General features: G+C 44.5%; 7 protein-coding genes across 15 annotated transcripts; 3 read left to right on the forward strand and 4 right to left on the reverse strand.

Annotated features, from left to right (window-relative positions):
- Positions 1–14,001: 14,001 nt before the first annotated feature.
- TMEM59 (transmembrane protein 59) lies at positions 14,002–30,476 on the reverse strand. The gene is made up of 8 exons (XM_069737852.1): positions 30,283–30,476; positions 22,387–22,492; positions 21,375–21,469; positions 20,922–21,074; positions 20,484–20,565; positions 20,296–20,398; positions 19,506–19,614; positions 14,002–15,745 (listed from the first exon to the last, which is right to left on the reverse strand). Exons 1-8 carry the CDS (start codon positions 30,451–30,453, stop codon positions 15,590–15,592), a joined length of 975 nt encoding a protein of 324 aa, XP_069593953.1. The 5' UTR covers positions 30,454–30,476; the 3' UTR covers positions 14,002–15,589.
- Positions 30,477–30,524: 48 nt separating this feature from the next.
- On the forward strand, positions 30,525–37,239 carry TCEANC2 (transcription elongation factor A N-terminal and central domain containing 2). The gene is made up of 4 exons (XM_069737853.1): positions 30,525–30,672; positions 31,334–31,475; positions 32,577–32,770; positions 34,094–37,239. The coding sequence occupies exons 1-4, from the start codon at positions 30,574–30,576 to the stop codon at positions 34,280–34,282; spliced, it is 624 nt and encodes a 207-aa protein (XP_069593954.1). The 5' UTR covers positions 30,525–30,573; the 3' UTR covers positions 34,283–37,239.
- Positions 37,240–38,350: 1,111 nt separating this feature from the next.
- On the reverse strand, positions 38,351–52,678 carry CDCP2 (CUB domain containing protein 2). Its single transcript, XM_069737635.1, has 6 exons — positions 52,603–52,678; positions 49,248–49,595; positions 48,810–49,148; positions 46,743–47,096; positions 40,485–40,663; positions 38,351–39,193 (listed from the first exon to the last, which is right to left on the reverse strand). The coding sequence occupies exons 1-6, from the start codon at positions 52,676–52,678 to the stop codon at positions 38,879–38,881; spliced, it is 1,611 nt and encodes a 536-aa protein (XP_069593736.1). The 3' UTR covers positions 38,351–38,878.
- Positions 52,679–63,210: 10,532 nt separating this feature from the next.
- LOC138648269 (dynein light chain Tctex-type protein 2B-like) lies at positions 63,211–78,418 on the forward strand. 2 transcript variants are annotated; one of them, XM_069737854.1, is made up of 5 exons: positions 63,211–63,302; positions 65,232–65,354; positions 67,381–67,530; positions 72,396–72,470; positions 75,888–78,418. In XM_069737854.1, exons 2-5 carry the CDS (start codon positions 65,250–65,252, stop codon positions 76,233–76,235), a joined length of 678 nt encoding a protein of 225 aa, XP_069593955.1. In that variant the 5' UTR covers positions 63,211–63,302; positions 65,232–65,249; the 3' UTR covers positions 76,236–78,418. The 2 variants fall into 2 exon arrangements, with proteins under 2 accessions (XP_069593955.1, XP_069593957.1); XM_069737856.1 differs by having other exon boundaries at positions 63,279–63,330; positions 75,888–76,361.
- A 7,582-nt stretch (positions 78,419–86,000) lies between these two features.
- On the reverse strand, positions 86,001–89,209 carry LOC138648272 (uncharacterized). Its single transcript, XM_069737867.1, has 2 exons — positions 87,024–89,209; positions 86,001–86,886 (listed from the first exon to the last, which is right to left on the reverse strand). The coding sequence occupies exons 1-2, from the start codon at positions 87,368–87,370 to the stop codon at positions 86,001–86,003; spliced, it is 1,233 nt and encodes a 410-aa protein (XP_069593968.1). The 5' UTR covers positions 87,371–89,209.
- Positions 89,210–89,364: 155 nt separating this feature from the next.
- Positions 89,365–100,602, reverse strand: CYB5RL (cytochrome b5 reductase like). Of its 8 annotated transcripts, none has more exons than XM_069737864.1 (7): positions 100,465–100,494; positions 98,953–99,135; positions 98,408–98,556; positions 97,713–97,800; positions 96,673–96,777; positions 95,882–96,085; positions 89,365–92,046 (listed from the first exon to the last, which is right to left on the reverse strand). In XM_069737864.1, exons 1-7 carry the CDS (start codon positions 100,492–100,494, stop codon positions 91,843–91,845), a joined length of 963 nt encoding a protein of 320 aa, XP_069593965.1. In that variant the 3' UTR covers positions 89,365–91,842. The 8 variants fall into 8 exon arrangements, with proteins under 8 accessions (XP_069593965.1, XP_069593959.1, XP_069593958.1 ...); XM_069737858.1 differs by having other exon boundaries at positions 99,626–100,466; XM_069737857.1 differs by lacking the exon at positions 100,465–100,494 and adding an exon at positions 99,829–100,460.
- Positions 100,510–108,851, forward strand: MRPL37 (mitochondrial ribosomal protein L37). Its single transcript, XM_069737866.1, has 7 exons — positions 100,510–100,837; positions 101,995–102,178; positions 103,846–103,961; positions 104,621–104,806; positions 105,079–105,233; positions 105,431–105,634; positions 108,709–108,851. Exons 1-7 carry the CDS (start codon positions 100,510–100,512, stop codon positions 108,784–108,786), a joined length of 1,251 nt encoding a protein of 416 aa, XP_069593967.1. The 3' UTR covers positions 108,787–108,851.
- The last annotated feature ends 25,775 nt before the right edge of the window (positions 108,852–134,626 follow it).

Consider the following 134,626-nt stretch of genomic DNA (forward strand, 5'->3'; position numbering starts at 1 on the left):
ACCTCCATATGCCGTCGTGGAAGGTGACTAGAGAAAAAAGAAAAAAGGATGTCGATACATGAGAAAAAAAAATCAACAATTTTCTCTGGATGAATTTTTTTTTTTAGTATGCTCTAGTGAAGTGTAATCCCACCATGTCGGCTGGGTGAGGTTCCAGTGTGGATAGCAATCAGCTGCTCCTTACCTCCCCGCTCCCAGTTCTTCCAATGTGTACGCCTATTAGCACCAGTATATACAGCCTCCATTCCCTCACCTGGGGATACGTCCGGTTCATTCTTCCCGTCGGATTCTTTTAGGGTTAGTAATTCAGGTTGTAGTTAAACACTTTCTTATGTCGGTTCCTCCACTGAACGAGTGCGGACATAAAGGGCTGAGGCTTAGGGCTGGCCGAGATCCATGTCTCCTGGAAACCAGAGAAACACTGACAGGACACCACACTGCTGTACACCATTAGTCACCTGCGGGTTAGTGACTGAGGTAAAGACAATGAACATGATTACTGCAGGAGAAACATCAACCCTTTAGTCGTCAGACAGAGGCAAAAGCCCCTCATTCATTAGACTAGTGTCGGCCAAACCCACCGATATCCACAGGTTCGGCTGGCTGAATGATCGGCGATCAACATGTCCGATTTCAGACCGTCGATCAGTTTGTTTTCCCAGAGATAAGCCGTTGTCAGACATGTCTTTCCCATAGACAACACAGGAGTACAGATGAGCAAACTCGAACTTAAAAGTTCAGGGTTCGGCCCGGACAATTAGTGTCCTGTGGTAAACGCCGAGCACGGACCGATCCAGGATGTCCATTGCAATGTTCAGAGTTTCGGTACAAAGACCGTTTTCAAGCTTAAACGTTCGCATCTTCATTGTTTCAAATAAATTAAATCTCCGAGGGTTCACTCATCCCTACACAGTGGTGCTGGGCCAAAGGTGTGCTCCTGTGTATCGGAGAGGCGGCTAAGATGGCTGCCGGCCAAATCATCGGTCAGCCAGCAGTCATGTGTATGGCCGACTTAAGAAATATGTCTTTTTAGCTTCCGTCTGACCGGTATAAATCAGAGCCATAGAACATGTCAGGAGCTTTTCTTGGCCTACATGTTAGAGAGGACTTAATACAGCCTGATTCTCATGATCTATAATCTGTCATTTTGATCTGATCTTTGCATAATGGGGCATTGAATGGGATTAGTTTTTTTATTCCCCGTTTGGGAGCCCTTTACAGAACTTTTACTAACATCATTTTTCATGTGGATTTTACAGCTGATCCACCTAAAAAACAACAACCTGTGTGTTCGAAGGCAAACAGAATTATGGGGTGCATTAAAAGAGGTCTGGATACACACGATGAGAGCATTATACTGCCTCTGTACAAATCCCTGGTTAGACCACACATGGAGTACTGTGTCCAGTTTTGGGCACCGGTGCTCAGGAAGGATATAATGGAACTAGAGAGAGTACAAAGGAGGGCAACAAAATTAATAAAGGGGATGGGAGAACTACAATACCCAGATAGATTAGCAAAATTAGGATTATTTAGTCTAGAAAAAAGACGACTGAGGGGCGATCTAATAACCATGTATAAGTATATAAGGGGACAATACAAATATCTCGCTGAGGATCTGTTTATACCAAGGAAGGTGACGGGCACAAGGGGGCATTCTTTGCGTCTGGAGGAGAGAAGGTTTTTCCACCAACATAGAAGAGGATTCTTTACTGTTAGGGCAGTGAGAATCTGGAATTGCTTGCCTGAGGAGGTGGTGATGGCGAACTCAGTCGAGGGGTTCAAGAGAGGCCTGGATGTCTTCCTGGAGCAGAACAATATTGTATCATACAATTAGGTTCTGTAGAAGGACGTAGATCTGGGGATTTATTATGATGGAATATAGGCTGAACTGGATGGACAAATGTCTTTTTTCGGCCTTACTAACTATGTTACTATGTTACTATGAGATTGTTCTTTTGAGGTAATATTACCGGTCCATCCACTTGTAGTTGGATGACCAAGTTGAACCAACTTCTCTTGGGCCAAAAAGGAGCTATCAAGATAGTCGGAGTCCCTTCTGATCGTATCTTCCTTAGAACCTTTGCCAGGATTGGGATTGGCGGAAATGCGTAGGCAAGCTGGAAGTGCCAATCTTGGACTAGGGCATCCAGACCTCTGGGATTGCCTCTTGGGTTCAAGGAAAAGAAGGTTTTGACTTTTGCGTTCTGGTAAGAGGCAAAGAGGTCGACCTCTGGAAGACCCCACTTTTGAACTAGCATATTGAACGTCTGAAGATCCAGGCTCCATTCGCCAGGATGAATGTCCTGGCGACTCAGGTAATCTGCTTGAATATTTGCAGTCCCTTTTAGGTGAATTGCCGTCAGGGACAGCAAGTGTTTTTCGGCCCAATAAAAAATTCGAGCGGAGATCTTTTTCAGACTGAGGATTTTTGTACTGCCCTGGTGCTTGATATGAGCCACTGTGGTCATATTGTCTGAGTAGATCTGGACATGTTGACCAGAAATCTGACGGCTTGCTGCCAACAGGGCCTCTTCCACAGCTTTGAGTTCTCTGAAATTTGACGATTTGTTGCTGATTGACTGGTTCCAAAGACCTTGGTAAGGAACATGATTTATTATGGCTCCCCAGCCCCTCCTGCTGGCATCTGTCTTGATTGTGACTAGCGGAAGCTGAATCCAACTTACACCTTTCAGGAGGTTTGTGGAATTCATCCACCATGTTAAGGATGCTTTCACTCGACCGGGTGTGTGAATCCTTTTTATTAGAGTGCCAGGACGACCATCCCATCTGTCTAGAATGTGGGTTTGAAGAATTCTCGAGTGAGCTTGAGCCCAAGCCACTGATTGTATGCAGGCTGTCATGGAGCCTAAGAGAGACATTCCCTCCCGAAGAGTAGGAAATCTCGTCTCCTTGAATCTTCTGACTTTTGCTACTAATGGTAGCCTGTGATCGTCTGGGAGAAAGGACATCTGTTTTGCTGAGTCCAGAACCACACCCAAGAACTTTCTGGTTTTTGAGGGTTGAAGCTGTGATTTCTTCATATTTGGAATCCAACCCAGAGACTTCAATATCTCCAAAGTGGTTGACACATGGGACATCAGGGTCATCTCGGTGGGGGCTACTATCAGGAGATCGTCCAGGTAGGGCACTATGCAGACACCTTGACTCCGGATAAATGACACTGCTTCTGCCATGATTTTGGAGAATACTCTTGGTGCTGAGGAAATGCCGAAGGGAAGGACTCCAAACTGATAGTGCTCCACACGATGACTCCCCTGTATCGCAAACCTGAGGTATTTTCTGTGTCTCGGGTGGATAGGGATGTGAAAATATGCATCCTTTAGGTCGATGGTTGCCATAAAGGAGTGATGTCCTATCAGAGGAATTGCAGATCTTACAGACTCCATCTTGAACTTGCGATATTTCACATGTTGGTTTAGACCCTTTAGGTTTATAATAATTCTTACATCCCCTGAGGGTTTGGGTACTAAGAACAGCCGGGAATAATGTCCTTTTCCCTGTTCCAAAAGTGGAACTGGGGAGATCACATTTGATTTCATAAGATCCCTGAGACCTAGAGTCAATAAACTGTGATCTCTTGAAGTCGGCAGGGTAGTAATTTTTAGACCCTGAGGGGGGGAAGAAATTAACTCTATTAATAGGCCCTCCTTGATGACATTGAGGACCCAGTGGGAACTGGTGATATTTTCCCACTGACCCACATATTTCGAGAGTCTCCCCCCTACCGGGTCGGAGTCATTGCTTGTCCTGTTGGGACTGTTGCTGCTGCTGCTGGGGGACAAAAATATTTTTCCCTCTACCTTTTGCGTAACTCCACCTGCCGGTTTTGCCTTTCCCTCTTTGAGGGGGCTGAGACTGTGGGGCACGAAAAAACCGTTTTCTCGGTTGTTTTTGCTCCGGGAGTGCCTTTTTCTTGTCAGTAGCCTTGTCAAGAATATCGTCTAAGGCCGGACCGAAAACATAATCTCCCTTAAAGGGTATAGCACACAACTTGGCCTTTGAGGTGATATCACCGCTCCATATTTTAAGCCAGAGGGCTCTTCTAGCAGAGTTGGAGAGTACGAGAGATCTGGCAGCCACTCTAACAGATTCTAGAGAAGCGTCAGCCAGAAACCCAGAGGCTCTATGCAGGATGGGAAGTGAATCTAATAACTCACCTCTCGGGGTACCCTGAGATATATGAGACTCTAATTTCTCCAACCAGCAGGAGAGGGCCCTGGCAACACAAGTGGAAGCGACATTGGCCTTAAGGATAGACGTAGAAGTTTCCCAAGATTTCTTTAGGAGACTTTCAATCTTTCTGTCCATAGGATCCTTTAATTGTGAAGAATCCTCAAAAGGGAGTGCTGTTCTTTTGGCGACTCTAGCCACCTGCACATCAACCTTTGGAATGTCCAATTTGATTACTTCACCCTCTAGAGGAAATCTATGCTTCATTTCTGCAGGGGTAGTGAGGCGTTTCTCAGGCTGTTCCCATTCCTGATTAATCATACTAACGATGTTAGCGTGCATCGGGAACCCCACTCTCTTCTCCGATCTGAGTCCACCAAACATCTGATCCTGTACGGACTGTGGTTCATATTCCTCTTCTAGGCCCATAGTATTACGGACAGCAGATACTAAATCCTCAATATAATCTGAGGAAAAGAGGTATTTCCTGACCTCAGCTTTAGGTGATACAGGATCTTCCCAGCCCACAGATGAAGTATGGGAGAGGTCTGAATCAGAGTCCGATTCGACCACCTGAATTTTTCTCTTTTTAGCTGGGGAATGTGGTGGCGGAGGTGGAGGAGTAGTAAAAGCTGCTAACGAAGATTGCACCTCCTGTTTTACTAAGGAGCGAATTTCATCCAGCAGAGATGGTTGCTCAGCTTTTACAATTTTGTCAGTACATGGCTGGCAGAGTCTTTTGTCCCAGTTAAGAGGGAATTTAGTAGAACAGACTGGGCACTTCTTTTTAATAGCGGCTTTAGGGGCAGACTTCTCTCCCTGAAATGACAAGGGAGAGGGGAGTGAGGACATTAAACCCCCTATAGGTACTACCTCCCGGATCCTATCCCTGCAAAACACTTATTGTAGCAGGGGTAGCGCTGGGCTCCGCAGATGCAGGGCACAAGGAACCATCCATACTGGGAAAAATAGTCTTACCTCAGTGGTGGTTCAGCAGGGTTTAAGAACGCTGTCCGCACCTGCCTCCAGCAATCAACAGTTCCCCCTCCCCCTCCGGGATCCATGTGAGGGGATGCCATCAGTCCGACACGCCGGCCGGCGAACCCGGAAGAAGCGGCCTCCAGGAGAACGAAGGACCGGAAGTGACGCGCGAGACCGCCGACGTCACATCCGGAACGCCGAGCCGGCAATGGAGGGGGAGAACGCCGAGCAGCTCATGGAGGAGCCCGGCGAGGGATCCCAGGCCTGCTTTGCCCTCGTGGGGGCGCGGGAAGGCCGGGAGGGGGTCCCTGAGGCACCTGCATAGCAGGACGACGGGAGCAGCAGGGGAGGAGGCGGAGCGCGACCATCAGCTGCCCGGCTATAACAGGCAGAGCCTGCACAAAGGTACCGCAGTCGCCGGCCACAACAGCACCTGGAGACCTCTCCCTGTCCCATGGGGAACAGGAAAGACACTGGCAGGTGGGAGGTCCTTTTAAACCTCTCTGTGTTTCCTGTTCCCCATTAGGGCAAAGAGACAACCTCCATATGCCGTCGTGGAAGGTGACTAGAGAAAAAAGAAAAAAGGATGTCGATACATGAGAAAAAAAAATCAACAATTTTCTCTGGATGAATTTTTTTTTTTAGTATGCTCTAGTGAAGTGTAATCCCACCATGTCGGCTGGGTGAGGTTCCAGTGTGGATAGCAATCAGCTGCTCCTTACCTCCCCGCTCCCAGTTCTTCCAATGTGTACGCCTATTAGCACCAGTATATACAGCCTCCATTCCCTCACCTGGGGATACGTCCGGTTCATTCTTCCCGTCGGATTCTTTTAGGGTTAGTAATTCAGGTTGTAGTTAAACACTTTCTTATGTCGGTTCCTCCACTGAACGAGTGCGGACATAAAGGGCTGAGGCTTAGGGCTGGCCGAGATCCATGTCTCCTGGAAACCAGAGAAACACTGACAGGACACCACACTGCTGTACACCATTAGTCACCTGCGGGTTAGTGACTGAGGTAAAGACAATGAACATGATTACTGCAGGAGAAACATCAACCCTTTAGTCGTCAGACAGAGGCAAAAGCCCCTCATTCATTAGACTAGTGTCGGCCAAACCCACCGATATCCACAGGTTCGGCTGGCTGAATGATCGGCGATCAACATGTCCGATTTCAGACCGTCGATCAGTTTGTTTTCCCAGAGATAAGCCGTTGTCAGACATGTCTTTCCCATAGACAACACAGGAGTACAGATGAGCAAACTCGAACTTAAAAGTTCAGGGTTCGGCCCGGACAATTAGTGTCCTGTGGTAAACGCCGAGCACGGACCGATCCAGGATGTCCATTGCAATGTTCAGAGTTTCGGTACAAAGACCGTTTTCAAGCTTAAACGTTCGCATCTTCATTGTTTCAAATAAATTAAATCTCCGAGGGTTCACTCATCCCTACACAGTGGTGCTGGGCCAAAGGTGTGCTCCTGTGTATCGGAGAGGCGGCTAAGATGGCTGCCGGCCAAATCATCGGTCAGCCAGCAGTCATGTGTATGGCCGACTTAAGAAATATGTCTTTTTAGCTTCCGTCTGACCGGTATAAATCAGAGCCATAGAACATGTCAGGAGCTTTTCTTGGCCTACATGTTAGAGAGGACTTAATACAGCCTGATTCTCATGATCTATAATCTGTCATTTTGATCTGATCTTTGCATAATGGGGCATTGAATGGGATTAGTTTTTTTATTCCCCGTTTGGGAGCCCTTTACAGAACTTTTACTAACATCATTTTTCATGTGGATTTTACAGCTGATCCACCTAAAAAACAACAACCTGTGTGTTCGAAGGCAAACAGAATTATGGGGTGCATTAAAAGAGGTCTGGATACACACGATGAGAGCATTATACTGCCTCTGTACAAATCCCTGGTTAGACCACACATGGAGTACTGTGTCCAGTTTTGGGCACCGGTGCTCAGGAAGGATATAATGGAACTAGAGAGAGTACAAAGGAGGGCAACAAAATTAATAAAGGGGATGGGAGAACTACAATACCCAGATAGATTAGCAAAATTAGGATTATTTAGTCTAGAAAAAAGACGACTGAGGGGCGATCTAATAACCATGTATAAGTATATAAGGGGACAATACAAATATCTCGCTGAGGATCTGTTTATACCAAGGAAGGTGACGGGCACAAGGGGGCATTCTTTGCGTCTGGAGGAGAGAAGGTTTTTCCACCAACATAGAAGAGGATTCTTTACTGTTAGGGCAGTGAGAATCTGGAATTGCTTGCCTGAGGAGGTGGTGATGGCGAACTCAGTCGAGGGGTTCAAGAGAGGCCTGGATGTCTTCCTGGAGCAGAACAATATTGTATCATACAATTAGGTTCTGTAGAAGGACGTAGATCTGGGGATTTATTATGATGGAATATAGGCTGAACTGGATGGACAAATGTCTTTTTTCGGCCTTACTAACTATGTTACTATGTTACTATGAGATTGTTCTTTTGAGGTAATATTACCGGTCCATCCACTTGTAGTTGGATGACCAAGTTGAACCAACTTCTCTTGGGCCAAAAAGGAGCTATCAAGATAGTCGGAGTCCCTTCTGATCGTATCTTCCTTAGAACCTTTGCCAGGATTGGGATTGGCGGAAATGCGTAGGCAAGCTGGAAGTGCCAATCTTGGACTAGGGCATCCAGACCTCTGGGATTGCCTCTTGGGTTCAAGGAAAAGAAGGTTTTGACTTTTGCGTTCTGGTAAGAGGCAAAGAGGTCGACCTCTGGAAGACCCCACTTTTGAACTAGCATATTGAACGTCTGAAGATCCAGGCTCCATTCGCCAGGATGAATGTCCTGGCGACTCAGGTAATCTGCTTGAATATTTGCAGTCCCTTTTAGGTGAATTGCCGTCAGGGACAGCAAGTGTTTTTCGGCCCAATAAAAAATTCGAGCGGAGATCTTTTTCAGACTGAGGATTTTTGTACTGCCCTGGTGCTTGATATGAGCCACTGTGGTCATATTGTCTGAGTAGATCTGGACATGTTGACCAGAAATCTGACGGCTTGCTGCCAACAGGGCCTCTTCCACAGCTTTGAGTTCTCTGAAATTTGACGATTTGTTGCTGATTGACTGGTTCCAAAGACCTTGGTAAGGAACATGATTTATTATGGCTCCCCAGCCCCTCCTGCTGGCATCTGTCTTGATTGTGACTAGCGGAAGCTGAATCCAACTTACACCTTTCAGGAGGTTTGTGGAATTCATCCACCATGTTAAGGATGCTTTCACTCGACCGGGTGTGTGAATCCTTTTTATTAGAGTGCCAGGACGACCATCCCATCTGTCTAGAATGTGGGTTTGAAGAATTCTCGAGTGAGCTTGAGCCCAAGCCACTGATTGTATGCAGGCTGTCATGGAGCCTAAGAGAGACATTCCCTCCCGAAGAGTAGGAAATCTCGTCTCCTTGAATCTTCTGACTTTTGCTACTAATGGTAGCCTGTGATCGTCTGGGAGAAAGGACATCTGTTTTGCTGAGTCCAGAACCACACCCAAGAACTTTCTGGTTTTTGAGGGTTGAAGCTGTGATTTCTTCATATTTGGAATCCAACCCAGAGACTTCAATATCTCCAAAGTGGTTGACACATGGGACATCAGGGTCATCTCGGTGGGGGCTACTATCAGGAGATCGTCCAGGTAGGGCACTATGCAGACACCTTGACTCCGGATAAATGACACTGCTTCTGCCATGATTTTGGAGAATACTCTTGGTGCTGAGGAAATGCCGAAGGGAAGGACTCCAAACTGATAGTGCTCCACACGATGACTCCCCTGTATCGCAAACCTGAGGTATTTTCTGTGTCTCGGGTGGATAGGGATGTGAAAATATGCATCCTTTAGGTCGATGGTTGCCATAAAGGAGTGATGTCCTATCAGAGGAATTGCAGATCTTACAGACTCCATCTTGAACTTGCGATATTTCACATGTTGGTTTAGACCCTTTAGGTTTATAATAATTCTTACATCCCCTGAGGGTTTGGGTACTAAGAACAGCCGGGAATAATGTCCTTTTCCCTGTTCCAAAAGTGGAACTGGGGAGATCACATTTGATTTCATAAGATCCCTGAGACCTAGAGTCAATAAACTGTGATCTCTTGAAGTCGGCAGGGTAGTAATTTTTAGACCCTGAGGGGGGGAAGAAATTAACTCTATTAATAGGCCCTCCTTGATGACATTGAGGACCCAGTGGGAACTGGTGATATTTTCCCACTGACCCACATATTTCGAGAGTCTCCCCCCTACCGGGTCGGAGTCATTGCTTGTCCTGTTGGGACTGTTGCTGCTGCTGCTGGGGGACAAAAATATTTTTCCCTCTACCTTTTGCGTAACTCCACCTGCCGGTTTTGCCTTTCCCTCTTTGAGGGGGCTGAGACTGTGGGGCACGAAAAAACCGTTTTCTCGGTTGTTTTTGCTCCGGGAGTGCCTTTTTCTTGTCAGTAGCCTTGTCAAGAATATCGTCTAAGGCCGGACCGAAAACATAATCTCCCTTAAAGGGTATAGCACACAACTTGGCCTTTGAGGTGATATCACCGCTCCATATTTTAAGCCAGAGGGCTCTTCTAGCAGAGTTGGAGAGTACGAGAGATCTGGCAGCCACTCTAACAGATTCTAGAGAAGCGTCAGCCAGAAACCCAGAGGCTCTATGCAGGATGGGAAGTGAATCTAATAACTCACCTCTCGGGGTACCCTGAGATATATGAGACTCTAATTTCTCCAACCAGCAGGAGAGGGCCCTGGCAACACAAGTGGAAGCGACATTGGCCTTAAGGATAGACGTAGAAGTTTCCCAAGATTTCTTTAGGAGACTTTCAATCTTTCTGTCCATAGGATCCTTTAATTGTGAAGAATCCTCAAAAGGGAGTGCTGTTCTTTTGGCGACTCTAGCCACCTGCACATCAACCTTTGGAATGTCCAATTTGATTACTTCACCCTCTAGAGGAAATCTATGCTTCATTTCTGCAGGGGTAGTGAGGCGTTTCTCAGGCTGTTCCCATTCCTGATTAATCATACTAACGATGTTAGCGTGCACCGGGAACCCCACTCTCTTCTCCGATCTGAGTCCACCAAACATCTGATCCTGTACGGACTGTGGTTCATATTCCTCTTCTAGGCCCATAGTATTACGGACAGCAGATACTAAATCCTCAATATAATCTGAGGAAAAGAGGTATTTCCTGACCTCAGCTTTAGGTGATACAGGATCTTCCCAGCCCACAGATGAAGTATGGGAGAGGTCTGAATCAGAGTCCGATTCGACCACCTGAATTTTTCTCTTTTTAGCTGGGGAATGTGGTGGCGGAGGTGGAGGAGTAGTAAAAGCTGCTAACGAAGATTGCACCTCCTGTTTTACTAAGGAGCGAATTTCATCCAGCAGAGATGGTTGCTCAGCTTTTACAATTTTGTCAGTACATGGCTGGCAGAGTCTTTTGTCCCAGTTAAGAGGGAATTTAGTAGAACAGACTGGGCACTTCTTTTTAATAGCGGCTTTAGGGGCAGACTTCTCTCCCTGAAATGACAAGGGAGAGGGGAGTGAGGACATTAAACCCCCTATAGGTACTACCTCCCGGATCCTATCCCTGCAAAACACTTATTGTAGCAGGGGTAGCGCTGGGCTCCGCAGATGCAGGGCACAAGGAACCATCCATACTGGGAAAAATAGTCTTACCTCAGTGGTGGTTCAGCAGGGTTTAAGAACGCTGTCCGCACCTGCCTCCAGCAATCAACAGTTCCCCCTCCCCTTCCGGGATCCATGTGAGGGGACGCCATCAGTCCGACACGCCGGCCGGCGAACCCGGAAGAAGCGGCCTCCAGGAGAACGAAGGACCGGAAGTGACGCGCGAGACCGCCGACGTCACATCCGGAACGCCGAGCCGGCAATGGAGGGGGAGAACGCCGAGCAGCTCATGGAGGAGCCCGGCGAGGGATCCCAGGCCTGCTTTGCCCTCGTGGGGGCGCGGGAAGGCCGGGAGGGGGTCCCTGAGGCACCTGCATAGCAGGACGACGGGAGCAGCAGGGGAGGAGGCGGAGCGCGACCATCAGCTGCCCGGCTATAACAGGCAGAGCCTGCACAAAGGTACCGCAGTCGCCGGCCACAACAGCACCTGGAGACCTCTCCCTGTCCCATGGGGAACAGGAAAGACACTGGCAGGTGGGAGGTCCTTTTAAACCTCTCTGTGTTTCCTGTTCCCCATTAGGGCAAAGAGACAACCTCCATATGCCGTCGTGGAAGGTGACTAGAGAAAAAAGAAAAAAGGATGTCGATACATGAGAAAAAAAAAATCAACAATTTTCTCTGGATGAATTTTTTTTTTTAGTATGCTCTAGTGAAGTGTAATCCCACCATGTCGGCTGGGTGAGGTTCCAGTGTGGATAGCAATCAGCTGCTCCTTACCTCCCCGCTCCCAGTTCTTCCAATGTGTACGCCTATTAGCACCAGTATATACAGCCTCCATTCCCTCACCTGGGGATACGTCCGGTTCATTCTTCCCGTCGGATTCTTTTAGGGTTAGTAATTCAGGTTGTAGTTAAACACTTTCTTATGTCGGTTCCTCCACTGAACGAGTGCGGACATAAAGGGCTGAGGCTTAGGGCTGGCCGAGATCCATGTCTCCTGGAAACCAGAGAAACACTGACAGGACACCACACTGCTGTACACCATTAGTCACCTGCGGGTTAGTGACTGAGGTAAAGACAATGAACATGATTACTGCAGGAGAAACATCAACCCTTTAGTCGTCAGACAGAGGCAAAAGCCCCTCATTCATTAGACTAGTGTCGGCCAAACCCACCGATATCCACAGGTTCGGCTGGCTGAATGATCGGCGATCAACATGTCCGATTTCAGACCGTCGATCAGTTTGTTTTCCCAGAGATAAGCCGTTGTCAGACATGTCTTTCCCATAGACAACACAGGAGTACAGATGAGCAAACTCGAACTTAAAAGTTCAGGGTTCGGCCCGGACAATTAGTGTCCTGTGGTAAACGCCGAGCACGGACCGATCCAGGATGTCCATTGCAATGTTCAGAGTTTCGGTACAAAGACCGTTTTCAAGCTTAAACGTTCGCATCTTCATTGTTTCAAATAAATTAAATCTCCGAGGGTTCACTCATCCCTACACAGTGGTGCTGGGCCAAAGGTGTGCTCCTGTGTATCGGAGAGGCGGCTAAGATGGCTGCCGGCCAAATCATCGGTCAGCCAGCAGTCATGTGTATGGCCGACTTAAGAAATATGTCTTTTTAGCTTCCGTCTGACCGGTATAAATCAGAGCCATAGAACATGTCAGGAGCTTTTCTTGGCCTACATGTTAGAGAGGACTTAATACAGCCTGATTCTCATGATCTATAATCTGTCATTTTGATCTGATCTTTGCATAATGGGGCATTGAATGGGATTAGTTTTTTTATTCCCCGTTTGGGAGCCCTTTACAGAACTTTTACTAACATCATTTTTCATGTGGATTTTACAGCTGATCCACCTAAAAAACAACAACCTGTGTGTTCGAAGGCAAACAGAATTATGGGGTGCATTAAAAGAGGTCTGGATACACACGATGAGAGCATTATACTGCCTCTGTACAAATCCCTGGTTAGACCACACATGGAGTACTGTGTCCAGTTTTGGGCACCGGTGCTCAGGAAGGATATAATGGAACTAGAGAGAGTACAAAGGAGGGCAACAAAATTAATAAAGGGGATGGGAGAACTACAATACCCAGATAGATTAGCGAAATTAGGATTATTTAGTCTAGAAAAAAGACGACTGAGGGGCGATCTAATAACCATGTATAAGTATATAAGGGGACAATACAAATATCTCGTTGAGGATCTGTTTATACCAAGGAAGGTGACGGGCACAAGGGGGCATTCTTTGCGTCTGGAGGAGAGAAGGTTTTTCCACCAACATAGAAGAGGATTCTTTACTGTTAGGGCAGTGAGAATCTTTAATTGCTTGTCTGAGGAGGTGGTGATGGCAAACTCAGTCGAGGGGTTCAGGAGAGGCCTGGATGTCTTCCTGGAGCAGAACAATATTGTATCATACAATTATTAGGTTCTGTAGAAGGACGTAGATCTGGGGATTTATTATGATGGAATATAGGCTGAACTGGATGGACAAATGTCTTTTTTCGGCCTTACTAACTATGTTACTATGAAAAATAATTTTCCTGTTGACTTCAATAGGAAATCCACATTGCTGTTCATATAGCAAGTTTTTGTTGTCCAACGACATTTAGGAAAAAAAAAAAAAAAAAGAAGAGACATGTCAATCTGCGACCAATCATTTACCTGACAGCCATCTAGGCAGACTCGCCAGAACACAAGAGTGCTCGTTCGGTTGAGCGCTCCTTTGGTCTCTATGAGAAAGCTACCGACTGACACGTCGGCCGGTGACTTATCTCCGGGAGAACAATGCGATCAGCAGTCCGTAAACGGACATGTGCAAAGGACATCTCTCCCAACCATCAGTCGGCTGCTCCTCCCAAACATTAGACCGTTGGGTTGCATCTATGGTATCACATTGCGACCTGCGATCTATGATTAGTCGCAAATATTTACAAATTGTGTTTGTTTTTATGGTCGCATGTTGCCTCACTTGTGGCACAAATGTTGGACGCGACAAGTCTGAGAATCGCAGTTGTGTATCCTCGTACAAATACCGTAGAGTAAATTATTATTTTTTTTACATAGGTCAATCTTTTTTTAATCATACTTACCAGTAGAATATTATGTGTATTTGTAATGCTTTGTTGTCAGGAAACCAGAAAAATAAGAAGTCCAGGCGACTTTTTAACCAAATTTCACATTTTGTGATTTATTTTTATTAAAGGAAAACTGCAGATTTACACAATATACTCATTGGGAAGAAACAATCCACAGTCCGCGTCCCGAGCAGTTCACAGATCGGTTGTAGTTAATGAAGATTTTTAAATTTGTAAAGTATTTTTTTTGAAAAGTGAATTTACCAACATCTGAAACTTCAACTGCCCACATATATAGATTAGTAACTTTTACCTGGTTACTGTTTCTGGATTATCAGTGTTTGGCTGGTTAGGAAACAGTCAGGTCTCTTTATCACATATCTTATCTACAGTTTAACCCTTTCTGTGCGAGGCTAAACGCACATTATGTCCCTACTGACAGCTTAGGTGGTATCATCTTTGGAGATATGTACGGGGGATTGACCAGAGAACTAGTAGCAGGGGATTTTGGAATAGGAACACATAGGAAGCGGTGTTGTATGATTAGAGAATTTTTTTTTCTACTCGATCTGCATCTGAATCATCAGCAGAATGCAAGTGAACCAACCTGGAATCACAAATGCATGAAATCATGGGGTTATCCATCTTATTAAGTGAATGCACTTGGCCACTGTGGTCCATATTCATCCTGAGAATTAAGGGTCACTGTATCCCCTCTGCTGTTACCCCCCTGCACAGACATCTAGCTGTGCAGGGCACTGTAGCACAGAGGGTGCAGGAGACCCGCAGTGCTGAGAAAACCTAAAAAGGGTTACAGCACTACATCCCCTTCATTCTCAGGGATTGCTGGGGGTCCCAGAGGTCACTCCCCACCCCCACTAATCATAAAGGGATGGCATATCCTAGTGATGTGTTCTCACGTTATGAGACAGGAACACCCCTTTAAGTAATTACACATACCACAAACCGTAATGCCCCCTTCCCAGTGCCTAGACCCTTTCTGCTTGTGGTACAAACCTGTCACTCATCTCTGCTATTCATCCTTTCTTCAAAGTGTATGTGCGATTAATAGGCTATTAGTCCTTCAGATTAAAAACAAAAACCCAAAACCTAAGTATGTTACTTATTCCCCCGACACCCTGTGTAAGCTTTAGATTTAATGTGCTGCCATGGAGGACTCCTTTTCAGGTTTGCATGTGATGCTCTGTTGCACAGCACAAGCTCAGGCTTTATGGATCACTGCTTCCATATTAACTGTTCATGTAAGCGGCCAGAAAAGGATTAAGTAAATGCAACAGAGAAACGCTGCAAAGCAAGTCCTCACCATGGAGCATAGGAGACCGAGGCAAAGCAGAGTCACACCAAGATCAGAATATCACCTACGTGTAAATAAGAAAGGTTTACAGTAGTGATATAATTAGAAGGAAAAAGTAGGTAATTACCCGCCCCGAAAACTAAACGATCACTTCACATCCGTAATAGGATGCCTCCCCGGATGTAGTTCTAACCTATAATATAAAGGCCACATCAGATAGATACCTATTCCTGAAGCCCCCAAAGCATGAAGTCTGACAAGCAAACAGTTCGATTGCATGGTTATGCTAAAAATCCACATTGCAACAGATGCCCCTTTAAGTTAAGTGGTGGCGCAGAGAGAGAAGAGCGGGTTGGGCCTATATGGCGGACTTGGCCAAGTCCACTTTGGTTGGTAAAGGTCCAGCATCTTCGTTTTCTTGGGGAAGACCATGGACCACTACGAGTGACGCAGGAGGGTATTTGTGAAGCTTCTGCTCGTTCAGGTATTCCAGATCTCCATAGATGCTCAGTTTCTAAAAGACAAAAGAGTTCATGAAAAGCCGTCACCAACACAAAGATTATCTCACATTCATATACACTATTATTGCACTATTATATTAAGTGCCGCTCCTGTCCTGACACTGCAGCTCAGCTCCACGGAAGTGAACAACTTGCAATACCAAACACAGCCTATGCAAAAAAGCGGCGCTGTTTCCTGCAAAAAACAAAAAACATTTCTTCTACTCCATTTTAAAAGGGAACTTGGCTGGAGAAGGCAGATAGCATCAATCAGATGGACACTCGTGAGAGAGACCCGTCAATCAAATAAGAGTGGTGCGGGGAAAAGCCTGAATAGTCTTTTTTTTTCTCAAATAAATTTTTATTAAGAATAACAAGGCAATTAACATGTTTCATTTACATTTTCAATACAAAGTATTTCCCCCCCCCCCCCCTCTCCCTTCAAACAACCCCCTTCGATCCCAAAGCCCCCCTCCCCACAAAGCAGCTCATCTTGTTAATTACTACCATCATTAAAACAATAGAGTATCTAATCCCTCAACCAATCGTATAGGCCACACTTCACATTACTATCCCATAGCAATCCATGGAGACCACATTTTATTGAACGTTTCAGTTTTCCCTTTCTTCTTATAAATCCCTTTTTCTAGTGTCAGGCCCTGTTTCACATACCGGAGGAACTCTCCTCTTGACGGCGGCTCTTCCCTAATCCAGTTTCTAGCTATCACCTTCCTAGCCATGTATAACAATCTGGCTATAGCTATCTTTAGGTGTTTATCCACTCCAATCTCATCCACGCATCCCAACAAACAGACAACTGGATCCCTTGGCACCGTGCATCCATACGCACCTTCCATACGACTCAAAACTACCACCCAGAAGGCAGCCAGTCTCGGACATGTCCACATCATATGGAAAATGTCTGCATCCGTAGACCTACACCTCGGACATTCAGAGTCATTACGCAATCCTGCCTTATATAGCACCATCGGAGACCTATAAACTCTGTGTATCACATAGAGCTGTGACAGTCTATACGGTTCACTCAGCAACAGTCTTGGGATCCATTCCAACACCGACTCCCAAGTCTCGTTATCCATTGGGCCCAGATCTCTTTCCCATTTAGCTCTCGCCATTATTGGAAACCCCAATAGGAAAGTGTGCAACAGATCCCTGTACAGAGTGGATATGACTCCTCCAGTCGTCCCGTCATTACACACATACTCCAGTACTATATCCCTTTAAATCCTAATACCTCCGTTCCTACTCTGAGCTCCAAAGGCATGCCTCATCCGCAAATATTGATACTCCCCTGCAGACCCAAGACCAAATTCCGCCTGCAATTGGGAAAATGATTTCAATTCACCTTGTTCAATTATTTGATACACATACTAAATCCCTTTGCCCCACCACTCTATCAGTACCCCCAATGCCTCAAATTCTTTCAGATTGTTATTATGCCATAACAGCGAGTATCTAGTCAAGTCCGTGATCCCACGTACATGCCTCAATCTGCTCCACAGCCTGCGTATCAACAGCAAAGTCGGGTATAGCTTCCCCAAATTCTCCAAGGATCCATCCTCCAAACATTGCACCACTGGCCTTCTTTTTGTCACCACTTCCATCAACCGCTGTACCGCTCCAGATGACCCCTCATGCGCCCAGCCCTTTAGATGCGGACTCTGGGCTCCAAGAAAATACAATTCAGGGTTAGGCAATGCCAGTCCCCCATCATCCTTGGGTCGCTGAAGTGTCTCCAGTTTGATACGCGGTTGTTGCCTCCCCCAAATCAAATTCCTAAACAGAGAGTTGATCTGTCTAAATTTCCCACGTGGTATCCAGACCGGCGCATTGTGAAGTATATACAGTATTTTCAGCATCAGAATCATTTTGATAAGATTCACCCTGCCTACCACAGACAAATGCAGCTTAAGCCATGCATCCGCTTTTGCCTTGAGGGCACCCAAGATTGGAGTCAGATTCTCATGTATATAGTCAGTGACCGGCATAGATACCCATATTCCCAGGTACTTAAATTTACTCGTCACCTCCAGTCGCCCGTCCTCCAATGGTTCCCCCTCCACATCGTCCACCTTAAACAAGATAGACTTACTCCAGTTTATCCTAAGCCCCGACACTGATCCAAATCGTTCAATAATCCCAATGGCTCCCTCCAAGGATGCAACCGGGTCAGCCAGAAACAACAAAATATCATCCGCATACAACGCCACCCTTTCTTCAATCACCCCATATTTAAATCCTGTCATCTCATCAGACCGTCGAAGTGCAGCAGCCAGCGGCTCCACTGCTAGAGCAAACAAAAGGGGGGAAAGCGGACACCCCTGCCTCGTCCCTCTAGCCAATTGTATGGTCCGTGACAACTCCCCATTTACCCTAACCCTGGCCATCGGCATCGAGTACATTAATTGAATCCAGGATATGAACTGCGGTCCAAACCCCATTCTTCGCAACACCTGCCAGAGATAGCCTGAATAGTCTTGTCTCTTCCTATTCTCCCCCCAGAATGTTACGGTCGGTGTTTGGGGAAGCATGAATCAAGTGGAGGTCCCCTTTAAATATTTGTATATTACTTGCTTTATGCCTTTTTTCTTTAAAAATAAAATAAAGAGTAATTGGTAGATAAAGTTTTTTTTTTCCTTGGTGTTCCCTAGTGCTTAAAAGGTTGTTATCCATCCATACATCCAGTGCAAATGGATGACCCATTACAATGTGGTAGACCCTCAGGGTCAGAGGCTCTTGTAAATATTGGTTGGTAAATCTGTACGCCGGTTTTTATGATCTGATCATTTCATTATCACAATCCTACAAACTGTAGTCAAATAACAGCTTTGTGAGTGTCGCTGTTCATGTACCAATAGGTACCAGGATTTACTGATAAGAGGCAAGGAAAGAAATCAGAGCTCACACAAACTAACTTGCCAATCTTAAGAGAGTCGTGGCCCACCCAGCACTGAACATATGTGGCTCTCATGCCTGCCCGCAAGCCTTTAGGGTAGCACTCTACTTTTTTTTTTACTTATTCATCCTGTCATTATTCCCCCAGGCTATATAATTAAGGAGGTGTTATCTAATGTATCTGTTCCTATCTAAAAGTTAATCGTTGGGTCACTTGTGCAAAAAGCTGCAAATTTTTGCTGACTGTGAACATTTTAGAAAACGTTTGTGGGGCTTGGCATGGCCTCCCACAGCACGACATATTTCCAAAAATGCATAATGCAGCCCAAAGCTAGAATAGACTTGATTTTATGGTGCACGTACAACCAGGACTGCATGCAATTTATTAAAAGGCTGCCCATTTTCCTCTCCAGAGTCAACTACTTCCTTATGGCACACGAGTAGGAAAACCCCTTTAAATGATAGTTTTCCCAACCACTAGGAATAGATTAGCGTCTCACTGCATCCATAAAACACAAGTCCCTAGTGGCTGCAAAATGTTATAATTTAAAGGGGGTTGAACGCTGCTATATTGATGACCTATCCCCAAAGAAAAATTATCAATATCAGATTGGTGGGGGTCCTGGGTGCTGCACGTCAACTCCCAGGAATTTCAACCTATGGAACAGAAAAACTTATATATAAAGTTCAACACAGATCTATAAACCACGCGGCATTAAAAATATGCAGACTAGTAAGAAGAATTTCTTTTTTCTTCCAGACTCGAGGCAATTATGTTGCTACTGGCTATAAAACAGGTTAATCCAGGCCAGCGTCATTGTGTACAGCCATGCAACCTCATTAGTGGAGCAGCCTCACCTCTGAAGGGATGTACTGGTCCGACGCAGTTGCCACTGTTGCACAGCAAATCCAGAGGAGAACCAGGACAGACAGCAACAATGTCGCCGTCAGAAGCCAATTGGAATTCCTAAATAAGAAAACAACAATTATATCAAAATGATGAATGTTGGACCGGCATTACTGGACTTGTGCCTTCTTGTTTAGTTGGGACTATTCTGGGACCATTTTATTTTTTTCCTATTAGGCCAAGAATTGCTAACTACCTCAACGTCAACAGAGCAGCTCTACCTCTTCCATGCTGCTCTGTCAACCGGCCATGACTGCTGACATCATGCTCATTGACAGCTGGCTCCCTGCAGTTAGACAGCGGGGAGCCAGCTGTCGATCAGCGTGACATTGGCATTGACGCCCCATAAACGGAGTGGAGCAGAAGAGAAGCAGCTGCTCTATCGATGTGATGTCTCTAGAAGCCGTGGAATCACTCAGAGCCGGTAGAGATCAGTGCCAGGTACAAGCAATTACCTGCTTGTAAGCAGTTAGGTCCATAAGAAGAAAATGAAATAGTCCCGGTTAACCCTCTTGAGGCTGGGACTAGTGACTGGCTGCGACTAGTGACTGGCTGCAGTGGTCATGTGCTGCTAATCCCTGCAATCATCATGTGCGAGTCAAAGAAGTAAAGTACCTGCTCTAAATCGACCCAAATCTGATCCGAACTCCCACAAATGCAATATTGTCTTCGGCTTCGAGAACGTGTTGGATATATTTGACCATGTCATTATCCCTGCAGGCATTTATTTCATTAACTTACATGGAGAAACACTTCATTATCCCTTCTCCTCCATCTAACTCCAGAACGTCAGCTCTTCTGCTCCATCGGCCCTCGCCCACCGAATTTCTACCTCTAAAATTTGCTGCAGATTACAAAGAAAGTCAACTCTCGCGGTCTCAAACGCTAAAACGATTCTCATGACTGAATGATCTTTATAGTGGACATACAAGACATGGCGTCCAGCATGTTGCCCCTCGCTGACGGCTCTTCTGCCTGCAGTGGTGGCATCTGCTGAATTTCTGGCGGAGACTAAAACAAGAGAAGAAGTAAAACATGAAATAATCAAGTGACCAAAAAAGGATCTAGATTTTTGTTTTACAAAATGGAGGAATGAAAAGTAAAGGACGCCTGCTGAGCTCCTGCAGAAAATTCATGGTAGAAATCCGAGGGTCCAGTCGGTTAAAGAAATGCACCTTTGACCAGACCTTTAGGGCATCATCGGGTCAGGGATGTCTGGACTGGGTACCTGCGGATTGTGCATCTGTCCTTACAGGTATGAGAAAACCCAAAGTCATCCTGATGCAGAACTAAGTGACAGCCCCTTTAAATTACAATGAATTATGTAAGAAGAGATGAATATTGTTGCCAAGCTATGTTGTACATACCTGCACTACGAGGATGCGTCCATTATCGGCCTGTATGAAGAAAGTCCAGGAGGAGCTCATGAAGTTCTGTGTAGAGTCCATCATATCGCTCCAGAAAGCTCTTACCATGGTCAGAGGAAATAGGATATGTATCCGCGGCATCATGTCAGAGAGCTGAGACCACAACCCAAAACATAAAAAGATTTATTCTTGCATGCGTCTCACTGAAACCACAATTACTTTAAAGGGAGAGAAGGCCATTGAAAAATCCACAGATTTTTCCTGGAAGAAAGACATTTCCCTGCAGCACTGGTAATGTGGAATTACGATGGAAGCCATACAAATGAATGAAGGGCTCGAGTCAATAGAGCGGATGGCAAGCAAGGCGCCCCCTTTATGATATATCCACAAGCCCCAACAGGGACAGGGGCCGGATGTGATCACTCACATCCGCCATGGTAATTCTGTACTCACTTCTTCTTGACGCTTCTCTGCAAAAGGCATCTGACTGTGACAGCCGAGGATACACGCATACTGCTCACTGGACTGTGGGTAAGCTTCTGTGCAAGCTGCAGAGGAATAGGAAAAAACAGGAATAAGGCCGTTATACAGAAAACAGAGTGAAATCTGTAATAAGAACTCCATGCTCACAGTCACATTGTTAGACAATTCCTACATGTCTTACGGCTGTCAAACAGCCAAGAGACATGCAGCTGCGGGGACTCAAACTCGGCTAGCACCAGAGCATGCTCAGATAACACCTTACCCGATCACATTCACTCTTCACTTATCTCTACAAATGTCCATAGCTGGTAAATGAGTCGCTAAACCTATAACCCTTGTTCTGTGCTTTCTTTGCCACTCTATGTAGAAGAATATATGAAAGGTAACGGGGAGCAAGAGGAGATTTTTCTCAGTCCCATCCATTTTGGAAATATCTGGCAGGGGACTGTGAACTCTTCATCTTTAAAGGAACTTAGAAGGTTGTCCCAGTTAGTAGAAGTTATCATCAAGTGCAGGATAACTGTTCATTCAATGGGGAAGTTATCACTTATTGCTAGAACAGGAGCCCGAATATAGCTGTGGTCACACAAGTGCATATCCCCTCTCCAAAGCCTATGGGTCTAAAAAAAAAAAGATAGGCGACTATGGCGCTAAGCTACCCTAGTCTTTGAAAAAAGTTTGCATGTGTGGCCACGGCTCCAATTAAACGGGGGGCCACAATTAACCAAAGTCCTTTTGGCCAATCAGAAACAGCCAGGGAGCTTGTGTCAACGTCTCCTGGCTCCAGCCATGTAAATGGATGAGGTGCAGGCAAGTGGGTGCATGCACCCAACGTCAATATTCGTTATTGAGGGAAATACATGTGAACATACCCTTAGGGTATCATTAAGATGCCGTGACATTACGAGGGTCGCCTAATGACACAAACCGCCCCAAAAACATAAACGTACGCCCTTATAACTGAATGCACCCCGTATTTCACCTGATTCACATTCTGTCTTAGTTTTGTTCAAGTCGTCTCCTTCATTAGCAAATTGACAGATGGAAAAAAGCCGACAGCCCCGATGGCAGGCAAACAGCTCCTCCTCCTACAGAGAGAAAAGAAGATAGACTGGAATATATCCATCTACCATAAAGGAACAGGATTCACACAGCAGATATATCATCATGTGTTTTGCATGCAACGGCGTTCTACAGGGTCAAAGTGTCTCTTTAATTTCCAGAGGTGTGGAAATGGTTGCGTGGACAGGTGCCTGCCAAGTCTCATGTGCATCCGGCAGGTATTGTCCTATTATAATACAAAGACACGTAACAGAATACACAGTGCACAGACCTGCTGGGTTCTGAGAGTCAGCAGTAATATTCTGCCGTCAGCTCCGATACCATCCCCATGCTGGACATTTGCAATGTATGACATATGTCCACAAGGTGTAATAAGATTACAAGGTTTTTAACAACATTTGAGCGCTCTGGACGGAGGCTGAGCAGATCAATTATTTCAGCCTTGAAGGCAAATGTAGGCGCAGTATAAGCTGCACTGGTACAACTTGATTCCTTGTTTCATGCTGTGAATAAGTCACTTCATCTATAAAAAAAAAAAAAGACTGCAAATACCTCGAAAACAGCACAAAATGCAGGTGCAACCAGCCAGAAACCAGGTGCCCATACAATTCAGAAAGCTTTGTTCCAGTAACAGCGGCCCCCCACCAAGCCCCCGAATACTGCACACTCACAATTGTGTGCATTACTATGAAGGAAGGAGAAAATCTCTTACTAGAATTCTCAGGCGCCAGCTTATCTCCCATGAGATTAGTTGGGCATGTTGAAATCCAACATGCCTGATCTCCCCCTCACCATCCTCCTGAAAGCGAGCCAGATCACCCATCACCCCATACATATTAGACAGCGCCCATTGCGGCCCCATAATGGAGTTGTAGTAAGGGTAAAGCCCACTGCTGTAATGTCGCTCGTCATAAATCCCCCCAGGACACCTGCAGCAATCTGCACGATAATACAGGAACAGCCTCCACTTTACACTGGGGTCACATTTTGTGGATTTTTTCTGCATTATCTCCTTGAGTAAGTCCTGTACAAGCTCATGACCAGACAGTATCTGTCTGCAGAAGGAGTGTGCGGGATTCTGCTCGATGAAGGGTCAAAGTTTGGAGAAGAAATAAAATCCACTTATGAAATGTGATAGATTTTTTTTATGGTGGGCTTAAAGGGGTATTCCACTACAATTATCTATGTGATTGGTCACCAATATCAGATCAGCGGGAGATGCACACCAGATCAGCTTTTCTCACCTCCGCCGGTGGCCCAAAGTAGAGTTATTGAGCAGAGGAGCACAGTCATGGAGTGTTTAGTGGTCGCCGTTGGAGCCGATGTGTGGACCCTTAAAAATATTATGTGGATGACCTAGCCTATGATTAGACTATCAATAAAACTGTACTGGAAAGCCCCTATAGATCTGTGGATGCTGGGAATGTATCTAATTCTCGGTGATATCACAATCCAAATAACTGGTGAAGCACAAGAGAAGTCTTGGAGACACAAGTGGGGAGGTCTCATTTTATGAAGAATGACGGCTGTAGACTGGAGACCTAATTATCACTGACCGGCTGATACAGAACTCATTGTACTTTACTCAAAGGTGCGCTACATAGAGGGGAAAAAAGACAATATATTACTTGATCAAAAGGGCATTGGCTGGACCCAAAGACTATTCAAAGAGATTAGATGTCCGAGCAGTCAGCATGTTCTAAAACACCGCTGCAAAGTAAGCAACTGCAGGAGCAAAAGCCGGATGTCAGAGATGGCCCAACTCCAAACGGAGAAGGCAGAGATGGTTACTACCATCTCTGCCTTCCTGACTGCTGAGCTCTGCATGCGTTGTGTATGCGGTGTAGGAGGCGCTGGCAGCACTCCCTGCTCTGTACCCAGCGATCATGTGATGCCAGGGGGTGCAGGAGCTGCAGGGGACTCAAATACATTATTCGAGCACGCCAGAGACACTCGGTTAGCACATGAGCATGCTCAGATAACACTTTATATGAGCACGTTGTAATGAAAAAAAGAAAAAAATGGAAAAAAAAGAAAAATATAACAAGGATATAAAAAAAAAGAGGCCTCACGTATCTCAGAGAAAGGAAAAAAAAAATATTTATATCTGAATGAGAAATGTTTTTCAGAACTCTTGAAAGATCATGTAGAAAAAAAAAATATATACATGGTCACGAAGAGGGGGAAAAATGTTGATGAACTGGATCCTGGAAAAACGACTGAATTCCTGCAGGAGACCAACAGGAGGATATATGGGCGGTCACTCATCTTTCCCAGAATTAGATCTAAAAAGAAGCTGAATGGAGTACAGTGGACAGGACGTTAAAAGGGTTTCTTGTAAAAAAAAAAAAAAAAAAAAAACCTGGGTGTGGCCAAGGGGCTCAGTACACTGTTCCGCTCACTGGTGATTGACAGCGCCGGCTTATCTGTGATTCTGCGCTTTTGCTGCAGACTGTGCTCGCTAGAGGCAAGACCGAGCTGTCAATCACTAGTGAGGGAGTTAGGGGCATGCAAAACTATTAAGAATAGCCTAGCAATAGGATTCTCCAGGTCAGTACAGTGACGGGAATACCCAACTTGGTTTTTTTGTATGGTTTTATTTTTATTTCAGCAGCTTAAAAAATTCTGAGTCCGATCATGAGGTGCATTAAAAGAGGTCTGGATACACATGATGAGAGCATGAGGCTATGTGCACACTTTGCAGATTCCACTGCGGATTTTTCCGCAGCGGAATTGCAAAATCCGCAGTGAAAACCCATCGCGGTTTTTACTGCGGATTTATCGCGGTTTTTACTGCGTTTTCTTCTGCGGATTTTCAACTGCAGTTTTCTATTGGAGCAGCTGAAAATCCGCAGAAAAGAAGTGACATGCTGCGGAATGTAATCCGCAGCGTTTCCGCGCGGATTTTTCTGCAGCATGTGCACAGCGTTTTTTGTTTCCCATAGGTTTACATTGAAATGTAAACTCATGGGAAACTGCTGCGGATCCGCAGCGGTCAAATCCGCTGCGGATCCGCAGCAAAATCCGCAAAGTGTGAATATAGCCTTATACTGCCTCTGTACAAATCCCTAGTTAGACCGCACATGGAGTACTGTGTCCAGTTTTGGGCACCGGTGCTCAGGAAGGATATAATGGAACTAGAGAGAGTACAAAGGAGGGCAACAAAATTAATAAAGGGGATGGGAGAACTACAATACCCAGATAGATTAGCGAAATTAGGATTATTTAGTCTAGAAAAAAGACGACTGAGGGGCGATCTAATAACCATGTATAAGTATATAAGGGGACAATACAAATATCTCGCTGAGGATCTGTTTATACCAAGGAAGGTGACGGGCACAAGGGGGCATTCTTTGCGTCTGGAGGATAGAAGGTTTTTCCACCAACATAGAAGAGGATTCTTTACTGTTAGGGCAGTGAGAATCTGGAATTGCTTGCCTGAGGAGGTGGTGATGGCGAACTCAGTCGAGGGGTTCAAGAGAGGCCTGGATGTCTTCCTGGAGCAGAACAATATTGTATCATACAATTATTAGGTTCTGTAGAAGGACGTAGATCTGGGGATTTATTATGATGGAATATAGGCTGAACTGGATGGACAAATGTCTTTTTTCGGCCTTACTATGTTACTATGAGTTTGTAAAATCAAAAAATAAATGTTGATCTGTGGCGCCATTTTGAGAGACCTGTAACATCTTCATTTTCCTGTTGATGAAGTCGGGAGAAAACTCTTTCTTACGTGATGAGATGTAGTTTTAATTGATACTATTTTAGAGTATATGCAACATGTTTATTGCTCTTTAATTTTTAGTGGAAGGTGGATTTAATAAAATAAATAAAAATATATACCGTATATATATATATTTTTTTTTTGTTAAAGGGAACTTGTCATCAGCTTTTTATACCCCTAACCAATGCCATCTGTGTACAGGTGCTGCAATGCTGATTACATTCATAGCTTTAGTTTAGAAATCTGGGTTTATATTTTAGAGAAATTATTTAATTTTTATGCAAATGAGCAGCAAATTGCAGCAAAGCACTCGCAACTTTGCTGCCTCTTTTCCCGATTCCTGGTAATGACGGACAGGTCACTCTGCTTTCAGTGACTTATCACTTCCACCTGAGATAGAATGCAATCGCCATCATTCCCCGGGACTGTGCATGCGCAAGAGGGTCCTGATGAAGAAGACTGTCAGCGTCTAGCACAATGTGCATCGTTTGCAGATTGTGCCATACAGTGACTGAGTTCTTCACTACTGATGCGCATGTTGACCGAGTGAAGAGGACGGCGAGTGCCAGCCAGCTATGTGCACGCACCGCCCCAGGGAATGACGGCGCCTGCACTAAACCTCAGCGGGGAGAGAGAGTTTATGTTTCCTGATCTCGAACCTGTCCATGCTACTTGTGACTACTCTTCCATGCACTTTCTTCCCATTCTGCATGCTAGGACTTGTATTTTCACAGTGGTTACAAGATTGGAGTTCACATGCTGGGATTTGTAGTTCACCAGCACCTACATAGCTAATGTTAATACGTTTGGACTTTTGTAGTCCCCCTGCAGTTGGGTCTCTACAGACGGCATGATAGGACTTGCAGTTCCCAAGCAGCTTTGTAGCAAAAATTTGCATACTGGGACTAGTAGTTCCCAGGAGTTGGAGAGTTACAGGTTGCATGCTAGCATCCTATCCCGTCATGTAATGCTGATTATCCAACACGCGTCTTTCTGGCTCCTGCTTACTGGAACCGTTTTGACAATATTATTTTGTTCCATGCCGTCAGAAATTGCAGAAGAGGATTATAATTTCGGTGACCGGTAACAAAACAATATGGGTGAAATGGTTGCAGTAACCAGGAGCCGGAAAGACGTGTGTCTGTGGAGTCAGAGTCGTGGTCCATTTTGGTAGTGTCAGAGACAGCATAAAATGGAGCAACTCCGTCCCCTAAAAGTTATAATAAATTGGGTAGAGTAGTACAGTGCAGGATGTGCTGTAAATGTTTTCATAAGAATTTGAGAAAGTTATGAAATGTCTGCGGTGTTCCTGATCTAAGGATCTCGGCTTTTGGTTGAGATAAATCTGTGCTGCACTTCATGTACTCAGTAGTGACCAGTGCTGTGGAGTCTGAGTCATGGAAATTGAGGATTCGGTGGTTTGGCTTACCGACTCCACAGCACTGGTGCCGGCACATGCGCAGTTCCATAGCTTTTAGGCTCTGCTCACAACAAGGCAAAGCAAGTGTGCCTGTGCGAGCCGGCGGGGTCACAAAATTTCATCAGGCTATGTGGATGACCCAGGAGGCGTCATCCACATCAATCACAGCGGGAGGACGGCGTTCAGCAGAGGAGGGACAGGCGTCGGCGCAATGACGCTCAGCAGACCAAACTGAATTTGCATTCCTCGCTGGAGCACTTCAACATTGGGGGGGGGGGGGGGATATACAGGAGGAGGCAGGACATAATATACAACTTTCTGCAAAGCAGCAGAGGCACTGAGGAAGGTGGTGATATTGGTTCATACATGGAAAAACTAGTGACAGGTTCCCTTTAAACAAACAAAAACAATCCAAATCGAGCAATTCTTCCAGTATAGTACATTCACAGCCTTATAAAATGCAATGTATACACTATAAAATGCAATATATTACCTATGCACTATCTACTATATAATTGTCTAAGGGTCACTTCTGTCTGTCCTTCTGTCTGTCACGATTATTCATTCGCTGATTGGTCTCGCCAGCTGCCTGTCATGGCTGCCGGGACTAATCAGCGACGGGCACAGTCCGGAAAAAAATGGCAGCTCCTTACTCCCCGCAGTCAGTGCCTGACACCCGCATACTCCACTCCGGTCACCGCTAACACAGGGTTAATGCCGGCGGTAAAGGGCCGCGGGTAACGAACTCCGTTACCGCCGCTATTAACCCTGTGTGTCCCCAACTTTTTACTATTGACGCTGCCTATGCGGCATCAATAGTAAAATATGTAATGTTAAAAATAGTAAAAAAAAAACAGCGATACTCACCCTCTGTAGTCCGCTGAGCCGCTCCCGCCGGCCGCCATCTTCCGCTGCAGTTTCCGGTGGCAAAGATGGTATGGGAGAAGGACCTGCCATGACGTCACAGTCATATGACCGCGACGTCATCACAGGCCCTGCACGCCTGCGCGACAAGGACCTGCCATGACGCAACGGTCATGTGACCGCGACGTCATAACAGGTCCTGCGCCCATACCAACGCTGGGACCGGAAGCTGCCGTGGACTACAAGGGGCCTTCGGAAAGGTGAGTATATGTTTATTTTTTATTTTTTCGTCTGTGACAAACCTGGCTGGGCAATATACTACGTAGCTGGGCAATATACTACGTAGCTGGGCAATATACTATGTGGCTGGGCATTATACTACGTGGCTGGGCAATATACTACGTAGCTGGGCAATATACTATGTGGCTGGGCATTATACTACGTAGCTGGGCAATATACTACGTGGCTCTGTGCTGTATACTACGTCACTCGGCAATATACTACGTGGCTGGGCAACATGCTACGTGGCTGGGCAACATGCTACGTGGACATGCATATTCTAGAATACCCGATGCGTTAGAATCGGGCCACCATCTAGTCTACTATATAATTGTCTATGGGTCACTTCCGTCTGTCTGTCCTTCTGTCACGGTTATTCATTTGCTGATTGGTCTTGCCAGCTGCCTGTCATGGCTGCCGCGACCAATCAGCGACGGGCACAGTCTGGAAGAAAATGGCCGCTCCTTACTCCCCGCAGTCAGTGCCTGTCGCCCGCATACTCCCCTCCGGTCACCGCTAACACAGGGTTAATGCCGGCGGTAACGGACCGCGTTATGCCGCGGGTAACGCACTCCGTTACCGCCGCTATTAACCCTGTGTGTCCCCAACTTTTTACTATTGACGCTGCCTATGCAGCATCTATAGTAAAAAATTTTATGTTAAAAATAATTTAAAAAAAAAAAAAAACTGCTATACTCACCCTCCGTAGCAGCTCGCGCCGCCCGCCATCTTCCGTTGCAGGTTACGGTAGCAGAAGGACCTGCCATGACATCACGGTCATGTGACCGTGACATCATCACAGGGCCTGCGCTCATACCAACCCTGGGACCGGAAGCTGCCGTTGACTACAAGGGCTCCCTCGGAAAGGTGAGTATATGGTTTTTTTTCAACCTGTGACAAACCTGGCTGGGCAATATACTACATGGCTGGGCAATATACTACATGGCTGGGCAATATACTACGTGACTGGCCAATATACTACGTGGGCTGTGCAATATACTACGTGGCCGGGCAATATACTACGTGGGCTGTGCAATATACTACGTGGCTGGGCAATATACTACGTGGCCAATATACTACGTGGCTGGGCAATATACTACGTGGACATGCATATTCTAGAATACCCGATGCGTTAGAATCGGGCCACCATCTAGTATATAATATATACCCAGCGATATGGAATGTATATACACACTATAATACAATATGTACACTGCTATATAATATATACACAGCCTTATAAAATACAATATATCATCTAGGCACTATAAATAATATATGCACAGCAAAATGAAATGTATATACACTATATAATACTGCTATATACAATATATTATATTTACACCAGTGATGCAGGGAGTTTTCTAGACTTTTAATAAAACCTTCCATTAAAAACTACTTCTGTCACAGTAAGGCTGATAACAGAGAGCAGCAGCCTGCAGTGCAGGGATAGGAGTCAGTGCTGACCCCGCTGCGGCCCCCGCTGTTGTACAGGTCGGGGCTGGGGGAGGAGGCGCTGCTCTTACCTCAGGGTATGTATGGAGGGGGTAGGTGCCCTCGCAGACTTGATGGCAGGACGAGCTGTCCCCCAGAGCGGTGTCCAGGGACCCCCGAGCCCCCAAAGTGCAACATAGCAGCAGCGCAGCCCCGCAGAACAGCTTTGTGGCGGCCATCTTTCTCCTCCCAGTAGTCAACATCCGTAATAGGTGGTTCCTCAGCCACGCCCACTGACTTGTTTACAAACGTCATCACAGCGCGACGATGTTTTTGTACGGAATGGGAAGGAAGTGTACGGAAAAGTAGGGACTGGTCGCAGCATGGACAGGTTCGTGATCAGAAACCCTAAACCGCGGGCAGCGGGAGCCGCCGGGAAACACAAGGCGTCCAAGGGCCAGGCGACTCTGCACTCACTGAAGGTAACGGTCTGATGTGGAGCTGGGACCACAACAATGGGGGAGGCTGAAGACGGTGTAGTTCCCAAGTGGTTGGATAGTTGCAGGTTGCATGCTGAGACTTGTAGTTCCCCAGTAGTTGGATAGTTGCATGCTGAGACTTGTAGTTCCCCAGTAGTTGGATAGTTGCATGTTGAGACTTGTAGTTCCCCAGGAGTTGGATAGTTGCATGTTGCATACTGAGACTTGTAGTTCCCCAGCAGTTGGATAGTTGCATGTTGCATACTGAGACTTGTAGTTCCCCAACAGTTGGATTGTTGCATGTTGCATGCTGAGACCTGTAGTTCCACAGTAGTTGATAGGTTGCATACTGAGACTTGTAGTAGTTTCCCAGTATTTGGATAGTTGCAGGTTGCACGCTGAGACTTGTAGTTCCCCAGAAGTTGGGTAGGTTTTGGGTTGAATGCCGAGACTTTTAGTTCCCCAGAAGTTGGATAGCTGTGGGTTTCATGCTGAGACTTGTAGTTTCCCAGTAGTTAGCTAAGTTGCAGGTTGCATGCTGAGACTTGTTGTTCCCAGCAGCTGCTTAGCCAGAAGTTGCACTATGGAAGCTTCACAACAGATGGAGTTAGCCGTCCGTGTGTCCCTCCGATATGTCAGTCTGTGTGTCTTTCTTCTCGTGCAGAGGGTTGTAGTGCTGGAAGATATAAAGAGATGGAAGTGTATCCTGGATCTGCCCAACCAAAGCACACACAATCTGATAGACACGTTGTCGCAACTAAAGAAGAAAATTCCCTCTGAAGAGGTGATACGTTCCACTAAAATAGGTAAAAGGTCCCATTTCATGGCTGAAGTTCAGATCTGTGACTTCTCTTTGTCATTAAATATAGCTTACCGTTTTATATCTACAGTTCCAATGCAGACCTATGTGTCTGATCTTGTAGTCACACCTCCATCTGTTAGCTGACGTTAAGTCTCGCCTGGTGAGGTGGATCTTTGAAGCCTTTGGTCTGGATGAGCAGTTGTGATCCAGCACGGACAGATGATGGTGGTGCAGCAAGGGGACCTGGATGAACAGGAGCAATTGGCAAACACAGGATCCAATGAAGCAGAGCCGAGTAGCACGACTCTATGGTAGAGTTGACTTGGCGATGTAGCAGCGCTGGTTCTGTCTCAGTTCAATGCAGATTGGCTCAGCGATACAGCAGATCTGAGTTAGTCACAGGCTCTCATGCAGAACTGATCTGAGACGTAGCCTGTGAAACAGAGCCGGATTTGTCACCAGGTTCTAGGTAGTGACATGGGTGCCAACTACCTGAATATTTAGGTGGCGTCCTGCCTCATGACCAAGCCTGTAAGGGCAGGGAATGTGATGTCACCGGAGAGCGTCCGGGCAGAAGAGCAGAGGGCGTTGGCCGTGGTAGAAGGAAACTGGAGAGCCTGACTCTGGATGAGTAAGAAGGAGAAACATGGAAGGAGAAGCAGACTACACAGGGGTGTTAGTAGTCTGTTGCCATGGAGACAGACTGATGAGCTATGAGATTAAAACCACCTTCCCAATCTTATTTAAGACCCTCCTTGTGCGGCACATTGGCCTCTGACTCCACAAGCTCTCATACAGAATGTCATACCTTGCCCATATAATGAGTACATCCAGTGATGCCGTCCCCATGTCTATAAAAGAAGATTTCCATATCCTGAAGATCCTCAGGACATGCAGGATGGCGTCTGAGGTGTCGGACGCTTGGGAGGTCTGTATTAGTTGGACTCAATATTACCCATATTTATTGCAGCGGAGCTGAACACCAAGCTGCAATACCAGACACAGCCTTAGGGCAGGGGCGGTGCTGTTTTTGATGCAAGTCGGCCATGTTGTTCTTGTACTGCTTGTAGTCAGGTCTAATCAATCATCTTTTCTCTTCTGACAGGGGATGCGGTGGAGCGCTTGCAGATACACGGTAACAAGGAAGTATCCGATCTTGCTAAAGAAGTGCACGTGCAATGGGAAACGTTCATACAGGAGAAGCGATGCAAGCCGACCATAGAGGTGAGGAGCGACGCTGCAACCGAGAAGCTGCGCAGCAACGGCAGGAGGATGATCAGTGAAGCCTTGGGCGGAGAGGTAGGAGCATTCTTGTACATTGTGGTTCTGTTTTTGCAGCCTGTAGGTGGAGGGACTGTCAGTCTTTGTTTAGTTGATCTGTAGCAATGACATTACGTGCGTCCATGTGACTGCTGCAGCCAATCACTGGTGTTAGCGATCTCACGCTGTACATGCAATCATCACTGCTGTAATTGGCTGCAGAGGTGACAAGAAAGCTTGTGATGTCCTTGCTACAGGATAAATAAGTTCTGTGGGAACTACTGGAGAGGCTGACGATTTATCAGGTGAGACTGGAATATATTAAATACATATAAGTTATGTTTTTGGCCTGGTTTCCAGCAAAATTAATTTAAAAACTGCACATAATAGTTTAAAAAAATATGTAATACCATCTATCTATCTATCTTCATAATAATCTTTATTTTTATATAGCGCTAACATATTCCGCAGCGTTTTACAGTTTGCACACATTATCATCGCTGTCCCCGATAGGGAATTTAGATTGTGAGACCCATCAGAATGTCTTTGGAATGTGGAAGGAAACCGGAGTACCCGGAGGAAACCCACGCAAACACGGAGAGAACATACAAACTCCTTGCAGATGTTGTCCTTGGTGGGATTTGAACCCAGGACTCCAGCGCTGCAAGGCTGCTGTGCTAACCACTGAGCCACCATACAGTGCTACCCATATACTGTATATCTATATGTTTTTAATTATTCTTGCACCTGGACAGTTTTGTAGAAAAAAAATTAATGTTTTTTTTGTGTATATACTGTATAAAAAATATTTTTCTTATACAGTATTTATATACCGTGTGTAGATTATAAATTATATACGGTATATAAATGTTGTATAAATATTTATATATATATTTTTCCTTTATGCTAGACAATCCCTAGCATAAGGTTATGCTTCCACAGGATATATTTGTTGCCCTACACAATTTATGGATGCCAGATCCCGAGCATTGTGGATTTAAAGAAGCACTTTGGTTGTTTTTTTATTTCTCCCTTTAGTTACAATGATGTGTGTATGTGTAATGACTGCAGTAAGAAGCTCATTAGTTGCCGTCTTCAGCGGCACTCTAGTTTGCTCCGGTGTTAGTAACAGTCTTTGTAATTTGTTGGATCTGTGTTTGTGGGACTCATTCACGGCTCTCTAGCTCTGTATTGAGAAAATGAAAACAAAAAAAACAAAGACTTCCGGTCCACAAAGCAGATCCATCAAGTTACAAATGCAGCTACGCTGGAGCCTTGCTGAAAACGGCAGTAGATGGCGACTGATGAAACAAGTAATGGAACATGCACAAGGCAATGTCTTATGTTCTGCTCGCCCATCAGGCCGGTGACTCTTTGGCTGAGTGCATAGAGCGAGAAGTTTTCCACCAAAGCTCCAGACTCATCAATGTGCACTACAGAAGGACGGTCCGTGCTTTGGTCTTCGCTCTGAAGAATAAACCTGAGATTCGGACACAAGTAAAAGATGGACATTTACCGGTCAACCAATTGGTGCAGAGACATAAGAAGTAACCTCCTGCAGGCGTACATGGAGGAGCGGGCAAACCTTCTGGACCTTGTTAGTTCTTGTATGTAAAGGATCAGCTGAAGATTGCACCGCACCTTCTTGCTGGGGAACATTTTTTGACATGAGAAGTTGTGAAACTGCTGATTATTTATTTTTTTTACAAAAAGTTTTACTATAAAATGTTTTAAGAATTCTTTGGTAATCGAGAATGTAAAGCCGATGCTCTACTGACACCATTATCATGGATCCAACCCAAACACAGCCCTGTACAAATTCTTATAAGGGGAGGGGTATTGCATATGTAATTAATAGTTATAATATACTAGATGGAGGCCTGATGCTATCGCATCGGGAGGGCGGTAATGTCGCGATGGGGGCAGCGACATTACCGCATTTGCAGCTTTGAGTATCTCCCCCCATGTGCTCACCCACCTATCCACTCTCTCTTTCCCCATGTGCTGACTTCTCCCGTCTGTGCTCTCTTCTTTGACCTGTCTACCCCCCCGTCTGCTGTCTCTCTCCTTCCTGTGTTCTCTCCTTCCTGTGCTGTCGCGTTTGTCTCCCCCTGTGCTGTCTCTCTCACCCCTGTGCACTTTCTCTCTCCCCCATCTGCTGTCTTCTCTCATGTCATCTCTTCTTTGACCCGTGTACCTCAATCAGACCACCGCCATCTTTGTGCAGACAGATAGCGGCGGTCACATTAAAACTGCATGTGTTGTCTGAATCATTCGGCTGATACCAGCGATGGTGTTCCGCTGGTGGTACCGTGCAAGAGGCTGCGTACGGCGTATACAGTGTGTGTGTGTCTGTCTGTGGTGCGTACGGCATATACAGAGTGTGCGTGTGTCTGTCTGTGGTGCGTACGGCATATACAGAGTGTGTGTGGTGCATATGCAGTGTGTGTGTGGTGCATATGCAGTGTGTGTGTGTGTGTGTGTGTGTGAGATGCAACGGTGTTCCGCTGGTGGTGCCGCGCAAAAGGCTTGTACCACCAGCAGTTTCCATATTGAGACACCCATCACTTGGGTGTACCATTATGGCGGTCGGTGAACTTCCGCCGCTTGGGATTCTGGGATCCGGACACATCTGGATGGAACAGGATGTGAAGACATTATAAGGTAAGTATATATTAGATTTTAGGATCTGTTTTATTTTATATTCTGAATGTAATTTTTTTTTAAACCCCTTACTGACATCGGACGGGATAGTACGTCCGATGTCAGCTCCCCTGCTTTGATGCAGGGCTCCGCGGTGAGCCCGCATCAAAGCCGGGACATGTCAGCTGTTTTGAACACCTGACATGGGCCCGCAATAGCGGCGGGTGAAATCGCGATTCACCCGCCGCTATTAAGTAGTTAAATGCCGCTGTCAAACGCAGACAGCGGCATTTAACTACCGCATCCGGCCGGGAGGCCGGAAATGATGTCATCGCCGACCCCCGTCACATGATCGGGGGTCGGCGATGCGTCAGGATGGTAACCATAGAGGTCCTAGAGACCTCTATGGTTACTGATCACCGGTGGCTGTGAGCGCCACCCTGTGGTCAGCGCTCACAGCACACCTCCATTTCTGCTACATAGCAGCGATCAGCAGATCGCTGCTATGTAGCAGGGCGATCGTGCTGTGCCTCCTTCTAGCCTCCCATGGAGGCTATTGAAGCATGGCAAAAGTAAAAAAAAATAAAAAAAAATGTGAAAAATATAAAAGTTTAAATCACCCCCCTTTCGCCCCAATCAAAATAAATCAATAAAAAAAAAATCAAATCTACGCATATTTGGTATCGCCACGTTCAGAATCGCCCGATCTATAAAAAAAAAAAAAAAGCATTAACCTGATCGCTAAACGGCGTAATGAGAAAAAAAATCGAAACGCCAGAATTGTTTTTTTGGTCGCCGCGACATTGCATTAAAATGCAATAACGGGCGATCAAAAGCACGTATCTGCACCGAATTGGAATCATTAAAAACGCCAGCTCGGCATGCAAAAAATAAGCCCTCAACCGACCCCAGATCATGAAAAATGGAGACGCTACGAGTATCGGAAAATGGCGCAATTTTTTTTTTTTAGCAAAGTTTGTGTTTTTTTTTCACCACTTAGGTAAAAAATAACCTAGTCATATTAGGTGTCTATGAACTCGTAATGACCTGGAGAATCATAATGGCAGGTCATTTTTAGCATTTAGTGAACCTAGCAAAAAAGCCAAGCAAAAAACCAGTGTGGGATTGCACTTTTTTTGCAATTTCACCGCACTTGGAATTTTTTTCCCGTTTTCTAGTACACGACATGGTAAAACCAATGATGTTGTTCAAAAGTACAACTCGTCCCGCAAAAAATAAGCCCTCACATGGCCAAATTGACGGAAAAATAAAGAAGTTATGGCTCTGGGAAGGAGGGGAGTGAAAAACGAACACGGAAAAACGAAAAATCCCACGGTCATGAAGGGGTTAAACACTTTTTTGATATCTGCCCCAATGAGTTTAATTCAGAGAAGTCCTCTTTACAGAATGTGAAGCATTAGTTCATTATGTCAGTGAAAAATGGGAGATTGAGCGTTTTTTTTTAATAGATAGCGATATGGAAAATGAAGGGGGAACAAAATGAAATATGTATTTTGATTTTAAACTGTAAAATTCTTTTTTTTCCATTATCCATAAAAATAAAATTGCATTTGTGTTTTTTTTTTTTAACCTATAGAAACTAGCACAGAATATTATAACTATAATTATCATCATTTTATAATTCCTATTGAATGCAGCCAATGTCTTTGTATCAGAATTATGGGCTGTAGGCATAGATCACTGGATCTTAGTGATTTATTATGGCTTTTCAATGTGTCCCAAAAAAATTGTTGTCTGTCAGTGATTTTCTGATAAGCCGTCCAGAAAATGTACAAAACAAAGTTGGCATTCCTGTTTGTAAATCAAGTGCAATCAAGGAATAAAAAGTTTTTGACTTTCTAATATACTTTATTGCATTTCTTTACTTTTTTCAAGACTCTCCTTGCATTCAGTCAATGGGAAAATGATCGTTTAGCATTAAAAGTATTGCTCCACTCAAGCTTTTTACAGAATAATCCAGTTTAGGTGTTTTTTTTGTGTGAAGATAAAATGGTTGTCCATGACCTATTCTAAAACTGGCCATATACAGCCTATTCAGTCGGCCATCTCGGCCGTCTTTCCCATACAGAGGAGTGCTCGTTCGGCCAATTGCTACTGTGTTCTCCGTGAGAAAGCCACCGGCAGTCCACAATCGGATATGCCCGATCAACATCTCCCTTGACCATCAGTTGGCCAGCACACCCATACACACGTCAGCCATACCCGTAGATATTGGCGGGTTCTGCCAACATAAGTGCAATGTGTATGGCCAGCTTTAGGATAAGATCCGTGGGTAATCCACCAATCAGTGATCAGATCTGGCAATATCTGTTCTAGACCGTGTACTGAGCAGAATAGCCCAGCTCTAAACACTGAGCTGACCAGCTTTGTAGCAGAGTTGATTCAGCAATATAATAGACTTCACTCTGCTGCAGAGCTAACTAGTTGTAAAGCTGGGTTTGTCACAGAGTCCACGGTAGAGCTGGCTTTGTCACAGAGTCCAATGCAGAGCTGGCCAGCAGAATTGCTATTTCCCAGCTGAATTGCCTTGTAAGTGCTATATAGACAGCGTGAATCCAGCAGACCTGGGGACTATTCTTACAGAGCTCCTCTCTGTTCTTGCTTAGGGTGGGTCCCAAGGAGGAGACCCCTTCTTCTAAAACCTTCAAATTTTATAATAAGGGCACAGTCAGACAATTGTATAAATCAGAACACCGTGCACAGTCTGGCCGGCAGCTCTCCTGACTTGATGGAGTTGTCACGTTCGGTTTTGGAGAGCCACCAGCCAGTTCGAGCACTGCATTCTGATTTATACAACCGTCTGACTGCGCCCTATAGAATATGGACAGGACTTGTATTCATGAGACAACCCCTTTAAGGCATATGCCATGACATTTTATCATCGGAATGCATCTTTAAATTATACTCAACCTATGTAAACCTTTTGAAGCATTTTTTTTAAATATTATTATTAGCTTCCGAAATGCAAATTTATGCAATGTAAAGGGATGACAATTGCAAACAAACTTTTATTAACTAAAGGTAACCACTTACATGTAGAAATATCTTTTTTTTTCAATGTCAGAAGTGTCCATAACCATTAAATTAGTAATACCGTATACCATGTGTATGTCGGACATTCCTGACCACTTATACACACAGAGAATAATCTTTTATTACTTTACCTTCAGGACATTTGGGTTACGCTTATTATCACATCTTATGTGCCCCTTTGGCAGGCAGACTGATACATTATCTGTATGTGACCTATTGTTACTTTTATGCGCACCTTTTGATGTTTGGTGTTACTGGATATAAAACAGGCACATGTGGATATAGATTGTCACGTGCTGTATATAACCAGCACGATCGTGGAGTTCTCGACTTCCTTGCGTCCATTCTTGTATTAGAAGTGTATAGAGTGACCTTTCTTCTTGATATCCATTACCTTTCTTCTAAGGTTGTAGCACTGGTCATGGTGGTCATTTGGGGTACAGCCCAGTGTCACAGTAACACCAGTCCCACCACGGCGATCAGCATGAGGACCCCAGCCAATATACAGATGCTGATGAAGACCACGTCGCTGCTGTCCTGCCCGCGGTCACTGCTCTCTGAAGCTTCTGCCTCGGGGAGCTCGGATTGTCCTATGTCCTCTGCTCTTCTGCTAAGCTGGGCCGGGTCTGACCCCGATAAGATGTGCACAGAAGCCTCCTTCCTCTTGGGTTCACACTGCACCTCATATTCATGGACGTCTTCTTGACCACCCATGGAAAAGTCCACGTAGAGGATGCTCACGATCATGGAGGTGTTGTTCCTTTTCTGCATATGACACAGAGATGTTGATGGTTATAGTCCTTGGCGCTACTTCTCTGAGCTTTACTGATTTTCAGCATGCTTTGTTAGGACACCATTTAAAAGGCAAGGTGGTGGCTTTCCTTTCAATAACAGCGCCACTCATCCATAGATTGTGTCTGGTATTGCAATTTGGCCCATATAACTGGGGATACACAGGTTGCATGGTCAGATATTGCTACGTGCTGCTGCTACTACATCGCAGAGTAATGCAGGTGAATGGGGTCACATTATATCCCCCAGGGTACTGCAAGTATAACAAGCAAAAAGACAAACCCAGTTGGATGTTTCACACTACACTTGTAGTGGTACCATAATGGGTGCTATTTAAGACCCCACTGACCTGCATTACACTGCAATGAAGCAGCGGCATAGTGATCTTTGGCCGCGCAACTTGTGTTGTACCCAAAGTCTCTGTAGTTCAAGTCTTAGGGCTCATACTCACATGTGAGAAACTCGGATGAGTCTCACACGTCAATACCCGGCACTGTACCCGGCACTCAGATCGGAGCATGTGGCCGCATAGCAATACATGCAGTTGCACGCTCCGCTCCTGAGTGCCGGGTATTGACGTGTGAGACTCATCCGAGTTTCTCGCATGTGAGTATGAGCCCTTAAAGTGAGTTGCAATACCAGACACACATCAGACCAGACAGCCATATAATAGTGACGACAATCACATCACAGTGCACGGACTGGCCAGCGGCTCTCCTGACCTGAGCATGACCGCATCGTAGAAATACATGCTATCATGCTCTGGTCAGGAACGCTGCCAGCCAGTCCATGCACTGTGATGCGATCATCCTCCGTATTATATGGCCATGTGACTGCGCCCTAAGCATAGGAGTACAACTACTTTCAATTTAGTTTGTAAGAAGCCACACCTGCACCTCTCCCATAACGAATGAGACGGGTACATGATACCTGCCGGTCAGGCGCAGGTCCTGGCCAATATCCGTAGATGTGACTTCACTGGTCCTGTTCACCTCTTGGTATGGGGGTGAGTGGAGCAGGACAGCTTATAAAAGACACCAGAGGGCAGATACCCAAAGAATCCACCTTCTGTTCCGATGGTCTCCGCCAGACTGGAATTGATGACGTCATGACCATCAGGACGGCGGTGACCTGACCGATGGGGCCTGGTAACTGGTGGTCGTGATGTCATCGCTTCCGTTCCAGTGGAAAGTGATTATGCATTTGTTCCTTTTGTGTTTCGCCTGTAAACACTTTTTTTCTCTCGGCTTTATATGTTAATTACCTGCGGTCCTATCCCACATGTATCAAAACGAGCATAAATCTTGTAATTGCTGCCAGATATCTGCGAGGCACAGGCCTGACTCCCCAGGTAGATGTGGCTCCTGTCCAACTGGGAGACAGACTGCATCGGGATCTGGATGTGGAAGTCTGTGCGGGTGCAGCTGACGTTAATTGGAACCACTATGGAAAAAAAAAAGTAATTGCTCATTTTAATAATTAAATGTATCTAATAATTCCTTCAGACTAGTGACCTTTTCCATCACATGATCGCAGTGATTATTTGTAGGCAGGAACTATACGTGATATCACGAGGAGCATGAAAACCTTGCTGCAATTCACCAAGTACATTAGTATAGACTATAATTGCTTTGTGACATCACTGTGTGCATTTTCCCTCTACTGTGACATCACTGTATCCATGATCTGTGACATCACTGTGTGCATCCAACCTCTGATGTGCCATCACTGAATTATTAACCCTACTTTGTTACATTACTGTGTGCTTTTTCCCTGAACAGTGACATTACTGTATGTATTCTGCTTGTTCTGGGACAGGACTGTGCATTCTGCCTGTATTGTGACCTCATTATCACTGTGTTTATTACCACTATAATGTGACATCGCTGTGTGCATTCTTCCTGTACTGACATCAATGTCTTATTATACCTACAGTGGCATGTAAAAGTTTTGGCACCCTGTATGTTTAGTACCTAGTAGCACCCCTTTTTGCAAGTATCACAGCTTGTAAATGCTTTTTGTAGCCAGACGAGAGTCTTTCAGTTCTTGTTTGAGGGATTTTCATCCATTGTTACTTGGAAAATTCTTCCAGTTCTGTGAGATTCCAGGATCATCTTGCATGCCACAGAATTTCAATGATGTTCAGATCAGGGGACTGTGAGGGCCATTGTAAAACCTTCAGATAACGCATTGATTTTGTCTATTGTTGATTTTGACGTATGTTTAGGATCATTATCCATTTGTAAAAGCCAACCTCTTTTCAATTTCAGCTTTTTTACAGATGATGTTATATGTTTGCATCATGAATTTGTTGAAATTTCATTGAATCCATTCTTCCCTCTACCTGTGAAATGTACCATGGACTGCAACACAACCCCAAAGCATGATTTTTCAACCCTCATGCTTAACGGTTGGCAAGATTTTCTTTTTCTGAAATTATGCGTCTTTTTTCTCCACACATACCTTTGATCATTGTGCCCAAAGAGTTCTATTTTTACCTCATCGGTCCACAGGACTTGTTTCTAAAATGCATCATCCTTATTTAAATGTTCTTTTGCATATTTCTGAAGCTGAATTTTATGGTGAGGATGCAGGAGAGGTTTTCTTCAGATGACTCTTCCATGAAGCCATATTTGTGCAAGTGTCCCTGAACAGTAGAACAATGAACCACAACTCCAGTGTCTGCTAAATCTTTCTGAAGGTCTTCTGCAGTAAAGCAGGGTTTCTGATGTGCCTCTCTAGCAATCCTACGAGTAGCTCTCACTGAAATTTTGCTTGGTCTTCCAGACCTCATCTTGACCTCCACTGTTCCTGCTAACTGCCATTTGCTAATTAAATTTCGAAAGCAGCAGAAAAAAGAGAGTGGCACAGCTCTTATAATCCAGGAAATCAGGTGGCACACAAATACTGTGTATTGCAGTCTATAACATGGAAATGGTGGTGCTGTCCGCAGGAAAACAGTCCAAAAAGTCTTAATAAAAAAAGAAAGAAAAAAACGTGGACGCACTCACCAAATGCAGTAAACAAGTATCCTTTATTTCAGTGCCAGCCGGCACATTCTTCACGGCACGGGGGAGAGGGTAACATACAGGGAGAGTGCAACAGGTGAGACGACGGCCGTTTCGCGCTACGCAAGAGCGCTTCTACGGGTCCATAGCTAGACGGGAAATGACGCCAGGCTAAGTAAGCAAAAACCATGCGAACTACACCTGTCATTAACCCGCCAGGCAAAAGAAAAAGTGCACAAATACGTTAAAATGATTAAAAGCAATTACATAATACTGACATAGGGAAGAGACATGTAATGTAATTCTCCAAACAATATGAATTATTCATATGCAACACGACAACTCAAGTACTTAGCAATCAATGGTGTCCGCAATAAGCAGAGCGGGAATGGCATCAGAGCCACGTCTATTACTGCTGATCGCGTAAACCCCGTGAGAGAACTGTATACTATAGTGGTAGGGTTACGCTAAAAAATATATATATATTCGCCGGAGAATACATCAAACGAGGCAGAAGGAAACAAAGCGAAAAAAAAAAAAAAAATGCATCTCACCACACTGAAGCTACAAGAACACCGACATGTCCACTCTGTCATTCAGGCCAGCTGGGCCAGTGGCTTTCGTTCGCAAAATCCATTTCGCCTCTTGTCTCAAGAGTATCTTATGAAGGTCACCACCCTGAGCTGGTAGGACTATTTTTTTCAATGCCTGCAAAAGTTAATACCTCCGGATTGCCATCATGGTTCTCTTTTATATGGTCAATTAACCTAGGAACCCCTTTTCCGGATGTAATGGATTTAAAATGTTCTCTAAACCGCACATATAATCTGCGGATCGTCTTACCAATATAAAAGCGCCCACATGGGCAGAAGATCACATACACTACGAACTCAGTTTTGCAGGAAATGAATTGTCGGATCTGGTGCGTTATAGGTCCGATATGTAGGGTCTGACCCAATAAATGGAATCTGCAATACTGACACAGTAATAGACGTGGCTCTGATGCCATTCCCGCTCTGCTTATTGCGGACACCATTGATTGCTAAGTACTTGAGTTGTCGTGTTGCATATGAATAATTCATATTGTTTGGAGAATTATATTACATGTCTCTTCCCTATGTCAGTATTATGTAATTGCTTTTAATCATTTTAACGTATTTGTGCACTTTTTCTTTTGCCTGGCGGGTTAATGACACAGGTGTAGTTCGCATGGTTTTTGCTTACTTAGCCTGGCGTCATTTCCCGTCTAGCTATGGACCCGTAGAAGCGCTCTTGCGTAGCGCGAAACGGCCGTCGTCTCACCTGTTGCACTCTCCCTGTATGTTACCCTCTCCCCCGTGCCGTGAAGAATGTGCCGGCTGGCACTGAAATAAAGGATACTTGTTTACTGCATTTGGTGAGTGCGTCCACGTTTTTTTCTTTTTTTTTTTTTTCTTTTTTTATTAAGACTAATTAAATTTCGAACTGAGGAAAGGGCAGCTTGAAAACACTTTCCTGTCCTCTTTTAGCCTTCTCCTGCTTTGTGTGTGTCTACCATTTTCAGAGTGCTAGACGGCTACTTAGAAAAACCCAGAGTCTGCTGTTTTATGGCACAAAGTTAGAGGAGGCTGGGTTTTTATAAAGCTGGGACATTTTCATCACCTGGCCTTTCCTAATGATTATAGTGAACAACAGGCTGATTTAAGGTCTGAAACCTTGGTCAAAGTTATCTGAGCACGCAAATTCCTAAGGGTGCCCAAACTTTTCCATTGGCCCATTTTCCTTTTTGTAATTTTTAAAATGTAAAAAATAACTTTTTTTTTGCCAAAGATACAAACGAACTGCGTCATCTTTAACTTTAGGCCTTTTAGAGAGAAGTTTATGTTCAACTTGCTTAACTGTTCACAATAACAGTCATTTTGACTATGGGAGCCCAAACTTTTACATGCCCCTGTATTATGTTACATAATGTTGCTTTTCCCTGTACTAGGACATCACTGTATTTATTCAGCCTATTCCTTGACATCACTATGTATATTATCCCTATTATGTTACATTACTTTGTGCATTCTCTCTGTACTGTGATATCATGGTTTGCATTCTCCGTGAGCTGTGACATCACTGTGTGCATTCTCCCTGTACTATGACATCATGGTTTGCTTTCTCCATGAGCTGTCACATCACTGTGTGCATTCTCCCTGTACTATCACATCATGGTTTACTTTCTCCGTGAACTGTGACATCACTGTGTGCATTCTTCCTGTACTATGGCCTCATGGTTTGCTTTCTCCGTGAGCTGTGACCTCATGGTTTGCTTTCTCCGTGAGCTGTGATATCACTGTGTGCATTCTCCCTGTACTATCACATCATGGTTTGCTTTCTCCGTGAGTTGTGACATCATGGTTTGCTTTCTCCGTGAGCTGTGATATCACTGTGTGCATTCTCCCTGTACTATCACATCATGGTTTACTTTCTCCGTGAGCTGTCACATCACTGTGTGCATTCTTCCTGTACTATGACCTCATGGTTTGCTTTCTCCGTGACCTGTGACATCATGGTTTGCTTTCTCCGTGAGCTGTGACATTACTGTGTGCATTCTCCCTGTACGCTGTGACATCCCTGTGTGCATTCTCCCTGTACTATGACATCATTGTTTGCATTCTCCTAGAGCTGTGACATTACTGTGTGCATTCCTCCCCCAAACTACAACATCACTGTGCACAATACCCCACAGATGTGACACCTCTATGCACTCATCTGTATAATTCCTTCGCTGTAACTTCTATGACATCACTCTGAGTGTTTTGTGACATCACTTTGAACATTTTTTGGGGGGGCAGTATTAACAACCAATAGCCTGCAGTTCTCTGCAGGGTTAAATTAGAATCCCAGAATCATTTCTGCAGGTAACAACAATGGAGCTGAGTCTGTAATTCTCCGCCTGAATCAATAAGAGATGAGGAGGGCTTCTTATAGCCAGTACATTAGAAAACCATTAAAAGCTTTTCCTATATACAAAAAAATGCATTACAGCAAGAGACGGAGAAACCGAATCCTCGGGTCAAGGGAGACCGATTGTAAATCACTGTAAATTGCATTTCCTTTGCTTTTATGCTTCCTTATTTAGGGGCTAGGATGTCTCAGAATGATTTAATTTCCCAAAGTCTCAGGTTTTGTGTCTGAACTTGGCTCTGGAGGCTTTGAGCGGCCACATTCCTCCACTATACTGCGTGCGGGCCACAAATACAATGTTGTCAGCTCTTTATGTAGATCCCCCCAAGTATTGGTGACGGATGATAGGTTATGATCAACGCAGATCCATTAGTTAAATTATTCTTTTTTTTTTCCTCTATAAATCAATAGTACACATAGAAATAGGCAACTTTGTAACATATGTTAAAGAAATTTCTCCTCCTGGGATGATATTTCATTCTCAATTCATGGGTAAAATCTGTATTCATTGAAAAGAGATTTTCCCATTACTGAGAAAGGAGATGACGGTTGGTGCTTATAAGATTCTATGGAGGAGGAAGGAGCTAAAGTCAGACTCAGACATTCTGCTGCAACAACATTTACGCTTTATATTGGATATTTATGGAAAGTCTGACGGCGAAAGGTCAGGAAAGCTCCAATCTTATAGAGCAAACATATATATTGGGCTCCATTCCGCCTGACAGAGCCAAAAAAAAGTGATCTGAAAGCTGCAGGAAGGGATCTGAAGGGTGATGTCAACATGTAGTCCAAAGGAAGTCAGAGACTGACTACCTGTGTGCACAACTGTCTATAATGAAGAGGGAAAAATTGTAAAAGTACTAGTATAACTGCAGAAAAACCACCACATTTTAATTGTTACAAAAAATGCTGCTGTTAACACTTGAAAAACTGCCATTATAAAATGCTAAAAAGATGCATGTAATTTTTTTACTTAAAAAAAACAACTTTGGGGTGGGGGAAAAATTAACCATCCCATCAATTTTGGTCAAAGACTTACAAGATGAAAAAAAAATGTAGATGCACACAATTTCTTGACAGTGTCCTTTTGCTAATATTCCCCCTTCTGATGTTTTTGTAATAGTGGGTCATAGCAAAAAAAAAGTGTTGTCACCCATCGCGTGACAGCTTTACCATAATGTACTCCAGAAAACTAAACTCTACATAAATTTACGGCTGTCATGATTTAATTTCTCTGCTGCAGAGACGAAATAAAAGATGCAAATGTGTTAAACGGTCAATACCACTGAATAAATTACATCTTACTCCAGTGGGCTATAGGTTCAGACTAGCAGTCTAAATTCCAGTCTGGAAAATCCTTCTAGCCCCTATGGGTATGGTGGCCTAAAGTGTTTTTTTTTTCCATTTGGAGAATTAGAGCATGTAGAGTGGAACCGCGATGGGGGTCAACGATTAGCCACAGAAGAGTCTCTTGAAAAAACAGTTCCTATTATGGAGGGCAATAGAGAAATTGCTCTAAAACGTACCCTGTTCAATATAAAATATGTTGCTGCTATCATCCAATGCACAAATATATGACTTACTTCCAATATAGGACACGGAAAAGCCTCTGTTGGCGGTGTCTCTGTCTGTGACCAGCACTAGTAGTAGATTATTCTTGGTGGATATCAGGGGTGCCGGTATGTTGGTCCCACACCATCTGCCCAGGGGTTTGTCCCTTGTGCTCTGCCCATCATACACCGCCAGGTAGTCATAATCGCACTCCTCCGTTAGAGTGTTCACCTCCTCCAGCTCAAGGTCTCGGAAAAACAGCTTAATGCGAAAACCTTGGGTTAACTGGATGTTCCACTGACAGATAATGTTATTGGGGTACATATCCGGGTAGCGAGGGCTGGTGATATTGCCTTTCACCGCTGTGAATACGTCCTGGCACTCGCCTAATTAACAAGTAAAAGAAGAGAGGAAATATTTTGCTTCATAAAATGTATAGATTCTAGTAGACTAACATAGTTGTATTCTTGCATTCCCTATACCAAAGAAAATCTACAACTAGCATGTAACCAGTGGGCTATGGGTCCCATGGTGAGAAAAGAGGCAATGAAACTATAGGGGTTTTACGGTTATTGTCCAGGAGGTTTCCTATTTTTCCAGGAACCGCTTGAAAATTCTCTAAAACCTTGTTAAACTTTGGACAGATATTTGTATGCAATTAGCTTTAGGGGAAGGTGGTTTAACGTAGCCTTTATGGGATAAAAAATAAAAATTGGCATATGTATTCACCCATTTTGCTATGAAGCCCCTAAAAATGTCTGGTGCAAGTAGTCGCTTTCATAAGTCACATGCTTAGTGACAGAACGTTCGCCTGAATACAATCTGACACATATCTGTCAGTATATACACTTTACCTATTCTGAAAGGCCACAGAGGATTCAGCATCATTAACAAGAGCCACCACTAACCAAATAACACCATGAAGACCAAGGAGAAGTCAGGGACAAAGTTGTGGAGAAGTACAAGACAGGGTTTTGGTATAACAAAAAATATCCCAATCTCTGATGATTCCCCAGAGCACCATCAAATCCATTATCAAATGGAAAGATAGTACCACAACAAACCTGCCAAGAGAGGGATGCCCACCAAAACTCTCAGCCCGGACAAGGAGGGCATTAACCAGAGGGGCAGCACAGAGACCAAAGGTAGCCCTGAAGGAGCTGCAGAGTTCCCAAGCAGAGACTGGAATATCTGTCCATAAGAACACAATACACATACATTCTATAGAAGTGGTCTTTATGGAAGAGTGGGCAGAAAAAAATCCTTTTCTTACACATAAAAATTGCTTGTTTTGAATTTTCCACAAGACATGTGGGAGACTCCCCAAATGTATGGAGGAAGGTGTTGTGTTCAGATGAGAATTTAACTTTTTGGCCACCAAGGTAAACGCTATGTCTGGCACCAAACCAACACAGCTCAACACCCCAAGAACACCACCCCCACAGGGAAACGTGGTGGCAGCATCATGCAGTGGGGATCTTTTTCATCAGCAGGGACAGCAAATGGCGCGAAATACAGGAATATTCTTGAACAAAACCTGTTTCAGTTCGTCAGTGATTTGTGACTGGGAAGGAGATTCAACTTCCAACATGGTAATGACCCAAAGCATTGTGCTCAAGTAAAACTATTAAGTAGAATGGGTTTTCAGCAGGAATAAATGTCTGGGTGGTCTACTATCAGTACCCTTGCTGATCAGCTATTTGAAGGTGGTGCTTGTGTGACTGTTTTGTCTTCCACCTTTTTTGCAATGCTCAAAAATGCACAACCAGCACTACAGGACAAAGAGCCAGTACACAGCGCAGGCACTACATAAAGTGCAGTGTTGTGTAGTGTGAAATTATGTAAACTAGACATGGGCCATAAAACTCTATTTAGTGCCACAGCCCTTCAAAAATCAAATTACCCCGGGTGTTATACTTGCCAGCTCTCCCCAAAACATCCAGGAGGCTTCTCATTAAAATTAAGAGTTTTCACCGTCTCTGGAAGGTTTCCATCAGACAGGGTCTTGGGGTATAAATGCACCTTCAGTCGTTGGAAATGGGATATGCATTGTGCACGACCTGTAAAGTTGGGACATAGGGTAATACATTTGCCCGTACCTGAGGAGTAGTATGCTTTGAAACCTCGTCCTCCAATGTTAAAGTCAGATTTAAAGACCACCAACAGCTCATTAGAAGATGATGTGGTGTCAGGAGGCTTGGTGGTGCCACAATAATGGCGGACTTGGTCTTCTTCTTGACTGGAGCCATCAAAGACTGCCACATAATCAAAGTTACATTCCTGGCTCTCCAACTGGAAGTCTGTGAAAACTAGCCGGATGGTGGAGTGAGGGGCTGCACTGATCAGCCAGTGGCACTCTGCATTGTTGGGGTAGTTGTCAGGGTAATCCGGACTGGTAATTACCCCAGAGAGGCTGGTGAGGACTCCGCCACAGATATCTGTAAGACAATCGAATAGACTATATAGTTGGCATCGATATCTGACAATCTATTGGTGCCATCCAGCATGCAGGGTATAGATCTGCTGAGTACACTTACCCTTCCTATATGTAGCCAAAAATCCACTGCTACCCACATGTTTGTCTGAATGAAAGATGACCGATAGTACATGCCATGATGACGTAATGTTGGGAGGCAATTGGGAACCACAAAATGTGCCCAAAAGATTCCCCTCGTCCCTGGACGCCCCATTGTGGATCCTGATGTAGTCGTATTCACACGTATCATGGTATTCTAGATTAAATTCCTGGAAGGTGAGCTGAACTGTGGATCCTTCTGACACCACTACTAGCCAGCTGCACTCGGTGTACGGAGGGTACACTCTCGGGAAGTTCGGGCTGGACAGATGGCCTACAGGGGCAGAGAGTACACCCCCACACTTTACACCTGGAAATAGAAAAAAGTAATTAAACATTGAAAATGTACCGAGCAAAGATGGGTATAAAAAAAAGAGTCCGCGTTTAAGGAGTGGAAATGAGTGGCACAAATGTTTTTAGAGAGGAGACTAGTTTGCTGGAAATGAGTGGCACAAATGTTTTTAGAGAGGAGACTAGTTTGCTGGAAATGAGTGGCACAAATGTTTTTAGAGAGGAGACTACTTTGCTGGAAATGAGTGGCACAAGTGTTTTTGGACTGGAGACTATTTTGCAAATTGCTGTCATTCGACCTGTGCAGTCATAGCCTCATTGTAAGTGTTCTTGCTGGTGTTTGTCTCTGATAAATTACATAGTGTTGTTAACCTTATTTTCAAGATGATATGAACTCATGCGCCATATCTAGGTGGACGACAAATAGTTACCGAAGACCTAAGCTTCAAAAGAACAGAGACGTAAGGATGGCGCATTGCCCCCATGGGGTAGCGCTAATGTTAAATGACAAGTGTATTCTTTCTCGTTAGGTCGGGTGACAAGCTGCGACATAGCTGAGATATTTTTCATGGGCTCAGACCGCTTACAAAATCTTAAAAAGTATCACCTACCCCCTCACCAAACCCCAAAGCTTTTATACCAACACATCTGCAAGGCCGTAACTTGAAGAGCCATGATCCCATAGAAACGTGTCAGTGGGGCCCCACTCATTACTGCTGAGTCCTTCTGCAGTGTTGTCCGCTGAGCTCTTAGCCCACTATCGCCCACCACTCTGATAGCACTTATCGCGTGGGACACTGCATGAGGGCCTGGGAGTGAAGAGCTGTGGAGTGTCAACTGGTGGTGGTACTACAGGAGGGTTCAGAAGTGACATGTGGCCATTTGCCTGCGATCACGGATCCTGTAGCGGACTCTACGGCATTTATGGCTGTAGTTCCGCCCCTGGTTATCTACATCCTGCAAGTCTCTATTTCTGGGTCCTGTATTGGAACACTTGATGTTACCAAAAATGCCCGCTTAGCTGATCAATCGCTGGGGCCAAAATAGATATTTCCAGCCACTATCATAATTTTTATTCCTTGGAAAATTCTCCTGAGATGAGCTGCTAATCCCTTTCCGATCGTGCATTTGGCGTAAAGACTGCCTCTGCATTTGAACCGTGATGAGCATTGCAATTTGATCACCTTGTCTTTTCTCCTTCTGTAGAAAGCATTATAGCGTTGAGCGAGCATGCTTAAGTGGTAATCAAGCATTTGTTTGTGGTCGAATACTATGCTCGAGTCGCCGCGGCTGCATGTCTCACGGCTGTTCGACAGCCACAACACCTGCAGGAATTGTCTAACAACAGGTAATGCATGCATGTGTTACGAGCGTCGAACAGCCTCGGTGACTCGAGCATATTTATTAGGTTTACTAAAATAAATAAAATGAGGGGGACTGTCAAGGCGGTATCTTTTTTTTCCATAGTAGAAAGATACATCCTCTTGCCGTCGCGATTAAGTGTCTTAATATTGAATGTCTGTTGGTTTTCATAGGAATGTCACAGTGATGGAGAAGGACAAGAGCCGGGTCCAGGTCTGAAATAAGTTCAGTGATTTTTACTAGTGATGAGCGAGTATACTTGTTGCTTGGTTTTTCCCGAGCACGCTCGGGTAGTCTCCGAGTATTTGTGACTGCTCGGAGATTTAGTTTTCCTTGCTGCAGCTGGATGATTTACAGCTACTAGCCAGCCTGAGTACATGTGGGGGTTACCTGGTTGCTAGGGAATCCCCACATGTAATCAAGCTGTCTAGTAGCCGCAAATCATCTAGCTGCAGCAAGGAAAACTAAATCTCCGAGCAGTCACAAATACTCTGAGACCACCCAAGCGTGCTCGGGAAAACCCAATCAACGAGTATACTCGCTCATCACTAATTTTTACGTATCACTTGCTGCACCTTTTCCCCAAAAAGGAGAGAGAGGAGTCTGCAGGACTAAAAAATGTGTAACAGATCGCCCTCCTCGCCCCCACATCTCCAACTCATGGGACTAGCTTCCGGAAAGATGGAGTGTAGTTGAGTTGGGACCCTACACCACCGAGAGCAATTTGTAACTGGCCTCATGAAAATGGGAGCAGAGAAATGATTTATGCATTGAGGTGGTGATTTGCCTCTGCTCCTTCGATAGGGAAAGGCCCAAATCACCTTCCCATTGGGTTTGTAAATTGGTGTTAGATTGGTCTGGGGGTCGGGTTCAAGCAGCAAAGAGTATGAGAAGGATAAAGTGTGTTTTAACGCTCCCGAGTCAGCATACGCGAAATAGAAAAGCATCTTGTTAATATTACAAAAAGTTCTAGGAGGAAGTTAATGGAAAAAGCGTGAAAGCTGACCAACTCTCAAGGATCCCAGGGGAAAGGGAGTACAAAGACCGAGAAGACGTTCCTTTGAGGGCCAGGTATGTCCAGCTCCAAAATGAGACACTCTAAAACAACCCCTACTTTGCCAGTTACCACAGACTTTATCATCTAACCCCAGGGAGTAAAAGCGGATTGCCCAAGATGTTAAACATGGAGGAGGATAGCCTTAAGATATGAGATCGGACAGTGGGATGGGCAAGGGTAGCCCCAATCGTGGGATGAGATTTAAGCTATCTACCCAAGAACAAGTCTAGCCACGGACTAGCCGCTAAAGCGATATTTGTAAAGCTTTGCTCTGTCCCGACCCAAGCTTTCCCCTCACCATTCCAATTATGATTAGTGTTAATTGCAATCTCACAACACCGCTCCCTACACCCCAGTCCTAGAGGTCTGGGAGGCTGAGATAGAGGGTGCTGCCTGGCAGGATACAATGTCATCTCATACATTTTTATCATACGGCAAAACCAGACATAAAAGTCTATACGAATGTTTGTCCAGGAACAGTTCAAGCTCTATTTCTTCCATTTTGAATCTCAAAGTGGATTTAAAAGGGAAAAGTAACTTGAGAGGTCTTGTTCCAATTAATGCCCAGCAGACAACGAGCAGCGTAGCACAAGAAATCTCTACTTACCTTTCCGCGTGTGAACCACGGGAGCGTCCCATAACACGCTTATCATGAAGATAAACTTGCAATGAATATTCTGCATATTGCAACGCTAGGACTGTAATATATCCACCGCTCTCAGCCTCCAGTACAGATAAGAGTCACAGACACGGAGCTGCTATAGGATTAATAATTCATCCGATATCTGAATGGGAACTTGATCTCACTTTTCTCTCCACCCTCGATGTTCTGATGTGTATCGGGTGTCCCAGGATTTACGCTATCGTACTACCCGCAGGAAATCACTGGGAGATATTCGGGGCTTACTCTGATGATGCAGAAGGCCTAACATCCATAATGGTCTGCAAAGTGCACAGCCGTAGAAAGAAGCATCAATGATGTGCATTATCATCCTATAGTACACGTCCGTCCCTAATACCCATAGATATGCACAGACAGAAGAGGGCCCCTGTGCAAGAACAATATATGGGACCTTTGCAGCACAAGAGCTCATCATAATGCACAATTTCCCCTGCTTTAGAGTTAGAAATGGGCCCCCTTACCTCTAGGGCCCCTGTGCAGTTGTACTGGTTGTACCAATGATATGTCTGCCCCTGATATGCACGATAAGGCCAAATGTATTGGGACACCTCCATATTACACCTACATGTAGCGTTAGACTACTGAGACCACACCATAACTGATATGTACAATTACGGTGGTTTAAATTAAAAGGTTCATCGGTGAAAGCAAGTTATTACCTATCCCCCAGAAAGCTGATAACTTATTGATCGGTGAGGGTTTGACCGCTGGGATGCACAATGATCGGAAGTACGGGAAACTTTTACCCCCATTAGAATGGAGCGGAAGATCGAATGTCTGACCACTGCTCCATTCATTTTCTAAAGGGCTGCCACAAAAAAGTGCAGCGCTCAGCAGCGACATTGGGAATTAATGGAGCTGTGGTCGAGTCGACCATGACACTCCATCCATTGTAGGGATAAAAGTTCACTATTCTATCGATCAAAGAGGGTCCCAATAGTTGGACCCCCACCAATAACTTATCCAGTGGATAGGTAATAACTTGTTTTTACTGTACAATCCCTTTAAGTGCATCTTTGCCACTGTGTAATAGTATGTCACAGGATAGGGAGGGGTAAGCTTCCAAGTATTTCAAGGAAACCTGACAGCTCCTTCATATCTCACCAACTGACCCCGTGTCTTTATCCCACTCTTTCTATTGCTTTCAACAATCTCCTTTCTTTTGTTTTCGGTTTCAATAATTTCCATAAAATCATTTAATTTAGCCAGGGATATGCAAATCAGTGGGTGACTAGTCCAGGGGGAGTTGTCTACACCCGCGGACTAATCGTTCTGCTAATCTTGCTATCACACCCCCGTGCAGTGCTTCATTTAGAGAGGATTCCTTCGGGTTTAGCCTGAGAAGTCATAGGCAGTTTCTTTTTTTCCATCACATAATTTTTTTCAAAATGTCTTGTGGGGTGGGGGGTTCGGCCGTATGCCCTGATGAAACGGGACCATCACACACATACAACTGGGACCTTTGCCAAACATTTCATCTCAGGTTTCTCTGCAGCCGATGTCATAACCACAGAATAGCTGATTTCTAATAAGTGCATGCGGCGGAGCTGGACTTTGCTTTTCCACAGAATAGCAGATCTGACTTTTCTTTCTTATCTATCTATCTATCTATCTATCTATCTATCTATCTATCTATCTATCTATAATCGTCTAAGGGTCACTTCCATCTTTCTGTCTGTCACTGAAATCCCAAGTCGCTGATTGGTCGCGGCCGGCTGGCCGCGACCAATCAGCGACTTGGGATTTCCGTGACAGACAGACAAACAGACCAATCAGCGACGGGCACAGTCCGGGCTGCGAAATGGCCGCTCCCTACTCCCCTGCAATCAGTGCCCCCTCCATACACCCCTCCAGTCAGCGCCCGCCGCCCACATAGCGTTTTAGCAGTCCATTAAACCGACTGCGTTACACCGCAGCATAACGCAGTCTGTTAACACTGCTATTAACCCTGTGTGACAAACTTTTTACTATTAAAAAATAGTACGCGGACGCGAGCCTGGATAGATGTGTTCTGCAGGCGGCGGTGCCCCAAGTTTAGGGGCCTGTCTGCACAATATTCGTCCATTGCTTCCCACCCAGGGACTGCTTTGGGACGTCCCATGGTCCTGTGTCCCCCAATGAGGCAACAGAGTAAAGGAGATTTTTGTGTACTCACCGTAAAATCTTTCTCTTAGCCTCTAATTGGGGGACACAGCTCCCACCCTGTTGCCCTTCCGGGCCGTTGTTACTGTCGAGTTCTCATATTGTTTGCTTGAGCTCGCACATAGTTGCCTTCTTATAGGCATGGTTATGTTATTAATGTCACGTTCCTCCTACTGCTTTTGCACAAAACTGGAGAAGGCTGACGCCGTCCAGGGGTGTATACTGCAGAGGAGGAGCCACGGTTAATCTTTTTCAGATTATGCATAGTGTCGCCTCCTAGTGGACAGCATCATAACACCCATGGTCCTGTGTCCCCCAATTAGAAGCTAAGAGAAAGATTTTACGGTGAGTACACAAAAATCTCCTTTTATGGCGGCTCAACTCCAGCATATCCGTGGTTGAGACGACCCTAGAGATGGGGATGCACAGGGTATTTTTCTCCAATGCCACATTACGTCACCTAGGCTATATTAGACATTGGAAGCACATGGGTTTAAAGTCTCTTCTGCTAAAACTCAAACTTTACTACTAATTCACCAAATATGATGGAAGACGAGAGAATTGCAAGGCTTACGTGGGATCATTGTCTGGTCTTTTCTGTAGTAACATACAGGTGCTTCTCACAAAGTTCTTTAATACAAAAAGTGAAACTCATCTATTAAATAGAGTCATTACACACAGAGTGATCTATTCCAAGTGTTTATTTCTGTTAATATTGAGGATTATGGCTTGCAGCCAATGAAAACCCAAAAGTCATTATCTCAGTAAGGCTACGTTCACATTAGCGTTCTACGGGCCTGCGTCGGGCGCAGCAGCGGCGACGCATGCATCATGCGCCCCTATATTTAACATGGGGGCGCATGGACATGCGTTGTATTGCGTTTTGTGACGCATGCGTCTTTTTTGGCGCAAGCGTTAGGGCGCAGAGGACGCAGCAAGTTGCATTTTTTTGCGTCCAAAATCATGCCAAAAAAGGACGCATGCGTCACAAAACAATGCGTTTTTGCGTGCGTTTCACATCCGTCGTGCATTGCGGCGACGACGCTGCGTCCAAAGACGCGAATGTGAACGTAGCCTAAATTAGAATACTTTATAACACCAGCTTGAAAAATGTTTTTAAAATCTGAAATGTTGTCCTACTGATATGTATGTTCAGTAAAAGCACTCAATACTTGGTCGGGGCTCCTTTTGCATCAGTTACTGCATCAATGCGGCGTGGCATGGAGGTGATCAGCCTGTGGCACTGCTGAGGTGTTATGGAAGCCCAGGTTGCTTTGATAGCAGCCTTCAGCTCATCTGCATTGTTGGATTGGTGTCTCTCATCTTCCTCTTGACAATATCCCAAAGATTCTCTATGGGGATAAGGTCAGGTGAGTTTGCTGCCAATCAAGCACAGTGATACTGTTGTTTGTAATCCAGGTATTGGTACTTTTGGCAGTGTGGACAGGTGGCAAGTCCTGCTGGAGAATGACATTTCCATCTCCAAAAAGCTTGTCGGCAGAGGGAAGCATGAAGTGCTTTAAAATTTCCTGGTAGACGGCTGCGCTGACTTTGGTCTTGATAAAACACAGTGGACCTACACCAGCAGATGACATGGCTCCCCAAACCATCACTGATGGTGGAAACTTCACACTAGACCTCCAGCAGCTTGGATTGTGGCCTCTCCACTCTTCCTCCGGACTCTGGGACCTTGATTTCCAAATGAAATGCAAAATTTACTGTAATCTAAAAACAACACCTTGGACCACTGACAACAGTCCAGTTCTTTTTCTCCTTGGCCCAGGTAAGACGCTTCTGGCGTTGTCTATTGATCACGAGTGGCTTGACACAAGGAAGGCGACACTTGAAGCCCATGTCCTGGACACGTCTGTGTGTGGTGGCTCTTGAAGCAATGACTCCTTGTGAATCTCCCTCAAATTTTTGCATGGCCCTTTCTTAACAATCCTTTCAAGGCTGCGATTATCCCGGTTGCTTGTGCACCTTTTTCTACCACTTTTTCCTTCCACTCAACTTTCCATTAATATGCTTGGATACAGCACTCTGTGGACAGCCGGCTTCTTTAGCAATGACCTTTTGTGGCTTACCCCCCTTGTGGAGTGTGTCAGTGACTGCCTTCTGGACATCTGCCAAGTCAGCAGTCTTCCCCATGTTTGTGGAGGCTACTGAAACAGACTAAGGGACCTTTTTAAATACGTAGGAAGCCTGTGTAGGTGTTATTTTTTTAATTCTAATTTACTGAGATAATGACTTTTGGGTTTTCGTTTGCTGTTAAGTCATAATCATCAACATTAATAGAAATAAACACATTAAATAGATCACTGTGTGTAATGACTATATAAGAGATACACTTTTTGTATTAAAGAACTGAAATAAATTAACTTTTTGTTGATATTCTATGTTAGTGAGAAGCACTTGTACACACATATATACTCATTTTATATGTATTTTGCAAGTTTTCCCACCTACAAAGACACCTGTGCACACAATCAATCAATCACATTCCAACCTCTCCACCATGGCCAGGACCAAAGAGCTGACTAAGGACACCAGGGACAAATTTGTAGAGTTGCACAAGGCTGGGATGGGCTACAGGACAATAGGCCAGCAGCTTGGTGAGAAGGTGACAACTGTTGGCACAATTATTAGAGAATGGCAGGAATACAAGAAGACTGTCAATTTTCCTCAGTTTGGGGTTCCATGCAAGATCGCGCCTCTTGGGTTAAGGATGATTCTGAGAAAGGTCAGGAATCAGCCCAGAACTACACAGGAGGACCTGGTCAATGTTCCGAAGAGGGCTGAGACCAGAGTCTCAAACATTACCGTTAAATACACACTATGTAATCATGGATTAAAATCCTGCATTGCACACAAGATCCCCCTGCTCACACCAGCACATGTCCAGGCCTGTTTGCAGTTCGGCAATGACCATCTGGATGATCCAGGAGGCGGCATGGGAGAAGGTAATGTGGTCACATGGAACCAAAATATAACTTTTTGGTATCTACTCCACTTGACGTTTTTTTTTTAGTTAGAAGGAAGAGTACAACCCCAAGAACACTGTCCAACAGTGAATCATAACGGGGGAAACATCATACTTGAGTGCTTTTCTACAAAGGGGACAGGACGACTCCACCATATTGAAGGGAGGATGGATGGGAACATGTATCACGAGATTTTAGCCAACAACCTCCTCCCTTCCCTCAGAGAATTGAAGATGGATCGTGGCTGGGTCTTCCAGCATCACAATGACCCAAAACACACAGCCAGGGCAACTAACGAGTGGTTCTGTAAGAAGCATTTCAAGGTCCTGGAGTGGCCTAGTCAGTCTCCATGCCTAAACCCAATAGAAAATCTTTGTAGGGAACTGAAACTCGATGTTACCCAGCAACAGCCCCGAAACCTGAAAGATCTAAAGATTTGTATGGAGGAGTGGGCCAAAATCACTCCTGCAGTCAGGTCATTGTGAAGGGAGGAGGTGAAGGTGAACTGTGACATCGTTTATTGTGACTGGTGGATCCTGTATTATCAGCTTCTTATAGAGATGTTACCGGTTATAGTAATCCTGCCTGTGATGATAATGAGACTTTTGAAATATCTTCTGTTACAAACAAAACAGGAAGTAGGAGTCTAAAACAGCCCCAGTAGTCACTGTCAATATTGTAAAATTGCTAAATATATATTTTTTATATGTACCGATTTTTTTAAATACAAAAAAAATTGCCAAAATGTAGATAGAAAAATCAGGGCTGTGGAGTCGGAGTCGTGGAGTCGGAGTTAGTTTTGGTTGGAGTCGGTAGAAATGTACCGACTCCAGCTTTAAAAAAAAATGTATTAATATTTCATAATTGAACTTTCATATGAATTTTATAAATGTTACTCAAATATATATGTTCTATCAAACTATGAACAACAGTGATAAGCAGTTCTGCTGGAGATAGAGACATTTCTTAAGGCCCCTTCACATTAAGCGACGCTGCAGCGATACCGACAACGATTCGGATCGCTGCAGCGTCGCTGTTTGGTCGCTGGAGAGCTGTCACACAGACCGCTCTCCAGCGACCAACGATGCCGGTAACCAGGGTAAACATCGGGTAACTAAGCGCAGGGCCGCGCTTAGTAACCCGATGTTTACCCTGGTTACCATGCTAAAAGTAAAAAAAAACAAACACTAGATACTTACCTACCGCTGTCTGTCCTCCAGCGCTGCGCTCTGCTTCTCTGCTCTCCTCCTGTACTGTCTGGGAGCCGGAAAGCAGAGCGGTGACGTCACCGCTCTGCTTTCCGGCTCACAGCCAGTACAGGAGGAGTGCAGAGCCCAGCGCTGGAGGACAGACGGCTGTAGGTAAGTATGTACTGTTTGTTTTTTTTTACTTTTAGCATGGTAACCAGGGTAAACATCGGGTTACTAAGCGCGGCCCTGCGCTTAGTTACCCGATGTTTACCCTGGTTACCAGTGAAGACATCACTGGATCGGTGTCACACACGCCGATCCAGCGATGTCTCCAGGGAGTCCAGCGACGAAATAAAGTTCTGGACTTTGTTCAGCGACCAACGATCTCCCAGCAGGGGCCTGATCGTTGGTCGCTGTCACACATAACGATTTCATTAACGATATCGTTGCTACGTCACAAATAGCAACGATATCGTTAACAATATCGTTATGTGTGAAGGTACCTTTACTTCTTGTGTGTCACTGTTCTCCACGGCCCTTATCTAATCTTATACTTGGTTAACCTCATGCTGCCCCAACCCCCCTACTTACAATGTATGAAACTGAAAGTGAAAATGTGTGGCAAATTCTTAGTAGTAAAGCTCCTCCTCTAGACTAGATGTTTGGTGTGAGTCTTCCAAGCGTCTCACAGCTGCTACTCAGAACAACAAACTTTGCATCAGTTAACTGAGTACATGAGGAATAACAGTATTACTGACCACTATATCAGTTGTACGACCTGGCAATAATTTTGTATAATTGTTTTTAGGAAAAACAATTGTCATTTGGATTGTGAATGCAGAATTAAAAACCTGAGAATGTCAAAGAAGCGTTACATTAAATCAGCTGTATTTGAACATTTCACCATCACTCAAGATAGAAAACAATATGTCTGTCAGTGTATGACAAATGATCCAGACGAAAACAAATGCTGTGAAACCAAGATCAGTGCATATTCAAGCAAAGATAAAAATGCTCCTACCAGAGCTTCTAATCTAAAGAGACATTTACAGCGCTTTCATCCAGAAGCAGTGGATGAGAAAGACTGCATCCAAACCAATGAACCAGTGCCCAGCTCTTCCAGCCAAACAAAGGAGCAGAGAACTTTGCAGCCATTAGTTGCAAGATATTTTGTCAGTGACAAAGTTACTCTGACAATGACAGTACATACATTTAAAAAACAGATCAAAGAGCTTGTTGTAAAGGATAGTGTGCCTATTTCATTATTTTCACGACCAGCTTTTATGTGTCTGAATGGGGAAATGGCCCGCAAGCTTGGTGTTTCTCTGGAGAGAGAGAGTATTAGAAAATTAGTAATCGAAGAAGCTTTTAAACAAAAGGAATAACTTAAAAAAACTCTCAAGGGACGCTTTCTGTTTCTTAAAATGGATGCCTGCATACGTCACAGAGTGAACTATTTTGCCATCAATGTCCGATTTGTTTGTGACACAAAAGAAATAGTTACCAAGACATTGGCAGTAAAAGTGAGTTTCTCCAGGTCTTGGTGGAAAAGGTTCTGAAAGACTATGAACTTAAAAAAAGAGCAAGTTCTTTCTGTCGTAACTGACAATGCTTCAAATATGATAAGTACTATTAAGCTAATGAATGAGAGTAATGATGGTGACCAGCAGCTGGAAGAACATTCTGGGTCCACAGACACAGAAATGTTGAAATAGAGGAACACAGTATTGTAACTGAGGAGCAAACTGAAGTTGCTTCAGATGAACAGCAACATGATAGTTTAGATGATCTTGTTGAAACTGTGTCAATACGTTCTTTCATTCATCACATGCGCTGTGTTGTGCATACGCTACAGCTGGCTATAAGAGACAGTCTGCAAGAAGGACATGCTGCTGCACTGATTGGCAAGGTGAGAAAATTGGCTACCGTTGCTAGAACCCCTAAAGTTGACTCAATTTTGAAGAGACGTGCTGGAAAAGGGGCAATTATTGATCAAGCCACACGATGGGGCAGTACTTACTTAAAGGGCCACTGTCACCCCCTCCAGCCGTTATATGAAAAAGTAACTAAACTAAACTAAAGTAACTAAAACTAAACTCGTAAACTAAAAGAGCCACCTTGTGCAGCAGTAATGCTGCATTCTAACAAGGTGGCTCTTTTAGTTTTTTGTTCATTTATTCCCAAAATAAAGCACTTTGAAACTTATCCAAAATACCTCTCTTTGTCCACGGAGGTGGGTCCTCACTCCCCAGCTTGAACCGGTACTCTGCCATCACTCACATCTTCAGGGGCTTTCGGCGCCGCCCCCTCCGCGCTTTTTTTCGCTTCAAAACCGGCGCCTGCGCTGTGTACAACTGTGTGGGGCAGGCGCAGTAAGCTCTGGCCGTCTGACGTCATAGCCAGGCTTGCAGACTGCACCTGTGCGGCCGCCCTGCCTATGAATCCCAGCCCCGCACTGTGCATAATGCATAACACACTGCGGGGCTGGGATTCCCAAGGTGGGTGGCCGCACTGCCCGCACAGGCGCAGTCTGCAAGCCTGGCTGGGACATCAGATGGCCAGAGCTCACTGCGCCTGCCCCACACAGTTGTACACAGCGCAGGCGCCGGTTTTGAAGCGAAAAAAGCGCGGAGGGGGCAACGCCGAAAGCCCCTGAAGATGTGAGTGACGGCAGAGTACCGGTTCAAGCTGGGGAGTGAGGACCCGCCTCCATGGACAAATAGAGGTATTTTGGATAAGTTTCAAAGCGCTTTATTTTGGGAATACATGAACAAAAAACTAAAAGATCCACCTTGTTAGAATGCAGCATTACTGCTGCACAAGGTGGCTCTTTTAGTTTATAACAGACTGGAGGGGGGTGACAGTGGCCCTTTAATGATTCAGCGCTTGGTTGAACTGAAAACCTTTCTTGTAGACATGGCAAACCCTCAACTGACGCTAAATGAAAGTCAGTGGAATCAGGTGACTGAGCTGGAAAAATTGCTAGAGCACCCATTTACAGTGACTAAAAAATTACAAGCAGAGGACTTAACTCCAGCTATTTTCTTAAAGGAGTAGAAGAACCTGATGTTTCGCCTGTCCCAAAGAGGAGGGTTAATTGCAAGTGGCATTGCTACATCAATGAAACGGAGAGAGGAGCTACTATTACAAAATAACATTCTTTTGGCAGCTGTTTATGTAGACCCAATGCATCGGATTCTTCTAGATGATCAACAGCTAACTTAATGAAAAGAAGCTCTGTTTGAAATAGCAGTAAGGATGAAAGGGTTGCAGAACAGTCAGGAGGAACAAGAAGAATTTGGTTCGTCCTGCCACATCTTCACCCTCATCAACTGATGAAGAATTTAATTTTGAAAAATATTTGGATCACAAGGACCGTGCAAAGCGTTCCCGCATAGACGAGTCATCCCCATCAAAGAACACAGCCAGTACATTTCAGCAGAATTTCTCATGTGCACTAAAAGAAATTGAGAAATTTGACCGTTCATCAAAAATAACAGTGCAACAAGCGATTCCTCTGTATCCTGACAGTGTCAGAGATGTTGCACGAGTGGTTACTGCTTTGCCACCAACCCAAGTTAGTGTGGAGAGGTTGTTCTCTGCTCTCAAAATAATTAGATCAGATTTGAGGGCATCCATGAAGGAGGATCTGACAGAGGCAATACTTTTTCTGAGGACAAATTTATAGATTTCTTCATATTAACTGCATAACAGTGTTTATTGCATATTTACTTACAAGAGTTTAGGAAAGTTTATAAAGGTTATTTGCTATATTCTAATAAATATAGTTTTTGCTCTAAGTGGTCTGATTACTTATATGATGGTGAGAAACTGAATAAGCACGATGTTAATATTTGACAACAGTAAATTTATTGTTACAAATTGGGCATTTATGAAGGAGTCGGAACCTGATAAAATCCAGGAGTCGCAACTGTGGCTTACCGACTCCACAGCCCTGAGAAAAATACATTTAATAAAAATAATCTGCTTTAAACAAGAAGTCATTTTCTGATGTTCCTTTAAGGCTAAAACTGCCTGTTGCATTAGGGGTTAATCACGCCCTGTTTCGGCGTCCATAACTCGCCTGTTCTGTTGTTATGTTTGCAGAACCAGCAGCCGAATGAAGTCGTCAAAATAAAGTATAATTGATAGCGAGTCAAGAGCGTTGGAAACCTACCTGTAAACAGAGCAGAGTATTAAACGCTCCTCCAGGAAGCGGCCAGTCTGCTTCACCGCTCGCTGCAGGGAGACCTCGGGATCGGACGCTGGAAGGGGCTCGTCCAGGAGTCAGACCGGCGACGGAGGAACGGATGTAAGAGCACAAACAATATCTGCCAATTGTAAGAGCTACACAAGCCATGGGAAACCTGTAGAGTCTGGGCGCAGAACACTCACGCATGCAAATACCGAATATTGGAATCATTTTAAATTATATTACTTTTTTTTTCTTGCGTAAACACAAGCATTTGGGACTAAACATAATTTTTGCAATTGGATTTCATTAAAAAATTGACACGGTTTACATTCTCTATCCTCTGTGTTGCAGTGTCTGTTTCTAGCTCCAGAATGAGCTAACCGAGGATCTATCAGTGAGCCCGGTATGATGGTCTAATGGGGAATTTGTAACTCTTATATTTTTTTTTTTTTTTTTTAGCTCCTTTAAGTGGATTTCTGACCACATCAAAAGTTGAATGTGCAGTGAAACAAAGAGCTTGTAACAGCAAAAGGGTGTATAAGTTTTAATAAAACCCAATTGCAAAAAACATTTTTAGAATTTAAATTTAAAAAAAAAAATAAAAAATTGTCTGGTTATACATAATAGATTAATGTTGGATTTGCCGGCCATTATTCAGTGGGAGCAGTTGACCATCTAATGTGTAAGGGGTTCCCACCTTTTCCCCAATGCAAGGGGACAGGTTTCAGTACACGCCCATGTCTGGGGGGGGGGGAATCGGAAAATATCAGTGTAGGGTCAATGTTAATGAGGTCACCTTGTCATGGCAGGTGGGCTCTCACAAATTGGTCATTGGTAGTAAATAAGAAAAGACTATTATATATAGCGAGACCTCGCTTGGACGACCACCCAAAAGTGCACTGAAATGTGGTCTCTGTTGAGCACGGAAATATAAGTCTTCATGAGGAGGGCAGCGCAAGGATCAGACTTTGCCGTGGTAGCAGTGACTATGGCTTGGAGAGAGGTAAATCCAACACCCGTCCACCAGGTTAAAAACATCAACGCTCTAAAAATACTTGCCCCCCCCCCCCCCTAAATAAATAAATAAATCAACGTTCTAACAATTGGAGAAAAAAAAATCAACGTTCTAAAAATAAATTGGGGGGAAAAAAATGAATCAACATTCTAAAAATAATTGAAAAACAAACAAAGAACCATACAGTACATTTTCATTCCATAATTTAGAATCCAATAGGACAAAACATAGTTGCGATCTTCCGATGCGTTTCCCACCCTACTCCTTGGTTTTTGATCAAAACGACCTATGCAATGATGAAGACCCTGGGAAGAAGGTTCGAAATGTGTCGGAAAATGTCCAGCTTGTTTTGTATTTTTGGATTGTAAATTATGGAATGAACGTTAATGTTTTTAACCTACTGGTCGAATGCTGGATCTACCACTTTCCAAGCTAAAGGTGACCAATATGCTCAATACATGGTAAAAATGTTAAAAAAATAAAATAAAAAAAAAGCTAGATATGTGGTCTGAATAAATAAGTGGTCTTTTGGAGAGATTGTAGTGGAAGTTGCTCTTATAAGGCTCCATATTTTTAACAATGAGTAGGATTCAGAATATACTAGAGAAAATGGTGCACTGGGTAAAAGGAAGTTTCCTAATTACATTTTTTGTTCTGGATTCAAGAAAAAAATAAATAAACTTTTTTCAGAAATAGCACCACCCCTGGCTACAGGCTGTCTGTGGTACTGCAACTTAGTTCCATTCTCTTGATGGCGGCTGAATTGCAATACACCACCCATGGTCAGCGGTCGAGCTGATTCTGACAGGAGAGTTTGCCAAATGGGGTAACATTTTTAATACAAACCAATTACAAAACTAATTTTTAGCCCAAAATACATCCATTAAAAAATTGCTACGAAAGCTGCTCACATCTTTTAATGATGTTAAAGTGTCGGACTTTATTTTTTTCTTGTTTCACCTAAGACTCTTTCTTGCTAAAATGTCAATGAAAGAAGCTACAAACTCAACTCTGGATGCTTTTGTGTTTAGATCCTTAGATCCTCTGAAATGATGGACGCCACCATTGAGAGCAAGAAACTCGGAGCCGTGAAACTATCGCGTGTAACTTTTCGAGCAACTAATCGGGATAGTGATCCTGCAGCTGTAAAAAATGTAAGACCACAAGACGCCGTGTGTGTACAGATCCCCATGTGTTAATGCAGGGTCATGGGGCTCGTGCTGCAGAATGTTGTGAGAAGCTCCCGATATTGGTGCAGAAGGCGGCGGGCTACGCTCGCTCAATTAAGGGGAAGACGGGAGCACATTATGATGTTGCCCTTTTATAAATATTATTTAATCTAGGTTACAACAAAGGGGTTGTCCACAGGGGGTAGAGGTATGATTGTTGAGGGTCCATCTGCTTTACCCCCACTGGTCACAAGAACAGGTGTCTTAAAGGTCTATGTGTGAACAAAGTGGTCTGTAAATCCAGTTGATCAGACCCTCAAAATAATCCCTATTACTTTATTTCTTTAACAAAATAATCCCTTAAAGGGGAGCTTTCATTGGATTTTTTTTTCTTAACACAGTGCACCTCCTCCCATTGGTGCTGCTTTACTGATTTTAGAACAGTTTTCCTTTTTCTTCTATGCCCCTCCATTTCAAAGTTATGCCCCCCAGAAATGGTGTAAATTTTCCCTTTCTCCGACTGGGCATGTACCAAAGAACTTCTTTGTGGGAGTTTTCCTTTTCTCCTCTGACACTGGCCAATCAAAACACGGCCCCGCCCACAGACGTTCTGTTGTGTACGCCCAGTGGATCTAAGGGGCAATTTACACGAATACTACCTTGGCGGTTGTAACTTTGGAATGGAGGATCACAGAAGAAAAAGGAAAACTGTTCCAGAATCAGTAGAGCAGTGACAATTGGAAGACGGGATCAGGTTAAATTAAAAAATCCAGTGAAAAGTTCTCTTTAATGAAGCGGTAGAACTCACTGAACACATGGTGAACTTTCAGAACTTCTTTCTCAACCCATTGGTTAGAACCCCCACCCTGAAAATCATACATTTACCACCTGTGGGAAGATAATGAATGGCATAACCCCTTTAATTTTCAAAACTGAGTGGGTTTAAAGGTGTTGTCTCACTATTACTTTAGATGAGAATTATAGAGGGGCATCTCCCAAGACATTGTACATGCACTCCTGAAGCCTCACAGCGAAACCTTTATTAACAAGTCATTTCTTCCTACACCCGAGACACAACATACACAGCAAAAACCTTCTTAAATGTCCTTAAACTTGGCCTTTTGACCACCCTTTATTATTTGTATTACAGACATGGATCTGGGTACATGGTCACCAACAGATGTAAGGGGCGAGTGGCTCGCTCTATGGGAAAAAGGGGTCATAACTGGACAGTGACACTAAATGCCCCCTATACATATTAGGTTAAGTTTACATGTGAACTCGACATTAGGCCAACGTTGGCCGGACCCTCCGATATCGGTGGCATCAGCTGATGTCTCAGGAGATAAGGATCTGGCATGTCCGATTTCGGACTGCCTATCCTTTTGTTATTGGCGAGAGAAGCCATGGATAGAGGAGTCCAGCAGAGGGGCTCTGAGGAGTTGTGGGGTACATAACCACAAGCAGAACGATTGGCCAAATCATCGTACGGCAGACTGCTGCCTATAGTGTGTGAGGGCCCCCGTGGAGTCCCGAAATGCGCCAGACTCAAGTCTCAAGAGGTTAATTCCTTGACATGGAGCCCAGTCTGAGAAGACAAACAATAAGTATTGGGCTTATCTCTCCTACATGTAATGGATGTCAGCACTAGGTCACCGTTTCCACTTATGGAAATTACTTATTGTTCCTAAGTAATTAGGACGTTTGGTTTTAATGACTTAATTAGTTCTGTATCCTGATCTTTTGTGCACAGATGGAGAAACATTCTGTGATATTATTTATTGAAAATTGCCGTGGTTTTTGCCTCTGCAATTTTTTACAAATCTCTAAAATGATGTCAGATTGTTCCAATTCTAAAGGGCGCAGTTAAAAAGAATTAATACACATTAATAAATATAGAGCTAAACTCTTCTTCCTACCCCTATGCGTACATTGTGGTGCGGGGGGGGGGGGGGGTATGAGGACTGGGGCAGTTATAATAATCGATTCCACAGTACTTTGTCTATTTAAGCCTGCAGTGGCCCAAAGCTCCAGGGGAACCTCAACTGTGAAACCTCTGCTAAGTGAAGGACCTTCAAAACCTACAGAACCAAAAAAAACGACACAATCCATCAGTCTGTCCGGTCTCCTGGCTGCTCAACGGATGACAATGAGGCTTAAGGTAAAAGAGCCATTGCTGGTGTGGATGCGGGTAATGGAAATAATTCATTATATAATCCATACATGAAGAATTACATTATTTTTGGCATTATATGACTCATATCCTGCATGCTTCCTCCAATTTCCACTTGTCTCTGAGCTGGTGGGTGGAGACTATCTGCCATCATACTGTACATCTTATACAGTGGGGCAAAAAAGTATTTAGTCAGTCAGCAATAGTGCAAGTTCCACCACTTAAAAAGATGAGAGGCGTCTGTAATTTATATCATAGGTAGACCTCAACTATGGGAGACAAACTGAGAAAAAAAAATCCAGAAAATCACATTGTCTGTTTTTTTAACATTTTATTTGCATATTATGGTGGAAAATAAGTATTTGGTCAGAAACAAACAATCAGGATTTCTGGCTCTCACAGACCTGTAACTTCTTCTTTAAGAGTCTCCTCTTTCCTCCACTCATTACCTGTAGTAATGGCACCTGTTTACACTTGTTATCAGTATAAAAAGACACCTGTGCACACCCTCAAATAGTCTGACTCCAAACTCCACTATGGTGAAGACCAAAGAGCTGTCAAAGGACACCAGAAACAAAATTGTAGCCCTGCACCAGGCTGGGAAGACTGAATCTGCAATAGCCAACCAGCTTGGAGTGAAGAAATCAACAGTGGGAGCAATAATTAGAAAATGGAAGACATACAAGACCACTGATAATCTCCCTCGATCTGGGGCTCCACGCAAAATCCCACCCCGTGGGGTCAGAATGATCACAAGAACGGTGAGCAAAAATCCCAGAACCACGCGGGGGGACCTAGTGAATGAACTGCAGAGAGCTGGGACCAATGTAACAAGGCCTACCATAAGTAACACACTACGCCACCATGGACTCAGATCCTGCAGTGCCAGACGTGTCCCACTGCTTAAGCCAGTACATGTCCAGGCCCGTCTGAAGTTTGCTAGAGAGCATTTGGATGATCCAGAGGAGTTTTGGGAGAATGTCCTATGGTCTGATGAAACCAAACTGGAACTGTTTGGTAGAAACACAACTTGTCGTGTTTGGAGGAAAAAGAATACTGAGTTGCATCCATCAAACACCATACCTACTGTAAAGCATGGTGGTGGAAACATCATGCTTTGGGGCTGTTTCTCTGCAAAGGGGCCAGGACGACTGATCAGGGTACATGAAAGAATGAATGGGGCCATGTATCGTGAGATTTTGAGTGCAAACCTCCTTCCATCAACAAGGGCATTGAAGATGAAACGTGGCTGGGTCTTTCAACATGACAATGATCCAAAGCACACCACCAGGGCAACGAAGGAGTGGCTTCGTAAGAAGCATTTCAAGGTCCTGGAGTGGCCTAGCCAGTCTCCAGATCTCAACCCTATAGAAAACCTTTGGAGGGAGTTGAAAGTCCGTGTTGCCAAGCGAAAAGCCAAAAACATCACTGCTCTAGAGGAGATCTGCATGGAGGAATGGGCCAACATACCAACAACAGTGTGTGGCAACCTTGTGAAGACTTACAGAAAACGTTTGACCTCTGTCATTGCCAACAAAGGATATATTACAAAGTATTGAGATGAAATTTTGTTTCTGACCAAATACTTATTTTCCACCATAATATGCAAATAAAATGTTAAAAAAACAGACAATGTGATTTTCTGGATTTTTTTTCCTCAGTTTGTCTGCCATAGTTGAGGTCTACCTATGATGTAAATTACAGACGCCTCTCATCTTTTTAAGTGGTGGAACTTGCACTATTGCTCACTGACTAAATACTTTTTTGCCCCACTGTACGTAGCACACAGAGACATGGGGGATTCTTGCTCTCCTGCCTGTATGTAGCACAGAAACATAATGAAGAACATTATTCAGCCATCCAGAGTACCGTAGTGTAACTTTAAATCCAGTAATGGTGTTAAATAAAACATTTACTAGAAAGCAGCAGCATTGTCTGTGTGTGGCTTCCCCTCCTTTTACCCTCTGCATTGACTTTCATAGGCAGCTGTATTCTGATATGCAGTGAGCTGACAGTCAGTCTTGTCTTGAGTCAGATGGATCTTAGCTTCTTTTCAGAGTGAATAAGGAGCTCGGAAGGCAGGAAAGTGGCTCATTAGTGGAGAAAAAGAAGCATATTTGTTTCTTATAAGATATCTTGCAAGGTTTGTGATATTTTCTTGTACTATTGATTTATGCAAAGTTTGCTGAAAGTACAATGACCATTTTAAAGGGGTTGTCTAGTGAAAAGAAGTTATCAGCTATACACAGGATAGGTGAAAACTTAATGATTGGTGGGGGTCTGACTGCTGGGGTCCGCACGAGGCACTTTTATCTCAGTTAGAATGGAGCAGCAATGCGCATGTTTGATTTCAGCTCCATTCATTCCCTTTAAAGCTGCCAAACGCGGCACTTGACTTTTCCCCTCAGCCCCATAGAGAATGAATAGGTCGGGAATCCAACCTGCTGCTCCTCTTATTATCTAACGGGAAGTGCCCCTTCATATTTTGCCGAGCGGTCAGACCCCCCACAATGCAGTCATTTTTCACCCATTTTGTGCATTGGTGATCACTTGTTTGCATCGGGCAGCCCCTCTACATAAATGATTTATAAAATCATTCTGTCTAAAACATATGTCCATAGCTACACGTGATCATATTCTGACAGTCCAGAGCTGCATTTACAATTCTGCCAGCTTCAGCCTTGAATTCTTCCCAGCATCATTTGCTGACTTACTGTCTGTTTAGAACTTGCCTTGGTAATTTGCCTTCCGGAAAGAGTCCGCTTTACAACATGAACTATTGAATAAAGGAACAAGCTAACTATAATTGTGGTCTGTCAACAAGCCTACTGACAGTTTCCATTAACAACTTGCCGAATCATGAATTCAGCTCTGGGGCGCTTTATACAGGCTGTATATCAGGGTCAGTGCACTACAACATAAGTCATGCAATGTATCCACAAAGTGTCTAAACTAAATTACAGGTCCTTCTCAAAAAATTAGCATATAGTGTTAAATTTCATTATTTACCATAATGTAATGATTACAATTAAACTTTCATATATTATAGATTCATTATCCACCAACTGAAATTTGTCAGGTCTTTTATTGTTTTAATACTGATGATTTTGGCATACAACTCCTGATAACCCAAAAAACCTGTCTCAATAAATTAGCATATTTCACCCATCCAATCAAATAAAAGTGTTTTTTAATAACAAACAAAAAAAACATCAAATAATAATGTTCAGTTATGCACGCAATACTTGGTCGGGAATCCTTTGGCAGAAATGACTGCTTCAATGCGGCGTGGCATGGAGGCAATCAGCCTGTGACACTGCTGAGATGTTATGGAGGCCCAGGATGCTTCAATAGCGGCCTTAAGCTCATCCAGAGTGTTGGGTCTTGCGTCTCTCAACTTTCTCTTCACAATATCCCACAGATTCTCTATGGGGTTCAGGTCAGGAGAGTTGGCAGGCCAATTGAGCACAGTAATACCATGGTCAGTAAACCATTTACCAGTGGTTTTGGCACTGTGAGCAGGTGCCAGGTCGTGCTGAAAAATGAAATCTTCATCTCCATAAAGCATTTCAGCCGATGGAAGCATGAAGTGCTCCAAAATCTCCTGATAGCTAGCTGCATTGACCCTGCCCTTGATGAAACACAGTGGACCAACACCAGCAGCTGACATGGCACCCCACACCATCACTGACTGTGGGTACTTGACACTGGACTTCAGGCATTTTGGCATTTCCTTCTCCCCAGTCTTCCTCCAGACTCTGGCACCTTGATTTCCGAATGACATGCAAAATTTGCTTTCATCAGAAAAAAGTACTTGGGACCACTTAGCAACAGTCCAGTGCTGCTTCTCTGTAGCCCAGGTCAGGCGCCTCTGCCGCTGTTTATGGTTCAAAAGTGGCTTTACCTGGGGAATGCGGCACCTGTAGCCCATTTCCTGCACACGCCTGTGCACGGTGGCTCTGGATGTTTCCACACCAGACTCAGTCCACTGCTTCCTCAGGTTCCCCAAGGTCTGGAATCGGTCCTTCTCCACAATCTTCCTCAGGGTCCGGTCTCCTCTTCTCGTTGTACAGCGTTTTCTGCCACATTGTTTCCTTCCAACAGACTTACCATTGAGGTGCCTTGATACAGCACTCTGGGAACAGCCTATTTGTTGAGAAATTTCTTTCTGGGTCTTACCCTCTTGCTTGAGGGTGTCAATGATGGCCTTCTTGACATCTGTCAGGTCGCTAGTCTTACCCATGATGGGGGTTTTGAGTAATGAACCAGGCAGGGAGTTTATAAAAGCCTCAGGTATCTTTTGCATGTGTTTAGAGTTAATTAGTTGATTCAGAAGATTAGGGTAATAGGTCGTTTAGAGAACCTTTTCTTGATATGCTAATTTATTGAGACAGGTTTTTTGGGTTATCAGGAGTTGTAAGGCAAAATCATCAGTATTAAAACAATAAAAGACCTGACAAATTTCAGTTGGTGGATAATGAATCTATAATATATGAAAGTTTAATTGTAATCATTACATTATGGTAAATACTGAAATTTAACACTATATGCTAATTTTTTGAGAAGGACCTGTATATATTATATATTTTTTTTTTTAACCATAATTAATTATATAGTAATCCAATAATCCTCTTGCAGATAGAAAGACTTATTGTAAGGCCAGTCATTTGGTCAGTATTTTACATCAGTATTTGTAAGCCAAAACCAGGAGTGGGTGATAAATACAGCAGTGGTGCATATGATTGTTCCACTCCTGGTTTTGGCTTACAAATACTGATGTAAAATACTGACCAAATACTGACCGTGTGAACGTGGCCTGATGGTGATGGAACTTCTTCTCAAAACTGTTTCAGAATCAGGCAGCTCTAAGAAGAAAGGCGAGAGCCCGCACACCGAACCGCAAACCCATCCCCATCATCAATGAACAGGTACGGACTTTTTATTAGAGACCCCTCTTTTTCTATGTGACGTATCCCCTTTATATCCCAAGTCTTGGCATTGCATAATAATAATCACCTTATGTAATAGTTCTCATGGATGGAGCATGGCTGCACCAGATCAAAGAAAAAATAAAATAATTTGTAGAAAGTACCTCTGTGCCATCCACCCTCTGCACCAGACATTCCAGTATATCACATATCAACAGTCCAAAGGATAGCCGGCACTCACATCTTCTTAAAATAATTGTTTTATTCATCTGATAGTATAAAAAGGCACAAAAAATGGTCGAACACGACCGCACAAAGATTAAAAAAGGGCAGAAGAAATATCACAGGCAACATGTTTCGGACCTACGTGGTCTTTGGCTTAATAAAGGACGGTGTAGGTCTGACACATGTTGCCTGGGAGCGCAGAGGATAGCTCTTCTGAACTTTTTAATTTTGGCAGACAGACAGAAGAGGGCCCCTTTGCAAAAACAGTATTTGGGCCCTTTGTAGCCCAATAGTTCTGCTATGACAGAAGCGCCTTGCTGCTTTTGAGGTTCACCTCACCCATCAGGTTCGCAACGCAAACACTGGAGATGTGGCGGTTTTCTTCCTTCCACTATTTGCACGCTGCAGCACAATGACAATGGTCAGCCGCATTCCAGCAGGCGAGGGAGTGCCCGCTGTTTGTCCTGCGTACAGACCCGGAGTCAGATGGCATCGGCGGTGAAGTGTGTTTGCACGAGAAGTCCTCACTACACGGAACAATTATGTACACAGTAGCCGCCATTTACTTTCACAAAGCACGGCTCAAAACACGTAAAAGGCGGAATGTTATAAAGGAAGAGGCGTCAAAACGGCAACATAATAGCAGTGCAAGGCTGGAAATACAGGATCACTAAGTAACATGGCAGCGCTCCCGTCATCAGGCCTGACCGCGCCATACACACCGGATGTCGGAGGTCTGTAATCCTCAATATCACCCCTTCCCGCTGCAGACACGAGATGCTTTGGAGCAAGAATTGGTTCCTAAATGGGGACCGGACCTTTAATCCTGTAGCATAGCGCGAACTCGCTGTCATCATCCCTCGCTAGCTGAACTGATTTTGGTGCTCATATGTCTGAGGCCATGTTCACACGATCCTTTTTTTCATGCGGAATTGCCGCGATTTTCCCGCTGCGGGTCCGCAGCTGTTTTCCATGCAGGGTACATTACATTGTACCCTATGGAAAACAGGAACTGCTGTGCCCACAATGCGGAAAATCAAAAAAAAAAGCCGCGCTGAATAGCTGCGGGAAAAAAGAAGTACCATGTCACTTCTTTTTTCGGAGCCGCAGCGGTTCTGCACCCATTGACCTCCATTGTGAGGTCAAACCCGCAGTAAAACCCGCAGATGAAAAAAATATCTACGGGTTTTACTGTGGTTTGTGGTGCAGAACCGCTGCAGCAGGAAGTGCGGGGAAGCGGGCGGAAGTGCGTGGGCGGAGTGTGGCTGCCCCCCCGTGCTCCGATCCCGCCCCCCCCGTGCTCCAATCCCACCGCCCCGTGCTCCGATGCCCCCCCCCGTGCCCTAAGCTCCCCCCCTTATACTTACCCGGCGTCCCGGTGTCCGTCCGGCCGTCTTCTCCCTGGGCGCCGCCATCTTGCAAAATGGCGGGCGCATGCGCAGTGCGCCCGCCGAATCTGCCGGCCGGCAGATTCGTTCCAAAGTGCATTTTGATCACTGAGATATAATCTATCTCAGTGATCAAAATAAAAAAAAATAGTAAATGACACTCCCCCCCCCTTTGTCACCCCCATAGGTAGGGACAATAAAAAAAAATTAAGAATTTTTTTTTTTTTCCACTAAGGTTAGAATAGGGTTAGGGGTAGGGTTAGGGGTAGGGTTAGAGTTAGGGGTAGGGTTAGGGTATTTTCAGCCATTTTAACCCTAAAAAAACTTCCTAGAAAACACACAGACTCCGCATAGAAAACTGCATAAAAAAAGGATCAAAAAAAGGATCAAAAAACGCATCAAAAAAGGACAAAAAAAAGGACCAAAAAAAGGACCTGCGTTTTCTGCCAAGAGCTGCAGTTTTTTAAAAAACAGTCCTGAAAAAAAAAAAAGGATGGAAATCCGGAACGTGTGAACATACCCTGATAGTTGCTGGAACTGTCTCGATTCTCATGTTGTCTTTCTTTAAATGGGCGGTTCATCTTTATCGGCATTCTGCCAGCACTATAAGAGTCGGAACTTCCTCTTCCCTCACTTTACAGCATACATTGCTTCTGTCATTGTCCAATGGCTTCTCTGTCTTGAACTGAAAACCTGCCTGTTAGGGTCCTATCCAATATGACAGACAGGAGTAGAGGCAAATACCTGCTCTCGCTGCCTGTACTTCATCTTAGCTTCTAGAGAGATATTACACTTGTGGCTAATATATCCAGGAACTGTCTTGATTCTCATGTTCATTTTTTTTAATGGAGGTTCATCTTTATTAGTATTCTACCAGCACTATAAGAGCTGGAACTTCCTTTATACTCACTGTCCAGTATTCACTGATTCTGCCATTGTCCAATGGCTTATCTGCCTTGAAATGAAGAAGATGTGTCTCTCTATTATGCTCGTATCCAATTTGATAGACAGGAGCCGAGACAAAGATCCCCCAACCCACACTGTCTGTAAACCATCTTAGCTGCTAGAGACATTCCATTTGTGTCAAATATATCTAGGAACTGTCTTGATTCTCATGATCTTTTTTTTTTTTTTAAATGGGTGGTTCATCTTTATCAACACTCTGCCAGCACTATAGGAGCTAGAACTTCCCCTTCCCTCACATCCCAGCATACATTGATTCTGCCATTGTCCAATAGCTTATCTGTCTTGAACTGAAATCCTCTTTGCTGTGCTGTTTTCCCACTTGATAGACAGGAGATCAGGGGCAGAGACAAAGTCCCCCCCAACGTCTGTAATCCGTCTCAGCTCCTAGAGACCGACTGCACTGTACAACAGGCAGTATCCAGAAAGTTATACCGAAGGATACACTTAGTGGCGGGTGCTTTGAAGTACATTTTCCGGGGTAAAATAGGATAATTTTTTTTATAATGTGATAAATTACAATTTGCCGTCAAATACGTGAGCATGAAATGTACATTATAATGGAAGGCGTCACGTTACCTTTTAATATGCAAATTTCCTCTTCTGAGAGGAAGAGGACTTGAACTCTAGTGCCACCTATAGGAAATCGCGATCCTAAAAGTCGATATCGACCCTTTAATGGCCAAACCAGAATCTAAATTTGTAGACACGTGTTTCGTGGGCATTACCCCTCCTCGGTGCAAATCAAGAGATGTAATTTGGCTGGATAAGGGGACTCTGACTGGTTTCTAAGGGGTAAAGTCATTTAATTAAATAACCTTTTTGACGCTGTTTTTATCAGGTACCTGCTGGGTCTGCAAATCCTCCGCAAAGATTCCCATATTCCCAAGCGAAGGAACTTATCCAGGATTTTTTAGCAGCAAAGCTGAGGAACGTGATTTACGACCCAAGTACGTCTGCTGACCTCACCAAAAACTTGTGCGAGGATATCAAGAAAATGGTCCGCAGAGTCACGCCACCGCGATACAAACTCATCTGCAACATGGCCGTAGGGAGCAAGAACCGGGAGGACATTCTGATGACCAGCCAATGTCTGTGGGACTCGTACTCGGATAACGTCACCTCCTGTAGCTTCCAGAACTCCACCATGTTCTGCGTGGTGACAGTGTATGCGGTTTATTATGAGTGAAGATGGAACAGACTGTATAGAATATATATATATATATAATAATTTACCAATCTTGTAAATATAAAGCAAACCTGACAGTCTGAACATGCGCCAAATGTATCTAACATTACACCACTTCTACGTTAGTCTGCTTTTATTCCTATATTTTTGCCAAAATGTTAGCACATCTTAACCCTTTAATGACTGGCGATCATTTTTTTTGCGCTTTTGTTTTTTCCTTCCCTTTTTTCCAAGAGCCGTAATTTTTTTGTTTTTATCTATCAATATGGCCGTACAAAGCTTTTTTTTTTTTTTTTTGTAGTTTAGGAGTTGTAGTTCTCAATGACATGCTTTATTTTACTATTTAATATACTAAAAAATACGGGGAAGAAAAAGAAGTAAAAAACGTGCAATTCCATCATTGTTTTTTTTAGGTTTTGTTATTATGGCAGTAATAATTACCTGGCAATTTTGATTCTTCGGGTCATTGCAATTACGGTGATACCAAATGTATAAGGTTTTATTTTTTTTTTATATACAGGTCCTTCTCAAAAAATTAGCATATAGTGTTAAATTTCATTATTTACCATAATGTAATGATTACAATTAAACTTTCATATATTATAGATTCATTATCCACCAACTGAAATTTGTCACGTCTTTTATTGTTTTAATACTGATGATTTTGGCATACAACTCCTGATAACCCAAAAAACCTGTCTCAATAAATTAGCATATCAAGAAAAGGTTCTCTAAACGACCTATTACCCTAATCTTCTGAATCAACTAATTAACTCTAAACACATGCAAAAGATACCTGAGGCTTTTATAAACTCCCTGCCTGGTTCATTACTCAAAACCCCCATCATGGGTAAGACTAGCGACCTGACAGATGTCAAGAAGGCCATCATTGACACCCTCAAGCAAGAGGGTAAGACCCAGAAAGAAATTTCTCAACAAATAGGCTGTTCCCAGAGTGCTGTATCAAGGCACCTCAATGGTAAGTCTGTTGGAAGGAAACAATGTGGCAGAAAACGCTGTACAACGAGAAGAGGAGACCGGACCCTGAGGAAGATTGTGGAGAAGGACCGATTCCAGACCTTGGAGAACCTGAGGAAGCAGTGGACTGAGTCTGGTGTGGAAACATCCAGAGCCACCGTGCACAGGCGTGTGCAGGAAATGGGCTACAGGTGCCGCATTCCCCAGGTAAAGCCACTTTTGAACCATAAACAGCGGCAGAGGCACCTGACCTGGGCTACAAAGAAGCAGCACTGGACTGTTGCTAAGTGGTCCCAAGTACTTTTTTCTGATGAAAGCAAATTTTGCATGTCATTCGGAAATCAAGGTGCCAGAGTCTGGAGGAAGACTGGGGAGAAGGAAATGCCAAAATGCCTGAAGTCCAGTGTCAAGTACCCACAGTCAGTGATGGTGTGGGGTGCCATGTCAGCTGCTGGTGTTGGTCCACTGTGTTTCATCAAGGGCAGGGTCAATGCAGCTAGCTATCAGGAGATTTTGGAGCACTTCATGCTTCCATCGGCTGAAATGCTTTATGGAGATGAAGATTTCATTTTTCAGCACGACCTGGCACCTGCTCACAGTGCCAAAACCACTGGTAAATGGTTTACTGACCATGGTATTACTGTGCTCAATTGGCCTGCCAACTCTCCTGACCTGAACCCCATAGAGAATCTGTGGGATATTGTGAAGAGAAAGTTGAGAGACACAAGACCCAACACTCTGGATGAGCTTAAGGCCGCTATTGAAGCATCCTGGGCCTCCATAACATCTCAGCAGTGTCACAGGCTGATTGCCTCCATGCCACGCCGCATTGAAGCAGTCATTTCTGCCAAAGGATTCCCGACCAAGTATTGAATGCATAACTGAACATTATTATTTGATGGTTTTTTTGTTTGTTATTAAAAAACACTTTTATTTGATTGGATGGGTGAAATATGCTAATTTATTGAGACAGGTTTTTTGGGTTATCAGGAGTTGTATGCCAAAATCATCAGTATTAAAACAATAAAAGACCTGACAAATTTCAGTTGGTGGATAATGAATCTATAATATATGAAAGTTTAATTGTAATCATTACATTATGGTAAATAATGAAATTTAACACTATATGCTAATTTTTTGAGAAGGACCTGTACATATACATTAGTGGTTAAAAAAAAAAAAATTAAAGAACTTTGTGAAAAATATTTGGTCTGGGTCGCCATATTCTGAGACCCGTAATGTTATTTATTTTTCCATTCTGATTGTTTAGTCCATTTTATTGGGGAAAAGCGTGACAACCAAAAAAATGACAATTCTGGAGTTTCACTTTTTTTTTTTTTATACCAATTTTTATACAGTTTAAATAATTTTAGGATTTTGAAAGATCGATCTTTTACGGACACGATAATACCAAATATTCTTCAAAATTTCTTTATTTTTCAAATTGGAAAAGGCAGATGATTCCTACATTGTTTGATTATTTTCACTATATACGGAGTACGGTATATGGCGAAAATGACATTGTCTTTCAAAGGCCAGCCACATGTGGCGCTTCACAGGAGGACCAAGATGGCAGGAACATGGGTCCTTCAGCTAGCCTCTGGCTGCCATGTCAACCCCTTGACTACCAGTGATTACGTTGCGGGGAGGATGACGGGAACAGATGCACGGGAGCACCGGCAACCAGTTCATGTCAATCACTGACGGCGCTATTTTAAAGGGCATTGAAATGGTTACATGGAAGCTATAAGCTCAAAATGACTGTTCAAACCAAGCACAGGAGCTGGGTGCACCATGGCGTGGCCAAACATTTAAGTGCACCTTCCCACCTACTTCTCGTCCCTCTATCTTCCTTGACTGACAGCTCGGGTCACAAGACTATTACTTCCGTGCTCCAGTCTGTGATCTCGCTCAGACAGCTTCTGTGTCCTGGGCTTTGCACTTCTCAGGAAATCTTTTGAGCAAACAGTGAGGATTTCAGAACCTAGATTCTCCACCAATCCGAACAAAAACAAAGCGCCTAAAATAAAATAAAAAGTTAAAAAAATAAAATTATTTACTCTTGATGAACAGCCCTTCGTAAATTCACCGTTAGGGTAGGTTCAATCATATTGCAATTGCTGCTCTATATTTTCTAAAAATTTTCAATGGAAATCTGCACCAAACTATGAAACTGGCTGTAACGAACACAGACCAGGCCCGTTCCAGTGAACATGGCTGAGCTGTAGAACTAGATATTTCGATAGGAGCAGGGCTGATTTTGGTACAGGGATAAGTCAATAGAGCTGCCATTGCTCACTCTTTTGCTTTCACACCGAGCCAACGTAATGCACATTAGCTGTCACAATTCCTCCTCTCAGTGTGGCGAGTGGCAGCTCAGCTGTCCAATCTGGGGCAGGGGCATGCTGAGCTTTCTAAGGCTTGTGCAGTCAGTGTGGTGACAGTCCAGACGTCCAATCAGCGCTGGGATTCCGAAAAGTGTCTCCTGTTCGGAGTGATTCCCAGCCTACTTAGCTGGCTGTCTGCCTCTAATCTCTGCCAGTTGTAAGTGAGATCAGTTTGGTGTAAGTTTGCTCTGTGCTTTGAGCTCTATGATCTTTGTTGACCGGCCTTGGATTTGCCTTTGACCATTCATTTGCCTAGTCCCTTTGTCTTGATCCGCTACCTTCTTGGAATTGTGACCCCAGACTGTGACCTGACTATGCCTTTGTCTCACCCCTCTGTCTATCATGTACCCTCCTAGCTTTTGTCCTCAGACTCCCTAACTTCCCCACCTCAGAGCTTGTCCGTAAGAAGTGACTATCATAACATGAGCGATCATCAAGTAATTTTCAGTGGTGGTCAGCAATAACAGAAGGTCAGTCCCCCACTAATCACACATTGCAGGACTAACTTAAGACATCAATTACAGTGCAGACCAAAAGTTTGAACACACCTTTTCATTTAAAGATTTTTCTGTATTTTCATGACTATGAAAATTGTAAATTCACACTGAAAGCATCAAAACTATGAATTAACACATGTGGAATTATATACATATAAAAGTGTAAAACAACTGAAAATATGTCTTATATTCTAGATTCTTCAAAGTAGCCACATTTTGCTTTGATGACTGCTTTGCACACTCTTGGCATTCTCTTGATGAGCTTCAAGAGGTAGTCACCGGGAATGGTCTTCCAACAATCTTGAAGGAGTTCCCAGAGATGCTTAGCACTTGTTGGCCCTTTTGCCTTCACTCTGCGGTCCAGCTCACCCCAAACCATCTCGATTGGGTTCAGGTCTGGTGACTGTGGAGGCCAGGTCATCTGGCGTAGCCCCCCATCACTCTCCTTCTTGGTCAAATAGCCCCTACACAGCCTGGAGATGTGTTTGGGGTCATTGTCCTGTTGAAAAATGAATGATGGTCCAACTAAACGCAAACCGGATGGAATAGCATGCCGCTGCAAGATGCTGTAGTAGCCATGCTGGTTCAGTATGCCTTCAATTTTGAATAAATCCCCAACAGTGTCACCAGCAAAGCCCCCCCACACCATCACACCTCCTCCTCCATGCTTCACTGTGGGAACCAGGCATGTAGAGTCCATCCGTTCACCTTTTCTGCGTCGCACAAAGACACGGTGGTTGGAACCAAAGATCTCTAAGGGTACGTTCACATTTGCGGTTTGCGCCGCAGCGTAGCCGCCGCAACAAAACGCATGCGTCGTGCGGCCCTATCTTTAACATTGGCGCCGCATGGGGCCGCATGTGCATGCGTTGTGTTGCGTTGTGTTGCGTTTTACGCCGCATGCGGCGTTAGGGCGCACCTGTCTGGGCGCGGCAAACGCAACATGTTGCATTTTTCTGGCGGCGCCGACCTTTTAAAAAACGCATGCGTCGTGTTTGCGTCGTCGATGCGCCTTTTTTCCCATTGACTTGTATTAACAACGCAGACGACGCAAGTACTTGCGTCGTGGTGCGTTGTACGACGCATGCGTTTTCCAATAAAAAATGCAAAACATTGTCTAGACACAAAAAAAACAACCTATATATATAAAGAAACGAGGGGTTTGCCATTGTCTTTCACAAGTCATCACACAAGACAAGACTGAGAGGAGAATCTGCTTTCCAAACTTGTAAGTATATATTTCTCTTTGCACATTTTGTATTCTGTGTTTTATTTCTTGATTTGTCTATATTTTTGTAATGTTTGGTCTGTGCTATTACGGTTATGGGTTGTTATTGAAAAATTGTTTGTCTGGTTCTGATGTTCTTCTGGGTTAATAGGATTGCATTTATTTTTTTTTTTTTTTTCTTTTCTTTTTTTTTTTTACGTTAGTTTGGGTTTGGTTATGTGTTTTGTTCTTGTGTCATGTGGTTGTTCAATGTATTGATTTTTGCTCATTTTGTCTTGTAAAATTTCTGGTGCATGTTTTTCTGGTTTCTATTGTTGGTGGTAACTGTGTGGCATTTTCTTGGCTCATGTCTTGCTGTGTTTTGGATTATGCTGTTGGCTTTATTTTTTCTTTCCTTGAGTGTATTTTCTTGCTGGTGGGGGGGCAACATTTATGATGTCTTTGTATTGTATAGTTCCGTGCTGCTGCTATGCCATTATAGTTTCAATTGTACTTTCCCTTTATTTTAAAAAATATCGCTGATGTTTTTACGTCGTTTTCCGTATGGCATATATCTTCCTTCATTGACTGATTGCATTGCGAAGTGTGTAGTATAATTTTTATTTGTTTATATTATTTTTGGTGGTGGCCTTTTTTAAAAATTCCATGTGTTTTATTTTCTATTTGGCGATGGTTTATGTTTGGGTTGCTGTATATTTTTACAGCGGTTGTCCCGTAATGTTTATTGCTTGTTATCTAGAATGGTTTTTATTGACTTTTGTCTTTCTGTGGTTAGATGTCACAAGATGTTGTTTTTTAGGATCATGTCTTGTTGCAATTGTAAAGTATTGCGTTCATTATTTTGCTCTTTCATTGTATTTTTGTGCCTGTAATGTTTTTTCAGAAAGTTTTGATATGTCCATTTTTGGACATAGGTGTCTATTTTTGGTTTGGGTCTATTCTTGTATAGTTTCTTCTATTGATTGTCTTCTCTTGCAATGTATGGCGTTGTGGTGTCGCTTTCTTATTTTTGCTTTGTCCGATCAGTCAAAAGTCAATTGTGGTTGTTGTAAAAAATTTTGGGCATATTTTATTGTATGTGCCATATTTAGGTTTAGTTTTGATTTTTTTTTTTCATTTTTTCATGCCAGAACAAACGTGCTACAATGGCCACTGTGTCAGAATCGAGCCAATCGGCGCAGGGGAGTGTGGTGAGTAATTATGTCAATTTCCTTACTATTCGCAGTCATTTTTAGTTTTTAAAATAATTTCTTTATACAATTTTTACAGGCTTCTTTAAGTGAGGGTGAAGGAAGTCAGCGGGAGCAGAGAGGTCAGGGCCAAGGTGTGGCGTCAGGATGGCGAGTGAGTATTTTTTTTAAACAATTTCTAATTTTTTTTTGAGTAGCATCATGCTTTCACTAGGGATGTTTAGTAAGCTTACATTCAAACTTTTCAGGGTAGCAAGTATTGGGGGAAGGTAACAAAGGTGAAACAACCAAAACATTCAAAAATACAGGTGTAGAAACCATCAATATACATATATCAAATGACAAAGGATAGGGCCAAGGTACATATCATGACAGGTGCTGGTGTTTGTTAATATTTGCATATTTGTAACCTTTTCTGTTTGTAATTTTTCTAGGTTTCACAACGGGACCATGGAGTCATTGATGTGGAGCTCCTCATATCAAGCATCCAGGAGCGTGGCCCGTTGTGGGACAGCCGTGACTCCCGGCACATGGACCAGGTGGTGTTGAGGCGTTTGTGGGTAGAGGTGGCAAAGTCGCTGTGGGAGGGCTTTGACATAGCTCCTGCAAAGGACAAAGCCAACTTTGGTGAGTATTGCTGATACGCCGTGCAGATACGTTGCTATGACCCACCATCTTTCCAGGATAAACACAACCGTGTGTGATGCAATAAACGCCTAAAGTTTTGCATCGCACACGGTTGTTTTATCCATTTCAAATGCTACATATGTAACCTTTTTTTTTCCTTTGCATTCACAGTTAAAAGGTTGAGGATCAGATGGCGATCCATCAAGGACCGTTTCAATAAGGGGCTACGGGCAGAGGAGGAGCGCTCGAAGAGTGGTGCTGCTGCGGCCAAGTCTGTGCCCTATAAATATTCAAAATGTTTACAGTTCTTAAGACCAGTCCTTGGCCGCCGTCAGTAAGTATTTTGTCCACAAAACATATTGCACAGCCCCATTACAGTGCCCAGCCACATAGCCTACTGCACAAACACATAGTACATTGCCCAGTCACGTACATTGTGCATCCACATAGTATATTGGCAGGTAACAATATCGCAGCCACATACCACACGTTCTAGCCACGTATCCACATAGTATATTTCCCAGGCACATACTGTATTGCCCATCCATGTAGTCAGCGTAAAATATTGGCCATCCACGTAAATGTATCCCTATTAAAATGCTATATAGGCCATTAGTTAATTTTTTGGGTTAAGCGTGAGTCCTTGTAGTCCATGACAGGTTAAGTTCTGAGTCAGGGTAGTTCTGATTGCAGGAATAATGATGAAGTCTCGATCACATGATCCTAACATCATGGTCGTTCCTGCAATCAGATCAGTGAAATCACTGGTTTTTTTTTTATTTAATTTTTTATCTTGACATTAAATTTTCAACTATTTTTGTGGCATAGGCAGCTTCCAGAAAGAGTTTTCGATTACAAAATTTTTATACCCACAGTGGTATACGGTCAAAATGCTTTGACAGCGGGAATGTTCATGATTGTTATCGTCGGCCCTAACGGTCAGCTGGCGATAACAATCAGAAATTAATTATTGGCCACACAGACTGTGAGACCGAGGATTTGTATTATTGTGTAATGTAATGCTATTTTTATTCCAGGAGTTGGCGTATGGGAGAGGTTATTCATTGAAGACTAATTTTTTCATTATCTTTTCACAGGACAAACAGCAGCACCCTCGAGAGAGCTCGCCCCGCAGAAGCGGTCCTTCATGAATCGCCATCTGATCCATCACAGCCCTCCCACAGCGACAGCAGGCTTGCACCACCATCTGGTGAACCGGCAGCCGGTACATCAGGTGTTCCCCTGGCCGAGGCCTCTGGCGCACCTTCGTTTGGGTATTCCCGACAGCGCCAGCGGGCCTCGGACAGGCCAACCATGCCCGAATTTTTGCATTTGAGCACGGTTTTCCAGAACTGTTTCAAGGCGTTGAGCGATAACATGGACACTCGTCTGTCCAATATCGACCGGCGCCTTGAAACAATTGAAACCGAGCTCTCAAATCCGGCAAAACATTTTTTTAGTACCATTGCTAAGGGCATGGTGGAACACCTTACGCCGGAACTACAGATTTCAGTGATGCAGTCCTGCAACACTTCCTACGTGAGGGCTCTCCAGCAGGCTGGGGTCATGCAGTCAGCGACAATGGCAGTAGTGCCGTCGCTGGCAAGCATGACTCCCACTCCTGCTGGAGAGCCACTCCAGCCACCCCACCGTGGTCCACGTGCCGAGCGACGCCACCACAGGCACCATAACATAGTGCCGCCGACTCCTGCTCCTGCCATGCCTTCATCCTCCCGTAGGCGTCATCATGCTGGGGAACCTGCCACAGGACCCAAAAAAAAAAGAGGAAACACAGACGGGCACACAAAGAGGCTCTGGTTGCTGTTCCAGTGACAACACCAACTGTCCGTAGGGGCTCGAGTCGCAGTAGGAGCAGCCAGGGCCAAACAAGGCTTGTGTTGCCTCCTCCCTCCCCTACAGAGGTGGCGGTTTCCTCCCCAGTATACCCTGGGGAGGGTTTGGATCTCCCATCAAGTCTACTTGACTATGTATCCTCCTCTTCGCCATCATCGTCATCTTCTCCATCATCCTCCCATTGCTCTCACCATTCCAGAGAAGACACCTACCATTCCCCCCTGGTGGCACAGGTGGAAACCCCCTAAGTTTAAGAACCCTTTTTGTTTTCTGTTTTCCCCCAATAAAAAATGTTATTTTAAAAAAACACTATTTGTTATTATTTATGCTATTATTTTCCAGAATTTATCTCGGCAAATCACGCCATGTGCTGTCTACACATATTTTGTGCTTCAAACACCTCATATATGCAATGTCAGACACTATTTTTTCAATTTTTAGTTTGCCTTTTTTTGGGTGTCTCTCATTGCTGTATGAGGTGTTCACACTTAATGCAGCAGCGAAACAGACAATGATGCAGATCACTGCAGCGTCCGCTGGTTGGTCCCTGGAGAGCTGTCACAGACATCTCTCCAGCGAACAACGATGCAGAGGCCCACGTACATCATGTTGATAAGCGCAGGGCCACGCTTCAGATATTTACCCTGGTTTCAATTGGAAAACATCGCTGTTATCGTTGCTTATCAGGTAAAACACAAAGATACAGGTCGATCAGACAAACAAGTATATGTAATATTATGGTATAAAAATTGTATTTGAATCGGTATAGAATTTAAAAACTTTTTTATTTAATATTTTAAAAACAACAGGTTCAAGTTTTTATAGGAACATTAAATTTGTGAACTATACTTAGATGCAAAATTTGACATATACCAAACCAACCTAAACGGAACTTTGATTGCACATTTAACGGAAAATTATTTTTTTTTAATATATTTCTAACTGTCACAGTAGAGGTATTATTGGTGTAGTTACAATCAGAAGACAGTCCAAAAGTAACATTACTACACCATTTGATCTTGCCATGACACACGGCCAACATCTGACACAAAATAGGCCGCAAAACGATCACGCATCTGCGCAATTTCCACACTTGTCCTCAGAGGATGATCATGGTAATCGGGCAAGGGGTTGGCTATGGGTTCATCCAGTTCAACATTTATTCTCTCTTTGGCCATAATGAAATTGTGGAGAACCACACAAGCCTTCACCACCTCATCCACTGTTTCAATTTTAAGATTAATGGCCGATCCCAATATCCGCCATTTGGAAACGAGGATGCCAAAGGCGCACTCCACAGTCCTTCTGGCCCTGGACAGTCTGTAATTGAAAACCCTTTTTGTATGGTCCAAGCCCCGACTGGAGTAGGGTTTCAATAGGTTGGCAGACATTTGGAATGCCTCATCCCCTACCACAACAAATGGCATCGCAGGGCCTTCGGTGTGGGGAAGAGGTCGTGGCTGTGGGAAATTAAAATTGTTTCCATATAACTTTTGGCCCATATCCGACTCTTTAAATGTGCGCGAGTCATTTGCACGCCCAAATGCACCAATGTCCACTGCGAGAAAACGGCAGTCCGCACCGGCAATTGCCATGAGAACAGTTGAAAAGTATTTTTTATAATTGTAGAAAAGGGATCCACTTTTCGCAGGCTTGGTAATCCGAATGTGCTTTCCATCGACAGCGCCAATACAGTTTGGAAAATTACACACTTGGTTGAATTTCTGTGCGTTGGCCTCCCAGATTGCACTTGTAGGGACAGGTAAATATTCCTCCCTGAGATTATCCCACAAAGCGCGGCATGTCTCAGCAATAATTCCTGAAAGAGTGGAGACTCCAATCCGGAATTGAAAATGAAGTGACCTCAACGTTTCTCCGGTAGCCAGGAAACTGCAAAGAAGATAAAGAAATTTAGAATAAAGCACATTATAATTTATAAAAGTACATTGACCATTACAATTGAAAAAAAATTAATAAAATAAAATAAAAAGTAAATACATATCACAGTCATTCAAACAGCAACGTACCGTAGAGTCACCAGCAGCCGTTCCTCTGCGGAAATAGCTCTCCGGAGCTGCGTGTCCTGCCTGCTAATGGATCCTTCCACCCGACGCAGAAGATAGCGGAAGCTCTCCTGTGACATCCGGGTATATTCGAAATATTTTTCCCGGTTGTCATTCAGTTCGCCAAACAAGCAATGGTATGCTCCACGACTCTCCCGGACTTCAACTATAGGGTGGATCCAAAAGCGGCGACGACTCCATCTCCGTTTTTCCCTTTCCCTTTCATTAAAACAGGCAACAGCATAGGCATGAGCCAAGGCAAATTCCATATCCATATCCATGTAGATACTGTTCATGGTTCGCTCCATCATGAATACCAGCAAAATGTGAGGAATTCATCTCTGCCAGGGTATATACACATTTGTTAACACCAACCCTCTTCTAGCCATTGGTGGTTCTTTATCTATTGTGTAGACACTTTTTATTGTGGGTGGGGGATGATGAATGACTCACTGCACTAAAAACGCATGCGTCTAAAAACGCTGCGTTTTTTGGTAAAAACGCAACTGCGTTTCAAAAACCCGCAGCGTTTTGCGACGCATGCGTTGAACGCATGCGGCGCAAAACGCTGCGTTGTACATGCGTTTTGGTGCGTTTTTGTTTGCGTTGTGCGTTGCAGCGACGACGCTGCGGCGCACAACGCAAATGTGAACTTAGACTAATTTGGACTCATCAGACCAAAGCACAGATTTCCACTGGTCTAATGTCCATTCTTTGTGTTCTTTAGCCCAAACAAGTCTCTTCTGCTTGTTGCCTGTCCTTAGCAGTGGTTTCCTAGCAGCTATTTTACCATGAAGGCCTGCTGCACAAAGTCTCCTCTTAACAGTTGTTGTAGAGATGTGTCTGCTGCTAGAACTCTGTGTGGCATTGACCTGGTCTCTAATCTGAGTTGCTGTTAACCTGCGATTTCTGAGGCTGGTGACTCGGATAAACTTATCCTCAGAAGCAGAGGTGACTCTTGGTCTTCCTTTCCTGGAGCGGTCCTCATGTGAGCCAGTTTCTTTGTAGCGCTTGATGGTTTTTGTTACTGCACTTGGGGACACTTTCAAAGTTTTCCCAATTTTTCGGACTGACTGACCTTCATTTCTTAAAGTAATGATGGCCACTCGTTTTTCTTTACTTAGCTGCTTTTTTCTTGCCATAATACAAATTCTAACAGTCTATTCAGTAGGACTATCAGCTGTGTATCCACCAGACTTCTGCACAACACAACTGATGGTCCCAACCCCATTTATAAGGCAAGAAATCCCACTTATTAAACCTGACAGGGCACACCTGTGAAGTGAAAACCATTGCCGGTGACTACCACTTGAAGCTCATCAAGAGAATGTCAAGAGTGTGCAAAGCAGTCATCAAAGCAAAAGGTGGCTACTTTAAAGAGCCTAGAATATGATATTTTCAGCTGTTTCACATTTTTTTGTTAACTATATAATTCCACATGTGTTATGTCATAGTTTTGATGCCTTCAGTGTGAATTTACAATTTTCATAGTCATGAAAATACAGAAAAATCTTTAAAGGGACACTGTCACCTGAATTTGGAGGGAACAATCTTCAGCCATGGAGGCGGGGTTTTGGGGTTTTTGATTCACCCTTTCCTTACCCATAGTACACGCCTGCGCAAGGCAAGATTGCCTTGTGCAGGCATGTACTGCGGAGGACAGAGAATGAACTTCAATCCAATATTGCAGCCAGCATGCAGCCAGCGGGTAAGGAAAGGGTGAATCAAAAAACCCCAAGCCCCGCCTCCATGGCTGAAGATTGTTCCCTCCAAATTCAGGTGACAGTGTCCCTTTAAATGAGAAGGTGTGTCCAAACTTTTGGTCTGTACTGTATATTGGCCAGAAAATTACAAGACTTTAGTATTCACAGTACAAGTTGAATACATTACTGAAGAGATCATCTACCTGATGGGGCTGGTCTATTTGCTATGAAAATCCAAATCAGAAACACTATATAATCCTTTTTGAAATTTTCCTACACTAATTAACCTCTTCCCACCCTATGATGAAATATTACTGACAGCGGCATTTAAGTGGTGCAGCATTAGTGCGGCGTTTATCGGGACAGCCTATCCAAGACAGGGTCACAATATGTCAATGAGTTGCAATGGTAGTCAGCAGCTAGCAGAAAGTAGTCATTGTTGTCGCCATCTTGGTGCTTCTTTAAAGCCCAGTTGCAGACTTGGCTTCATAGGGGGATCATTATATTATCATTTGTACCATGTACGCAATACAAAAATATCTAAAGAAATGTTTGATCGCAGATTGAAGTCACCTGTGGAACGTAAAAAAAAAATAAAGATGGAAAAAATATATATGTTTAATTTTTAAATCTTAAAAGTTAAAATCTCCCCAATTGTCTTCATCCAAAAAGAAGTAAAATAAAAAAAATCATATTGAGTGTTGCTGTGTCTGTAAAAGTCAGATATAGCGACATATAAATTTATATAACCCCAGGGTGACCAAAAAAAAATTAAATTGCCATTTTTTGGCTGCTGCACCTCCCCAGAACAATGATCAAAATCTTATATATACACCTGAAAAATGGTAATATGTCCTTATATTAGAAATTCTGTAAAACCTGAAAAATTACCTGGTAAACAGTCCTGTAATTACTATTATACATGTCATATTCCCACTGACGATCAGAAGAGTAAATTCCTTTGTTTTACTGTGTCGGGACTAACAATTAATTGGGATAAGACGGTTCTTTTTAGAGTGGATGACGTAGGAGAGAATGTGAGTGAGGATGTTGGGGATGAGAGGCTGAAGGTGGTTTCCCAATTTAAATATCTTGGAATATGGATTTCGGTGCCGGTGGCGGAGTTTCTGCAAAGAAATTTGACTCCTGTTATGGGGGTACTCAAGGCAAAGGTAGACGCCTGGAATAAGCTACATCTATCGGTCGTCGGTAGGGTAAACCTTATTAAAATGGTCCTTATGCCCAAAATTCTTTATGTTCTGCATAACGCACCAATTTGGATCCCTCGGGGGAAGTTCAGGCAGATTAATGCCCTCTTTAGAAGTTTGATATGGGGTAGACAATATCCACGTATTAGCTTGGAGACGCTTCAACGACCCAAGGAAGATGGTGGTTTGGCTTTGCCCAACCCGGAAATATACTTCCTTGCGGCCCAGAGCCAGCATTTGAAGGGCTGGGCGCGAGGGGCGTCATCCAGTGCAGTACAACAGCTATTGGAAGAGGTGACGGACCGACGACCGATGGCCAGGTGTTTGGAGGATGGCTCATTGGGCGCGCTGGGGAAAATATACCCAACCCTGTTCCTGATTCGTAAATTATGGAATAGACTAAGGCAGATTCGTGGGGTTACAGGGTTGACTAAATTCACACCGATATGGTCTAACCACAACTTAAAGGATTTTGAGGCCCTGGGAGGATTGATGGAATGGCAGAATAAGGGAATTTGCTTTGTTCACCAGATAATCCAGCAGCAGGAGCTGAAGTCCTTTTCCCAATTGCAGGAAGAATTTGGTTTGCGATCCACAGGGGAATATCAGTATGCGCAGATGAGACATGCCTTTAGAGCTCAGAATAAGAAGGCTGATATCAGGGTTCAAGATGATATAGTGTTGGAGTATGTGTGTGGTGATGGTACTACAAGGGGAGTTATTTCCACTCTGTATAAGGACCTTATGCACACATTTCTGCTAGATTTCCCTATAAAGGCGAGAGCTAAGTGGGAGAGAGAAGTGGGGCCGATGGAAAATGAAACCTGGGAATCGGTGATGGAGTGGGTTCCGCGACTATCCTTGAGTGAACCATATAGGCTCTCGCAGCTATACATTTTGCATAGGGTATATAAATCTCCGGAAGTGTTATACAAAGCGGGATTGCGTGCCAATTCTGGGTGTCCGAGGTGTGCGAGTGAGAAGGCAGGAATATATCACATGATGTGGACGTGTCCGAGACTGGCTGCCTTTTGGGTGGTGGTTTTGAGCCGAGTTGAAGCAGCGTATAAGTGCAGAGTTGTTAGAAACCCGATAGTATGTGTGCTGGGATATGTGGAAGAAATTGGAGTTGACAATACTTGGAAGATTGCAATCGCTAGGCTACTCTACATGGCCAGGAAAGTAATAGCACGAAACTGGATAAACGCGGAACCACCTGTGAGAAGGGAATTTCTCCAATATGTTCAACATGGTCTAAAATTGGAAAAGGGGGTGTACAGTAAAAGGGGGAAAATAGAACTCTTTAATAAAATATGGTCTCCTTGGCTTGATTTGGATTGAGGAGTATAGGCGTCGTGTTTCCTAAGACCTGGAAGAGGATAAATTACAAGAGGCAGATAATGCCTCGGTGGGGTGGAGATTGAGACTGAGCTGTCTTAGGGGGGAGGGGGGTAGTTGGGGTAATGTTGGGGTTTATTAAAGTAAGAAAATGTGTATCTGATATAATGCAATGTAAATGGCATTCTGTTGTTCTCCTTTTTTTATATTGTTAATAAAAATCTATTTAAATTAAAAAAAAAAAAATTCCTTTGTTTTTTTTGGCACCAATCCCAACGTTAAATGAAGTTCAATAAAAAAAATTTAAAAAAAGGGGAGGGGGGGGGGGGGGGTCTTCGAAAACACAAATCTGAAAATCCAATAATCTGAATATTGTCCAGACAATGGACCTCTTACGTCTCCTTGTCCTATTGCCATTTCATAGATGGACTTCTTCCGGAGTGTCATTTTTTTGGTTCCTGGTCACTTACAACATCGTATCCTCAATTCTGGGGAGACAATATTTTCTTCCTTTATGTTCGATGCACAAATTTGTTAAAATGAGAAAATGGATGTGATGTCGTTCTGCAGAAATTTCATCATTGCAGTCATGTCCTCAGTGAATGATACCGACCCACAGACGAGGGTGTACGGTTTCCTCCTGCAGGTCTCCAACACTTGGGCCAAGAACTCAGAGTCTATTCGCCCGAGCTTCGAGTTTTCCCTATAACTCATGGGCAGATTGTCTAAGGATTGCTCCTGTGGCAAGAAAATGGGAGTAAATTAAGCAGTGATTAAGAGGAAGTGCCTGTATAGAAAATGATTCACCTCCCAATGCAAATTCCATTTATTAGTAAAATGTACAAACGTTCTGCATTTGCAATAAACCAATCATACAAGAACAATGTACAGAACTGAACACAACTAATATAACAAGGGGTTTCTCCAAATTCTACACAAAATGCCACCTTTACTGATGACACCAGCTTCTGGCAGCGTTCCTGAGGGATATTGGCTCATTCCTCATGGGAAATGGCCTCTATCTCACCAATATTCTCGTTTTTTTTGGGAGGCAGCCCCCTTCTTCAAAACCCACCAAAGATTTTCTTTGGTTTTAATTGAAAAGACTGATGGTCTCTCCAGAATCTTCCAGGACTTTTTCAGAAACAAAGCTTTAGTGGAGCTTTGCTTGGGATGCATGCACTCAGTTAGGCATTAGGTAGCGTTCACACAAGACAATGCGGTTTGGCCCAAATGTGCAGTTTTATTGCTCTAGCAGCTTCCAGCGCCAATCACAAGTGTTCAACTCCTTGCACAGCTCACACTGAACAGTAGGAAGCTTCCATGCGTTACTCTGCAGCTCCAACACACAGACTGATCAGCTTTCATAGCTGAACCGTGCAGTCTCCAGAGAGAGACCCTGGCTTGTCTCTGTCCCATCTACAGCTCACATTTTGGCTGGTCACTCACCAGCTTCAACGCACGTGACTCTGCTCAACATCCAGCAGTCTGACACAAGGTGAACCCCTTTCCTGGTTCTTAGTCAAAACTAGCCAGGAGCATCTTATTAAGGCTTGCAGTACTAGGATTAAACCCTGTCCTACCTGTCATTGCTACAAGTGTCAGAAGGTCCAATGATGCCCAGAGTACAGCCCTCCATGCAAAAGGCATGATTTCTCCTAGGATATCCTGAAAGTTTAATGAATCCATCTTGCCCTACACGTGCTGTAGATTTCTAGTGCAAGAAGCAAAGCAGCCCCAACGCACCATCGAGCAGCTGCCACACTTCGCCATAGGCATCACCGAGCTACTGCCACGTTTCACTGTAGGCATCAACAAGCTGCCACCACACCTCACTGTAGGCATCACTGAGCTGCCACCACACTTCACTTTTAGCAGGGTGTTCTTTTCAGAGTATGGTTCATTCTGCCAAGCCTGAAAAGTTTGTTTTATTTCATCACTCCATGGAGCAGAATCCCAAAATTTCTGTGGCTTATAAATTAGATTGTGAGCATATTTGAGCCTACTGTTCTTGTGCCATATTTGAGCCTACTGTTCTTGTGCTTGCGAGTCAGGATTGGTGACGTCTCGGAGAACAGGCATGGAGACCTTCAGCGTTTAGTACGCGCATTAATGTTAAAACCAATATCTCAGTGCTCGCTGTCACCAATTCTTGCCGCAGGCTATTTGCAATCATTCGGTGGGGTTCTGACCACTGGACTCTACAGTATTCTGGTAGCAACCGGTGACGGCTTCTTTTTTCTTTATATTTTATAACAATGAACAGGTAGAGAATGCACACAAATCAAGTAAAGTGTTTTTAATTTTTATGGTCATGAATAAATGAGAACATGACCTTCCTAATGGTGAAAAGAAATAATGCAATAAATCACAGATAAAATAAAACATGTCCCAATAGAATAGGATAACTGGTCATAATTCAAGTATGTAAAGGACTGGCACTGAACACTTGAACTGTGGTGGACCAGGCCCAGATATTTATTGCTACCGTCCATACCATTATCCACACAAGACACAAGCATTCACACACTCCTCTGCTCCTAAACTCAGAAAACTAGTATAGAAAGTAGGCGAATTAACAATAAAGTATCAGTGGTGACGATACTTCGGATTAACCATAGGCTCCGTCTCTAGGCAAAGAGACCACAATTGATCAACTATATAGGGGGCATTATCTGCCCATTGTTAAATACTTTGTAAGTGGGACATATTCATAATCCAGCGGGATTATTTTGGTGGATCTGTCGATTTTCATGCCAAATAATCACATTCCCGCTACAAAAAAAGTAGTATACAAAAAAAAAAAGCCTAGAAGACATAGTTGTGGAGAGAACAAGTGAAAGGGCATAAAATTGACTATTTCTGACCTTAAAAGGGTAGATTCAGGGCAGGACCAAACATTATGGGCAAAAGTCCTAGATGCTGCTCTAGTCAGAAGGTTTTGTGCAGGTCTACATCCAATGAGGATTTGTGGTCGGTTCTACAAGATGTTTGGAACAACCTCTCTGTAGATCTTAATAATGTCTATATTTTAAATTATCCCAATCATCATACCCTGGATACACATGATGAGAGCATTATACTGCCTCTGTACAAATCCCTAGTTAGACCGCACATGGAGTACTGTGTCCAGTTTTGGGCACCGGTGCTCAGGAAGGATATAATGGAACTAGAGAGAGTACAAAGGAGGGCAACAAAATTAATAAAGGGGATGGGAGAACTACAATACCCAGATAGACTAGCGAAATTAGGATTATTTAGTCTAGAAAAAAGACGACTGAGGGGCGATCTAATGACCATGTATAAGTATATAAGGGGACAATACAAATATCTCGCTGAGGATCTGTTTATACCAAGGAAGGTGACGGGCACAAGGGGGCATTCTTTGCGTCTGGAGGAGAGAAGGTTTTTCCACCAACATAGAAGAGGATTCTTTACTGTTAGGGCAGTGAGAATCTGGAATTGCTTGCCTGAGGAGGTGGTGATGGCGAACTCAGTCGAGGGGTTCAAGAGAGGCCTGGATGTCTTCCTGGAGCAGAACAATATTGTATCATACAATTATTAGGTTCTGTAGAAGGACGTAGATCTGGGTATTTATTATGATGGAATATAGGCTGAACTGGATGGACAAATGTCTTTTTTCGGCCTTACTAACTATGTTACTATGTTACTATGTTACCCCTCGCCAGTCCAGGTATTTGATGAGTTTTATCTCAACCACACCTAATGAAGCCCTCGGTTATTACACCAGAGTGCTGAAGACCACATCTGATTTTCCAATGTGTGCTCTTAGGGGGGGATTCTATTCAGAGGTTGATTATTCCGAGACTGCAGTAGTCAGTAAAAGTGGCACTTTGGGCTGAATTTTGTGCTGAACCATCTTCTATATTAGTTGTGTCAAGCTTTTTGCAATTTTCTTGTTTCACTGGTTTACTGCAAACAGCATTTTGCTAATAAACTCAATTTCCAATGGCAGATAAAATATTTTAATTGCACCTGTAGGCCCGTAAAGAAGCTGTATACACATCACATGCTCACATCTTCGTTCAAGGCTGTTTTTTTTTTTATTAAATAAATATTACTGCATGGTGCATTATTTTTTCCCCATCAACATAACAGTTACTTTGGTAAAACCTTCTAGACCACCACATCAGTCAATGGGGTCCGTCAGCCATTGCTGTTGTCCAGCATGCAACAGATTAGACACAGTCATATTTTGTGTTCAGATGTTAACAGAAACTTAACTAACTAACTAAATGTGCAAAACAATGAAATTTATCACTTCTATTACTTATAGATTGGTGGGGGACCTGGACTTGAGACCCCATAGATCACTGAAAACACCAATAAAGTCTGCAGCTTAGGATACAGATTCACAGCTCGTGCCTGATCGTCGACTTTCTACTGAATCTGTGCTCCGCTGTGTTCACGGTCAGGCAGGAGAAAGATGTATGACCAATAACAAATATGTAGAGGACATTACACAAATCCAAGGCTTACCGGCCGGGCTTAATGACTCCTAGAAACCACAAAGCTAATTCACATTTTATGGGATGGCTGACCACGTACTCACTTGGCTAAGGACATAGAATATCCTTATGTTCCAGAATCTTGACTGCTCCCTCAGAAAGTTTTTCATATAAACATTTTGGAAATTTCGAGCACAGACCACCAGTGTTATGAAGGTTTCGTCATCTTCATTGTCGGTCACATGGGTCACGATTGGCAGCATCGGAGCTACTCCTGTTCCCGAACACAGCATGATCAGCTCCCCAAACTAGGAGAAGACAAGCGAGACAAGAACTCGGAAACTGATTGAGACATTGTCATCTTATGGCCACCATACACATGGTGAAAGGTGAACACTGATTTTGGCGGCACCGGCTGGTCACCTGATGTGTTTAGGGGCCTCAAAACTCTTCCATGCCAGATGTCGGAGGAGGATATAATGATGTCGGAATTTCAAGCCTCTGCTAAAGATGGACAGTGGCACCTTTCTTCTCACCCCCCATTCTTGCCAAAGCTTTGACCACTTTGCCAGAGCTTGGAAAAACTGGCGTGAAAACTCCAAGAGTCGCCCAATTTTTGTAAAATTGGGTTGCACAATTAATTCTGCAATTTTTCAAAACAATTTACACCACAATTCTGCCGAAATGGCTTTGATGAATCGAGGTCTATGTTTTCTCTGAAACATATCAGAATTTCGGAGAAAGGCATACCACTCTGCACTCATGCAGCCTGGCTCTGATTCATGCTACCCGTCGTGGTTTGGGCAGCATGAATTGAGTGACAGGTTCCTTTTAATAGAGACAAAGTACAAAGTTTTTTGGAGCAAGAAAAGGGTACATAGCCTTAAGTCCTGACCTTGTTTGGCTTGTATAAGAAACCTCCAAATGGTCCTCTCCATGCTATAGAGTCTCCCGGCTTCCAGCACTTTATGTACTGTGACATCAAGCCGTGCTCGTAAACCTGTAACAAGTTCTTTACATTATCATAGGAAATGCCACATTTGTATCACGCATAATTTAGTATTATCTTATATATTTACCCAGAAGAAGACTGTATATTCCATTATTACCCACAAAGGTTCCCAAGACACCCATGTAACAACCTCCGCTTGGAAAGTAGAGCTAAAACTAAGCTCTTAAAGGGGATGTCCACTACAGAACACTGCTTGCTCAATCAATCCAGGGTTACATATCAAATAAAAACTATGGATACTCACCTCCGCAGCAGTGATATTGGTGCAGTTGACAAGACATTGTTTTATCATGTGACCACTGCAGTCAGCCGGCAGTCGCTGATCGTCCGCAGCTCATCAATAGTTAGAGTGGTCGTGTGCCTTGCAACTGCTGCAGCCAGTGTCACATCACCCGCCTTGAACAGCAACTGTGCAGCTGCGAGAGGAGAGTATCCATTGATTTTAGTTTTTTTATGGGGTCCAGAATTTATTAAGCAGAAGTTGTCGAGCAGTGAACAACACCTTTACCATTGGTTGGGCAAGTTAGATTGCCACGTTTGGAAGTCATCCCTTATCCGTAGGATATAATGTAAAGTACGGTAACGATTATAGGGGGTCCAACTGCTGGGACAAGTCTTAGCAGGTCAAGCACTCACCCCCTCCGCTCCATTTACTCCCAATGGGACTGCCGGAGATAGCAGAGCTCTGTGCTCTAGAAGTCCCATAGAGGACGAATGCAGGGCAGGAAGGTATGGTCAACCTAAGCTCCATTCATACAGGGCTCTTCAGATCCCCATTCTCTGTACTGGTGGAAGCCCCAGAAGTCGGACCCTCAGTGATCAGAGAGTCAATCACTATCATACAGATAGGAAGCAACTTCCAAACTTTGCACAAACCGTAGTGATAATACAACCCCTTTAATGCCTATAAAAAGTACATGTACCTTTATTAAAACTTCAAAAAAGCCCTGTACATCCACAGAACTGATGGGGGTGTACGCTCTTTGGATCTCCATCCCATTTACTACACCTCTGCGAAAGTAAAGATACGAAAGTCACATTTTTAGAAGGCACTGTAGCGGTCATTGTGCCCAGTGCGAAGATTATGGAGTCGTACTGCTACTTATTGTAGGGGAGAGGATTGTGATAGGGAGACCCTAGGCTGCTCCATCATGTATCGGGAAGACGTTCACTACTTAGCTCATTCTATTAAACTGTAATCTTAGCGGGACGGGTCTCTTGGCATGCTTGTTGATGGTTTCCATTAGGGTGAAGGCACGCTTTGCTAAACAGACGAAGGAGGGAGGAATGAAACGTTGCCCCCTTTACCATTCAGGGGGGCTGAAGATTGTCTGTATGTTATCCAAAGGTGATAATTTGTGGATCAACAGGGAGCCAACCCCGCAGTACCCCAAAACTCAAAAGTGATTCATCAGAATAGAGAGGTGACCACACATATTTCACCGCTCCTCCATTCATTTTCTTTGGGGCTGCAGAAGGCCGAGCTGGTGCTCCCATAGAGAATGAATAGAGCGGTGGCACGTACGGTACATGTGCGGCCACCGCTCCATTCCTATGGGGCATTTCAGAGCGGGGACAATCCATCAACAAGGAAAATATCAGTCCGGGTATGTGATACCTCAGCACAAGATGTTGTCCTAGCTTCAGTCCCAAACTAGTCCCGGATGGGAGCTGAAATCTGTAGCGACCGGTGTCCTCAGTCTCCTGCTCCACGGAGCCCAGCGGGAACTCAGAAAAGGTTTCTGAAGTCAGCAGCGCATTGCGGTTCTGTGGGAGGACGGCGGCGGGTCATCACATGATCACCGATCGGAGAAAACCAACCCTAGACAATCCCCCTCATTATAATGCAGAATCTACATGTGCAGTATTCATCTATAACGGCCCCAGAATTACAGTCTGTATCATAGTACAAAGCTGCATTCACCCTTCAGAGCTGAACTCTTCCAGCAATATCAAATTTCGCTCTAGTGATTTGCATTCTGTGAAGCGTCGTCTGCACGGTCAATATAAGAAATATAACTAATTTCTGAAGGTGTTATATCAGGTCACATAATCTGAACAGAATTGTGAATGCAGCTCTGGAGTATAACATAGATTGCAATCCATGCCCAGTACAAGAGAACTAATGCAGAGTATACATGACGTTACTGCGCAATAAATCACCTGTACTCGGATTTTCCGCAGGAGGTCGGGGTTGTCTTTCTCCTTCGCTTTCTCCCATAATTCCAGCTCGGCCTGATAGAGATCATATATACAGGGGGAGCAGCCGCTTCCGCAGCACTGTGCCGCCGACGGCTCCACCGGTTTTAGCGATGACCAGTCATTCTTATCATTGTTGGTCATAACCTGTAGAGAAAAAAAACCACAAGAGATTTTAGTTTGCAGATACAGCTCCAGTGCTTATTATTACTATTTATAGGGCCATCTGCTAATTAAGAATATTTGATAATAATGGCAACGACGTTGCCAGATTAACTCCTTCGCTTCTGTTTAACCATTTGGGCGCTGCTGCCAATCACCGACTGCAGCATTTCGATGGCTTTGCACTCAGTGCGTGAACCTGTGACTGGGCATCATGGGAAACCGGTAATTTACCCACAGACTACAATACTGCGTCACATCAAACAATCGCAGGTTTGATCCCCCCCACCCCCCACTCTAGAGAGACTAAAAAAACAAATAAAAAAAATGAAAATATTAAAATATATATATATATATATATATATATATATATATATATATATATATATATATATATATATATATATAAATAAAAAGGTTAACTTTTTTTTTTACATATTCAAAAATAATAAAATATATATAAATGTCACCAGACCCAAACTGACAGCCTCACAGACACGTCATGGCGGTACGTTCGGTCCGGCCACTCAGGTCTCTACACGGACAGTGACACCCATCTGAAACCTGTCTAAAAAGTGTTCAAAATGTCATTTACACCCCAAAATGGTAGAAATAAAACTAAAGCTCGTGACATAGAAAAATACAAAAAAGGTAAGAAAAAGTTCAACATTTCTTAACCATTAAAATAGATTTTTTCCCCGTTTTCCAGTGCATTTTCCCACAAAACACACATAAGACACGCACTACTAGATAGATATCCAGTACGTGCACACAGTGCACAGACACACACACAGCGTGCGCACACACACACACACAGCGTGCGCACAGACACACACACAGCGTGCGCACAGACACACACACAGCGTGCGCACAGACACACACACAGCGTGCGTACGGACACACACAGCCCGCGCACAGACAGACACACACAGTGCGCACAGACACACACACACACAGCGTGCGCACGGACACACACAGCGTGCGCACAGACACACACACACACACAGCGTGCGCACACACACACACACACACACAGCGTGCGCACAGACACACACACAGCGTGCGCAGACAGACACACAGCCCGCGCATAGACACACACACAGCGTGCGCACAGACAGACACACAGCGTGCGCACAGACAGACACACAGCCCGCGCATAGACACACACACAGCGTGCGCACAGACAGACACACAGCGTGCGCACAGACAGACACACAGCGTGCGCACAGACAGACACACAGCGTGCGCATAGACACACACACAGCGTGCGCACAGACAGACACACAGCGTGCGCATAGACACACACCCGCTCACCTGACGCTGCCAGTGCCTCACTCCCATCATCCCTTGCGCGCCAACATGGCGGCCTCCATGCTCGTCCCATCCGCGGCCGGGCTGTCCTGCGCTCACAGAACCGGTCTCCGATGCCTGAGTGTCAGCGCAAGCCGCAGCAAGAAGCAGGTGGAGCGTCCCCGGCAGAGGAAGGAGCCGCTGGAGATCCCGGGGCTGGAGCGGATCACGTACGCGGACCGCTGTTACTACGTCCCCTGGCTGGCGCGGCCCAAGTACACGGAGTTTCGCATGGACTGGAACCCGCAGTATTACCGCTCCCCGCCCGTCCAGCAGATGGCGCTGTACAAGGAGCAGCCCTCCTATATGTTCAACCCCAAGTGCCGGCTGCTGGGAGGTATGGCGGCAGTGTCCCTGGGACGTGAGGCCTCTGTCTGACGCTTCTCCGGCCCCGCACACTTCGGTTTTCTTTCTGTTATTCCTCCTGCAAAACACTGAATAAATTGCCAGTTGGTTGTGTGGCGTGTGTCAAACTGCATATTGGCCGGTCCCGGTCTGCGGGGTGGGCGGGCCGGTCCCGGTCTGCGGGGTGGGCGGGCCGGTCCCGGGCTGTGCGTGGGCGGGCCGGTCCCGGTCTGCGGGGTGGGCGGGCCGGTCCCGGGCTGTGCGTGGGCGGGCCGGTCCCGGGCTGTGCGTGGGCGGGCCGGTCCCGAGCTGTGCGTGGGCGGGCCGGTCCCGGGCTGTGCGTGGGCGGGCCGGTCCCGGGCTGTGCGTGGGCGGGCCGGTCCCGGGCTGTGCGTGGGCGGGCCGGTCCCGAGCTGTGCGTGGGCGGGCCGGTCCCGGGCTGTGCGTGGGCGGGCCGGTCCCAAGCTGTGCGTGGGCGGGCCGGTCCCGGGCTGTGCGTGGGCGGGCCGGTCCCGGGCTGTGCGTGGGCGGGCCGGTCCCGGGCTGTGCGTGGGCGGGCCGGTCCCGGGCTGTGCGTGGGCGGGCCGGTCCCGGGCTGTGCGTGGGCGGGCCGGTCCCGGGCTGTGCGTGGGCGGGCCGGTCCCGGGCTGTGGGCGGGCTGTGCGTGGGCGGGCCGGTCCCGGGCTGTGCGTGGGCGGGCCGGTCCCGGGCTGCGGAACGATCTGTAGGAGGATTTTATCTGGGGTCTATGTCGGACCTGATGTGTAGTCTGGAATAATTATGAGATGCGCTAAAGGGGTCCCATACTATTTGCGATCCGCATGCTGTGTGTCGGGGGTCTGTTCTAGATAAGTGGGGTGCAGGGGGCATAAGGGGAAAAGTTCTCGTATTCAGAATCTTTGGCGTGGATGTGTAACGGAGGCTTCAGCATCTCTTGTTCTCTAGGACCCGACGTGTTCATGGATTTCAGTAAGAGCTGTGTAATGTTTCCTGTCTCCTGTGGTGGCGCTGCAGGGAAATTGAGCTTTTTTTGCCGGGGTCCCACACTGATCGTGGCTGATCTCCGGGGTTTCGGCAGTGCTACATTCTGTGATCTGCTCCTTCTTGGTTTATGCTCGCAGAGTCACATCTTTCCCTCCTCTGTATCAGGTGTGAAGCAGGCGCTATGGCTGACAAAGTCCAAGCTGATAGAAGGATTGCCACAGAGGATAGTGGACGTGTGTGAAGACCCGACCTATGCATTCCCCAATCACCAGGAAGTGGTGCACAATGCGATCTCCAATGCCTGTCTATGGAGCACCACCGAAGAAATAAGAGAGCGAGAAGAGTACTGGTGAGTGTGACAGTGACTGGAGTCTATTAAACAGGTTGTCTCTGCTTCCTAAATGGGTAAAATTGTAGAACTGCAATTTATTTATTGCTCGTTGCCGGCCATCTCTGCAGTCTAACAGAGGTGGCCAAGAGTGCAGCGCTTCCAAACTCTTTGCTTTAGAGCTTGTAAGCGTTGCTCTGAATCAGAGTAAATAACTGGATTTGGCCAACTTCAGTCCCCCTGCGCTCCTCAGATGCTGCAGAGGCAAAGCGTCCTCTGTTTGCACAGGTCGGACCATCAGAGCGACTGTGCCACAGGTCTGAACTATCAATCATCAGGAGTACTGGGGATGGGAGAACTACAATACCCAGATAGATTAGCGAAATTAGGATTATTTAGTCTAGAAAAAAGACGACTGAGGGGCGATCTAATAACCATGTATAAGTATATAAGGGGACAATACAAATATCTCGCTGAGGATCTGTTTATACCAAGGAAGGTGACGGGCACAAGGGGGCATTCTTTGCGTCTGGAGGAGAGAAGGTTTTTCCACCAACATAGAAGAGGATTCTTTACTGTTAGGGCAGTGAGAATCTGGAATTGCTTGCCTGAGGAGGTGGTGATGGCGAACTCAGTCGAGGGGTTCAAGAGAGGCCTGGATGTCTTCCTGGAGCAGAACAATATTGTATCATACAATTATTAGGTTCTGTAGAAGGACGTAGATCTGGGTATTTATTATGATGGAATATAGGCTGAACTGGATGGACAAATGTCTTTTTTCGGCCTTACTAACTATGTTACTATGTATGAGTACACTGCCTCCTGGCAAGCAGGAAGCCGGGAGACAGAGGAGCGCTGTGCTCCTGAAGAAAGAACATGAGAAGCCCCCATTTAGCAGAGGATACTCAGAAATGGAGTACTTGGAAAGATACAGGGGAGATGGCATTAAAAGGATTGTTTCATCAGTCAGCAAAGACACTCCAAAGGTGTATGGAGAGGGATTGTCTTCATGAGACTCCCCCTTTAAGGAATGCCATTAGGGTGATCATTAAATTCTATCCCAACTTTTCTATAATATTGTACTTGTAGAATTTATCTTCATACAAAGTTGCCTCTTGTAAATACATTGTATCACTTATCTGATACTAATTATCAATTTATAGTATCCTCCAGAGCTGCATTCATAATTCTACTGAACCCAAATCTTCCAGTGTTTAATGCTGGCTAAAAGCTAATTATGTCTAAACAAACTTTATAGCAGTGTACATGTGTTATCCTATTTTATATAAAAAAAATAAATGGAGGAGGTGTGGGACAAGAAGCTAAGAAACTACAAGGAAGAAAAAGATTATGTGACACTTGGAGAAACAGCTCTAGGGGTCTTCACTGAACTGGTTCTAGTGGGGGTCTAGTTTCCTTTCCCTGGAAAGCTGACCTGTCACGAGATTTAATAATTCAAACTGCATACGTTATTAGATCTTTTAGACCTGATGAGGTTGGGGTACTTACTTAGAAAATACATGTTAAAATGATTGTACAATCTTCAAATTAAAATGAAGTACACCAGCCTCATCAGGTCTAGAAGTTGTATTTATTAATGTATGCAGTGTATATTGTGAGACGATCCGCTCTGAGAAAAAAACAAAAGATGGGGGGAAAAATGTAATTCCTCGTTTCTTTTGTTTAAGTCCGAAGCTGCTGCAAAACCTCCTGTATTTGTGCCAAACACAGAACCACATCTATCCTTCACTGTCACAGAGGACAATTGTGGAGAATTGGAAATTGAGGACTTCTTGGCATAAAGGTAAACTCCATCTATAAACCTTATTCCTCTAAGCTTAACCCCTCGTGTGTTTGAGGTGGATTTCACATTGCCGTAACATGACTGCATCCCCTCCTCCTTTTTCTTATGGCAAAATCCAGGTATTGTGGTGGGCTTAAAGGGGTTCTCCGCTTTGGACAATCTCTGTTGAAGGGTACTTTTACAATAATATAGGAATAGAGTATTTCCTGCTGTGACCCATAGTGATAATAACTTGTTTTCACCATGCAACCCTTTTAATATCAGCTAATGCGAGAAAGGCCTTTAGTTGCTCAGAGCTTACCTTGGGTTCCTTTGTAACCTCGGGTACTGTTATACATTTTGGACTTGGAGTGATTTTTTTTTTTGTTTTGGTCAGCAACTCCCAGGGAAGGTAATAATGGTCTTGAATTTCCTCCATTTGTATACAACCTGTCTGACTGCGGATTGGTGGACAGTGCAAATTGATAGCAACAGGTCTGTGTAATGCAAAAAGGGACAGGTCCGCCAGAGCAAAAACAAAATCTCCACTGTGGCAAAGGAATGAGAATCCTCAACAACATGACCCTAGATCAACTCCAAAATAGGGCACTGGGAAATGTGTTTTCTAAACATGACTGATTTAGATTCGGCATCAGGTCACTTTTTATTTTATTTTGCAGACTCCACCATTTACCATGTGAGAGGGACTGATGGATCACTGATGAGCGCCAAGACCCCACTGGAACCACTGGCTTCCTCCAGTGAAATCCAAGCGACGGCGCAGCATGTCCTGGCCTCCCTGTATCCACTGTCTCCTGCTATTGATCTACAAGAGGTGAATGTGTACGAAGAGAAAAACGGCATAGGTACGTCTAGTCGTCAGCTGTATGCATCGGCTACTTACCTGACGGCATCTTCTTTTGATTAGCCAGTCTGGCGGGACGTCACATGTTATCGTTGTGGTGTGACGCACATTGAGCCAGGCCGGCTGATCAAAGACGAGCCATCAGATGAGAGGCAATTATCAGAACTTCCGTCCTGTGACCAAAGATAACTGATGCGGCCACTGGACCTGGTCCAATTCGCACCAATCTAGTCATTTGCAATCTAATCTAATTTTCCAATTTTATTTTTGCAGGATTTAAGGACGGGTTCCCATATTCCCACCCGCACACCGTATACCTCACTGAGCCGTGTAGCACCAGAGCAAAATTCCTTCCAGACCAGCTGAGAGCTAAAATGCTAATGATCGCTTTTGGAGGAGCTGTAGCCAAAGCCAAGATCCTCTTTGGGGTAAGAGCCTGATTGTATTTTTAGCATTGGGGATTAACCCTTTGGTCTGCATCATATCGAGTTTACACTGCATCGTGTGTATTCGGTGCAGGGCTGCACTGTGTAGACTTTGCACATCTAGATCCTGGGAGATTCATGTGGGGCTTGTCCGTATCTACTCCAGAATGATCATGGTAACAGTTTTCGTTGTTCACCAGGAGGATGTGAAGACTCTGCCACAACCAATTGTAGTGCAGAGCGTGGGCACCGACGGGCAGTTGTTCCACTTCATGGTGCTGCAGCTAAATACCCTCAATCTAGAATCTAATGATGGCATTAAGAACATTGTCTGGATGGACGGAGACCAGGCGCTCTACGACACGGTGGCGTTCAAGCCAAAAATAAAGAGGAAGGTGGTTTTGGTAAGTGTCTGGAGCCATATGCTCATAAGGTCGGAGGAATCGAAACAGTGCCACCCCTGGCCACAGCTTATATGCGGTATTATGGCTCCATCCGACAGAGCTGAGATACCACAGACTCTTATAGGTCTCTTTAAGAAGGTGTCTATATTCTTATCCTTTAAATCCCAGGGATGTAATAGTCAAAGTAGATGCAGAAGCCAAGGCAAGGTATTAGGACAAGAAAAGAAATACAAAACCAAGAGTGTCATACATCGGTCTGAATTTTGACGTTTATGTTGAATATATACCGTATATACACTGCTCAAAAAATAAAGGGAACACTTAAACAACAGAATATAACTCCAAGTAAATCAAACTTCTGTGAAATCAAACTGTCCACTTAGGAAGCAACACTGATTGACAATCAATTTCACATGCTGTTGTGCAAATGGAATAGACAACAGATGGAAATTATTGGCAATTATCAAGACACCCTCAATAAAGGAATGGTTCTGCAGGTGGGGACCACAGACCACATCTCAGTACCAATGCTTTCTGGCTGGTGTTTTGGTCACTTTTGAATGTTGGTTGTGCTTTCACACTCGTGGTAGCTAGTGATGAGCTGGTATACTTGTTGCTCTTGCTCGGGTTTTCCCGAGCACGCTTGGGTGGTCTCCGAGTATTTATGAATGCTCGGAGATTTAGTTTTCCTTGGGGCAGCTGGATAATTTGCGGCTACTAGACAGCTTGATTACATGTGGGGATTCCTTAGCAACCAGGCAACCCCCACATGTACTCAGCCTGGCTAGTAGCCATAAATCATCCAGCTGAGGCAATGAAAACTAAATCTCCGAGCAGTCATAAATACTGGGAGACTACCCGAGCATGCTCCGGAAAATCCGAGCAACGAGTATACTCGCTTATCACTAGTGGTAGCATGAGACGGACTCTACAACCCACACAAGTGGCTCAGGTAGTGCAGCTCATCCAGGATGGCACATCAATGCGAGCTGTGGCAAGAAGGTTTGCTGTGTCTGTCAGCGTAGTGTCCAGAGGCTGGAGGCGCTACCAGGAGACAGGCCAGTACACCAGGAGACGTGGAGGGGGCAGTAGGAGGGCAACAACCCAGCAGCAGGACCGCTACCTCCGTGTTTGTGCAAGGAGGAACAGGAGGAGCACTGCCAGAGCCCTGCAAAATGACCTCCAGCAGGCCACAAATATGTATGTGTCTGCACAAATGGTTAGAACTTGACTCCATGAGGATGGTCTGAGTGCCCGACGTCCACAGATGGGGGTTGTGCTCACAGCCCAACACCGTGCAGGACGCTTGGCAGTTGCCACAGAACACCAGGATTGGCAAATTCGCCACTGGCGCCCTGTGTTCTTCACAGATGAAAGCAGGTTCACACTGAGTACATGTGACATAGTCTGGAGACGCCGTGCAGAGCGATCTGCTGCCTGCAACATTCTTCAGCATGACCGGTTTGGCAGTGGGTCAGTAATGGTGTGGGGTGGCATTTCTTTGGAGGGCCGCACAGCCCTCCATGTGCTCTCCAGAGGTAGCCTGACTGCCATTAGGTACCGAGATGAGATCCTCAGACCCCTTGTGAGACCATATGCTGGTGCGGTTGGCCCTGGGTTCCTCCTAATGCAGGACAATGCCAGACCTCATGTGGCTGGAGTGTGTCAGCAGTTACTGCAAGATGAAGGCATTGCAGCTGTGGATTGGCCCGCCCGTTTCCCAGACCTGAATCCGATTGAACACATCTGGGACATCATGTCTCGCTCCATCTACTGACGTCACGTTGCACCACAGACTGTCCAGGAGTTGGCGGATGCTTTTGTCCAGGTCTGGGAGGAGATCCCTCAGGAGACCATCCGCCGCCTCATCAGGAGCATGCCCAGGCATTGTAGGGAGGTCATACAGGCACGTGGAGGCCAAACACACTACTGAGCATCTTTTCCTTGTCATGAGGCATTTTCACTGAAGTTGGATCAGCCTGTAATTTGATTTTCCACTTTGATTTTGAGTATCATTCCAAATCCAGACCTCCGTGGGATATTCATTTTGCTTTACATTGACAATTGTTAGGTTTTATTGTTCTGAACACATTCTACTATGCAACAAATCCAAATTCCCAACTGGAATATTTCATTCAGAGATATCTAGGATGTGGTATTTTAGTGTTCCCTTTATTTTTTTTGAGCAGCGTATATTTGCACACAGTAGGAGACACAAAGAAACTACACTAGTTACGAATTTAAAAACAAGAAACATACGGTAAATCTTTCATCCTTTTTTTTTTTCTGACCCTCCCAAAAACTTAGCCAAGTACATTTTTGTACATCTCTGAAAAAATGCAAATAGACGTAAACCAGACACTGAGTAGTCGTTTGAGCTACATCTTGCCCATTGTTTTTTTTTTGTAATTCAAGGGTATAGGTCCAGCAAAATGCACTGTATAAATGTGAACCTAGCCTAAGCCTGCGCCACACACGGCAGCCAGGAGCCGGCTGAAAGGCCCTAGTCACCATAATCTCATCTGCAGGCTTCATATCCAGTCGTTATTTGTAACTAGTACAAGTGATCAAATGACTGCAGGTTTAGATCCCCTATAGGGACTAAAAAAAAAAAAACAAAGTTTGTATCACCCCCTTTTTTTTATCATTTTGACAAGTAAACAGATCTGGAGTTAATCAAAAAAAGTTATTTTACCCATAACGTAAACTCTGCAAAGAGAACAAAAATCCAGAATTGTTGGTCCTTCCCCAAGAATTACACTACAAAGTGATCAATCTGTGGAAATAACGACTATAGCTTGGCCCAATAAAATAATAAGCAGTCAGCCAGCTCAATCACTGGAAAATTCTCAATGTTGAGTCTTAGAAAACAATTTAATTAATTTTTCTTTGACAAAGTTTAGTACTTTATATGGTAAAATGTAATTGTGCATTACAAAAATACAAGTCGTCCTAGAAAAAAAAAGCCAAAAATTAAAATTGGATTTTTCATTAGGCGGATAATAAAAAAAAAAAAAAAAAAAAAAAAAGCTCCCTGCACATTTGGTTTTAAGCATTTTTTCCTTTCTCTCCAGGTACCTGCAGGCATTGCTGGTTTCAACCCAGCTACCTTTGTGAAGTTCTGGGCGATGTACCTGAATGGAGCAGTTTGATTACTAGTAAAATATCTGTACATACAATTTATTGAATAAATCTGACTATTTATAGAAGGATGTGCCCTACAGCGTGTGTGTGATGCCAATGTCTAAAACCGTGGGAGAAAATAGTCCTGAAAATGGGTTTTGGTCCAGATGGCATGGGTGGATGTTTAGGAGTAAAATGCAGAGCGAGAACATTAATAAAAAGTATAAAAACACGGTTTGGCTACTTAAAGAGGAAAGTGCTCCCAGCAATGGAGGGGGGGGGATAATTTAGATAATGGGATGTAAATTTAGAACATGAATTATGGGTATAGGAGTCCATAATGGAACAACCGCTGTTCATGGAGGGATCACTCCAGGTTGGTCAGCTGCCGCTTACTGCCCAGAAACATGCCATGGCTGCCCTGATATACGTACAGCTGAAACCAGGAGGTTACATACACTATATAAAAAGACACATCTGCATGTTTTTTTCAATATCTGGCATGAAATCAGAATAAACATTTCCCGTTTTAGGTCAATTAGGATCACCATAATCAGTACCGTATTTGCCAAATACCATATTTCTGGTTTTAACCCCTTTCTGACATTAGACGTACTATCCCGTCGAGTTGGGGTGGGCCCCTATGACCACCGACGGGATAGTATGTCATATGCCTGTAGACTGTGAGCCCTCGCGGGCAGGGTCCTCCCTCCTTATGTACTCGTGTGCCTTGTTATCTGCTCATGTTTAATGTGTTTGTCTATATTTGCCCCGTATTCACATGTAAAGCGCCATGGAATAAATGGCGCTATAAAAATGTATAATAATAATAATAATATGCGATCGGCAGCGCTCACGGGGGGACACTGCGCTCACGCAGCTGACATCCGGCACTATGTGCCAGGAGCGGTCACGGACCGCCCCCGGCACATTAACCCCCGGCACACCGCGATCAAAGATGATCGCGAGGTGCCAGCGGTACTGGGAAGCATTGCGAAGGGAGGGGGCTCCCTGCGTGCTTCCCTGAGCCCCCCGCAGCAACGCGATGTGATCACGTTGCTGCGAGGGTCTCCTACCTCCCTCCCTGCCTGCTCCAGCCCTGGATCCAAGATGGCCGCGGATCCGGGTCCTGCAGGGAGGGAGGTGGCTTCACAGAGCCTGCTCAGAGCAGGCACTGTGAAGCCTGCAGCACTGTAAGTCAGTGTTATGAAAGGCAATTCAGATACTTTAAGAAATGATGAGCCACATGATGGGAGATTGTATTAAAATATTGAGTTGGAATGTGAGAGGTGTGGCGGATAAAACACGGCGGGCGGCAAGTCTGCAGTATGTCCGAGAACAGAAGGTCTCAATGATATGCCTGCTGAAGACACATTTAGTGCGGGAGAGGGTGAACATATTGAATAGGCGCTGGATACAGAGGGCGTATCATTCTACTTTCTCGACATATTCTAGGGGTGTGTCTGTGTTAATACCTGCGGGGGTGCAGTATGAGGAGGTAATGGTAAAAGTGGATGTCGATGGTCAGTATTTGGTGGTGAAATGTAAAATGAATGGAGTATTGATGTGTATAGTGGCAATGTATATTCCGCCCCCATACTCAAGCAAGAAGATAAGAGAGGTGCTGGAGAGGGTAGAGCGCTGGGGACCGTTACCATTACTGATTATCGGCGACCTTAATAATATATGTGATGACTTTTGGGATAAGAACAAAAACCCACAGAATAGGACGGCGGGACATATCACTACGTTTGGGACTTATGTCGGGGAAGTGGGCATGGTTGATTTATGGAGAGTTAGGCATATCGGGGAAAGGGCGTATTCATGCTACTCACCAGCTCATGGTACGCTGTCTAGGATTGATCTGGCACTGGGTAACCGATTACTAGATACGATGGTAAGGGACGTGAGATATTTACCTAGGGCTCTCTCAGACCATAGTCCAGTTGAAGTGGAATTTCGATCAGTGGGGACACGGAATGGGAGCAGAAGGGAGTGGAAAATTCACCCTAATTGGCTACACAGTATAGACTTGGAGAAGATTAAGAAGGAATTGGTGGAATTTTTTGAGATAAATGAGGGTAGCGTAGATGTGCTTACTGTGTGGGAAGCCATGAAAGCGTACTTGAGAGGGCTGTTGTTTAGGGATATTAGCAGGTGTAAGCGGAAATCGAGAGAGGCAGAGAGGTTGGCGATAGATGGGCTGAGGGTGGCTGAAGATGAGATGGTAATAATGGGTACTTTGGAGGCTGGGAGGAGGTTAAAGGCAGCTCAAAGCCAGCTAGAGGCGGTCTTGCTGAGTAAGGCTGAAAGGAAGAGGGAATTCATGAATTTGGCCTATTACCAGGAGGGTGAATCAGTGGGTCATTTGCTGTCGCTGGTGGCATCTGCCCAGAGAAATACTTCCTTTGTTCACTCTTTGGTGACTGGGAGTGGTGTTGCTGTTTCTGAGACTTCAGAGATTTTGGAGACTTTTGCAGATTTTTACGCAGACTTATACTCCTCTCGGGTAGATGGGTCAATGGAGGACACAGTGGCGTTCCTTGAGGAGTTGGAGCTCCCGAGGCTGAGTGACACAGCTAGGGAGGATTTGGAGGCTCCCATTACGGAGGAGGAACTGGGACGGGCATTGCAGTCGATGGCTAATGGGAAGGCGCCTGGCGTAGACGGATTTCCTGCTGAAATTTATAAAAGCTTGGGGGAAGTGTTGATCCCTAAATTGAAGGCGGTCTTGGAAGAGGCTACGAATGGTGGAAGGCTACCGGCATCTATGCGGGAGGCCACAATAGTGGTGATTCCAAAGGAGGGGAAAGACCCGACACAGCCGGATTCATATCGGCCAATTTCTTTGCTTACTATCGACGTTAAACTCCTGGCTAAGGTGTTGGCGATGAGGTTGACAAGTGTTATTTCTGGCCTGATACACTCAGACCAGTCTGGCTTTATGCCTGATAGGTCAACTGCGATTAATCTACGAAGGCTGTATATGAACTTGCAACTCAAAGCCGATAACTGTGGCCAGAGAGTTATTGCATCTTTAGACGCTCACAAGGCGTTCGATAGTGTGGAGTGGGGGTATCTCTAGCAGGTGTTGCGAAGAATGGGGTTTGGACCGCAGTTCATATCATGGATTCAATTAATGTACTCGATGCCGATGGCCAGGGTTAGGGTAAACGGGGAGTTGTCACGGACCATACAATTGGCTAGAGGGACGAGACAGGGGTGTCCGCTTTCCCCCCTTTTGTTTGCTCTGGCGGTGGAACCACTGGCCGCTACGCTTCGACAGTCTGATGAGGTGACGGGGTTTAAATATGGGGTGATTGAAGAAAGGGTGGCGTTGTATGCGGATGATATTTTGTTGTTTCTGGCTGACCCGGTTGCATCCTTGGAGGGAGCCATTGGGATTATTGAACGATTTGGATCAGTGTCGGGACTTAGGATAAATTGGAGTAAGTCTATCTTGTTTAAGGTGGACGATGTGGATGGGGAGCCATTGGAGGACGGGCGACTGGAGGTGACGAGTAAATTTAAGTACCTGGGAATATGGGTATCTATGCCGGTCACTGACTATATACATGAGAATCTGACTCCAATCTTGGGTGCCCTCAAGGCAAAAGCGGATGCATGGCTTAAGCTACATTTGTCTGTGGTAGGCAGGGTGAATCTTATCAAAATGATTCTGATGCCGAAAATACTGTATATTCTTCACAATGCGCCGGTTTGGATACCACGTGGGAAATTTAGACAGATCAACTCTCTGTTTAGGAATCTGATTTGGGGGAGGCAGCATCCGCGTATCAAACTGGAGACACTTCAGCGACCCAAGGATGATGGGGGTCTGGCATTGCCTAACCCTGAGTTGTACTTTCTTGCAGCCCAGAGTCAGCATTTAAGGGGCTGGGCGCATGAGGGGTCATCTGGGGCAGTACAGCGGTTGATGGAGGTGGTGACAAAAAGAAGGCCAGTGGTACAATGTTTGGAGGATGGATCCTTGGAGAGTTTGGGGAAGCTATATCCGACTTTGCTGTTGATACGCAAGCTGTGGAGTAGATTGAGGCACATACTTGGGATTACGGACTTGACTAGATACTCGCCGCTATGGCATAATAACAATCTGAAAGAATTTGAGGCATTGGGGGTACTGAGAGAGTGGTTGGGCAAAGGGATTCAGTATGTGTATCAAATAATTGAACAAGGTGAACTGAAATCATTTCCCCAATTGCAGGCGGAATTTGGTCTTGGGTCTGCAGGGGAGTATCAATATTTGCGGATGAGGCATGCCTTTGGAGCTCAGAGTAGGAACGGAGGTATTAGGATTCAAAGGGATATAGTACTGGAGTATGTGTGTAATGATGGGACGACTGGAGGAGTCATATCCACTCTGTACAGGGATCTGTTGCACACTTTTCTATTGGGGTTTCCAATAATGGCAAGAGCTAAATGGGAAAGGGATTTGGGCCCAATAGATAACGAGACTTGGGAGTCGGTGTTGGAATGGATCCCAAGACTGTCGCTGAGTGAACCGTATAGACTGTCACAGCTCTATGTGATACACAGAGTTTATAGGTCTCCGATGGTGCTATATAAGGCAGGATTGCGTAATGACTCTGAATGTCCGAGGTGTAAGTCTACGGATGCAGACATTTTCCATATGATGTGGACATGTCCGAGGTTGGCTGCCTTCTGGGTGGTAGTTTTGAGTCGTATGGAAGGTGCGTATGGATGCACGGTGCCAAGGGATCCAGTTGTCTGTTTGTTGGGATGCGTGGATGAGATTGGAGTGGATAAACACCTAAAGATAACTATAGCCAGATTGTTGTATATGGCTAGGAAGGTGATAGCTAGAAACTGGATTAGGGAAGAGCCGCCGTCAAGAGGAGAGTTCCTCCGGTATGTGAAACAGGGCCTGACACTAGAAAAAGGGATTTATAAGAAGAAAGGGAAAACTGAAACGTTCAATAAAATGTGGTCTCCATGGATTGCTATGGGATAGTAATGTGAAGTGTGGCTTATACGAATGGTTGAGGGATTAGATACTCTATTGTTTTAATGATGGTAGTAATTAACAAGATGAGCTGCTTTGTGGGGTGGGGGGCTTTGGGATCGAAGGGGGCTGTTTGAAGGGGGAGGGGGGGGGAATACTCTATATTGAAAATGTAAATGTAACATGTTAATTGCCTTGTTATTCTTAATAAAAATTTATTTGAATACAAACACAGGGGCAGAAGAAAAACGACGCTTCAACTCTTGAAAAGCTTCCACAGCAGCAGAAGACCAATTGACCACATCAGCACCCTTCTTGGTCAAATCGGTCAATGGTTTAGCAATACTAGAAAAATTGCAGATGAAGCGACGATAAAAATTAGCAAAGCCCAGGAACTTTTGCAGACTTTTCAGAGATGTCGGCTGAGTCCAATCATGGATGGCTTGGACCTTAACAGGATCCATCTCGATAGTAGAAGGGGAAAAGATGAACCCCAAAAATGAAACCTTCTGCACACCAAAGAGACACTTTGATCCCTTCACAAACAAAGAATTAGCACGCAGGACCTGAAAAACCGTTCTGACCTGCTTCACATGAGACTCCCAATCATCCGAGAAGATCAAAATGTCATCCAAGTACACAATCAGGAATTTATCCAGGTACTCTCGGAAGATGTCATGCATAAAGGACTGAAACACTGATGGAGCATTGGCAAGTCCGAACGGCATCACGAGATACTCAAAATGACCCTCGGGCATATTAAATGCAGTTTTCCATTCATCTCCTTGCCTGATTCGCACCAGATTATACGCACCACGAAGATCTATCTTTGTAAACCAACTAGCCCCCTTAATCCGAGCAAACAGATCAGATAACAATGGCAAGGGGTACTGAAATTTAACCGTGATCTTATTAAGAAGGCGGTAATCTATACAAGGTCTCAGCGAACCATCCTTCTTGGCTACAAAAAAGAACCCTGCTCCTAATGGCGACGATGACGGGCGAATATGCCCCTTCTCCAGGGATTCCTTCACATAACTGCGCATAGCAGTGTGCTCAGGCACGGACAAATTAAACAATCGACCTTTTGGGAATTTACTACCAGGAATCAAATTGATAGCACAATCACAATCCCTATGCGGAGGTAGGGTATTGGACTTGGGCTCATCAAATACATCCCGGTAATCAGACAAGAACTCTGGGACCTCAGAAGGAGTGGATGACGAAATTGACAGAAATGGAACATCACCATGTACTCCCTGACAACCCCAGCTGGACACCGACATGGATTTCCAATCCAATACTGGATTATGGGCTTGTAGCCATGGCAACCCCAACACGACCACATCATGCAGATTATGCAACACCAGAAAGCTAATAACCTCCTGATGTGCAGGAGCCATGCACATGGTCAGCTGGGTCCAGTATTGAGGTTTATTCTTGGCCAAAGGCGTAGCATCAATTCCTCTCAATGGAATAGGACACTGCAAGGGCTCCAAGAAAAACCCACAACGCTTAGCATATTCCAAGTCCATCAAATTCAGGGCAGCGCCTGAATCCACAAATGCCATGACAGAATACGATGACAAAGAGCAGATCAAGGTAACGGACAGAAGAAATTTTGACTGTACTGTACCAATGGTGGCAGACCTAGCGAACCGCTTAGTGCGCTTAGGACAATCAGAGATAGCATGAGTGGAATCACCACAGTAGAAACACAGACCATTCAGACGTCTATGTTCTTGCCGTTCAACTCTGGTCAAGGTCCTATCACACTGCATAGGCTCAGGTTTAAGCTCAGGTAATACCGCCAAATGGTGCACAGGTTTACGCTCACGCAAGCGTCGACCGATCTGAATGGCCAAAGACATAGACTCATTCAAACCAGCAGGCATAGGAAATCCCACCATGGCATCCTTAAGGGCTTCAGAGAGACCCTTTCTGAATATAGCTGCCAGCGCAGATTCATTCCATTGAGTGAGCACTGACCACTTTCTAAATTTCTGACAATATAGCTCTATCTCATCCTGACCCTGACAAAGAGCCAGCAAATTTTTTTTCTGCCTGATCCACTGAATTAGGCTCATCGTACAGCAACCCAAGCGCCAGGAAAAACGCATCGATATTACTCAATGCAGGATCTCCTGACGCAAGAGAAAACGCCCAGTCCTGAGGGTCGCCGCGCAAAAAAGAAATGACGATCCTAACCTGTAGAATTGGGTCACCAGAAGAGCGAGGTTTCAAAGCCAGAAATAGTTTACAATTATTTTTGAAACTCAGAAATTTAGTTCTATCTCCAAAAAAACAAATCTGGAATAGGAATTCTCGGTTCAAGCAAAGAATTCTGGACCACAAAATCTTGAATATTTTGAACTCTTGCCGTGAGCTGATCCACACATGAAGACAGACCTTTAATGTCCATTGCTACACCTGTGTCCTGAACCACCCAAATGTCTAGGGGAAAAAAAAGACAAAACACAGTGCAAAGAAAAAAAAAATGGTCTCAGAACTTCTTTTTTCCCTCTATTGAGAATCATTAGCACTTTGGGCTTCCTGTACTGTTATGAAAGGCAATTCAGAATCACAATGGACATGGAGGTCAGAGCACATACAGTGATCTGACAATAACCCAAAATAATAGAACGAGCTCTGAGACGTGGGAACTCTGCAGACCGCAATCCCTAAGCCTATCAAACCACACTAAAGGTAGCCGTGGAGCGCTCCTGACCAGAACCTAGGCGCCTCGTCACAGCCTGAGAAACTAGCTAATCCTGAAGATAGAAAAATAAGCCTACCTTGCCTCAGAGAAATTCCCCAAAGGAAAAGGCAGCCCCCCACATATAATGACTGTGAGTAAGATGAAAACACAAACATAGAGATGAAACAGATTTAGCAAAGTGAGGCCCGACTAGCTGAACAGAACGAGGATAGGGAAGATAACTTTGCGGTCAGCACAAAAACCTATAAAAAACCACGCAGAGGGGACAAAAAGACCCTCCGCACCGACTAACGGTACGGAGGTGGTCCCTCTGCGTCTCAGAGCTTCCAGCAGGCGAGAAAAACCAATAAAGCAAGCTGGACAGAAAAATAGCAACAAAATAACATAAGCAAAACTTAGCTTTGCAGAGCAGCAGGCCACAGGAATGATCCAGGGAAAAAACAAGTCCCACACTGAAACATTGACAGGAAACATAGATCAAAGCATCAGGTGGAGTTAAGTAGAGAAGAAGCTAACGAGCTCACCAGATCACCTGAGGGAGGAAACTCAGAAGCTGCAGTACCACTTTCCTCCACAAACGGAAGATCCCAGAGAGAATCAGCCGAAGTACCACTTGTGACCACAGGAGTGAACTCTGCCACAGAATTCACAACAAGTCAGATCAGTGATCTGACAGAGTGCTATGCAAACTGTCAGATGATTGATCTGTGATGTCCCCCCTGGGACAAAATAAAAAAGTTTTAAAATTTTTTTCCAAATGTGTAAAAAAAAAAAATATATATTCCTAAATAATGAAAAAAAATATATATATTATTCCCATAAATACATTTCTTCATCTAAATAAAAAAAAACAAAACAATAAAAGTACACATATTTAGTATCGCCGCGTCCGTAACGGCCCGACCTATAAAACTGGCCCACTAGTTAAAGGGACACTGTCACGTGAATTTGGAGGGAAAAATCTTCAGCCATGGAGGCGGGGTTTTGGGGTTTTTGATTCACCCTTTCCTTACCCGCTGGCTGCATGCTGGCTGCAATATTGAAGTTCATTCTCTGTCCTCCATAGTACACGCCTGCTCAAGGCAATCTTGCCTTGTGCAGGCGTGTACTACGGAGGACAGAGAATGAACTTCAATCCAATATTGCAGCCAGCGGGTAAGGAAAGGGTGAATCAAAACCCCAAAACCGCGCCTCCATGGCTGAAGATTGTTCCCTCCAAATTCAGGTGACAGTGTCCCTTTAGCCCCTTCAGTAAACACTGTAAGATAAAAAAAAAACGAGGCAAAAAACAACGCTTTATTATCATACGCCGAACAAAAAGTGGAATAACACGCGATCAAAACGACAGATATAAATAACCATGGTACCGCTGAAAATGTCATCTTGTCCCGCAAAAAACGAGCCGCCATACAGCATCATTAGCAAAAAAATAAAGTTATAGTCCTGAGAACAAAACGATGCAAAAATAATTATTTTTTCTGTAAAATAGTTTTTATCGTATAAAAGCGCCAAAACATAAAAAAATGATATAAATGAGGTGTCGCTGTAATCATACTGACCCGAAGAATAAAACTGCTTTATCAATTTTACCAAACGCGGAACGGTATAAACGCCTCCCCCAAAAGAAATTCATGAATAGCTGGTTTTTGGTCATTCTTCCTCACAAAAATCAGAATAAAAAGCGATCAAAAAATGTCACGTGCCCGAAAATGTTACCAATAAAAACGTCAACTCGTCCCGCAAAAAACAAGACCTCACATGACTCTGTGGACCAAAATATGGAAAAATTATAGCTCTCAAAATGTGGTAACGCAAAAAATACTTTTTGCAATAAAAAGCGTCTTTCAGTGTGTGACGGCTGCCAATCATAAACATCCGCTAAAAAACCCACTATAAAAGTAAATCAAACCCCCCTTCATCACCCCCTTAGTTAGGGAAAAATTAAAAAAATGTATTTATTTCCATTTTCCCATTAGGGCTAGGGTTAGGGTTAGGGCTAGGGTTAGGGTTGGAGCTAAAGTTAGGGTTAGGGTTGGGGCTACATTTGGGAATAGGGTTGGGATTAGGGTTAGGGGTGTGTCAGGGTTAGGTGTGTGGTTAGGGTTACCGTTGGAATTAGGGTTAGGGATGTGTTTGGATTAGGGTTTCAGTTATAATTGTGGGGTTTCCACTGTTTAGGCACATCAGAGGCTCTCCAAACACGACATGGCGTCCGATCTCAATTCCAACCAATTCTGCGTTGAAAAAGTAAAACAGTGCTCCTTCCCTTCCGAGCTCTCCCGTGTGCCCAAACAGTGGTTTACCCCAACATATGGGGTATCAGCGTACTCAGGACAAATTGTACAACAACTTTTGGGGTCCATTTTCTCCTGTTACCCTTGGTAAAATAAAACAAATTGGAGCTGAACAAATTTTTTGTGAAAAAAAGTTAAATGTTCATTTTTATTTAAACATTCCAAAAATTCCTGTGAAGCACCAGAAGGGTTAATAAACTTCTTGAATATGGCTTTGAGCACCATGAGGGGTGTAGTTTTTAGAATGGTGTCACACTTGGGTATTTTCTATCATATAGACCCCTCAAAATGACTTCAAATGAGATGTGGTCCCTAAAAAAAAATGGTGTTGTAAAAATGAGAAATTGCTGGTCAACTTTTAACCCTTATGACTCCCTAACAAAAAAAAATTTTGGTTCCAAAATTGTGCTGATGTAAAGTAGACATGTGAGAAATGTTACTTATTAAGTATTTTGTGTGACATATCTCTGTGATTTAATTGCATAAAAATTCAAAGTTGGAAAATTGCAAAATTTCCGTTTTTTTTCACAAATAAACGCAGGTACTATGAAAGAATTTTTACCACTATCATGAAGTACAATATGTCACGAGAAAACAATGTCCGAATCACCAGGATCCGTTGAAGCATTCCAGAGCTATAACCTCATAAAGGGACAGTGGTCAGAATTGTAAAAATTGGCCCGTTCATTAACGTGCAAACCACCCTTGGGGGTAAAGGGGTTAAACATCCTGTACCTTATTGGACAATGGGTGTGGATTCGCTGAAAAGGTGTGACTTAACAGGAAAAAATACAATAACACACTGTGCCCAAATTTTGGCACAATTTTCTTTAGCACAATTGAGCACAATAGATTAAGTAACCGTAGACTACACGGTCTAAAGAGGAGCCAAATTTATCAAACACTAGCTGAAGAGCCCGGCGTAGTCCACGCATAGTAACTAACTGCCGTTAGTTATAACAACTTATAATAAATTGCCGCTGTACACAGCAACGCTCCCACATTGGTACACAGAACACAACCGGCACCATTTTGTTATAGCAAATGTTGTTTTTTTTAACAAAATTAACCCCTTAACGAATGACAGTACAACTTAACGGTGGCAGTTAAGGGGCCTTATTCCTCCTGCACCTCACGCTCCTCCTTTATACACAGCTTTTCTCCTTTATAGTTGCCTCCTCCGGCAGCACCTCACACTCCTCTTCCATATACAATTGGAAACACTTGATCCTGAGGGAAATTGCACCTCTGATAAGGTGATCCTAGCATGCTCATGTACTGTGTCTTTGTCGTGCTTGAGAAATATGTTTGCGTCCCCGCGGCTCTTTGACAGCCACGACACATGCAGGGATTGTCTGTTTGTTAGGTAATCTTTACATGTGTCAAACAGCCGTGAGACATGGAGCCTCAGGGACTCAAACTTATTTTTCGAGCACACCGAAGACACTCGGTTGGCACCCTAGCATGCTCAGATAACAACTTATCCCAGCACGTTCGCTCATCACTACTTGCAACCCTCTTTTACGTGGCCTGAAAGGTTGGAGCTTTACGTTAGCAATAGATAAGCAACATCTGAACGTACATTTGGAAAATGAAGCAAAAAATACAGGGATTTTTGTGTACTCATTGTAACATCCTTTTCTCCGAGCCACTCATTGGGGGACACAGACCATGGTTGTATGCTGGCTGCCACTAGGAGGCTGACACTAAGTTAACACACAAAAAAAATAGCCCCTCCTCTGCAGTATACACCACCCACTGGCTCCCAGAAAACCAGTTCAGTGCAAAAGCAGTAGGAACAAATAGTAATGACATAGTAGAGCACAATATGTCAACTTAAAAGAACAGGCAAAAGCCACATAAGCCATTAGGCTAACGGGGTGGGTGCTTTGTCCCCCAATGAGTGGCTTGGAGAAAAGGATTTTACGGTGAGTACACAAAAATCCCTGTTTCTCCTTCACCTCATTGGGGGACACAGACCATGGGACGTCCCAAAGCAGTCTCTGGGTGGGAAAACAACAAAGTATTAGGCTGCCGTCACACTAGCAGTATTTGGTCAGTATTTTACATCAGTATTTGTAAGCCAAAATCAGGAGTGGGTGATAAATACAGAAGTGGTGCATATGTTTCTATTATACTTTTCCTCTAATTGTTCCACTCCTGGTTTTGGCTTACAAATACTGATGTAAAATACTGACCAAATACTGCTAGTGTGACGGCAGCCTTAGGCTTCATGCAACAACTGCCTAAATATGCGCCACCGCTGCCTGCAGAATTCTTCTGCCCAGACTCATATCCGCTGAAGCCCGAGAGTGAATATTTTAGTGCTTTGCGAAGGTATGTTAACTCGACCAAGTTGCAGCTTTACAGACCTGCTCCGCCGTCAACTGATGCTGAATGGCCCAAGAAGCCCCCACCGCTCGAGTGGAGTGTTCTCTGATGGGATGGGCTGATGTCTGACTCAGTGTGACTCTTGGATGGTGGAACGAATCCAACTGGCTATCGTGGCCTTAGAAGCGGCAAGACCCTTCCTATGACCTTCCTGGAGAACGAACAGAGCATCTGTTCTTCTGAAGGATGCCATCCTAGAGACGTACCTTCGCAGAGCTCTGACCAGGTCCAGGGTGTGGAGAGCTCTTTCAATTCCGTGAGTAGGGGCCAGACAAAAGGAAGGAAGAACAATGTCCTTGTTAAGATGGAACGACCTTTGGCAAAAAGGACAGCGTCGGCCTGAGAACCTTGTCCTGATGGAAGTTAAGGAAAGGCGCCTGGCAGCATAAGGCGGCTAATTCCGAAACCCTTCTGATCGATGTGATCGCCACAAGGAAGGCAACCTTCCAGGACAGAAAGACCAGCGAAATGTCCTGAAGCGGTTCAAAGGGAGGTTCCTGAAGGGCACTTAGCACCAAGTTGAGGTCCCAAGGCTTTAAAAGGTGTGCGGATAGGGAGGAGCAACGTGTGACACCCCCTGAAGAAAAGTCTTAACCTGGAGTCTTGATGGGATGCGTCTCTAAAATAAGACTGGTGATTTGGCGCATGAGAGAGCTGACCAGAGTCCAGACCAGCCTGTTGGAACTCTAAAATAATAATAATAATAATAATTTTTATTTATATAGCGCCAACATATTCCGCAGCGCTTTACAAATTATAGAGGGGACTTGTACAGACAATAGACATTACAGCATAACAGAAATACAGTTCAAAACAGATACCAGGAGGAATGAGGGCCCTGCTCGCAAGCTTACAAACTGAGGAAAAGGGGAGACACGAGAGGTGGATGGTAACAATTGCTTTTGTTATTCGGACCGGCCATAGTGTAAGGCTCGGGTGTTCATGTGAAGCTGCATGAACCAGTTAACTGCCTAAGTATGTAGCAGTACAGACACAGAGGGCTATTAACTGCATAAAGTGAATGAGAACATAATGCGAGGAACCTGATTTTTTTTATTTTTTTTTTTATAAATAGGCCACACAGGGATCGTTAGGTTAATGCATTGAGGCGGTAGGCCAGTCTGAACAAATGAGTTTTTAGGGTACGCTTAAAACTGTGGGGATTGGGGATTAATCGTATTAACCTAGGTAGTGCATTCCAAAGAATCGGCGCAGCACGTGTAAAGTCTTGGAGACGGGAGTGGGAGGTTCTGATTATTGAGGATGCTAACCTGAGGTCATTAGTGGAGCGGAGGGCACGGGTAGGGTGGTAGACTGATACCAGGGAGGAGATGTAGGGTGGTGATGAGCCATGGAGTGCTTTGTGGATGAGGGTAGTAGTTTTGTACTGGATTCTGGAGTGGATGGGTAGCCAGTGTAATGACTGGCACAAGGTAGAGGCATTGGTGTAACGGTTGGTGAGGAATATGATCTTGGCAGCAGCATTCAGGACAGATTGGAGCGGGGAGAGTTTGGTAAGAGGGAGGCCGATTAGTAGAGAGTTACAATAGTCCAGACGAGAATGAATAAGTGAAACAGTAAGAGTTTTTGCAGAGTCGAAAGTAAGAAAAGGGCGAATTCTAGAAATGTTTTTGAGATGCAGGTAAGAAGAGCGAGCCAGTGATCGGATGTGGGGGGTGAATGAAAGGTCAGAATCAAGGATGACCCCAAGGCAGCGGGCATGTTGCTTTGGAGTAATGGTGGAACCGCACACGGAGATGGCAATATCAGGCAAAGGTAGGTTAGTAGAGGGAGAGAACACGAGGAGTTCAGTTTTTGACAGGTTCAGTTTGAGATAGAGGGAGGACATGATGTTAGAGACAGCGGTAAGACAATCACTGGTGTTTTCTAAAAAGGTCGGTGTGATATCAGGAGAAGAAGTGTATAATTGGGTGTCGTCAGCATAGAGATGGTACTGGAAACCAAATCTACTGATTGTTTGTCCAATAGGTGCAGTATACAACGAGGAGGGGGCCTAGGACTGATCCTTGAGGAACCCCAACAGTAAGGGGAAGGTGAGAGGAGGAGGAACCAGCAAAACATACAGTGAAGGATCGGTCAGAGAGATAGGAGGAGAACCAGGAGAGAGAACGGTGTCCTTGAGGCCGATGGAGCGGAGCATAGTGAGGAGGAGCTGATGATCCACAGTATCGAATCCAGTATCGAGATCCAAGAGAATTAGCATGGAGTAGTGACCATTAGATTTAGCTGTTAGTAGGTCATTAGAGACTTTAGTGAGGGCAGTTTCAGTAGAGTGTAAAGAGCGGAAGCCAGATTGAAGAGGGTCGAGAAGAGAGTTATCTGAGAGATAGCGGGTAAGACGGGAGTGGACCAGGCGTTCGAGGAGTTTAGAGATGAAGGGAAGATTAGAGACAGGTCTATAATTAGCGGCACAGTTTTGATCGAGGGATGGTTTTTAAAGTAATGGATGTATGATGGCATGCTTAAATGAGGAGGGAAAAATACCGGAAGTGAGGGAAAGGTTGAATATTTTTGTTAGGTGAGAGGTGACAGCCGGGGAAAGGGACTGGAGGAGATGTGATGGAATGGGGTCACTGGTGCAAGTGGTCGGGCGAGAAGATGCAAGGAGCCTGCTTACTTCTTCTTCTGTAACTGCTTCTAAAATGGTGTAAACTGAGAAGACGAGAGGAGAAGGACCACAATCCTTTCACCAAGCATAAAACGTCTTCCAGGTACGATGATAGATGCGTACCGAAGAGAATTTACAGGCACTAACCATGGTGTAAATGACCTGTTGAGAAAACCCTGCCTAGGTTAAGGCCCAGGATTCAACAACCACGCAGTTAACCCCTTCCCGACCCATGACGCCACGTAGGCGTCATGAAAGTCGGTGCCAATCCGACCCATGACGCCTATGTGGCGTCATAGAAAGATCGCGTCCCTGCAGATCGGGTGAAAGGGTTAACTCCCATTTCACCCGATCTGCAGGAACAGGGGGAGTGGTAGTTTAGCCCAGGGGGGGTGGCTTCACCCCCTCGTGGCTACGATTGCTCTGATTGGCTGTTGAAAGTGAAACTGCCAATCAGAGCGATTTGTAATATTTCACCCATTATAACGGGTGAAATATTACAATCCAGCCATGGCCGATGCTGAAATATCATCGGCCATGGCTGGAAATACTAATGTGCCCCCACCCCACCCCACCGATCGCCCCCCCAGCCCTCCGATCTGGCCGGTACACTGCTCCGGCTCCCCTCCGTCCAGTGCTCCGCTCCCCCCCGTGCTCTTGTCCGCTCCCCCCGTGCTCCAATCACCCCCCCGTGCTCCAATCACCCCCCTGCACTCCGATCCACCCCTCCCCCCGGTGCTCCGTTCCACCCCCCCGTGCTCCATTCCAGCCCCCCGTGCTCCGTTCCACCCCTCCCGCACTCCGATTCCCCCCCCCCCGTGCTTCGATCCCCCCCCCGTGGTCCCCCCCCACCCCATCATACTTACCGATCCAGCCGGGGTCCCGTCCGTCTTCTCCCTGGGCGCCGCCATCTTCCAAAATGGCGGGAGCATGCGCAGTGCGCCCGCCGAATCTGCCGGCCGGCAGATTCGTTCCAAAGTGCATTTTGATCACTGAGATAGATTATATCTCAGTGATCAAAATAATAAATGACACCCCCCCTTTGTCACCCCCATAGGTAGGGACAATAAAAAAATAAAGAAATTTTTTTTTTCCACTAATGTTAGAATAGGGTTAGGGTTAGGGGTAGGGTTAGGGTTAGGGGTAGGGTTAGGGCTAGGGCTAGGGTTAGGGTTTCGGTATGTGCACACGTATTCTGGTCCTCTGCGGATTTTTCCGCTGCGGATTTGATAAATCCGCAGTGCTAAACCGCTGCGGATTTATGGCGGATTTACCGCGGTTTTTCTGCGCATTTCACTGCGGTTTTACAACTGCGATTTTCTATTTGAGCAGTTGTAAAACCGCTGCGGAATCCGCACAAAGAAGTGACATGCTGCGGAATGTAAACCGCTGCGTTTCCGTGCAGTTTTTCCGCAGCATGGGCACAGCGATTTTTGTTTCCCGTAGGTTTACATTGAACTGTAAACTCATGGGAAACTGCTGCGGATCCGCAGCGTTTTCCGCAGCGTGTGCACATACCTTTAGAATTAGGCTATGTGCACACGGTGCGGATTTGGCTGCGGATTGGCCGCTGCGGATTCGCAGCAGTGTTCCATCAGGTTTACGGTACCATGTAAACATATGAAAAACCAAATCCGCTGTGCCCATGGTGCGGAAAATACCGCGCGGAAACGCTGCGTTGTATTTTCCGCAGCATGTCAATTCTTTGTGCGGATTCCGCAGCGTTTTACACCTGTTCCTCAATAGGAATCCGCAGGTGAAATCCGCACAAAAAACACTGGAAATCCGCGGAAAATCCGCAGGTAAAACGCAGTGCCTTTTACCCGCCGATTTTTCAAAAATGGTGCGGAAATATCTCACACGAATCCGCAACGTGGGCAAATAGCCTTAGGGTTAGGGTTGGAATTAGGGTTGTGGTTATGGTTGTGATTAGGGTTATGGCTACAGTTGGGATTAGGGTTAGGGGTGTGTTGGGGTTAGGGTTGTGGTTAGGGGTGTGTTGCGGTTAGGGTTGCGTTTAGGGTTATGGCTACAGTTGGGATTAGGGTTAGGGGTGTGTTGGGGTTAGTGTTGGAGGTAGAATTGAGGGGTTACCACTGTTTAGGCACATCAGGGGTCTCCAAACGCAACATGGCGCCACCATTGATTCCAGCCAATCTCGTATTCAAAAAGTCAAATGGTGCTCCCTCACTTCCGAGCCCTGACGTGTGCCCAAACAGTGGTTTACCCCCACATATGGGGTACCAGCATACTCAGGACAAACTGCGCAACAATTACTGGGGTCCAATTTCTCCTGTTACCCTTGTGAATCAAAAAAAATGCTTGCTAAAACATAATTTTTGAGGAAAGAAAAATGATTTTTTATTTTCACGGCTCTGCGTTGTAAACGTCTGTGAAGCACTTGGGGGTTCAAAGTGCTCACCACATATCTAGATAAGTTCCTTGGGGGGTCTAGTTTCTAAAATGGGGTCACTTGTGGGGGTTTCTACTGTTTAGGCACACCAGGGGCTCTGCAAACACAACGTGACACCCGCAGACCATTCCATCAAAGTCTGCATTTCAAAAGTCACTACTTCCCTTCTGAGCCCCGACGTGTGCCCAAACAGTGGTTTACCCCCACTCATGGGGTATCAGCGTACTCAGGAGAAACTGGACAACAACTTTTGGGGTCCAATTTCTCCTGTAACCCTTGGGAAAATTAAAAATTCTGGGCTAAATAATTATTTTTGAGGAAAGAAAACGTATTTATTATTTTCACGGCTCTGCATTATAAACTTCTATGAAGCACTTGGGGGTTCAAAGTGCTCACCACACATCTAGATAAGTTCCTTTCGGGGTCTAGTTTCCAAAATGGGGTCACTTGTGGGGGGTTTCTACTGTTTAGGCACATCAGGGGCTTTGCAAACGCAACGTGACGCCCGCAGAGCATTCCATCAAAGTCTGCATTTCAAAACGTCACTACTTCAATTCCAAGCCCCGGCATGTGCCCAAACAGTAGTTTACCCCCACATATGGGGTATCACCATACTCAGGAGAAACTGGACAACAAATATTGGGGTCAAATTTCTCCTGTTACCCTTGGGAAAATTAAAAAATTCTGGGCTAAATAATTATTTTTGAGGAAAGAAAACGTATTTATTATTTTCACGGCTCTGCATTATAAACTTCTATGAAGCGCTTGGGGGTTCAAAGTGCTCACCACACATCTAGATAAGTTCCTTTCGGGGTCTAGTTTCCAAAATGCGGTCACTTGTGGGGGGTTTCTACTGTTAAGCCACATCAGGGGCTCTGCAAACGCAACGTGACGCCCACAGAGCATTCCATCAAAGTCTGCATTTCAAAACATCACTACTTCACTTCCGAGCCTCGGCATGTGCCCAAACAGTGGTTTACCCCCACATATGGGGTATCAGCGTACTCAGGAGAAACTGGACAACAAATATTGGGGTCCAATTTCTTCTGTAACCCTTGGGAAAATAAAAAATTCTGGGCTAAATAATTATTTTTGAGGAAAGAAAACGTATTTATTATTTTCACGGCTCTGCATTATAAACTTCTATGAAGCACTTGGGGGTTCAAAGTGCTCACCACACATCTAGATAAGTTCCTTTGGGGGTCTAGTTTCCAAAATGGGGTCACTTGTGGGGGGTTTCTACTGTTAAGCCACATCAGGGGCTCTGCAAACGCAACGTGACGCCCACAGAGCATTCCATCAAAGTCTGCATTTCAAAACGTCACTACTTCACTTCCGAGCCCCGACATGTGCCCAAACAGTGGTTTACCCCCACATATGGGGTATCAGCGTACTCAGGAGAAACTGGACAACAACTTTTGGGGTCAAATTTCTCCTGTTACCCTTGGGAAAATAAAAAATTGCAGGCTAAAAGATCATTTTTGAGAAAATATTTTTTTTTTTTTTTCATGGCTCTGCGTTATAAACTTCTGTGAAGCACTTGGGGGTTCAAAGTCCTCACCACACATCTAGATTAGTTCCTTTGGGGGTCTAGTTTCCAAACTGGTGTCATTTCTGGGGGATCTCCAATGTTTAGGCACACAGGGGCTCTCCAAACGTGACATGGTGTCCGCTAATGATTGGAGCTAATTTTCCATTTAAAAAGCCAAATGGCGTGCCATCCCTTCCGAGCCCTGCCGTGCGCCCAAACAGTGGTTCACTCCCACATATGGGGTATCAGCGTACTCAGGACAAACAGGACAACAATATTTGGGGTCCAATTTCTCCTATTATCCTTGGCAAAATAGGAAATTCCAGGCTAAAAAATCATTTTTGAGGAAAGAAAAATTATTTTTTATTTTCATGGCTCTGCGTTATAAACTTCTGTGAAGCACCTGGGGGTTTAAAGTGCTCAATATGCATCTAGATAAGTTCCTTGGGGGGTCTAGTTTCCAAAATGGGGTCACTTGTGGGGGAGCTCCAATGTTTAGGCACACAGGGGCTCTCCAAACGCGACATGGTGTCCGCTAACAATTGGAGCTAATTTTCCATTCAAAAAGTCAAATGGCGCGCCTTCCCTTCCGAGCCCTGCCGTGTGCCCAAACAGTGGTTTACCCCCACATATGAGGTATCGACGTACTCGGGAGAAATTGCCCAACAAATTTTATGATCCATTTTATCCTACTGCCCATGTGAAAATGAAAAAATTGAGGCGAAAAGAATTTTTTTGTGAAAAAAAAAGTACTTTTTCATTTTTACAGATCAATTTGTGAAGCACCTGAGGGTTTAAAGTGCTCACTAGGCATCTAAATAAGTTCCTTGGGGGGTCTAGTTTCCAAAATGGGGTCACTTGTGGGGGAGCGCCAATGTTTAGGCACACAGGAGCTATCCAAACGCGACATGGTGTCCGCTAACGATGGAAATAATTTTTCATTCAAAAAGTCAAATGGCGCTCCTTCCCTTCCGAGCCTTACCATGTGCCCAAACAGTGGTTTACCCCCACATGTGAGGTATTGGTGTACTCAGGAGAAATTGCCCAACACATTTTAGGATCCATTTTATCCTGTTGCCCATGTGAAAATGAAAAAATTGAGGCTAAAATAATTTTTTTGTGAAAAAAAAGTACTTTTTCATTTTTACGGATTAATTTGTGAAGCACCTGGGGGTTCAAAGTGCTCACTATGCATCTAGATAAGTTCCTTGGGGCATCTAGTTTCCAAAATGGGGTCACTTGTGGGGGAGCTCCAATTTTTAGGCACACGGGGGCTCTCCAAACGTGACATGGTGTCCGCTAAAGAGTGGAGCCAATTTTTGATTCAAAAAGTCAAATGGCGCTCCTTCCCTTCCAAGCCCTGCCGTGCGCCCAAACAGTGGTTTACCCCCACATATGAGGTATCAGCGTACTCAGGACAAATTGGACAACAACTTTCATGGTTCAGTTTCTCCTTTTACCATTGGGAAAATAAAAAAATTGTTGCTAAAAGATAATTTTTGTGACTAAAAAGTTAAATGTTCATTTTTTCCTTCCATGTTGCTTCTGCTGCTGTGAAGCACCTGAAGGGTTAATAAACTTCTTGAATGTGGTTTTGAGTACCTTGAGGGGTGCAGTTTTTAGAATGGTGTCACTTTTGGGTATTTTCAGCCATATAGACCCCTCAAACTGACTTCAAATGTGAGGTGGTCCCTAAAAAAAATGGTTTTGTAAATTTCGTTGTAAAAATGACAAATCGCTGGTCAAATTTTAACCCTTATAACTTCCTAACAAAAAAAAATTTTGTTTCCAAAATTGTGCTGATGTAAAGTAAACATGTGGGAAATGTTATTTATTAACTATTTTGTGTCACATATCTCTCTGGTTTAACAGAATAAAAATTCAAAATGTGAAAATTGCGAAATTTTCAAAATTTTGGCAAAATTTCCGTTTTTATCACAAATAAACGCAGAATTTATTGACCTAAATTTACCACTAACATGAAGCCCAATATGTCACGAAAAAACAATCTCAGAACCGCTAGGATCCGTTGAAGCGTTCCTGAGTTATTACCTCATAAAGGGACACTGGTCAGAATTGCAAAAAACGGCAAGGTCTTTAAGGTCAAAATAGGCTGGGTCATGAAGGGGTTAAACACAGGGCACCTGAGTTCTGGTGGTAGATGGGGCCCTGTGAGAGCAGATCTGGTCGATCTGGCAGTCTCCAGGGTATGTCGGCGACGAGGAGTACCAACTCTGCAAACCACGCATGGCAAGGCCAATCGGGAGCAACTAGGATCACTGGTACTCCTTCCGCCTTGCTTTTGAGTAACGGCAGGAGGAAAAAATGTACGGAAGACGGAATTGGCGCCATGAAAGAACCAGAGCGTCAACACCTCGCTATAAACTGGGGAACCTTGGCAGTCTGGAGGCCATAAGGTCCACATCTGGGATCCCCCAGCAAAGAGAGATCTGGGAGAAGACTTCCGGATGGAGCTCACACTCCCCCAAAGTGAGACCCTGACGGCTGAGGAAGTCCACCGTCCAGTTTTCCACTCCTGGAATGTGCACCACTGAGATCACCGAGTGGTTGTTCTCTGCCCATCGAAGGGTGTGAGTTACCTCGGACATGGCTGCCCTGCTGCTGGTACCTCCCTGCTGATTGATGTATGCCACAGCCGTGGCATCTGATTGGATACAGATGGGGTGACCCGCCAGAAGATGATGGAAGTGCTGCAGGGCCAGTCGAATAGCACGAATCTCCAGAAAGTTGATTGGTAGCTTCGATTCCTGAATTGACCAGCGGCTCTGAGCAGTGTGGTGAAGGAAGACTGCTCCCCAGCCAGAGAGTGGAATCGATAGTCACCACTAGCCATTGAACAGGTAGAAAAACTTCCCCCAGTTGAAGAGTTCACTGTCCACCACCTGAGAGTCTGACCTGCTGGCAGTTCTGGCAAATGTCAGAAGGGCCGGTGCCAGGAGTGGGCCGCTATCAGCGGCGCCAGGGCCGACTCCTACCACCAGCGCCGACTTCCCTCCCCCCCCTGCATTCAACTATACCAACGTCTATGACGCTGGAACAGTTGAATGCAATGATGGAGGAGAGAGCGTCCACAGTCGCTCCCTCTCCCATCATTCTCCGCTCTGCCTCGTGCTGACACTGCGGGTGCGTGATGACGTCATATCATCGCGCACCTGCTTTGTGGCCGGGCAGACTGCAGCTGCTGAGAGCCGGGAGCAGCGCGGGGCACGAGGAGTGGTTGTTTTTTTTTCAAATATATCAATGAGTTATAACTGGATTGTGGGTCAATTGGGGGGGCTTTATTACATTCTATGGGGCTGGCAGCATTACATTGCTGTATTACATTCTATGGGGGCTGGCTGCATTACATTGCTGTATTACATTCTATGGGGGCTACATTATATTCCATGTGGGTTTGTATTATCTTCTGTGGGGAGGTGGGCTGTATTACATTCTATGAGGGGTGATTGCATCATACTCTGAGGGGGCTAGATTATATTCTATGGGGAGCTGCATTATACTATATGAGGGGGCTGCATTGTATTCTATGGAGGGGCTACATTATACTCAGGGGCTACAATATATTCTGTGGAGTGGCATACTATATGTGGGCTGCATTATACTGTATCGAGGACTATGGGGAATACTTTATACTATATGAAGAACTATGGGGTGCATTATACTATGGGAAGTGAATTGTACTACATGGATGACAATGGCGGTGCATTATACTATATGGAGCACTATGAGGAGTGTATTATACTATTTGGAGGACTGCGGCAGTACATTATACTATATGGAGGACTGAGCAGTGTATTATACTATATGGAGGACAGAGCAGTGTATTATACTATATGGTGGACTAAGGAGTGTATTATACTATTTGGAGGACTGAGGTGCACATTATAATATAATACACCCCATTGTACTCCATATACTAAACAAGCAAAATGTGGGAACAGAAATCCTTGTTCTCAGCAGCACATCGCCGGTGTAAACTGTAGTTGTGCTGCTGATAACATGATACTGTATGGGGACAGATTGATCTAATTGTGATTGTTTGTTCCCTTCATTCTTTCTCAGTTGGTGTAAAGAGGCCGGGAAACAAGCGAATGACTTCAGTATTGTCGATCACACTGGTTTAGCGGCCTGAGATCAGCGCATGTAAATACAGCAGAAATGCTTCGCAGGGAGACCAGGCAAGGATGATGACATTTGTAGTTAGCACCCGGTGCCTGGGAATAGCGCTAACTCTACTGCTTTTCCCAGCCGCCAGAGCATTTAACCCCTTTACCCCCAAGGGTGGTTTGCACGTTAATGACCGGGCCAATTTTTACAATTCTGGCCACTGTCCCTTTATGAGGTTATAACTCTGGAATGCTTCAACGGATCCCGGTGATTCTGACATTGTTTTCTCGTGACATATTGTACTTCATGATAGTGGTAAAATTTCTTTGATATTACCTGCGTTTATTTGTGAAAAAAACGGAAATATGGTGAAAATATTGAAAATTTCGCAATTTTCCAACTTTGAATTTTTATGCAATTAAATCACAGAGATATGTCACACAAAATACTTAATAAGTAACATTTCCCACATGTCTACTTTACATCAGCACAATTTTGGAACCAAAATTTTTTTTTTGTTATGGAGTTATAAGGGTTAAAAGTTGACCAGCAATTTCTCATTTCTACAACACCATTTTATTTTAGGGACCACATCTCATTTGAAGTCATTTTGAGGGGTCTATATGATAGAAAATACCCAAGTGTGACACCATTCTAAAAACTGTACCCCTCAAGGTTCTCAAAACCACATTCAGGAAGTTTATTAACCCTTCAGGTGTTTCACAGGAATTTTTGGAATGTTTAAATAAAAATTAACATTTAACTTTTTTTCACAAAAAATTTACTTCAGCTCCAATTTGTTTTATTTTACCAAGGGTTACAGGAGAAAATGGACCCCAAACCTTGTTGTACAATTTGTCCTGAGTACGCCAATACCCCATAAGTGGAGGTAAACCACTGTTTGGGCACATGACAGATCTTGGAAGCGAAGGAGCGCCATTTGACTTTTTAATGCAAAATTGACAGGAATTGAGATGGGACGCCATGTTGCGTTTGGAGAGTCACTGATGTGCCTAAACATTGAAACCCCCCACAAGTGACACCATTTTGGAAAGTAGACCCCCTAAGGAACTTATCTAGAGGTGTGGTGAGCACTTTGACCCACCAAGTGCTTCACAGAAGTTTATAATGCAGAACCGTAAAAATAAAAAATAATTTTTTTTCACAAAAATTATCTTTTCGCCCCAATTTTTTATTTTCCCAATGGTAAGAGAAGAAATTGGAACTAAAAAGTTGTTGTACAATTTGTCCTGAGTACGCTGATACCCCATATGTGGGGTTAAACCACTGTTTGGGCGCATGGGAGAGCCCGGAAGGGAAGGAGCGCCGTTTGACTTTTCAATGCAAAATTCACAGGAATTGAGATGAGACGCCATGTTGCGTTTGGAGAGCCACTGATGTGCCTAAACATTGAAACCCCTCACAATTGACACCATTTTGGAAAGTAGACCCCCTAAGGAACTTATCTAGATGTGTGGTGAGCACTTTGACCCACCAAGAGCTTCACAGAAGTTTATAACGCAGAGCCGTAAAAATAAAACAAAAATTTTTTCCCACAAAAATTATTTTTTAGTCCCCAGTTTTGTATTTTCCCGAGGGTAACAGGAGAAATTGGACCCCAAAAGTTGTTGTGCAATTTGTCCTGAGTGCGCTGATACCCCATATGTGGGGGGGAACCACCGTTTGGGCGCATGGGAGATGGAAGGTTAGGAGCGCCATTTGGAATACAGACTTAGATGGAATGGTCTGCAGGCGTCACATTGGGTTTGCAGAGCCCCTAATGTACCTAAACAGTAGAATCCCCCCACAAGTGACCCCATATTGGAAACTAGAACCCCCAAGGAACTTATCTAGATGTGTTTTGAGAACTTTGAGCCCCCAAGTGTTTCACTACAGTTTCTAACGCAGAGCCGTGAAAAAAAAAAAAAAATTCCCCCCAAAATTATTTTTTAGCCCCCAGTTTTGTATTTTCTCGAGGGTAACAGGAGAAATTGGACCCCAAAAGTTGTTGTCCAATTTGTCCTGAGTGCGCTGATGCCCCATATGTGGGGGGGATCCACCGTTTGGGCACATGGGAGGGCTCGGAAGGGAAGGAGCGCCATTTGGAATGCAGACTTAGATGGAATGGTCTGCAGGCGTCACATTGCGTTTGCAGAGCCCCTAATGTACCTAAACAGTAGAAACCCCCCACAAGTGACCCCATATTGGAAACTAGACCCCCCCACGAACTTATCTAGATGTGTTGTGAGAACTTTGAGCCCCCAAGTGTTTCACTACAGTTTATAATGCAGAGCCGTGAAAATAAAAAAAAAAAATTCCCCCCAAATTATTTTTTAGCCCCCAGTTTTGTATTTTCCCAAGGGTAACAGGAGAAATTGGACCCCAAAAGTTGTTGTCCAATTTGTCCTGAGTACGCTGATACCCCATATGTTGGGGTAAACTCCTGTTTGGACACACGGGAGAGCTCGGAAGGGAAGGAGCACTGTTTTACTTTTTCAACGCAGAATTGGCTGGAATTGAGATCGGACGCCATGTCGCGTTTGGAGAGCCCATGATGTGCCTAAACAGTGGAAACCCCCAAATTATAACTGAAACCCTAATCCAAACACACCCCTAACCCTAATTCCAACGGTAACCCTAACCACACCTCTAACCCAGACACACCCCTAACCCTAATCCCAACCCTATTCCCAACTGTAAATGTAATCTAAACCCTAACCGTAACTTTAGCCCCAACCCAAACTGTAGCCCTAACCCTAACTGTAGCCTTAACCCTAGCC

Source organism: Ranitomeya imitator, chromosome 8, assembly GCF_032444005.1.
Source record: "Ranitomeya imitator isolate aRanImi1 chromosome 8, aRanImi1.pri, whole genome shotgun sequence".
In the NCBI taxonomy this organism is placed as follows: Eukaryota; Metazoa; Chordata; class Amphibia; order Anura; family Dendrobatidae; genus Ranitomeya; species Ranitomeya imitator.

Bases quoted from the DNA above. Each gene is read 5' to 3' on its own strand.
- CDCP2 (XM_069737635.1), bottom strand. From the start codon at position 52,678: ATGCAGAATATTCATTGCAAGTTTATCTTCATGATAAGCGTGTTATGG. The intron at 47,097-48,809 runs GTACGGGCAAAT...CTTGTTAATTAG, and splicing joins CAAAGCATACTACTCCTCAG to GCGAGTGCCAGGACGTATTC. The intron at 39,194-40,484 runs GTAATTAACATA...TGTCATATGCAG, and splicing joins CATGTGGGATAGGACCGCAG to AAAAGGAACAACACCTCCAT.
- MRPL37 (XM_069737866.1), top strand. From the start codon at position 100,510: ATGGCGGCCTCCATGCTCGTCCCATCCGCGGCCGGGCTGTCCTGCGCT. The intron at 100,838-101,994 runs GTATGGCGGCAG...CCTCTGTATCAG, and splicing joins CAAGTGCCGGCTGCTGGGAG to GTGTGAAGCAGGCGCTATGG. The intron at 105,635-108,708 runs GTAAGTGTCTGG...CTTTCTCTCCAG, and splicing joins TAAAGAGGAAGGTGGTTTTG to GTACCTGCAGGCATTGCTGG.
- TMEM59 (XM_069737852.1), bottom strand. From the start codon at position 30,453: ATGTTGACTACTGGGAGGAGAAAGATGGCCGCCACAAAGCTGTTCTGC. The intron at 21,075-21,374 runs GTGAGTACAGAA...TTGTGGTCTCAG, and splicing joins CAGAGAAGCGTCAAGAAGAA to CTCTCTGACATGATGCCGCG. The intron at 19,615-20,295 runs GTAAGTTAATGA...TTTCTTATTTAG, and splicing joins ATAATGAAGTGTTTCTCCAT to GAATTCCAATTGGCTTCTGA.
- LOC138648269 (XM_069737854.1), top strand. From the start codon at position 65,250: ATGATGGACGCCACCATTGAGAGCAAGAAACTCGGAGCCGTGAAACTA. The intron at 65,355-67,380 runs GTAAGACCACAA...TGTCTATTTAAG, and splicing joins ATCCTGCAGCTGTAAAAAAT to CCTGCAGTGGCCCAAAGCTC. The intron at 72,471-75,887 runs GTACGGACTTTT...TGTTTTTATCAG, and splicing joins TCCCCATCATCAATGAACAG to GTACCTGCTGGGTCTGCAAA.
- TCEANC2 (XM_069737853.1), top strand. From the start codon at position 30,574: ATGGACAGGTTCGTGATCAGAAACCCTAAACCGCGGGCAGCGGGAGCC. The intron at 31,476-32,576 runs GTAAAAGGTCCC...CTCTTCTGACAG, and splicing joins GATACGTTCCACTAAAATAG to GGGATGCGGTGGAGCGCTTG. The intron at 32,771-34,093 runs GTAGGAGCATTC...CTCGCCCATCAG, and splicing joins GTGAAGCCTTGGGCGGAGAG to GCCGGTGACTCTTTGGCTGA.
- LOC138648272 (XM_069737867.1), bottom strand. From the start codon at position 87,370: ATGATGGAGCGAACCATGAACAGTATCTACATGGATATGGATATGGAA. The intron at 86,887-87,023 runs GTACGTTGCTGT...TCTTCTTTGCAG, and splicing joins CGGCTGCTGGTGACTCTACG to TTTCCTGGCTACCGGAGAAA.
- CYB5RL (XM_069737857.1), bottom strand. From the start codon at position 100,446: ATGCGCACGCTGTGTGTCTGTCTGTGCGCACGCTGTGTGTGTGTCTAT. The intron at 97,801-98,407 runs GTATCACATACC...TTACTTTCGCAG, and splicing joins GGACAACATCTTGTGCTGAG to AGGTGTAGTAAATGGGATGG. The intron at 96,778-97,712 runs GTACATGTACTT...AACTTGTTACAG, and splicing joins TTTTTGAAGTTTTAATAAAG to GTTTACGAGCACGGCTTGAT.